The following is a 144,179-nucleotide window of genomic DNA, read 5'->3' on the forward strand; positions in this document are numbered from 1 at the left end:
TGGACTGACTTACCCAGTCACAGGAAGTGAGGGCTTGGGCGGATTATCTACCCACAGGATTAGAGCTCGGACTCTAAACATAGGGCACTGGGGACCCCACAATAGCACGTGTTCTCTGTGGGTGGCAGCCACACTCAGAAAGAGAGAGAGAAGTGACAGGCTAAGCCACCTTGTCTCTTTGTAAATGATGCAATCAGAGGGAGTCACTCTTCTCTTATTGGCTGAAGCTAGAGGGAAGAATTGGGCTGACCAGTGACCACAAGTGTTACAGGTAGATGGCCATCAACATAGGAATGACCGGATTGGGGAACAACTCTCTCTCTGGCCTCCCATTTGCTCTCTACACGATCGTGTTATACAGTGGAAAGAATGACAGTGTTTTGGCGTTTCTTACTATTTTTTTAAAGCAAGACAAACATTTGATTCTCCATTCCACAATTCCTGACTGTGTGACTTTAACAAGTTAATAAACATCTTGAAGTCTTACATTCATCAAGTGTGAAACGGGAATAAAATAACAATAATAAGAATGAGAAGAGATCATATTATGAAAGCACATTTTAAACAATGAAATCTGCACAGACATCAGTTAGAAATTAATACAAAATTTATGCCAGTTCTCATGTCAATTTCTGTAGTCATACGTAAGATATTAAAAGATTGTTATGGACTATTTCTAGTTCTTTTGAGATTATTTGAAATAAAAGCTAGGTACTCCTTATTCCTTATTTAATGAGACAGAAAACATAAAACCAAACATATTAATCAGAACAACTGTGAGTGAATATATTACTCTATGGAAAAATAAAGACTCTCAGATTACAAGAAAACAGAGTTCAACAGTATGATGCTTTCAAGAGATAAACTCTTGGAAATGGACTGGAAAATATGGACCCAGGACATACAGTAAAAAAAAAAAAAAAAAAAAAAAGAATAAGATAAAATTCACCAAAAAGAGAATTATGTATATAATATTTAAAGTTGTAATTCACAAACTAGATATAACAATGGAAAGTTTTTACCTATAAAAACTCGTAACATTCATAGGATACTATGAGTCGAAATAGTGGACAAAACTATTTTGTACTATTGTAAAAAGAACTTGAAAAACAAAAATAACAGTCTAAAATTTATGTGCACATGGCCAAAGATGGTGATATATCAGAAAATACATACTGTTTCTTTTTCCCACATGTCTATTCAACGACACAATGATACTCTTGTAATCTGACAAAAACTTGCATATAGGTGTTTATAGCAGTTTTATTCAGAATTTTTAGATCTTGGAAGCAACCAAAATATCTGTTAAATGAATAAATAAATAAAGTGTGGTACGTCCATACAATAAAAGATTATCCAGTGCTTTAAAAGGTAGGGAGGTGGCTATCAAGCCGTGAAAAGACATGGAGGGACTTTAATTCATAATGTTAAGTGAAAGAAACCAATCTTAAAAATCTACTTACTATATGATTCAACTATGTGACATTCTGGAAAAGGCAAAAATATGGAGACAGCAGAAAGCTCAGTGGCTTCTGGGGGTTGTAGGGTGGGTCAGGAGGAATCAATGAATAGGAAAATCACAAAGAATTTTTAGGGCAATGAAAATAGGTATAGTACCATAATAACAGATAGATCTCATTACATATTTACCCAAATCCCTGGGGTGTACAACATTGAAAGTGAACTGTAATGTAAACTATGGGCTTTGGGTGACGATGTGTCAATGTGGTGTCACCAATTGTAACCAATGTACCAGTGTGGTGGGGGATATTGATAATGGAATGTTGTGGGGACAGGGATATATGGGAAATCTCTATACCTTCCTCTCAATTTTTCTGGGAACGGAAAACTGCACTAAAAAAATTAAAATCTGATTTTAAAAACATCAGTCTATGCAATTCCCTCTATTAGGAAAATCATAGGAGATTCTCAATATGTGCCTAGAAGCTGTTTGATAAGATTCAGCACCCATTCATGATTACAACACAATAAACCTTTTAGCACCTTGGGAATAAAGAAACTTTCTTCAACCTGATAAAGGATACCTTATCTACCAAAAACAACCAGGACAAAAAACCAGACAGACAAAAACGCCCTACACGAAACATCATAGTTAATGGTAAAAACGTCGAATACTTTCCCTTAAGATCAGGAACAAGACAAGGGCACGAAACTGTATTGTTTTTGTTCAAACCATATCAGAGGGGTCTTAGACAGTATAACAAAGCAACAAAAATAAAAGTCCTACAGATTGAAAAGAAAGAGTAAAACTCTTCCTGTTTGTAGACAGCATGATTGTGTGTATCCTAAGGAATTCACCAAAAACCTTCTAGAAAAAATAACTAATTTAACAAGGCTGAAGGATATAAAGTGAGTATATCAAAATCAGTTATATCTCTGCTATTTACAGTAATATCAAAACACATAAAATACTTAGAGACGACTGTGACAAAACATGTTACATGTAAGACTTATCGTTCAGGGAAAACTATCACACATTGCCGCTGAGACTAAGGAAGTTCTAATTAAATAAAAAGATATACCACGATCATGGGTTGGAAGACTAAATATTTTTGTGATGTCAATTCTTCCCAAACCGATCTAAAGATTCTCAATCAAAATGCCAGGTGGCTTGCTCACAGAAATGGATTCTAAAATAAAAAGGGATTCTAAAATGCATATGAAGATGCGAAAGATCTAGAATTGCTAAAGAAATTTCAAAAAAGAACTGAGTTGTAGGACTCACACTACCTCATTGTAAGACTTACTATAAAAGTGCAATAATTCAGGCAGTGCAGTGTTGGTTGGTGTAGGGAGGGACAGATAGATCCATAGAAAGAATAGAATCTCAATTGATTTTCCACAAAGTTGCCAGGGTCATTCAATGGCGAAAAGATAGTCTTCTCAGTAATGGAGCCAGAACAACTTAAGTCCATAAATCTTCATACTTTTCTCTTAGTTTACATAAAAATTACTCAAAGTGGATCACAGACCTAAATGGAAAGGCTAAAACTATGTAGCTAATAGAAGACATCACAGGAGAAAAATCTTTATGATTTAGAATCCAGGTATACCACAGTAAAAGGAAAAGTCAAGACAGTGAACTTCATAAAAATTAAAAACTTGTTCTTCCAGAAACATGGTTAAGAAAACAAAAAAAAAGCAAGGCATAGACAGAAGAAAATATTCTCAATATGCATGGGTAACAAAGGGTCATGGAAGGCATGAAAATAACTATTGTAACCAGATGATGAGACAAAGAGCCCGATGAGGAAATGGATTGAAGATCTAAATAGATGCCTCACAGAAGAACGTAAGCTGTATGACCCCATTTATATGAAATTCTAGAACAAGCCATCTCAGATCAGTGGTTTCTTGGTTGCAACGACGAGGGGTTTGAGGTTTCTTTGTTTTTCTTTGTTGGCCCTGTGTTATGGGCTGGATTGTGCCCCTCAAAAGAATATGTTGACATTCTACCCTCCGTGTCTCGAAATGTGACTGTATTTAGAGATAGAGTCTTGACAGAGGTAATTCCGTTCAAATGGGGTCACTAGGATGGGCTTTTATCCGATGCGACTGCTGTCTTCCCAGGAAGAGGAAATTTGAACACAGATGCTTATAGAGAAAAACGATGTGAAGACACAGGGAGAAGATGGCCATCCACAAGCCAAGGTGAGAGGCCTCAGCAGGAACCGACCCTTCTGACTCCTTCACCTTGGACTTCCAGTGTCCAGAAGTGTGAGAAAATACATCTCTATGTTTAAGCCACACAGCCCGTGAGACTTTGTTAAAGCAGCCTGTCCGTATAGCGAAATTCAATAAAAATATAAACATCCTTCCTTAAATAAGCAGAACTATTTTGTGTTTTCTTGTCAATCTGATTCTTCAGTTTCTTCCCCAAATGCCTCTGAAGTAGAAGGAACGCACACTAAGAAACACACACACTCTCACTTTTACAAATCAGTGAACCTGGCTTTATCTTGAGTTACTATTTTTAGTGTCACTGCTCATGTCACATGATGATAGCAATTTGAAACATGTCTCTGAAATATGCAAGCCTCTTGAATGAAGAAATCTGCAATCTCTATTTAGCATTCTCAGAATGTCTTTGTCTCTGGTCTAGTCTAGCTGACACGCCTGGGTCAATAACAGCACATTATTTAGTGTCCCCTTGGCATTAAAGAGACGACTCTGGGCCAATCCCTAGTACCGCTGATCTGTCACTGACCATGGAAAGCGATGATGTGTCAGTAGACTCAGCTTACCCTGGGAGGTAAAATCAGTTTTACTGCTTTTCCCAGCCAGTGGGCTTTTGTTGGAAAACAAACCATCCCCAAACTTAGTGGTTTAAGCAGATATGCATTATCTTAGCTCGCGGTTCTGGGCTGGACTCAGTTGAGTGATTTTTCCAGGCTGGGCTGACCTCCTTTGTGAATGTAAGGTCAACTGCCAGGTGGGTTGTGAGCTGGCTGGTAGAGGTGATGGGCAGCCGGGACAGCTGGCCTTGCATCCTTGACAGGTAGCAGGGCCCATCCAGGTGGTAGTTTCCGGCTTCCAGGAAAGGAAGTGAAAGAACAAATCTCGGGAGCAAATGTCAGAGCCAGTACAATCCACCAAGATTTAAGGGGTAGGAAAAGACGCCATTTCTTGAGGGGGGGGGAGAGGGGAGGGGTGCTGCAGGAGTCACATTACAAATGGCATGGACACAGGAAGATGACGTACTCTGGCTATTTTTAGCAATCTCCTACAGAGGGTAGAAAATACTCATCATCTGAACTGCAAAGGGGGTTTCTTGCCTTTTTTTTGAATTCACAAAAGTAGGTTTTGTTGTTGTTGTCGTCGTCGTCTGTGTTTTCGTTTTGTTTTAAAAATGAAACGATGGGGGCGCCTGGGTGGCGCAGTCGGTTAAGCGTCCGACTTCAGCCAGGTCACGATCTCGCGGTCCGTGAGTTCGAGCCCCGCGTCAGGCTCTGGGCTGATGGCTCAGAGCCTGGAGTGCCTGTTTCCGATTCTGTGTCTCCCTCTCTCTCTGCCCCTCCCCCGTTCATGCTCTCTCTCTGTCCCAAAAATAAAGAAAAAAAAAAAAGTTGAAAAAAAAAAGAAAAAAAAATGAAACAATGGTTCAAATTCCACAAAGAGTCACAACGCTCCTTCTCGACAGTCACTTAGCTCAAAGCCTGGCTTATGGCTAAATGTTCTCGCTCCTGTTTTTCAGGTGATCAGGTCTGTAGTTCTAACTCTTTAAGTTAGCAATAATAGCAACTGATGTTGATTTGGGGCTACATGCCAGGCACTGAGCTAAGCATTTTGCCACACTAGCTCATTTAAAATGGCCACTGGCCAGAGCGCTGCCGGGAGACTCTGCGAGGCCAGCTCTACCACAACCTTCTCACCATTAGCGGGATTCCCCCCACTGCGCCCAGCCATATAGGTGAGCTGTCTTGGGTGACAACACCGAGGATAGCCATTGAGCATAGCTGCCTCTCCCAAACTGACCCTATTTAAATTGTCAGTTGCCCCTGGATGAGATATCAGAAACTCATTAGAAAATAGTCCCCGTCTTTCCTGGTGCTGGCTTTATATACTTGATACAGCTGATTTTTAGCGCATTGAGTAGAGCTAGAAGTTCAGTTGCTTCATTTTTCTCCTCTTCCTTCGTCCATGGCAGGATGATATGCTCAGAAAGCAGTGAGAGTAACACCTCAGCTACTCTCTATTGATTAGTAACTCAATTTTCTATTTGAGGCGAATCACCATGGTTAGACATGTAGGGTAGCGGGAATAATTACAGGAAGACCCATGGATTGCCCACTTAAAAAAGGAGATGCTGATGTATACACTAGGATGCTACATTTGAGTAGCTGCAAAACTGTAGGCAACATCTTGGCACTTCTTCAGTCACGGGTAACTCAAGTAGCTGCACGTGGGGGGTTGGTGGAAACGCACTAGGCCAAAAAATTTGAACGATCGTCACGCTGGCTGCACATTTTTTATGTGTCACTGTAGCACCATGATTGGCCACATCCAATTGTCTGCATATTCAGCACCCATTTAAAACATTTACTAGTCGGGCGCCTGGGTGGCGCAGTCGGTTGGGCGTCCGACTTCAGCCAGGTCACGATCTCGCGGTCCGGGAGTTCGAGCCCCGCGTCAAGCTCTGGGCTGACGGCTCGGAGCCTGGAGCCTGTTTCCGATTCTGTGTCTCCCTCTCTCTCTGCCCCTCCCCCGTTCATGCTCTGGCTCTCTCTGTCCCAAAAATAAATAAACGTTGAAAAAAAAAATTAAAAAAAAAAATAAAACATTTACTAGTCTAAGGGTGGCAGCCAGGTGAGATCAACTCAAACACTGAATGACCATTCACCAACCGTCGTGCCATGCTTCGGTATAGAATTCCTTAACTATTCTGATAAGGCTTGGTGACACAGGCTTTGGTCTCAGCAGTGTTAAGAGCCTTACACCCAATTGTTCATAACAAGTTGTGTTTGAATAACACTCATTAGTATACAAGACTGTCACATTTAGTACCCACTTTTATCCCCATGACAACCACATGGGATTGACGGCCATCAACTCCCATTTTAGCCATAAGGAAACTAAGCTTAGCTAGGCTAGGTGACTTTCTGCCATGCCACGATGAACAGGTAGCGGGATGTGTGGTGGCCAGAGCATAGAAACTGGATTCATTCTACTGGCATTGAACTTGGGATTTTCCACTTCCACATTGAGTGAGTTATTTAATCTCTCTGTGCCCCGGTTTCTTCATCTGTGAAACAGGAAGAATATTAGCCCCTTTCTCACAAGGCCATCCTCAGGATTCAGTGTGTTACCTTATCGAAAGCCCTGAAAACCTAGAGCATAGTTAACTCAACAAAAATGTTAGCTATCCTAACAATTCTCTGTTCTTTAATCTGCCATGATAATTTTCTGCTCTTTCTTGAACCAGGTCTTATGAAATCTTTGGGGGAGCACAGAAGCACATTTGTTCACAACAGTAGCTAATGGTGGTCTGCCATTAAACAATTCATCAGTGTTCTCTCAACAAGAAAATGGTTAAAAACAAGATATAGTAAGCTGGGGGCACAAGTTATCTTTCGTTTGACCATAATATTATAGAAGTAATTAATTGCCAACATCTAAACATTCAAAGACTTCACATAAAACATACACGTGTCTCGCTTTGCGTAAAAAACTACAAGAACCAGCAACGTAAAGCCACATGTGCCTGAACAGAATTACAGTTTCCCATCTCCCTTTCACAAGGACACGGGTTTCCACTCTGGCCTCCCCGCCATTTCGTCACTTCTGGTTCACTTCACCCACACTGATGTTATCTGCTTGGCCCCTGGGGCAGTCTGAATTTGTAACTTTTTCTTTAGAAAACAGAATGGTTAGCAGCAACATTTTGATGATGAAAATTTGGCAAAAAGAGCAAACCCTTGTGAAGCCTAGACCATGGTCTTCAGCAAGGATCGAGGCCCTCGAACCTTAGACTTTTAGACTCCTAAGCAATCCTTTGTTTGGTTTCTATAGAACCAAATTCATTTTTGAATTTCTGACCTGATCTCGCCGTGGTCCTCATCCATGTTTCTTCTTGCAATTGTAATGACAGAGAACAATGTTTTAGAGATAGAATCATACGTAAAATTGCAACTCCATGTACTTTTGGTCCCCTGAGATCCCCTTCATAGGCACCCCTGCCAAGTTATCAGAGACATCTGTTCTTAGCCTCTGCACCCACGATCCATATGGTAAAGAACTTAACGCTTTATTGCCGTTCAGCTCATGACCTCAAGTGACAAAGCCTGTCCCTGCTTCTGAAATATAAACCCCATAAAAACTCAATTGCTACTTGTATTGCTATTGTTTTTGTTTTGAGACAGACCATGAGAGAGAGAGTGTGTGTGTGTGAGTAGGGGAGGGGCAGAGGGAGAGTGAGAGAGAATCCCAAGCGGGCTCCACACTTAGCGTGGAGCCCTACCAGGGGCTTGATCTCACAACCGTGAGATCGTGACCTAATCTGAAATCAAGAGTCATTTGCTTAACCAGCTGAGCCACCCAGATTCCCTTGTTTTTGTTTCTAAACAAGGACTTTTTTTTTTTTATAAAGAAGTTAGATAGCTGACAGGTAATTGGCATGATGACCAACGATGTATGCAAGATAGAAATGATTTCAGCAGAGGCCCTTGGCTTTCCTTTTACTTAAGCTTCCCCTCTTTACTGATGTTACCTAAATAGAAATCCGGGAAGCACCTTCTAAGTGCTTACAAGTGAGTCTACTATGGGCAGAGGAACTCACTGACTGACGATCATATGAGAAAATCTTTGCATTAAATTCTTACTCAAGAGAAGAAATTTCTAGTATCCCGACTTTCTGATAACCTACTGGATGTGACGTGTACACATGGATATATCACCTTCACCTACACTTGACTCTTTTTGGTGTTAAAAACCGTGTCTACCATCCCTGAAAGAATTCTGGCATCTGTGAATTAGAGAATGGATCAACCACGCTCCTAGTCACCAAGAATCGTCCTAAATTTGTTCCTCTAATCTCCGGTACATGGCTGATCCTATAGGTTTAGTCTCTAAAATCTATATGCTATTTATGCCAGATACTCCCAATCCTAGTTCAGAATCTCTTCTCTCTCGCATGAATTGTGATATGCCAGCCTATCTTTCTGCTTCGACTATCTTTGCCCTTCAATCCATCAAGCTTATCTGCCAGAGATGCCTTTCTGAAATGCAGACAATAATCACTCGATAGAAAAAACCTTCTTGTTACCTCTGACATAAAACCAAATTGTAGAGTGACAGCCAGGGGGATGGGCGCCTGGGTGGCTCAGTCAGTTAAGCAGCGACTCTTGGTTTTGTCTCAGGTCATGATCTCACAGTGGGATGGACCCCTCGCATCCGGCTCTGCGTTGACAGCCTGAAGCCTGCTCAGGACTCTCTATCCCCCTCTCTCTCTGCCCTCCCTCACTCTCGCACACACACTCCCTCTCAAAACGAGTACATAAACATTAAATTAAAAAAAGAATGCCAGTCAAGCGTTCTTAGATCTGATCTTTTTGTCGTTGTTGTTCAGCATCATGTTCTTTCTTTAATCTATTCATCATTTAACAAATGTTAACTAGACTTATTGTGGTGAACGTTTCGCAATACAAAATCGTTGAGTTGCACACCTGGAACTAATATAATGTCAATTATATGTTCTGTGTCAATTATATCTCAATTTTAAAAGTGTTTATTGACCATGCACTCCATGTCAGGCACTGCTCTAGAAAGCTGGGATAAATCCGTGAACAAAACAGGCAACAATCCCCACTGTCATGGCGTCTGTAGGTTTAAAACTATGGCTATGCACCCCCTGCTTTGTAAGTAAAGTCTTATGTGAACACGAACAGCGAGTATTTTCATGTTGGCGAACTTGCTGTCCCACGACAGCTGCAGAGTTGAGTAGTTGAAGTATAGACCACTTGCCCTGGAGAGACTAAAATATGGTTCTTTACAGGAAAAGTTTGCTCAGTCTGCTCTCAATGCGTATGCACAGGCGAAGCGGTATTCATGCTGCCTTCTCCCTGGGTTCAAATTTCCTCACCCCAGAAGCCCTACTTTCCCCTCTCTCTTTCATATTTTCTCTCCATTATAAAGCCATTCGTTGTCTTGTCAACTCAAAACTGCCCTCTTCCTCTTTGTTCCAATACCACATTGTTCTTCTATTGTCTTTTTTTAATTATTATTATTAATCTTGAGATCCCAGAAATTATTCACCTGTCTGCTTCCCTTCTAGACATGGGGTTCGGGGACCACAGGCCATATCCTTACTCACTTTACCTACACTCTCTACCTCCAGGAGACTAGCAAATAATCTGGAAATCAAGTACCCCAAATTTCCCAGGGAGAACCAGAATTTTTTCTGGTGGAAATTAACCTAATTATTAGTGTTATAATTTTACACACTTTAGCGCACTGAGATACAGAAATTGTACCTCAATGTGACTCTGGGATGTCCGAGCCTGAGACACTGACCACTGATTTCTTCTCAGTCAGATGCCGCAGTGGCTTGGTAATTCTGCAAAGCCCTCAGCGTCGTGGCACTGACTGTTGGATTCTCTAACCCCACGGGGCGACCAAGGGACCCCTTTGTGTTCCCACTGGCACAGATGTACTACCGTCACTTTTGACTATTTTTAAGTTTATTTTTAGTATTTTCTAATCAGTTGACTCAGCAATGAGCCCATGTATCCCTTCACGCCTTACGTGATCATTGCACGACCCAAGATTCCTGAAGAGGAAAGTAACACTGGTCCAAAGAGCGCAGCAGACAATGCGTTCTTGATCACAGCACCTTTCTGTCTCGAAGAAAGTTGTGTTTTTGTTTGGCGAAAGGGTAGGTCCTCGCTTGCTTTAATGACTCTGTAAGCTCAGAAAAGCTTCCTTGAAAGTATAAGTTATAGGATATATGGCGGGCCAAGTGAACCCCAAAGAAGCCGTTTAACTGTGCTTCCTTTCCCCCCCAAAATAAAGGAAATTTGAAGGCTATCTACGCAGCTTTGCAAACGGTTTTCAAATAACGTTTGATTCACAGAGGCCCTGGGAGCAATCAAAAACGTGGCCTGGCTTTGTTACCGCTCAGAGCTCTGCCCTGACCCCATCTGGCCATGCCCTTTCTCTCGGCTGCCTCCGCAGCTTTGTGCTGTGACAACACAGACACCTGGCCGCAACGGATAGACACAAGAGTTCCCACAGAGGCAACGGTCCATGGCAGCCTTCAGAAGATCTGCAGCAGGATTTCTCTGTGTTTTCTGAAAAGCTTGTACGTTTCTTACAAGCAATTACGCTGACTCTACAGTGCTCCAAACTGCCTCTTAAACCAGCAGAAACAACCAAACCAAGAGCTATCATCTGATAATTCTGGCTACAGAGATACAGATTTCCGTGGAAACGAATCAAGCAAGTAACACAATTGAGGAGCTAAATGGTGTGTTTAGTGGAGTTGCCAAATTGCTGTCTTCTAGGAGTGGAACACAGTGATGGGGGTTGATTCTCCTATGCAGCAATGACTTGTTTAAAACATTTACTAAGCTAGTTATCTTCTGTACATAGATACGCTGTGTACGTATTAAAGGGAAGGCACTCGTGTTCTCATAGAATTTTAACTACTAACATTTATCACTTAACAGCTTTTATTGCAAATGTTAACAGGGGAAAACAAAAGATTTTATTTAACTTATTACCTAGCAGGTTATATGGGCCTCAGTCCTGTTGCCACAGGATCTAGGTTAAGACCTCACTGGCAGTGTGATTATTACAAGCAATCCCGCTGTAACGTTGTAATGGCCGCCAACCCTTTTGCTAATATGTTTCTTTCTTGTTTATTTCCTAACTTAACTGAATTTCTTATGGTATGGTAACATTTTGGGTTTTTTGTTTTTGTTTTTTCATCTTTATATCCTAATCTGAGTCTTTGTACAGTATACCTTTCTTTTCCATGTTGGCCTTATTAGGGGTAGAATTGTGTCCTCCGCTAAAAAAGGATATGTTGAAATCCTAACCCCTGGAATCTTGGAATGGGCCCTCATTGGGAAATAAGGCCATCGCCAGTGTAATTAGTTGAGCTGAGGTCATACTAGAGCAGTGTGGGCCCTTATTTCAACATGATTGGTGTCCTATCAAAAGAAGGCTGTTTGAAGAGACGGAGACAAAGGGAAAGGCCACGTGATGACGACGGATTAGAGCAAATATCTGTTGGCCAAGGAATACCAACGATCACCAGCCAACCACCAGAAACTGGAAGAGGCAGGGACAGTTTCCCCTACAGATGTCAGAGGGAGCCCAGCTCTACCAACATCGGGATTTCAGGCTTCTGATCCCCAGAACTTTGGGAAAATATATTCATGTTGTTTTTAAGCCATCTTGTTTGTGGTGCTTTGTTATGAAGTCCTAGGAAACCAATACGGGTCCCCAGGCACGGAATTGCTGTTCTGTTCAGTCCTGACTTCCACTGACCTCCACTCCCGCCCTGTACTTTACCCCTGGAGACTGACCCAAACTACTACAGTCAACACACTTGACTGCCATCTGACTTCCAAATGGGTTTGGCTGTTGGGGAAACCCATGCAGGAGATCGGAGAGAGGGAAGGTTGAGGAACTTGTTACCCAAGTTCCCTCCCTGTGAGGATGTTTGGGTTTGCTTTGTCTCTTGACTCAGAACCATGAACCCAGAAAGTGACTTGTGAACCTCTTTTTCAATTCTCCAAAGATGGCACAGAACTGGTGCTATTCAAGGTGCACAAGAGAGGATTAATTCATTACAGGTGATAAAAGGCCTAATTTTCTCAGTTCTCAAACTCTTCTCAAAATGGTCCTCTCTGCACTAATTTCCCATTTTCCAGTGACTGCCCCTCCTTTAGGCTTAGGGGTCTGCTGTTCCACTGCTATTAGCCCCACACTATAGCACTAACCATTGTGATGCCCCAGTACCCCACTCACATCCTTGCTAATAGACTCGTCAATAAATCTTTTATTTACACTAACTTGAGTTAGGATAGCTCCATTTGCTGTTGAGACCTTTACTGTCGCATTATCTACATACTGGACACATGATTAAAACACGTCCACTGTCTTCGGCTTCCTCTTGTGGCATTTCTCTCCTCTCTCTAGCTACCTGCCAAATTTGGCAACTCTTGCTTGAGACGGAATTTCAGGGAACTTTCACTGAAGTCTAGTCTGGGAAGAGATCTGAACAAAGCCAGAGATAATGTAACACTGATAAGTGACACTGGTGAGAAAGGGGCTACCAGTTGCTAACACTAGACAAAGGAAGAGCAGTGGCCATACCAGGACCTGATGGACAAATCCCACCGGAGGAAGTAAAGGTGAGCCTGTGATGGCATTGAGGTGTTGACCGAGTACGTAAGGGTAGGAAGGAGCAGAGTCTACACTGGCTGAGAAAACCAGGAAATGAGTTGCCAGACAAGGAAATGTAGGCTCTCCACTCTGTGTCTATATCGTGTGTATATGACTTGTCTTTCTCTCCTAATTCCTCAGGGAAAAATAGAGGGAACTTCTGACACTTTGTGTTATTTCAAGATTAATCCAATCCCCATTCGCCCTAGGAAATATTCTTTTATAGCCCCCTCTCATGTTGAGAATTAACCTCATTTCCCACGCCATGAGCCATCTTATCTATTGAAAGTTAGTAGCAAGTATGCTATCATTATGGTGGATTTACTTAGAGTGGTTTCTTGGAATTAGTACAAATACATTCTAAGACCGATATCCTGAGCAGAGATGTTGGGGTCAAAGTGACCTGGTGACGTTGTCTGTGACCATGTTTTGTTCATTAGGTCTAAGTGTGCCCCAGTCACTCATTCATCGTACTTCATCAACACATGGTTGGAGGCATCTTTACTCGTCTCTGTCTCATGCCTTACATTGGCGGCTGCTTCTTTCTGGAATGCTCTACCTGCCCTATATCTTTTGGCCTCGCTCCCTCACTCCAATGTCATGTTCTCAATAAGGCCCATCCATACCACACTAATTTAAAATCCCAATCCTCTCCTTTATCTAAGCCTAGGCACTCTGGCATCCCCTTCATCTACCCTACTTTTCATTTTTGTCTCATGGATATGAGTACCTTGTATCATATTATTTCATTTTTGTATGTATTACCTTTATGAACTTTTGCATGTCTTTCTCCAGTAGAATGCAAGCATCATAAGGACAGAGATCCTGATTATTTTGTTCACCGGTGTGTTCTAAATGCCCCCAAATAGTAACTCCATGCTAGAGATGGGGTGATAAAGGAGAGGAAGCATCTTCCATTCTCCCTAGCTCTCTCTTAATAAAGAGGGAGAACCATGGTCCCAGCAGGACGTTAGATGCACAAGTACTGTCCTGGAGGGAGAAAGGACATCTTATTGGGGGCCAGGCAGTCATAGAGGCTGAAGCATTTCCGTTGGGGAAGCATGGGTGAGGAAGGAGATGACAGACGACACAAGGGGCTAAGTTCCTCGAGCCTTGCCAGTCAGGCTCACAGCCACTGAAATCTGGATCTCCAACTAAATGTTATCTCCCCTATTCTTCTGGACTGGTAAAGTCCATTCTGGTTGCAGACTTATTTACATGTATATAATTTATTTTATGCAGACACGGTGACGTTTTAGAATTCAAACACTGTGCTTTGCTTATCACTTTAGCCTAACGCTAAGCACTGAGGACAGTATATTGCCAAGATAGACCTTCATTATTTAAGCTCAATTTACATTCAGAGGCATTCTAAAGATATTTTGAAGGCTAAACATGTTCTGACTTCAATTAAAGAGTCAGCTAAGTGAATATACCAATTGTTATCTCACAAAATTGATTCCAACAGTAGTGGGTAGGTCTTCAACATTGATGGGAAAAAAAAAACATAACCAATTTATAAGGTATGATTCTCAGAAGGTTACGCGTAAGAAACAATAAGAGAGGAGGAATTCTTAGTATTTTAACAACAACTATTATAACGTCACAATATGACCATCTTTTTAAATTAGAACTGAAATATCAATCTAAGCTTGATCAAGAAGCGATGGCTTGCTAATGGGTCAAAGTGACTTGTGATAAATCACGATGATTGAAATAAAGAATTATTGAAATTACAGTGCACCATAGAGGATATCTGTGGAGGTGGTTCCAAGGTTTAGGAAACAAGTTAATGAGATTCTCAGTTAATATTGAAGCAAAAAATCTTGGAACCTCTGAAAGAGAGCCCTGAAGAGTTCAAAGAACTTCTAACATTCAGAACTTCTGAAGAAAAAGGAGTCGTAAGAACAGAGAGTTCCAATGTAAAAACATATGCATGCTTCAGAAATAGAAGCTGAAAACATTAGCCGATGTTAATAATGAAAGGAAAAGTGAGTAAGGAATTATTATCTGTACGATGTGTGTTTCGTGCCAGGTACAGTAAAAATTATTTCAGTTGTACTTTTTCTTCATAAGCTAGTTCATCGAGATCTCTATTCTACTAAGGAAGGAGGCCGAAGAATATTTATATGCTTCTTTATTCAAGAATGCCAGAGAAGGAAAGAAGAGGTAAAAGTCTAAAAAGCATGACCAGCCCTTCTGTCACTGTATTGAAACGGTGACTCATTTTATCTTTGAGCTTCTGTTTTACACATGGAGTTTTATGGGACGATAAACGTGCAGGTAAGCAGAGGAGTCATGCCCGGTGGCGTGTGTGTGGGCTGAGTGGTTGACCTCGTCACCCAGCATGTAAACACAAGTGTGGGACAATCTGAGGCATGACGAGTGTGTGGTCAGTGGGGAAGGGGAAGGACCCGGGCCCAGATTGGCAGATTGGCAGTTATAGCCACTGCAACAAGGACGTTACAGTCTCAAGACAGAGAGGAGGGGTTCCACACAGGGACAACACTGGGACCCATAATGGGACACAGGTTCGCCATTCATCACGAGAGTCCATCCCTGAGGCACATGTATTAATTCTCTGGGCTGAGTGTCAGGAAAGGAACTGCCAGTGCCCAGGCAGTATGCCCTAAAACCTTGGATCGCGGGTAACTTGTTCTGCGAGTGTTCCGCAAGGCACGCAAACATCTCTAATAAATTTTAACTTGATCAATGAGTGATGCTTTGCAATACAAGTAGTACATGATGCCAGTTGTCACATGATCACAACCGAGCCAATGGTTCAGCGAACTGGGAAATTCGCTGCGATATATGGCGCTTTGGATTACAAGCGTGTTTCCTGAACGAATTACATGGGCAAGCCAAGGTTTTACCCTACTTTTGTTAGTAAACTCTCACAAAATAAAAACGTACACATGGTACTATGCCACTGAAAGTTGTGGAATGAGGATATCCTGATATTCTCTCCTTCATTAAAGCAAAGTGGTATTTTTCAAAAGAGTAGCCGGAATCACATTTTCAGAAAGCTGGAAATTAACCAAAGGCTTGCAGAAATGCGGGAAGCATTTATTCAAGAAAAATAGCTAAATTTTGGTAAGAATAATTGGTTTTGTGGCACTTTAAGGTGCCCTAGTCTTATTTTCCACTCTCCATTTCCATGGCAATTTTGAAAAATAATAACCCACTTTAGTGGTGAAAATAGACTGACAATCCCCAGAAGGAGTAGAACGAGGTTCCTTAAAAGCTTTATTACCAGGAAATTGTCATGATCTGATCATCCCTGAAGACTCTACTTATAAGACAGTATGTATTTGACTTGACTCATAGCTCTTCCGGTGACAGAATTTCTGTCACTTATCTCTAAAGACAATGTCAGGAAAAACAACAACAACAACAACAACAACAACAACAAGTGGTTGATTGACTTCATGGGTGCCTGGGGTGGTGAATAGTTATGGCAAACAAATGAATAAAAAAAGCTTTCAAGGAAAAATTAGAAATGGTGATGTCCACAGGGGCTTTGATAAGCTCTGAAATAATTCTGGGAATCTAGAAGGCCATGTGCTTGCCAACAGCTTTGCTCAGGTACAGAGCAGTATACATGCTAAGGAAAGTCTTGAGAAGGTTCCAAGCTCCCACATCTGGTTGATCTTGAGGTTGCACAAGCAGGAAGCAAAGGCTTACACAAAGGTGTCAAATTCCGGACTAAGCATAGAAGACACGCCCAACACCCACCCAGTCCCACTTGGTAAATAATAGGACACTTACTGCTTATAAGTATTTAAGGGAATCGCTGTCCAACCATTAACTGACCTTTAAGCTAACTGAGCAGAGACGTCAGTGGCCACACATGACAAAGAATGCAGACTTAGAAAATTCGTTCATAAAACAAAAAAATAAGAAGATAATAACACCTATAACAAAGGCCAAAGCAAAAATCTTTGGGGAGATGAGGGGATTTGATTTTTCAGAGCTGTCACATTAGGTCATTTATACTATTCAGTTTCCAGTAAAAAATTATGAGGCACGCAAAGAAACAGGAAAGTATGGACCATCACACGTAAGAAAGGAAACAATCGGTAGAAACTGTGAGGAAGCCTGTAAGTTGGACATATTAGACACAGATTTTTGTCAGCTACTTGAAATACGCTCAAGATACTAAAGTTAACCATGTCTAAAGAAATAAAGGAAAGGGTGAGAATGATGTTGCCCCAAATAGAAGATGCAAGTAAAAATACGGAAAATACTTTCAAAGAGAACTGAATGGGGATTCTGCAGTTGAAAGTTATGATAACTGAGATGGAGAAACTTCACAGTAGGTTATGGTAGACAGAAGAAAGAATCGACGAGCTTCATGATAGCTCCATGGAAGTTATCCAGTCTGAGGAACAGAAGGAAAAAGAAGTGAAGAAAAATGACCAAGGTCTAGCGACCTGTGGGGCACAATCCAACATATTGCATAATAGGAGTCCCAGAAGGAAATGAAAGAGAGAACAGGCCAAAACAATATCTGAGATATGATAGCAAAAATTTTCCAAATTTGACCCCCGAAAATATTAATCTACATGTCCAAGTAGTTCTGTAAACTCCAAGTAGAATAGTCTACATTTAGACATTTCATAACTCAACCTTTGAACGACAGAAACAGACAAAGCAGTGAGAAATGACTCATCACCTACTAAGGATGACCCATCAGTAACAATTGATCACCCATCACAAGCCGTGGAGGCCAGAACATTGAAATGACATATGTAAATAAACACAAAGAAAAAATGTGAAACGAGTTCTGTATTCATCATAATTATTGAAAAATGGAGAAGAAATAAAGAGGAGAATGCACGGCTAGGACACATGTCTGAGAAGACACAAAAAGACATGATCCAGGCAGATATGAAAGGATACCAGAAAAGAGCACAAATCTACACGAAAAAACAAAGAGCACCAGCGAATCTTACTACTACGTAAATAAATATAAGTGACAGTAAAAATATATTGTATGCTTGTGATATGTTTATTTCCCCTTTTTGATAAAAAAAAAAACAACTATATAAAGCAATAGTTCCAAATATGTGTTGATGGTGATTTGATCTAAAAAGATGTAATTCATATGAAAATAACCACCCAAAGGAGCACGGAAGGAATAGTGCTATATAAAAACATAAATTTCATATACTGTTGGAATTAAAGCTGGTATTAATCTCAACTCAACTCTCTCTCTCTCTTTTTTTTTTTAACGTTTATTTGTTTATTTGAGAGAGAGAGCGTGCTCATGTGAGCGGGGTAGGGACAAAGAGAGAGGGTGGGTGGCAGTGGGGAGAGAACCCCAAGCAGGCTCCACATTGTCAACGTGCTGCTAGATGTGGGAGTTGAGCCCATGAGCCATGACACCACGACCTGAGCCCAAATCAAAAGTTGGATGCTTATCTGAATGAGCCACCCAGGTGCCCCACAACTCAATTGTCTTAAGGGATGAAGTTAATCATAATCCCCAGAAAAACAACTAGCAGAATACCTCAAAAAAAATAGTGAAATAACAAGGAATTTGGAATGGTATAACATAATATATATAACAGAATGATGCAATAATGAAGGAAAATAGAGAAAAAAGAAACGAGATCTATAGAGAACATACGGCAAGGGGTTCCTGGGTGGCTCAGTTGGTTCAGCGCCCAATTTTAGCTCAGGTCACGATTTCATGGTTCATGGGTTCGAGCCCTGCGTTGGGCTCTGTGCGGACAGCTCAGAGCCCACTTCGGATCCTCTGTTCCCCCCTCTCTCTCTCTGCCCCTCCCCTGTTTGCACTCCCTCTCTCTCTATCTCAAACTCTCAAAAATGAATAAACATTAAAAATTTTTAAAAAGGCAAAATGGCTGATATAAAAATCTACTTTATTAATAATTATAATAAATGTAAATCAATTAAGGAATTAAATACTTCAATGAAAGGTAAATATTGAGAGAATGCACAAACACACACAAAATAAGACATGATCCACCTATGCTGTCTGGTGACTATGCTTTAGAATCAGACAAAACATCGTCAGGATGGTTATATGATCACAGACAATAATAAGTATTAATAAAGATATGAATAAACGGATCCCTCCTAAATAGCTGGTGGGAATGTAAAATAGTGCAGCCTCTTTGGAAAGCAGTTTGGAAGTTCCTCAAAAGTTAAATATAGAGTTACTAAAAACGCAGAATCAGACCCACAAATACAGAAAACGAAGTGAGGGTTGCCAGGGGAAAGGGGCATGGTGGGGGGATATGGGCAAAATGGGTAGAGAGAAGTGAGAACTATAGGCTTCCAGTTATGGAATGGACAAGTCATGGGAATCAAATACGCACCATAGGGAAAATAGCCAATGGTATTGTAATAGCATTGCATGGTGACAGACAATAACCACACTTGTGGCGAATAAGGTATAAGGTAGGGAAATTGTCAAATCAATTACTATGTCGTACACCTGTAACATCGTGTGTCAAATATGCTCAGATTTTATATATATTCTCTCTCTCTATATATATATGTTTATATATATACACATATATAAATATATACTATATATTCTCTCTCTCTCTCTCTCTCTATATATATATATACATGCACACACATATATATCAGGGATAATATATTATGTATATAATTCCCCTCTTAGGTATACATGCAAAAGAAGAGTAAACCTGTTCATACCAAAACTTGTACATGGATATTTATGGCAGTATTATTTTCAGTAGACAAAAAAATAGAAACATTCCAAGTGTCCAGTAATTCACGAGTGGATAAACAAAATGTGGTATCTCAAACCAGTGGAATATTGCCAGTCAGAAAAACAATGAAATATCGATACATGCCACCACATGGATAGACCTTGAAGACATTATGCTAACTGAATGAAGCTGCACACGCAAGTCCCCGTGTTATAATCTCCGTTTCCAATAAGCATCCAGAAGAGTTAAATCCACAGAGATGAGTGCAGATTTGCAGTCCCCAGGGACTAGGGGGTGGGGGTGGGGGGAAAGGGAAAAGAACTTGATAAGAAACCACTGCAACGAGACGGTGCCATGTTCTAGAATGGCACAGCGGCGAGGGTTGCGAAACTTGAAAGTAAACTAAAAACCACTGAATGGTACACCTTAAAAGGATGAATCTTATGGTCTATGAATTTCATCCCCATAAAAAAAGGAAAAATTATGTACATGGACTTTTCAACAAAGTATATCAAGACGCTATTAGAATTCAAGGACTTGGAATCCCGATTTCGACAATTGGTACAACATTGGAAAGCACATATTCACAGGCTTAGAAACATAACTTAAAGATTGTTGCGTGAAAGGCAAAATAGCACTTTCATATGAAATTCTGGATGAACCAGTTATTAACAAGGAAGGCAATGCTAAAATTAACATTTTGTTGTAGATGAAGATATAGCAAAAGAAGACCAAAAAAGGCATTTTGAATAATTCACCACTCATGAAGTCACAATTATAACACATGTTACATGAAACGTCTCCGGAAATACCACAATTCCATTGAATAAATTCTGTTCCACGTTAAATTTAGACTTATCTGAGGCTGATTTGTACGAAGAATTAACATTTTCGAAAATTGTTCTGAGAATCACGAACTCTAGCTGAACTAAAATTTATATGTTGAACTAATGTATCAGAAATACATCCCAATGTGGTCACAGCTGTGAAATATTCTTAACGGGTCCCGGAACAGCTACATCAGCAGGAAGATCTTTCTTAAAATTTAAAATATTTGATGATTATTTATAGCTTGGCATTTGCCAAAAGCTATTTTGTTGCTTTCAATTAAGTGTGAAAAACTTCCTCACACAGATTTTCAGCAAGTGAGAGTCAAGGCTCAGAATAGACTCACCTGTGCAGCATTAAGAAGGTGGTTTCCAAATTTGTACTTGAATAACATAGTTTAAAAAGGTGGGGAATAAAGGGGAGCCAGGAGCCTTTAGGAAAATCAGCTCTATCCTACATCCACTGTATTTCATCAATACCAATTACCCATCAGATACCTAATTTCTGTAAAGGCCTTGTAAAATGATAGTGATAAAAGTAGCAATGGGCTGGCATTTTCATGATGTTGCCGCAAGTATAAATCTTGAGGACCTAATAAATGTATTTGCAGAAAAGGAAGTCAGAAAAATCTTATGGTCAATTAAGGTATCGCCTGCATAAAGTACGCTTGTGTTCTATAAAGTTATGACACTTTTTTTTTGGCCATTTGTACACATGTATCACTATTAGTCTATGTGTTTTGTAAGCAATACTATATTTTTGAAAGAAAAGTCCTTCACACGTTCAATTGCTCTTTGAACAATTGTTCTCTGCTCTTTGAACAAGGGAGCCCAGATTTTTATCTTGCCCTGGGTCCTGGAAATTTTACAGCTGGTCCCGGGCATGAAGCATATAGTTTAGAAGCTGACCTTAAAATGGCATGGTACCCCCTTTTAATTTAAAAGATCAGGGTGCCTGAGTGGCTCAGTCGGTTAAACGTCCAACTTCGGCTCAGGTCATGATCTTCGGTTTGTGGGTTCGAGCCCCGCATTGGGCTCTGTGCTGACAGCTCGGAACCTGGATCCTGCTTCGAATTCTGTGTCTCGCTCTCTCTCTGCCCCCTCCCCTGCTGGTGCTCTGCCTCTATCAAAAATGAATAAAGGTTGAACAAATTAAAAAACCCTATTTAAAAAAAATTTTTTAATATGAAATTTATCACCAAATTGGTTTCCGTACAACCCCCCGTGCTCATCCCAACAGGTCTTATTTTTGAAGAAATAAAAATGCCACAAATGTCTCAGCTGACTTGATACTCAAAGACTTGACCCAGTGTGGTTTTTGGAGGAAAGACTATCATCCACGTTCTTGGCTCTAGCTGCAAGTGCTATAAAGGATGTTTCTTGGTGCTGGGAGGTAGAACCAGCCAAGGGCCAGATGCTTGCACCTAGGTACCATTGCCACCTTGGACGTGCACATATGCTCCCTCTGGTTGTCACACAGCCAGAGAGGCACTGCCAGCATGCGGTGATGAGGGCCAGGAGGGCTAACAGTCCCGGAGTGCTCGGAACGGGGCTCACCCGGTGCCTCACAGCGCATACCTGCCCCTCGGTGGCCCGCGTGGGGCAAACCTTATGCAGAAGACGCATTACGCATACTTGTTTCACTCCCGATAGTATGAGAAGTAGGCTGAACGGATGTTGGCAGAGCAAAGGACAGCACAGGCAGAATCTTACAAAACTATCTAATGCTACCAGGGTGGCATAGACTTCTATGATGATGACATTCCCTGCTCGTAAACACTTCCTTTAGAATTACGCAGATTGTTCCAATCTTCAAATAGACGAACGGAGAAAACAAATTGAAAAGCAACCATGAAAAAAATCAGGAGTCTTTTCTCCCAGGATGGGAAATGACTCTACATTGTGGAGCTTACCATCAATTCGCAATTTATTATAAAGACTTCTTCCTTTGCTCTTCTCTCCAATAAGATATATCTTATGGTGAAGTTTTTTTTTTCTTTCAATAAATTCAATGCATTTGGAAAAATACCCAGATGGTTTAATTTCTTCAGGGAAGTCTATGTATCCAAGATAACATTCACAGCTGCCAGAAAATGTATTTCTCTATTGTGGCTACCACCTGATGTTCGTAACATAAAACTGGAGCAAAAAATAGAAAGGCAAAGAATAAAAACTTGAAAAGAAGTACAGAAAAGCTAAAATTATCGCTATGTTCTCTGAGAAAAAAAGTAGAATAATCTAGCTTTAAGACTGAAGTACATCATTAGGGCCAAATCAATGCAACAGAATAAGTTCTGAATCCAATAGACCGAAGAGAGGGTAATCACGCATTTACATTTCAAGAAGTACTGTCTGAAGCTCTGTGTTTCAGTCTTAAATAGCACTGAGTACTGTCTCACCAGCCAGTGGAGTTGAAAGATCTTTGAAAGCTCAGTGTACGTCAAAGTAATTTATATTAAATTCTAACTTAAAGTTTCAATGGGTACGATAATTATTCAAAGGTCTTCATTTTCTAGTTAGCCAACAACATTATTGAGCACTCACTGTGTGCTTTGCATTGAACTTGAGATGAAGGAGGACAGAAAAAGCACAGTAGCTCTAAGCTACCATTGCTGTATCTGCTTGGTTCAAATATCTCTGTGTCTCTGCTGGAGTATTTTTCTGCACTGCAAATACTTCTTCTTTACACATATCTGAATTCTTTCCATCATTCATTGGGCAACGCAAGCATCCAGCCCCGTAGATAAGTATTTGTGTCCAGAAGTGACCTCTTTATTTTCTGAACCAATATTATCTTTCTATGTATGTATGTCTCATCTATCTATCTATCTATCATTTTCTGTCATCTTTTATCTGTCTGCTTATATGTGTTTAATCTACCTTTTATTGCCAACAAGCTAGATGCAAATTTCTTTGTTCAATGCTTTATAGCAAACACGAATGCAGTTTGTAGTCTGTGCTGGGAAATATTCTCAGGACATTTAGTACAGGCATATCTTGGACAAATTGTGAGTTCATTTCCAGACCACTCAATAAAGCGAGTATCACAATAAAACAAGTCTAATGAATTTTGTGGTTTCCCAATACATATGAAGGTGGTGTTTCTACGTAGTCCACTAAGAGTTTAATAGCCTTATGCCCTAAAAAAAAAAAAAACAATGTACCTACCTTAATTTAAATACATTTGGTTGCAAAAAAATGCTAACTATCATTTGAACTTCCAGCGCATCATAATCCTTGACCACTGATCACTGTAATAAATGTAGTCATAATAGAAAAATTTGAAATACTCGTGAGCATTACAAAAATGTAACACAGAGCCAAAAAGCGAAAAATAGTTTTTGAACAAATGCTTTATGCAGGGTTGCTACAAACCTTTAGTTTGTAAACAACAATATTGGTGACGTCCAATAAAACAAGGCATGTCCCCGGGCACCCGTGTGGCGTGGTTGGTTAAGCGTCCAGCTCTTGATTTCAGCTCAGGTCATGATGTCATGCTTTGTGGGATCGAGCCTCACGTGGGGCTCTGCACTGACAGTGTGGAACCTACTTGGGATTCTCTCTCTCCTTCTCTCTCTCTGCTCCCCCTGCCCCACTTGTGCACTCTCTCTCTATCTCTCCTTCCAAATAAAGAAAGAAAGAAACTTAAAAAATAGTACTTCAAACCTCGTTAAGAGAAAAAGAAACAAGGTATGTCTGCACTCAAAAAACCATCAGGTTAACAATATTGTTACTGATCTACATTCTACTTATTAACCGGAGGCACAGAGACATAAAGGAACTTGTCCAAAGTCATTTAGTTGGTAGACGGTAGAGACAGAGCTTAAATCCAGCCTCCGGGAGTCAGGGTCCAAGCTCTTAAGCAGTATGCTGTGTTGTTTTTATACTATCTTCTTTCATTACTATGACAATCCTGTGAAGAAAGTACAGTATTTATTCAAAGGGGGGAAAATGAGGCTCAGGGTCACGCATACTAACAAATTAACCTGCTTATGTTTCGTAGACACTGACAGAAAACACGAGACTCCTATTCTGACGATACTGTAGCCAGAATATCAGTCTATTTTATTTGTGTGCCAGTATGTCTGCCTCTAACAGATCGTAGCCCCAATTCTAACAGATTGAAACGAAGAGAGACAGGTGACTATTTCACATGCAGTAGGTAGCATTATAGGAGGAGACCTTGAGCTTAGAGAACTGAAATCTTTTATAACGGGGGTGGGGGAGGGGGGAGCATGTTATTTGCCCCAGAGGAAGACATTATCTCTAGCTTTCAAGGATCTTGGCTCTACGAACAAACTTGAAAAGAAGGTCCAGAACACAGAAAAGGGTGTCTCTTCTTATAAGATGTGCAGAAATGTAAGAGATCCATACAGAATTTATTCTCAACAGAAGTCACTCAGCTAGTGAATAGAGGAGTTCGAATTTGAACCTGGATCACCTGCCTCCTGTATTTCTCTCCAATGATTTAAAACCGCTGGCCCATGTTTTCCAGAGATGAATTCTGCCATGAGAAGAGAGAATCTAAAACACAGTGTAAGTGGTATAAAATTTACAGGCATAATGAAGGACTGAATGAATAAATCTACTTTGTTTATTTGTTTACAAATGAATTCATCCCACTTCATGAACTCCTTACTCCCTATAGTAGTTGCAAAACGCAAAAAGTCAAGGTAACTCACTTCCACTCTTAAAACTGGGCTCTTTTGGCTGCATGACCAAATTCAGGATTGTTTTCTTTCTACTGTTTGTCACTCCTCCTTGGTTGGTTTTATGTCAGTTTCCAGCAAATTCTAACTTAAAGTTTTTATTTGGAAGAGCCAGGCTTTGCTGAGATAGAAAAAAAATGTGGGTTTGAAGAAGAAACTCCTACTGACACTAGCCATGGCTAGTTGGAGGGAGGAGGTAGGAGGCTAGACTGACAGTGCTGGCCAACTGAAATAAGTCTTACATCTGCGAAGGTACGCTCTTCTCCGACGGCCATCTTCTTTCGTTACTGATCTCCTTGCACCGAAGCTCATTCCAACTGTCCTTATGGGCATCAGAAGCTGGCAGTCACTGAAATCTTGCTCACCCTTCCTTGGCAAGACCAGGAAGCTGCTGCTGCTGTCCGTGGTCTTGGCCTGTCATCCAAGACTTATTTCAGTTGACCAACACTGTCAATCTAGCCTGCTACCGATCCTGGCTTACGTGACACGTCCTACTTCTACAAGACTTGTAGTCTTTTCGTACGTACACATGCTCACAAGAGCTGGAAATCCGTTAAGCTATCTGTGTTTCTGTTAGTGTAGGTATAACACTCTCCCTCCAACTTGCTTTGTAGTTGGGACCTAGAATGCGAAGAAGTGGACCATCGTTCTGGAATCCACGCAGTGCCCAGATCTTAGGCATGGCCTCTCCCATCCTTCTCTTTCTGTTTCTGGTGAAACCCTTATTTCTCTTTTGGTAAGGTGATTGTTACAGTTGTTTCTTTTTCTTTTTTTTTTTCAACGTTTATTTATTTTTGGGACAGAGAGAGACAGAGCATGAACGGGGGAGGGGCAGAGAGAGAGGGAGACACAGAATCAGAAACAGGCTCCAGGCTCTGAGCCATCAGCCCTGAGCCTGACGCGGGGCTCGAACTCACGGACCGCGAGATCGTGACCTGGCTGAAGTCGGGCGCTTAACCGACTGCGCCACCCAGGCGCCCCTGTTACAGTTGTTTCTTACTTAATGGTTTGTCCTATAAAGGTTCTGTGCAGTTTTGTAAGGATTTTCTTCTTCAAACCCACATTTTTTTCTATCTCAGCAAAGCTTGGCTTTTCCAAATAAAAACTTTAATTTAGCATTATTTATTTGTCATTTATTATTCCTTCCTTCCTTCCTTTCTTCCTTTATGTATCTAATTATTTGCTATAGATTTGCCGAAAGCATATTCAACACTTCAATCATCTTCTTTGCTCAACGTTTTATCTGCTAATGAGGTGCTAAGAAAGGAGTAAATAGTGTAAAAGGAAGGAAAAAATTAATACTGTTAACCTTATGCAATATTTAAAAATGCAAATTAAAGAACAAACTTAAATATAAAAATTTGAAGAAGGCATAAAATAAAGCATTCAATATAATCACGTACGAATGCATAGCAACCAAATCTTCTCCAGTCCAGAAAAGCTCTCTCTTCGTTGCAAACATACTTTTCTTTTTATTTATCCTGTACATGTATGCACCAGAGGAGTTCTCCACCTTCTATGATTTAAAAAGCTAAATGAGAAAACTATTTTAAACCTTCAAATCCTACTTCAACGACTATCCAAGGAGAAAGAGAATGATTCTCTTGAGGTCTCCTGCACCACAGCTTTCCAACCCGTGTTGAGAGGTGGAGAAGTGCACCATGAGTAATTATAGATATGCTTGAGATACTGATCTCTTCAACCTTTAGATAGCCAGAAACAGAGTGGATTACTGGAACTCTCAGACTAATCACCTCTGGCAGTGTCCTCATTTTTTTGTTTATACCAAAATGCCCTATAAATACTATTTTCTGCTTGTACCATAATGTCAGAAGGTTGGGAAGGACTTCTTTATACCAGGTCTTACTAATATCGCATGATATAATTGTGTAGTTATATTTTTAATAAAAATATTTATTTATTTGATGGAAGAAACTATACCACATTCAAGTTTTTATGACCAGAACACTGCACAAATGGAGCTAGTAACTTTAAAAACGGGAACAAGGCAAAATGTATGAAAGATACAATGGAGAAGAATCCATGATGGCAGGGATCCACGATGAAGAAGTAAGAAGTGTCTGAGAGATCCAACAACAGTTCAGGTTGGAGACTGGGAAAGGGATGCTTAAAACAGAAGTGGATAACAAATTACTGGGATTCAGGCTTGAGAGATGGATGTTTTGGGTTAGAAGAAAGCTACAAGAAACTTGTTACAGACTGGTAGCCATTTTGGAAAGCATTCCAGGAAACCAGAGTAAGAAAATACCATTATACTTCATCTTCAAGAGTATATTAATTATCTGACAGAGAGCAGTGAGAGAACAGGCTCATTATTCTCCTTGGCATTTCCAAGAGATCAATGCCACTGGATGGTAAAGTTGAAGAAGCATGAAGGCCAAGTAAAGGTATTGCTGAAGAAATGTTACCTAATCCCGGAAAACAGCTAAAAGGAAATAGGGATTCAATTTTAAAACAAGGAGAAAATGAGAGAGACATCAATGGACCTTCTGAGTAGAAAGTTAATTAAAATGACTCCACTTTGGTCAGGGGCAAATATGGATGATAACTATTACACTTTTCTGGCTGGGTCTCATGATAGTGTTTAGCTCTTATGTCTTCTTCCAGTTTGACATGATAGAGGGATGTAAGAACCAGGAGATTTTTTTTTTTTTTATGAGTGTAGGTTATACCCAATAGTGTTAAAACACACTGTTAAAATATATGGTGACTGACCCACTGATACTAGAAGAAACAAGGCTCTAGCTAAATCAACAAGACCATCTAGTAGTTACAGAGAGAACTATATTAAAACTGTAAAGTTCATTTGAATGAGCTACTGTGGCATATCACAGCAAGACAACGTGTCTACACATATTTTGGGGAATTGGACAAAAAGGCCAAAAATATTTATTTTAGGAGAGGAAACTAAAGTATAAATTTTCTCAGTGACTCACACTGGAGACTTTTTTTTTTTTATAGTTCTTTAAAAAGAGTTCCAGGGGCGCCTGGGTGGCGCAGTCGGTTAAGCGTCCGACTTCAGCCAAGTCACGATCTCGCGGTCCGGGAGTTCGAGCCCCGCGTCAGGCTCTGGGCTGATGGCTCAGAGCCTGGAGCCTGTTTCCGATTCTGTGTCTCCCTCTCTCTCTGCCCCTCCCCCGTTCATGCTCTGTCTCTCTCTGTCCCAAAAATAAATAAATTAAAAAAAAAAGAGTTCCAAGTCATGCTGGTTCCAAACTCACTATTGAACGTGGATTTTTGGTGTCTCAGGGTCAATACTTGCTATGTCAGTTTTCATTCAGCTGTGTCAGTACCGAAGTCATTTGCAAGAGCGAAGAATCTTTTTTTTTTGATATGTTAAATATTCTTGTTTTGAAATCAAATATGAGACTAGAGGCTAAGGAGCTATCCCGAAATCATAATGCAAGAGAGACCACTTGTTCCTGAAAAGATATAGCCTCATTTTTGTAGTTTGTGTTATACAATGACTCATCTTTTATTCCAGTTAATCATGGCACAAAGTTATTCAGAAGAATTGCAGATCAACGTGAATAGTATTATAAATTCGGGCAGAAGTTCAGAGGTTTCTACAAGAGATATCTATAATTATTGCTTAGACTGCCAAAAACACAATAAAGGAAACTTCAGCTCTGAATAGCAGACATAAAATTCATATTAGCCTTATGGAATAGACACAGATTAAGTTCCAAAATTCAATTAATTCAAGGTTAAAGCTACGTCCACATTTGAGGAAACGGTGAAGTAAGGCTCGTCATTATTTTAAACATTATTGAGCCCTATCCTGAACTGTTAAAATGCTACACTCGGTATCGTACACGATAGCTTTCGAAAGGTTCGGAGGGGTGATCATTGTGAAACTTTTATTCGTTTTAAAAAATCAGCATGTTATATACAAAATATTGAGTCATTTGGGAATGCGCAGAGAAGACAGTGAAAAATCCCTTCAAATCCCCCCACCGGGGGGAAAAAGAAAAAACACACCACCATTAATTCTATGGCATGAGCATTTCAATGGCTGTATACTATTCCATTTTGTGTCTGTACTGCACTTCCCTTAACCCGATTCCCTGCTGACGGAATACCTACATGTAAAGTCTTCACTATTGTGGAAGTGGTCATGGAGCTCCTTCCGTTAATGTCAGTTCCCACTTGTGATATCTTCTCCATAAGGGGCCCTAGAATTGTGATTGCTGAACATTTTCTGTCCTGTTACGTGCTTTGGGTTTTCTTACCAGAAAGATGATAGCAATATACACCCTCTTCACTACAACACGAGCACACACATTTCCATTAAAATCTTGACAATACCTGTTTGTCAATTTTTAATCTTTTCAACATACCAGGGGAGGGGGGAAAGCATGTAATTGTATTGTGCTTTAATTTTTTTTTTCATTTTTAAATTTGGATGTGTCTTCAAATATTGCGGTAGCCCGTTTCTTAACAAACTACCTTTAGCTGAAGCTCTTAGCTGGATGCCATGCTCACTTATGATCATTACCATGCAACTCTAGCACCGATTAATTCATTTGACACATATTTCTCAAGCAACTGGTAGGGGGCAAATGCAGTACGTATACGAGGGAATCATTGTAAAGCAGGAGAAAGCCCCAGTCCCTGTCCCCCAGGGTCATGAAAGAGGCATGAGGAATAAAAGCCACACTAATCACTTGGTTCACAAACGATTGACAAAGGGATTGTAGGTACCAATGTGATAGGAAGAAAATAGAGATAGTGTGATTGAGAAGGAATGTCATAAAATCTGCTTTGAGGACATGACATTTCAGGTGAAACATGAATCGTGTAAAAAATGCAGCCATTGAAGATCTGGGGTGAGACCACGCCACGTAGAGGGAGGGCAGAACTTCACGAGCCAGAGTAAATATGAATTTTATTCTTGTAATGGGAAAAGTATAGTTTGTCTTGTTTGTTTGTTTTTAATTTTTTTTTAAGGTTTATTTATTTTTGAGACCGAGAGAGACAGAGCACGAACGGGGGAGGGTCAGAGAGAGGGAGGGAGACACAGAATCGGAAACGGGCTCCAGGCTCTGAGCTGTCAGCACAGAGCCCGACGCGGGTCTCGAACTCAGGGACTGTGAGACCACGACCTGAGCCGAAGTTGGACGCCACCCAGGCGCCCCTGTTTGTTTGTTTTTACGTGGGGGGCAGGGCACTCATCTGTCTCATGTTGTCAATTGACACTCTCATTGTTGCCCACTGCAGAGCCCTGGATGGTTCTATTCTCCAGCTCTACCTAAGCAATAATGCTTTAGCGATGGGCAGGATAGAACAGAGATTACACCTATCTGGGTCTGTGTGATGTAAATGAGTGTTCTGGGCGTTCAAGCCTAAAGCACTAATGATCTTTGTTGTCCACTAAATGAGTGGGGTATGTGATAGGATGTTAAAATGGAAATATGTTTGCCTTGGTTTTGGCAAACAAAGGAAAGAAAGAAACCAAGCTACAAGGTGGGACTCCACTCCAACACGATCCAACATGAGGAATAGGTCAGTTATGGAGACTTGGGCGAAGGGGAAGCCCACCGGTCTTTTCTTATTTTAAACTTTGGGCTCTAAGTTACCATAAGTGGATATTTACCAAGTCGGAGAAAGCAGAAGAGTCTTGTTACACAGACTTTATTTCCTTCTTTCCTTCTGCCATAAATTGTTGCACTATAGAAGCTGTTCATAGACCCTATTGAGAATTAGAAAATGAGGATGAGCAAACATGACAAAATAAAATATATTTCCACTGTACAGAGATTACCACTGTTAATCCATCAATATATATTATATACGTGCATACTTTTTCTTCTTTATTTTTTTTATTTATTTTTTTTTAATTTTTTTTTCAACGTTTATTTATTTTTGGGACAGAGAGAGACAGAGCATGAACGGGGGAGGGGCAGAGAGAGAGGGAGACACAGAATCGGAAACAGGCTCCAGGCTCTGAGCCATCAGCCCAGAGCCCGACGCGGGGCTCGAACTCCCGGACCGCGAGATCGTGACCTGGCTGAAGTCGGACGCTTAACCGACTGCGCCACCCAGGCGCCCCTCTTCTTTATTTTTATGCAATGCTTAGCTGATGTGAGATCACACTGTGTATTGTATTTTGTATCTCCCTTCAGTCACTCTCTAACTTTCCATTTCAGTAAGTTTTATCTCACTTAAAACCCACACCATGTTCAAAAATCCAATGCTCTCAAAAAAGACCCTTTATATCTGCTTTGTTCAAACACTGTCCACCTGGAGCTCCCATTTCATTGAGGTGTTAAATCTGTGTCCACAGCTCCCTACCTTTTTTTCAGTTACTGACTTATTAAAAAGAGTGGGCCTTCTGTATGATCCGGCAAAAATTGTTGGGTGAGTTGTCTCAGTGCTGTGAGATGATCCCTCCCTTCCCGTGATGCAGGGAAAAGCAGTGATTTCCCCTTTCCTCTCTCATCTCAACTCTGGGGAAGGGACCTTGAATGGGGCCAGTATTTCCTAGAGTTTGTGCACACAAGGAAACGATATCTGAATCATGCTTCGGAAAATTCCAAGGCAAGACACTGACCTGTAACTGTAAAGTGAAGATGACACAACAAGGGTGATGGGCACTTCTACCGATGGCGGGTCCAAGGATCCAGCTTGTCTACTGCTAATTGCAGACCCTAAGGAGGAGAATAGCAGGCAGCCAGACACCCAGGGAGAGTCCGCCAGAGGAAATTCAGTGTTCACACCACGCGAAGTGCAGGTGAATATTTCCAGTAGAAAATTTCTAAGAAGGAGCCAGCTTTAAGCATTCGGTTACAATACATCACGATACAATCAGGTAAAGGTGCGTGTGTGCGCGCGCGCGCGCGTGTGTGTGTGTGTGTGTGTGTGTGTGTGTGTGTGTTTTACCTCTCCTTTCCACCTACATCCCAGAAGAACCAACTGCAGCCTAGCAAGCAAAAGGCAAGATAAGCCAATGTGTGGGGGAGGGAACCAGGCTGACAAGGGCAAGAAAGAAGCTTTGGTGAGTAATGACATCTGGAGTTTTTGTTATTATGGTTTTATTACGGAAATGATACACCTTTTGTGACTTCAATTTGGAGAACTATTGGTTGTCGAGGAGTGAACAGGAATGCAAATGGACCTATGACGCCATCAAGAAGGTTGAAAAGGACGAGTGAGAATAATTTAAAAATTACTTTGTGGCTGTTCCTTATCGTGTCCCACTTGTTCAAAGCACTAATTATAGGCAAATAGTTGCTTCATTCTCGTGGAAAACATTGTGAGAAAATAGGACGTGTTTCTTTAGCATGCTTTTCATTTTATACGTATATGTCCCCTTGCGGGAAATGTGTCCTTTGCCAGTGAGCTTCTTAACTGAAACTATTAATTTTTATTGTCAACATGCAAGCTGATATTTGCATAGCCTCGATAGTTTATAAGGCACTTTCGTGTTCATTACATTTATCAGCACATTTCTACTGACTGCATCTTTTCCAATATTCCTGAGTTACATCTCCATTATAACGGAATTGTCCGTGTTTTCAACATATCTCATTATGTTGCCTTTCTAGCACCATGATTGCATAGATACGGTTTCCAAAATTAGCACGAAGTCATGTTCAGGGGGAAAAAAAAAAGAGCCCATCAGATACTGGAATGTTTCACGTATGTAGTTAGAAAGCAGTCTATCCCATAGGATGAGTGTCATTTGGTCATTACTCAGAGGAGAAAAAATATGAGAATAATGAAGGACAAATGAAGAAAAAAGTGAAACAATCGAATGTCAAAAAGCCACATAGACCGTCAGGCATTTCATTAGAGAAATAATCAGCTTCCTTGATTCAGCTTAGCGCATTGCATGACCAATGCCCTTAAAAGGAAGAGAAATGAAATGAAAAGACAAGGAAAACTGACAGGTGGCAGATTTCCACAGAAAATATAGAATATTCATAGAACAGGAGTTCTCATTAGACATGTAAAAATTATGACAAGGTAAGAATTCTGTAAGAAGTAAAGCAACACTCAGTCCTTGTCTCCTTCTCTTTCGCGGAGATAAATGACGGCACAGTCCGTTGTCAGTGTTAGCGGCAGTTTCAGAAAAGGATTCCCTTCTCTCTCTTGACAATGATACTGAGGAGAGTGTGAAGAGTGTGGAGGAACAGTAGAGGGTCAGAATGTTAGATATTTCAGAAGAGGGAGTGTCACGTTTTCATTGCAAAGAAAGAAATTCACTTCAGAGAAGTGGCATTTCTTCAGCAACTCAGTTGGGAGGAGCATAAGGCAAGAGCTATTGAAAAACACCACGTCTCTATTTAAAGACAGTCTGTTTAGAAAGCTAATAGATACGACCAAGGTGTCTATCTGGATGCTTTTGAAAAATGTCGCTATTCGCTCTCTGCCCGGAGAGTGGGGTGCTTCAACTTACAATGGCTTGTTTGAAGGGGTCACGAGTAAGAGGGCATTCCAGAGGTCTGGTGCCTATTTAAGCTGGGACATCACATAAGTACTAGGCTCTTCCTCAGTATAAAAGACATGCCTTATCATTGGCCAGAAATTCTGGCCCTCGTAACCTCAACCCTTCGTCCCAGGACTCCAAGCGATAAAAAAGCTCACCTATAAAGCTCTCACTGATGAAGAATTCCGCGTTAATTTCTGTGTAGGTAATTAACCTAGGGGAATACGCTCACAGCTCTTATCACTGCTGCACGTACATTATGACAGAACACTTGATCAACGACAGAACTGATTCAGAAACTTAAAAGTATTGACATTGCATTTGGTGTCTATCAGTGTGTGCCATTCAGCTAGACAACGAGGCAAAAGATTGAAAAACAATGCTCCATGGTCTCTTAAATTCTATACAAAGCTAATAGCTACAAAAAAAAAATCCGGGTTCCCTTTAACTTTTGTTTCTAAATTTCAAATAATGATTTAATTCTCTCATCATGAAAACACTTTTCTACACAAAATGAAAAATCTCAGAAATACATTGGGAAGGAATTAACGTTTCATTTCCGGCCTCATCCACGCAATAGAGAAACTATGAAAAACTGGGAAGTTATTATCTATTTTTCAGCGTTGAAAAGACAACCCTTCATTAAATCTCTACACAGTGAAAAGATGTCTATGACAGATTGTTTGCAAAAAAAAAAAAAAAATTCCGGGATCTAGTACTTGCCCAGCATGAAGGGAGATCTCTTACCTTCCCTTGAAACTAGGTTAGACTTTGTGACTGCATCGAACAGTAGAAAACTTTAGAACTGACATGGCAAGACTTCTGGGGCTAGGTTGTACAAAATCTATACATTTCAGTCTCCTAGAATGCTTGCTTTTGGAATCCAGACACCATGTTTGAGGAAGCCCCAGGAATCCATGATGGGACTCAGGTGAAATATAGAAACAAATTAAATGCCCCCACGTTGGTATTTAGAGCATATATGCGGATGGGTATATAGATAAAGATAGAAGATAGATTCGATAAATAGACAGATAGATAGCTGATAGATAGAGTGAATTGAAATAACATAAAATGGAAACCAGGCTTGAAAATCCCTCAAGCAAACAAAACCATTTAAGGCAGGTAAGCAAAGCTAAATTTAGCTTATTTCGTGAATAACAGCACAACTTAATTTAGGCTCTTTCTGATAAATGTTTCTGATGATCACAGAAGAAACTTAAGCCATCTTTCTAAAATAGTATGAGATAATTGCTTTTAGCCAACTCACTGCCATCTCTTAACCCACATGGTAGCAACCAGTCATTGTAAAGGCTGGGCGACCTTCTCGTTTTTACTTAAGCCGTCCCGGAACGCCATGCCACTGAGCATCTTATCAGTTTTGGGTCTGAAAGCGTCCAGAGTTATTCTTGGACACGAAAAATTCCTACTAATTACTATTTGATTGGCCTGTTGATTTTAATATTGCTATTTGTGGCTATTGACGATAGATACAGATATGTCATGTAGCTATCTCCGTGTATAAAAGTTCAAATTCTGCAAAGAAAAAATTGGTTTCAAAAACCAAATGCTTTTCTCTCCTGTCTCTTAACTATTTTAACTTTAATGCGAAAGCTTTGCCGCATACATTGAAATATTTGTGGTGAGAAGTCTTTTTAATGATATTCTAGCTTTATTTAACATAAAATAATATATTTTTTCCTTACAATATCTATTTCCTGGTCTACTGCCTGACCTTAAGTACACATACATCTGCACTCTCCAACCAAACCCTAAATCTGCCTCTATGTAAAATGCAAGTTACTATTAAATATAAAAACGCTCTATCTCTATCTATCTACATAATCTCTCTCTCGGTATGTCAATACCATAAAATGCAACAACATATAGTGATTTCATATAATGAGGAAGTTATGTATTTATTTCAAGAAAACAGTGGCTGTGTGTTACATATATTTAAGTTGAAAAAAAAAACAAGCTATAAAACAAGATATCTAATACATTCTTGTTTTTGTGATAGTTAGATATATAGATGTTAGATAGATAGAGATATATCTAGATATACAAGTATTTGGTCAATGAATATAAATGTCTAAAAGAAGACACTTCAAAATATCAACAGTGATGGCATCTAAGTGGTAATATTAATATTTTCATATTTCACTTACCTGTATATTCTCATTTTTCTTCCAATTAGCATGTATTATTTACAAATAAATGATAAAGTGGGGCACCTGGGTGCCTCAGTCATTTGAGCACCTGACTGGCTCAGGTCATGTTCTCACCGGTCGTGAGTTCAAGTCCAACATCAGGTTCCCTGCTGTCAGGGTGGAGCCTGCTTTGGATCCTCTGTCCCCCCCTCTCTCTGTACCTCCCCGCTCACTCTCTCTCTCTCTCAAAAACAAATAAACATGAAAAAATAAGTTATAAAATTATACTACCCAAACTTCATTTCAAATGCTTTAGGCATTTTATTTGTGATTCTTTTGCCTAATTGTGTGTATATGATGCTTAGGAGTCAAGGTGCCACTGTTTTGATGCGCCTGGATTTTGGCAATGCCCTTTAAAAACGTGTTGTACTAAAAGAAAGAAAGAAAGAAGAAAGAAAGAAAGAGAAGAAAGAAAGAAAGAAAAGAAAGAAAGAAAAAGAAAAAGAGTGCTGCTTTCAAATGCCTGCAAATGCTTTTTGCATTTGGCAGGGTGGGGGATATGGAAGCCTCTACTTTACTAAACTGAAAAAGAACTATAGACTACTTCCTGCCTTGGAAAATGTTCCCCTCCTGCCCTTACTCAGAAGATATTTATTCTTGTTTCCCCTGTGATGTTATCAGTGATCTCTCAGTGGCAGCTGCTATAGGTCAGTCTATAAACTTCTGACTTTATGGGGACTTACAAAAAAAACATACCATGCTTGGTTACAGAGTTGTTATATAACCACTAAGTTTATTGATTTTGACGTATAGATATGTGATTTATGTATTTTCTCAAGTAGATACTTTTCAGTATTTTATAAAGAAAATCACAGGAGGAAAACAAAATAAACTGTGCAAAGCCTTCTCCTTTTGCTCTATCATCTAATAACGAAAGAATTTTCATTAATATTTCCCAACCCAAAGTGGAAAATAAAATATCTGTTCTACCTTTCCCCTCAATGTCTTCTTCTCTTTCTGCACCCAAAAGTTGTACAAATAGGAAAAACAGACTTTTTTCCTAAAAAAATCTCCATGGTTGACGCCATTTTAAGAAACAGATTTCTAAAGGGCATGTATGGATTTAATTAAATGGATTCTGGAACAAAATGGAACAACTCTTTCTGTTTTGTTGGACTTACGGGGACTGTAGAAAGTCAAACAGCTGCTGTCTCAGAAAACCAGTGGGTCCTATGTTCTCATTGTATGCACTTTCTAGAACTTTCTCGAAGTCCTTTATGGATAAGAGCACAACAACTACCCATTAGCTACTAGAAAACATTATTTGCACCCACATGGAGAAGACACACTAAACCAATACAGAGTGCAAGGGTTTTTGTTTTGTTCTGTTTTGTTTTTGTTTTGTTTGAGAGAGAGAGAAAGCATGCAGGAGCAGGGGAGGGGCAGAGAGAGGGGGAGAGAGAATCTTAAGCAGGTTCCACGCCCAGAGTGGAGCCTGGCTCAGGGCTCAATCTCACGGACTGTGAGATCATGAACTAAGCCCAAATCAAGAGTCAGATGCTCATCTGACTGAGCCACCTAGGCGCCCCCAGCATGCAAATTTTTAAATGGACAAGCTTTAACTGGAAAATTTTCTTATTCCCCGAAAGATCTCTATGATTAAAACTCACAATGCAAGTCCTACTTGGTTTGCATTTTGCTAACATTCTATTGTTCAGCTTAGCAAAACCATAAAACTGAGTGTATTTTATGTAAAATGTATACACACATTTTCTTCTATATGATCAGTGAAAAATTATTAACAGAATTCACAGTGTTTAAAAATTATTGGTGCAATATTTAAATTTTGTAATGGATCTTCCAAGAATATTCGGGGCTTCTGGCCAAGACATAATAATTTAAAGAGGAAAAGAAATACTTTATTTGCTGGGAAACTTTTACAACTTAGATCTGACTGTTTTTAATGAGGGATTTGTGAATCATTGGTTTAGACCAGGGTGTCCTCTGCTGTGGCTATTGGAAGAAGACACCGTCCTTCTCCTGATGGTGCCTCTACTGTGTTTCTGCTGTTATTTACCTCTGCTTTTATTTTCTGGAATGCAGAAATGCCACATTTTTCTTGACAGTTTGGCCAAAGAAGGATATAAGATTTGGCTAATTAAGGCATGCCTTGAACTAAAATCAAAATTTCTTAATCCTTTAAATGCTACTAAATGTGAGCTAAAAACTGCTTTTCTACCAGGGCATAACTGTATTTCAAATTCTACTGAACTATTTTCATCTCTCTGTGTAATTGTGGGGTCTCTGAGTAAGAAATCTGTTTCGAGGAATCTCCAAACTTTGCTTCACAGTGGAGCCCTGAGAACTTTTTTCTTTAGAGACAGGTTCCCGGGTGTATCCAAGATTTATTCAGTTAGTATCTCTAGACCCAGAATCATGGCAATCATGGCTGAATCTAAGAAAAGAAAGAAGAAAGAAAGAAAGAAAGAAAGAAAGAAAGAAAGAAAGAAAGAAAGAAAAGAAAGAAAGAGAAGGAAGGAAAGAAGGAAGAAAGGAGGAAAGAAAAAGAAACAAAGAAAGAAAGAACGAAAGAAGAAAGGAGGAAAGAAAAAGAAAGAATGAAAGAAAGAAAGAAAGAAAGAAAGAAAGAAAGAAAGAAAGAAAATTGCCAAAACTAAAAGAAATTATTTTCTAAAATTTATATGGGGCCTTTGGTACTTGAAGCGTCAGGAGCAGTAAGAAGCAACTGCTCTATTTTTATTTCTCATTGTTTCATTAACACTTCTTCATGTCACGCACAGTATTTATTTTGAGATCAAATACTAAATATTTAAAGAAAATTAACTGAGGCAAGCAAAATGTATCTCTTATGGGTTAGACTATACTCCTAAGTATTTTAGAAAGTTTCTGTTAGGAAATCAGTATTTTATTAATTTCTTTAAACATAAATATAAAGAATTTTCTTCTGGCAATATGGTAAAGAAAACGTGCTGGTTTGTAACATGTAAACATACTGGATAAAATAAAGAAACCAATTTTCAAATTTAGATCAGAGCTGAGGATAAGCAGAAACAACAAATTCCAGAATGAAATTGAAGAAAAAACAACCTCAAAAGGAAGGTCAGAGGTATAGAATAGAATTTTGAGTGAAGAAAATAGCAAACATGTGAATAAGTATAAACCAATAGATATTTTGTAAAACTATTAGAATGCTGTGTGTGTGTGTGTGAGAGAGAGAGAGAGAGAGAGAGATCCAGGAACCACCATTTAAAATTTCAGGCTAAAGTCACAGAGGAACATGAATACCAAAATCTTCTAAATATTTTAGCAAATAAAAACCAATACTATATTTTAAAAATAATATATTTTGACCAAGTGGAGAGTATTTCAGGAAGAATAGGTAAATTTAACACTAGAAAACAAATTCATAAAATATATCACATTGATGCAGAAAGCATTAGATAGATTTGAATAGCCATTAATAATTAAAAGAAAATAAGCAAAAACTCCTGGAATAGAAGAGAAATTTTATCCCTATGACAAAGAGTACATAAAACTATATTGCAGCTACATCTCACTTAATGGTGAAATATTAAACACGTTCCCATAGAATCAGGAACATAACTGGTTTTCTGCTATTACTACATCTATCCAACGTGGGCATTGGGCTCCCAGTCAGCTCGATAAACAAGGAAAAGAAATCAAGGGTATAAGGTTTGGAAAGAAAGAGGCAGTTACTGTGACTATTTGCATCGACACTGTAAAATAGAAATATAATGGAGGCCACATATGTAATTTTAAATTTTTTAGTAGCCACACTTTTTAAATTTTGTGATAGTTACACACAGAAATGAGGCAGAAATAGATCAGAAACACTTCATCTGTGGAAGCTTGCCTCATATCAGAGGTATTATTGTAGTTCAGTACAGAGAGGGGAGATAATCACTTAATAATCCTAGAAAATTAGGAGTGCCTGAGTGGCTCAGTCGGTTGGGCGTCCAGCTTCGGCTCAGGTCATGATCTCGGGGTCCGTGAGTTTGAGCCCTACTTCGGGCTCTGTGCTGACTTCTCAGTACCTGGAGCCTGCTTTGGATTCTGTGGCTCCCTCTCTCGCTGCCCCTCCCCGCCCCCTCTCTCAAAAATAAATATTAAAAAGTTTTTTTTAATAATGCTGGAAAATTAGTTACCTGTATGGGAAAAAATGAAATTATGTTCTTACCTTATGTCATAAGCAAAAATCAATTCCATATATATCAACAAGGAAAGATAATCCCGCTATATCAGGGGATACATGTGCACTGAAAGGTACCATGAAGAGAGACAGGCAAGCCACAAGCTAGTAGAAAATATTTACCAAATGATCATTGAAAATAATTAATATCCAGAATATTAAAAGGAATTTTTATGAATCGGGGAGGGGGGAGCGCAAATCACCCAGTTGAGAAAAGGGCAAATAATTTGTAGGTCTCATAGGAGAAAAACAAAGAGTAAAAATATGGATACTTGTTCAACCTTTTTAGTAACCAGAGAAATGCAAATTTAAACCACAAGATGATAGCTTTTCACACTTACCATATTGGCAAGCTCCCCCTACTTCCCATTTCCCCTTTTCTCTTCCAGAAGTGTCTTGCTAATTTTGACCATTTGTTCAGCTTATTAAATTACACAAAATCTTCCACTGAAGTTTTTATTGGAACAATGGATCAAGTTGGGGAGAACTGGGTTTTTTATGATAGCTCTGTGCGCAATGAAATGGAACGTCTCTCTATTTAATTAGGCGTTTTTAAGTGAATTTCAACTGAATATTAAAATTTGCTTGAAAACAAAAGACTTGCATTAAAAAACTGTTTCAAGCTACCTTAAAAATTTTATAGCGGTTGTGAATGGTACATGGCTGATTATTAATTTTTCTATCGTACTACCGGAGACTAATCTGAATGTCTCTTTTCCGGGAATTACGAATACGGCAAGAGCCAGCTGCGTGTGTGACAGTTCCCCAGTCTCGAGACATCTGAGTCTCCATTTGCTCATGCTTGAAACCCGGTCCTTTCTAAATACCCTCAGGAGGCTTCCACAGATCTCCTTAGCTTCAGTGTTTTGGGGGTCCTAAGTTGAGGACCTGTCTGTTCAAATGGGTGTCTATGTCAGGAGAGAAGTGAGTGCCTCATATCTGGCAGGAGCAGCTACCTGTGGCTGTTGGCATTTCAACCCCTCTGCCCCCTGCTGACATCACTCATATCTGTGTATTGACCGAGGTCGCCAACCATAGGCTAACTCTCTTCTGGAACAGTTTTCCGTGAGCTTCTGTCCAGCAAACATCCGCCATCCGTGCTGTCCACGAGAGGCCGCTCTCCTGCCATGGTTCCCGCCTGCTGATTGGTGATGTTTCTTCCCTCTCCGGACAATAAAAGAAAAAACCCCCAAACCTGTCTTTACATGTCCCGATCTGCCAAACGTGGTGCAGTTCTTTCCCACAGGGCTTCTGGGCCTCTTGCAGACCAGGAGATGTCTGCAAACCCAACGTGAATGTCCCAAAAAGTTTCTGTCGGTTACAAAAGCCCGGGGACAGTCTCTGTCCGTCTGGAGCTGTCCAGCTCAGGCACCGCCCGCGTCCGCATGCAGGCCTCTCTCGCATCAGCCGCCTCCGAAGCCGGCTTCAGGTTTTCACCGCCAAGCAGTGGAGCGATGAAACGGTGGATCATTCCCCTGGGGCTTCGTTTTTGGCAGCCGCTGAAATGGAAACGACGCTGCCCTGATGTTTCCCAAGTTGAGTGGCACCGACCACGAATGTCCGATGAGATGCTAACGAATGCTCTGAAAGGGGAAAGGAATTTCGGAGTTAAATTCGTTTGGAAACCACCACAGGCCCTTAGAGAATGATCATGCATAGTAGCACATTAAAATCTGTGAAGTCCTTTTGCGAAAAAAAAAATTCATTATTTTGGGGCCCCTGGGTGGCTCTGTGGGTTGAGCGCGGGACTTGAGCTCAGGTCATGACCTCGTGGTTTGTGAGTTCGAGCCTCACGTCGGGCTTTGGGCTGACAGCTCAGAGCCGGAGCCTGCTTCGGATTCTGTGTCTCCCTCTCTCTCTGCCCCTCCCCTCCTCTCTCTCTCTCTCTCTCTCTCTCTCTCTCTCTCTCTGTCTCTCTCAAAAATAAACGCTTACATTTTTTTAATTCATTTTTTTTTTTTAGCCGGAACTTCCCAAACTTACTGGATCACAGATCCTACTTTTGTCATAAATACTAATCAGTCTTCCTTAACATTTTTTAGGACACTAGCATTCTGCTTATCTCAGTTTGAGAGACACAGAAATACTCCTTTCTCATGGTCCCTTTTCTAAGCCCTTACTTGCAAAATCAAAAGCCTTATTTTTGTTGCTGTTGTTTCATGATTATTTACATGGGTACACATATCCTGACATGAACTTTAAAGCTGCCATTTATAAATTCAGGAAACACCACACATTGTGCATTTCCAAATGGTAAGTAACATATATAACTTCTACCATATTATTGCCGGACGAAATCAACAGGCACGTTGAATGCCCAGTCCACATGGAGTGCCCTCCACTTGGCTTCATGTTGTATTTTTAGAGTTTGAGTCAGGATCTAAACCGGGTTGACATGTAATACCTGGTTGGGAAAAATCCCTTAAGGTTTCGGTTTGTTCGTTTGTTTTGTTTTTTAACGTTTTCTTTCGTTGTTTTTTTTATTTTAAGAAATCGTGGTTTGTGTTGTTAGAGAAACCAAATCATGCGTCCTGTTGACTTGACCTACTGCTTCCTTGTGGCATTTTTCAAAATATATTTCAAATACGCAGGCAAGACTACCTCAGAGATAGTTCCTATTCTAGCTCATGGAGTCCGTGATATCTGGTTGATCCACTCTGAGATTATTAGTTTGAGGCGAGGTCAGTTTGACTTACCCATATTAGAGTTCCTCTACTGGCTTTAGCTGATTGTTTTCATATTCGATGAAGTATCCGCTCAGGGACATTTTGCCATTCAAAATTGCAACGTGGCCACTTTCTAAAACCATTACTCCTTCTGTGTTGATTCCCTGTCATTTTTCCATAAAAGAGAAATTTGTCCTTATATACAATTTGGTTATCCAGAAAACAGTTTGCACTGTTTATACCTCACACGGAAAAGAACAGGTTAAATGCTTAGCTCTTCCCTTTGATCAGTGTTCTTTTTGAATAAGAAGCTACTGCCCTCACAATCGGCAACGGGGGGCTCTTTTAATGTTCATATTGTGTCAGCTTTGGACACTGGGAGTCAGAGTCTCTGTGTTTTCTCCCTCGGTTCTTTGACATGAGTCCATTAATCATTCATCGCTTCCTTGTTTCTGAAAGAATACGACGTCCAGTCTTATCTTGCACTTTCCTCTGACAAGGAATCAGACATTCCTTTGAACATGCCTCATTCCTTCTAATGGAAAATGTCATTGAGAGACGCTGATCTCTAAGGGTTAAGAAGTGTTTATTGGATTGTCATTACGTTTATGCCTTTGAGCACGCGTTTTAACTGCCAACAATTCATGATGAGTTCATATTAGCCTATACGTCTCTAACAACCCTGCTTACTTCCTTCATTTTATATTACGTGGGAAACCTTTGTTTTTCCTGATATTAGCAAAGTGCGTATTTGTTTTCTCATAAAATTATAATCTCAAAATAACAATACCGCTATTGCTACAAAATTAACACTACTGATTGACATACATTGAATTTCTTTACCCCTCAACAGGTCAGTGTGTATTTTATTAAGAGCCAAAACATTTTTATATGACTATAATTTCATTATCAAAGATTTTAACTGGGTCTTTATCAAGTTGTGAGCTCACATTAGAATTTTCCCAGTACCCTTTTAGGGTTATTTTTCTTAATGGATGCATAAAAAACTCTTGATAAAATTGAACCCTCATTCTTGGTAAAAATTCTCAACAAATTAGGCAAAGCTAGAATCCCTTCCACCTGATAAACGTCATCTATGAAAAAGTGATTGTTAACACTGCACTTAATGGTGATTCATTAAATACTTTCCCTTAAAGAGGCTCAGACAAAATATCAAATGATATACGCACAAAACTATTTAGTACAGTATTTTTGTTGGTATAACAAAAGGCAGGGAAAAAAATCAAACAATTGTTTCTAGAGAGGAGACCGATGAAGTAAACACTAGTGAGCACAGAGGGGGTACTCAGCAGGTATAAAAGATAATAAGAAAAATCTCTATATGGTGTCCAGTGTCTGGCCACTTCTAGTCACCTTCTTATTCTTCCAAATAAACTATTTTTTTTTTGGTCCAGGTTTTATAATTGATACCTTGCTGGAATATTGGTTCAACCAGAAGATAGAAGGCAGAAGCTCAGGCAACCGCCAGTATATCTTTGGGATAAATTCCCGAGATTGTTGTGTCAAAAGGCAAAGGCATAGGTAATTTTGACAGATATGTTTTTAGTTTCCATACCTATCTTCGATGCTTTGATGAATATTTGTCTCCCATAAACTGGAAGCTCCATACGAAGAAAGACTTTGCTTATTTTTCCTCAACACTCTTCTCCCAGTATCTGGTACAAAATGGGCACGGAGTAAATATTTGCTATGGAGGTGTTATGAAAGAGCGAAGGGTTTTTGGTTGTGGTTGTTGTAGAAAGTATAAAAAAAAAGTTGCCATAGTTTTGTATCCAGCTTATCACAAATAATTTTATACCACCAATAGAGAAGTCATAGATTTATGTTTTACGTCTCAGTCTATGATTAACTTCCATTTTTAATTTTGTACAAGCTGTATGGTAAAGGCTGAGTTCTTTATTTTATTTTATTTTATTTTATTTTATTATTTATTTTATTTTTTCAAACCATGTCCTTTCGTGGTAGCATCAGCTGTTGGAAAGATTCTCTTTTCCTCATTTATGTGTTCAGCACACTAGAATTTCTGGAAGAAGAGGAACCAATTTTAATGACCTTGGGTAATACAGATATTTTTAAAGCAAGACACAGAAAGAAAAAAACTGACCTCATTGAATGTAGTCAAAATTTTGCTCTTCAAAAGACATTGACAGCAGAAATAAAACTGCAAACCCCAGACTGGGAGGAAATATTTGCAAAACACATATCTGAGAGGGAACTTGTATCCAGAACTGATAAAGAAAGAATTTGAAAGGTATTAGTAATGCATCAATGTTGGTTGTTTTTTCTGTTTTCTGTCTGTTTGTTTGTTTGCTTATATTTGAGCAGGTCGTATAAGTAATAAACATTAGGGGAAACTGGGTGAGGGGTATATGGGGACTGTCCATATTATCTTTGCAACTTTTCTGTACATCTAAAATTGTTCCAAAAGAAGAAGTTATTCAAAAAGAGACATGAGCAATACAATGAAGTTTATGAAATGTGGAAGTCCAATAAAGAACTTGTGTCAGCAGCTCCAAGGAAGTAGAGGGCAGGGATTTGAGTTGGACCAGAAAGCCAAATTAGAGAAACGCTAAAAGAATGAAATGATAAAAAGTAAGCTAAGGGGTGCCTGGGTGGCTCAGTTGGTTAAGCATCCGGCTCTTGACCTCAGCTCAGGTCACGATCTCACCGTTTGTGAGATCAAGCCACATGTCAGGTTCTGTGCTGACAGTGTGGAGTCTGCTTGGGATTCTCTCTCTTCCTCCCCCCTGCCCCTCCCCTGCTCATTCTCTGTCTCTGTCTGTCTCTGTCTCTCTCAAATGATAAATAAAAGCAGCAATCTTAAAAAAAAGTAAGCTAATTGCTTCGCGAACTCACTTGACATCCTTTTTTCTCCATTGAAAATTTGCCAATTTCAAAGATTATTCAATGTGACGCTGACAAAATTTTCTGTAGACCATTGACTTTTAAATGAGGTCATACTTGTACTCTGTGATTTCTGACTACAGGAGCCATTACTGTGTCATTTAGAGACATAGTTATATTTATCATAGTATTTTCAGTGGAGTTATATTCAGTTATATTCTTTTTTTGGAGAAAACATCCTCACAGTTAGCCAATCAGAAAAAAAGATTGGTAGAATTTTGAACAGATACTTCATAAAAGAACATACGCGGTGGACATGCCAGCCCACAAGAAGTTTCTCGATATCACTGATCTTTATGTAAATACAAATTAAAATAATTAGATATAATTGCATGCCCACTAAAATGGCTAAAACTAGAAGACCATACCAAGTGTTAAAAAATCCGTAGAGCATTTAATATCCTCATATATTGCTAGCAAGGATAAAAATGGCTAGAGCCATTTTGAGATAGTTTGGCAGTTTCTAGAACGGTTAAGCATCTACCTATCATGCAACCCAACAACTTGACCCTGACTGTTGACCCAAGACCACTGAAAACGTATGTCCACAAAGATTTGCACAAGACTGTTCATCCCACCTTTATTCATAACAGCCCAAAATAGAAACAGCACAAATATCCATACACAGGTAAATGGATAAACAATTTTGGTATATCCACACCATGAAGTAAGTACTCAGCAATACAAAAGAGCAAAGTGCGTATTCCTGCAAGAACCTAGATGAAACTGAAATAATTAGGCTCAGTGAAAGAATCTAGGCTCATAAAAATAATGCATTCTGTATGATTCCATTGATATCACCCTCTAGAAAATGCAAACCCATCTGTAGGACAGATAATGGATCAGTGGTTATGCGGGTATGGAGCAAGGAGGATTAGTCGGGGAGGGTTACACAGCGCCAAGAGAAAGTTGTTGGTGGTGATGACAGTGTTAATTATTTTAATCGTGGTGGCTTCCCAGATGTATACATGTGTCAAAACTCATCAGATTGTTCACTTAAATCTGTGCCAATTATATTTATTATGTAGAGCTATAAAAGAGAGGGAAGTCATAAAAAAGAAAGTCATGGCCAAGCACAGCCTCTCTTACCCACCACAACGGCTTGATACTCGCCCGTGGGGGCTCTCAGGAGGTGGCTGGTGCTACACTGAAGGTGAGAGCAGTGGTAACAGCAATTTTACCACATTTGTGTAAGTTATCATTTTTCTTGTATACATAGTCAAATTCTAACAAAGTCGCAGTAAAATGTATGTGTCTTTTATATTTTTGAAAACAATTCCTCTTATTTTCTTAAGTTTATTTGTTTATTTTGAGGGGGGGGGAGAGAGAGAGCAGAGAGGGGGTGGGCAAACAGAGAGAGAGAGAGAGAGAGAGAGAGAGAGAGAGAGAATCCCAAGCAGGCTCTGGGCTGTCAGTGCAGAGCCTGACATGGGCCTCGAGCCCATGAACCATGAGATCACGATCCAAGCTGAAACCAAGAGTTGGATGCTGAAACAACAGAGCCACCCTGGTGCCCCAAAATGATTCCTCTCATTAAAAAAACCCCAAATTCCTTAACTGTAAGATGTTGTGGCAAGACGTCAGTTCCTTCCTTACCGTCTAATTTCTCCAATCGTAAGTCAGACTCCCTGCTCACCTGTTCAACTACTAATAGGTTTCTCCAGACGCTGCTGTGATTAACAAATTAACACAAGCCACACTTCGGGAGGCGGAGCGGGAGAGCCAATGTGAGGAAATCTTCTCTCCCGTGTGTTTTTCTGATGCATACTTTGAGGAAAAGATTTCGGTCCTTTGGAAATGTGAATTTCACACGTCCCCCCTCCTACTCACCAGCGTCAAAGTTATCGCTAAAATGCTCAAGAACAAGGAAATAGGTGCTGTAGCTGAGATTCACTGTGGTATCTGAACAGGAGAAAGGGGAGCAAATAGCAGAATGGCTTTGCAGGAAAAAACAAATGAGCGGGAGGTTTAAAAAGTGTGGATGATGCAACAAGGCAGTAACAGAAAGGATATAAACAGAACCAATCACGCGCGCGTTAGGAGAAGAGATTCTAAATGTTGGATCTGAAGTGAAAACTAGGATCTTGTACTAGATTGAACAGAGAGTAATGGAAAGAAAAGAGATACATTTGGTCCAGTCAACGAAATGAGAAGTGTTACCGGCAGTGTGGGGGGATGGGAGATGCTGATGTGTTACTTCCCAGACGTGGTATTTTCAGGTGGGCCACTTTCCAGGTATCTTACACATGTGAGGTTCTCTGTAAATCTCGACCATTCAGCCAGATGGATATTCCTTTACAAAAAAGGGGTCAATACTTAGAGATTTCAGTAGATTTCCCAAGTTCAAAGGATTGTTAAATATCCGAATCAAGATCCAAACTCAACTTTTTATTGTGTAATTATATAACATCCTTATTTATAAATCTTATAGTCGGTGGACACGAGTTATTTTCCACTGTTCTGTTATTCCGGCTGTGTTGCTATGAACACATAGATCCACCGGGGGTGGGACACCTACCATACCAACAGAATGGATGATAAGCTAATGCCACTTTTGTAAATATCGCAAAACAGTGATTCATAGCAGTTACTGTATTTCCATCTCCGCCATCGGTGCATGAGGGTTTTCGTTGTTCCACATCCTAGAAATGCCTGATGTTTTCTCTTTCTGTTTGACAATCCTCTTCTTTTTAAATTGGTATCTCCTGCACTTTTATTTTTCTCATCCTCGTGACTCATAAGGCCTCTTCTAGTGGCTATTTGAGACTCAATTTTATGAGGTGTATTTAGATATTCTGCATATTTTTTGCTATTGGGTTGGCTAACATTTTCTTATGGAGGGATAGGAGTCTTTATATATTCTGGGTACAATTCCTTGTTGGATGTATGTACTGTGGATTTCTTCTCACACTTTGTGTCTTATTTTACTCTGTTATGGAAGTCTTTTGATGAACAGTCATTCTTAATTTTAATATAGTCTCTTTTTCAATTTTCCCATTTTGTGCTAGGAATGTTTGGTCCTATTTAAGAAACATTTGACTGGGGCGTTTGGGTGGCTCAGTCGGTTGAGCATGCAACTCTTAATTTCAGATCAGGTCATGATCCCAGGGTCGTGGGATCGAGCCCTGAGTCAGGCGTGGAACCTTCTTGGGACTCTCTGTCTTCCCCTCTCTCTCTGCCTTCTCCCCTCTTGTACTCTCTCTCTGTCTGTCAAAAAAAAAAAAAGCCTCTCCCTCATGCTCATATAACTATAGTCCCATTCTAGGTGAATAGTATAGAGCTTTAACACTTTTCCTTTCCACATTTAATGTTTATTTATTTTTGAGACAGAGATAGACAAAGCACGAGCAGGGGAGGGGCAGAGAGAGAGGGAGACACAGAAACTGAAACAGGCTCCAGGCTCTGAGCTGTCAGCACAGAGCTGGACATGGGCCTTGAACCCGCGACCTGTGAGATCGTGACCTGAGCCAAAGCCGGATGCTTAACCCGGGCTCCCCCCTTCTCACATTTAAATGTACAACCACTCTGGAGTTAATTTGAGTGGGTAATGTGAGGTAGACGTTGAGATTCACTTTCCCCCTATGGCTGCGCAAGTGTTCCAGAAAACTTACTGAAAAGCCGTGCCTTCTATACCTCACTCTAGTTTAACCTCTGTCAAAATTCAAGAATATGAGTTGTTTCTGGATTTCCTCTTACCTCGGTCTATGTATCTACCTATCCATCTACCCCTGCGTCAATAAGAACCTGCCCCATGATACCAGATACCTTGTTCTGCTTCAAGGTACCATGTTTTCTTCCCTGCTTCGAGTTGATCTGGTACATTGTTGAAGCCATGCATTTCGTAGAGGTTTTGGAATCAGGGAAGAGAAGTCTCCTAAGTCTAACCTTATGTAGACTCTGTTTCTCTGACAGCTCTCTAGCATTTTTTTCCTTTCAAACTTGTTCTTATCCGGCTTTCTGGGACTTCGTGTGTTAGTTGCACAGACCGATATTCAACCAAAGACTCAATGGAGCCATTTCATAGATTTCTGGACATCCTCCCATGTGTAATCCTTTCCTTTCTGAAATTTGCCTCATGCATTATAGATTCCTAGGTCTCTTCAAACTCCTGTGTCTGTGTCTTCACATTTATAAGCTTGTCAGGCCCTGTTTGGTGTCCCTTTCCCTCTGCTGCGGTTTGGAAATTGTTTTGCTGCAGGAAGCCTGAGTTACGGTAGGACTTGCCACATTTGTTTCCTTTCTCTCAGGGATCACCATCAGAGTTACCTATTTTGTAATGTCCTTTGATAGCGGTGTCTCATTTTGCCCAGTTTCTGGGTGTTAATGACGAGAGGTAAATTCTAGATCATCTTACCGTCTCGGAGCCAAACGTAGAATTCTAAATGTATTTATTTTGAGCAGGCACGACCCACGTATATTTAGCATCTGTTGTCTGAGCTGATGTATCTGAAGACTATTTCATGTTCTTGGAAGTACACTAACAGCCAACAGAAAGTCACTCACGTCTGTAGCTTTAGTAAATTTGTTCCAAAGCATAGTGGGTTGAGCATGGAAAATGGCAGGAGTTCGATGCTTACATTTTCCAAGCACCGATATGAATAAGGTCTTTCTTGGTGACTGTACAACTGACAACAACTTATGTATCAATTTTTAGTTGCTCTACCAGTCAAAGACAATTTTCCGTATTTTAAAAAAAGTTTCCGAAGCAACTGGCATCTCTCAATGCAGAGCAACAAATCCGGTAGATGAAGGTGTAGCTATGAAGCCCAGAAAGTGTTCTTCTTGGAAATAAAACCAGTAGGGGTGCCTGGAGGGCTCAGTCGGTTGAGCCTCCAACTTCGACTCAGGCCATGATCTCGCACGTCGTGGGTTCGAGCCCCGCGTCGGGCTCTGTGCTGAGAGTTCAGAGACCGGTGTCTGCTTTGGATTCTGGGTCGCCCTCTCTCTCTGCCCTCCCCTGCTCATGCTCTGTCACTATCTCTCTCTCAAAAATAAGTAAACATAAAAAAAATTGAATAAAAGAATAAAACCAACGAATCTAATAGAAATACAACCCAACTCTACGATGCATATATTCCATTTTAGAATCAACTCATCTAAATTGGATTTCACTAGAATATTGGAATTGGCCTGTGTTTTCCTTGTCTGTACTTGGTAAATTCTTGCATTTATGACAAATCAAAAAGTAATCTTTGAGATATTGGCTCATTGTCACTCTATTAGATGAGCATTTTATACATCCTTAAATGCAAAGACTCAACATCAAAGAAAAAATTATTTTTTGAACTCAATTGCTGCCACTTTTTTCAATGAACATAATCATTATTATAAAGAGATATATAACTCTGAACACATTATAACTATATGTATGAAAGGTTTTCCTTTTGAAAGAGATCCCTTTAAATGTGTAGGCCCTAGGGGTGCCTGGGTGGCTTAGTCAGTTGAGCATCTGACTCTTGATTTCAGCTCAGGTAGTGATTCCAGGGTCATGGGATCAAGACCCACAATGGCTCTGCACTGAGCTTGGAGACTACTAAAGAATCTCTCTCTCTCTCCCTCTGCCCCCTCCCCCATTCTTACTCTCTCTCTCTCTCTCTCTCTCTCTCTCAAATAAAAAAAAAAAACATGTGTCAGTTCTCGTTTATTTCACATGTGAATGCTAATGTAAAAGGTATTGTTTGAAGGTACAGGTATGTGGTAAGAACAGTGTATGCTGAAAAAAAACCAAAGAAGCTTCATATTCATGTTTTCTCCCAAGTGATAGGAACGTTTAGCCACGTCGCAACCTGGATTTTAAGAGAAATCCACACTTTTTAATAATGTTGCTAAAGAGCTTAGCTAAAGAATGACTGGCAGGCAACCGGTCCCCTAAATATATATAGTGCATATGTGGTGCTTCTATGTGGCAGGAACATGGCACTCTTTCAAAGAGATCACAACATGGGGCATAGACTTATTTTCTTCTCTCTCCAGAGTAAAGATGAAGAAGACTTCTTCTAGATTATTGAGACTTTGCTATTTTGCTCTGACTTTATTCTCCGATCAGCAGCGTGTCTACATACAGTATTAGAGAAATTATAATAAGCACTTAATTAGACCACTATCAGAGGATTAAAGTATTCAAGCGATGGGAACCGACGTGTTTTTAGTATCTTTTAGATTTCTATAATCATTTGGGAAATTTTACTTGTCAACTGTTAAATAACTAATTGTAGAGAAAATAATCATCCAGAGACTGTTACGTAAAAAAGAGAGATTTGACTAAATTATGCGACTCGTATGCAGACCTTATCCATATTTCTCATATTTTCCTCACTTATAGTCTCACTGTTTATTGACCGTACATGTCGCAATAAAATGCTAAGCCTGATTCTGAAGATACACACGCAGACATACACACATAGGTACTTATAAGCTGGTGGAAGTCAATAGCACACGGGGGTACCTTATGCAACATACGCATTTAACATAGAGGCTTACAGCTCAAAATGTGCACTGTGCAAACATTAATACAGCCTGCCATTTGCCAAGGGAAATACTTTTGTGAAGCTCATTAATTTAATTGGTCCCTGTCATCTAGTTAAAAAGGAGAAAAGAAGACAGCATTTTCTGACAAAACCAAAGATGGTTAAAAGTCCTATTAGGTTGTGCAGCACTTGAGAAATTTGCAAGTTAGGAAGGAAATTGAATTGAGGAAATTGAATTCAGCACTTTAAACCACCTGCCTCCCCCACACCCCCATCGCTCATATGGTGAATCATAAAATTTCTAACTAGAACTGAGCTGAGACTCTTAAATATTAAGAGCTTGTACTAATTAATCTCTCCCTTTAATTGCATGTAAATGCATTTTATCTCTTGAGGCCTTATTGGAGTTTGTATCAATTCGGCTGTAATGTTCCCCTAACGAGGCTCCACACTCCTTGCCCAAGCATCAATGTGGACACTTCTCTGCCTCCCCGACCCGAGCTTTTTGCAAATTCGAAGGTCTCCTCCTCCATTCACTGTCTGTTCTCAATTGGACATTGTGCTCCTCCCCACTTTGGCATGGAAGAAACAGAGAGAGCCTAATTAATCTGCTTTTCCCTCTACTCCTGCCCCACCACTCATGCATTTGGGGAACAGTCATTTGAGTACGTCAAGGAAAGCTGTCCCGGAATTAGCCTCTGGGGGAGAAAACCTACAATAGATGTTCTGGGCAAAATTTGCCACCCTGTTTGCAGGACACGAAAATCCTTTCAAAGGAGTCCAGGACTCCTAGAGGCCTCACAACCTGCCAGGGACTCACATGCACCTTCCCTGCCCTGGAGTGTTTTTTTTTTGGAAGCCCATTCCAACGTGTTTTCTGAATCATGACCTTCCTTGTTTTTTGTTTTTGTTTTTGTTTTTGTTTTATCAGCATGACAATCACTACTTCCTAGAAAAGGAGTCAGCAAACTACAGCCACGGCCCAATCCTGACATCATCTACTTTGTAGAGCCCAAAAGCTAAGAATGGTTTTTACATTTGTAAACGGTTGAAAGAATAAACCCCCAAAATAACAATTCACTACACGCAAAAATGATGTAAAGTTCAAAATTCAATGTCCATAAATAAAGCTCTACCGAAACACAGCCATGCTGATGTGTTGATGTATTTTTTGTGGCTCCTTTTATGTTGTAATGGCAGGGTCGAGTAATTACGACAGGGCCTCTGTGGCCCACTGGTACCTGAAAGCACTCCTTCCAGGTTCTTTTCAGAAAGTTTTCCAAACCTTGTCCTGGAATATTATTAGAAGACAGAAATGGGGATTTAAGAGCAGGTTATTTTGGGCAAGTCCCTTAGGATGTAGGAAGTATGCTATGAAGAACTGAAATTTCTCCCATGGACCCATCGGGATTAAAATGGATGAAATAATGAGTCTGCGCAAAAAGCTACAATTCCAAATCTTCCTAATAGAAAGAAGCGCCTCGACTCTAATGTAGTCAACCTATACCTGCTTCTCTCACTTTAACCTCATTGGGTGGGTAGCTAATGTTTTAAAGACAAAAACATTGATTGGGCACCTCACATGTGTGTCTTACTGTCGTGATACATTATTAAACTTTGAGTGTTTGGATTTCTTTATCCGTAAAATAAAACCTTTGAGACAAATGGTGCTTTTGATTTTCTTCTCGTCCCCAAATTGGAATTTTATGGTGGCACTGGTTGTACCAGAACACCAGACTTCAAAGTTTAAAGTTTTGAACCAGTTGTTGAATTCAAGTCGCAAACATTTGGCAAAGAAGAGTTTTGTCTCAGTTAAGCATTTCATACTGTGAGAATTTTGTTTTATCTCTAAAATGCCTCTTCTGTCTCAAAGCACCTGGCACAGTTCAACATAAAACGTCAGTCTCTGGGAAAATCCATCACCTGGAGATTCAGCTTAGCTTAGACCAGATCTTCACAAGCCTGCTCTTGAAGTATGTTGTATCTCTCTCAATGATAATTTCTTCTGTAGAGTGTAAGAAATGCTGCTGAACTTGTCCACATACACAATCTGCTCCCTAATTCTATTAAGCTGAAGTTTGCATTGTATTTTCCAAATGAATGAAGATCTGTAGCGAAATTAGATTTTGTTGGTGTTGTCGTTAGTCGCCTTCTTAAGGAAATATTGGCAACTCCCCTGGGTCACTAAAGCAGTTTTCGGTGGATTGCAAATGCTTTATCCCCTAAGTGAAAATGCATGCTGTTTCATTGAGACACTCAAGCTATACTCTATTCCAAGCTACCTGTGGATTTTTTAAATGTGGTAAATAACTGCTGTACTTGAAAGGATGGTATTGAGTCCTCTTTTCATAGATTGTCATCTGCATGTTGCTCCTTTGCTTCATTTCGGGGGCCCTGTTGAAAACATAACTTGCAAGGTTATCAGGGGCTTTGGCTCTGCAAATGGTCTGTCTACTGTAAATTACACTTTCCTAGAGACTAGCTGTGCCCTATTTTTGCTCTTGTTTGCAATCAAATGTTCCCCTCTTCCTTTGTTGATTAGCTGTAGATGTAGGAGCTTGTCTGGAATTATTCAAATGGATTTTCCTTCTTGTTATAAACACCCCCCCCAGTGGTAGGGAAGCTCAATCCAACATCAAAGACTAACTGCTGCCCCTTTAAGGATGTGCTTTTTATGCTTCGTGTATTCACACTTCTCTGCAGGTGTCACTGCACCTGCACCTTAACTGTTCTGAATACTTGGGTGACTGGTATGTTTTAAAAGTTCTCTCTAGGAAAAGCAATTGCACACCAGCTTGGATAACCTCTCCAGCGATATTACAATTCTAGCAACCAGGGAAAGTTTAGCTTTTTCGACTCATTTAGTAAAAGGGAAGTTTTTCTTTTCTTACTTTATCCAAATGTCATCTAAAGATTGGGCAACGTCATGGTTTTTATAACACGAGTTGAACAGCTCCGAACAGAAATTCTTCATTCATGTGAATGTCAAATGTGGAATAAATGTTGATTGTTTCCATGCTTTTCTAAGAGGAAAGGCGATGCGTGATAGCCACTGAAAGGAAGTGGAAAAACAACACAACGTTTCTCTCTCCCTCCCAACAACTGAAAGAGAATGGTTTGAATGGCCACACATCTGCGTGGCGCCGTTGTTACGTTTGCGGAAATATTCTTAGAGTATTTCTGTCACATCCTTAAAAAAAATGCTTTCTTGGTCATAAATAAATAAATCAATCAAACATGGGTGGAATTGATGAAGAATTCTTGCTTCCTCATCTGTTGCATAAATTTAAGGTTTTAAAAATTTGACGTGGAGAATCCAGGGTTCCCTATGCCACTTGGAATCGAAATGGCATGATAAAAAGCCTGGCCAAAGAGACAAGTATTCTAGTATTTTACGTAGTAAAAGTACTTCAACTAAAATCTACTTACTGACCCTCACTCCTCTCTTCAAATTCACCATGTGGGTGGTTATAGATTTGGAATGAAAAATTAATGTGAACATAGTGGATGAAACTGACTTGACACTGTCCCTGAAATCCTAACATCCAATCAGACCAGGACCAGGTATTCTATGTATCCAAGAAAATCACTTAAAATTTTCCAGAAAGATCTGTAATTTTCTCCAGATCACTGCCTCGAGAGAGTTTCCAGAACGTAACACCGGGAGGGATCTGAGACAGAACCAAATTGATTCCATACATTGAGGAGACACAGCTGAAAGTCCAGAGAGATCAAGAAGACAAGAGTTTTTAAGTCAGAGTAGCAGAGAGAAAAGGGCTACAACGAGATGAAACCACTAAGATCTTCAGAAGACATCCCCTTAGTATTCAGTAAAGTGCTAATCCACATGTGTATGCAAACTGTGCTCAAGGTCTGAGACACAACCATCTTAGCAGACAGAAGGAATAGTATTCAGCACTCACACACGGCTGGGAATAGTGCGTGTTCTACCAGCCATGGAAAACTCACCATGCATGGGGACTGAGTAGAGAACTAAGGTCTTGTGGGCCTTGCGTTAGTGGAAGGAAATCATGAGCTCTAGACTAAACTTTGTTCTGATCCCCCCCAAACAAGTCTTAAAAGCAAGATCTGAAAGAAGCAAAAAATTCTCAGAATTATATTCCATATGTGTATAAAGTTAGGTAGAGACACGACAGATATTAGAAAACTAGAATTGAAGTTATAGAAATAAAACCTACGACGTGTGAGAAGAAAAACACACTGGGTGAGTTTAACAGCAGATTGGGCATTGTGAAAGAAAGAAATATTACATTTGAGTCATAGGAATAGAAATTATCCAAAGTGACACAGAGAGAAAAACAGGTTTTTAAAAAATGTATACAGCATTAGTGAGCTGTGGGACAACTTTGACCAGAATATATAGGTGTAATTTGACTCTCCAAAAAAAAAAAAAAAAAAAAAAAAAAAGGAACAGAAAAAGCATTTGAAGAATTAACAATGAAATAAAAAATCCAAATTCAATAAAAATATGAAACCACAGATCCAAGAAACTAAACAAAACCCAAGTGGAAAAATGTAAACGCTAAACTAAGACACATAATCAAAATTCAAAAAAAAAAAAAAATTCATATCTTAAAAGCAGCCAGAGGAAAATGACATGTCACATACAGAGGAATAGTAGAACCAAGGTAAGGGTGACAGCAGATTTCCTTCCAGAAACAATGCAAGGCAGAAGACAGTAGAGCGACATCTTTTAAAAAATGAAAGAAAACCCGTGGAGCTAAAATTTGTAGCCCATGAAGATACCTTTCAAAATTCAGAGTGAAAACAATTTTTAGACATACCAAAGGTAAAAAAAAATTCCTCATCGGGACAACCACTTACAAGACATGTTAAGTAGCCCTTCAGGCAGAATTAAAATGATCCCACACAGAAATACAGATCTGCAGAACGTAATCGGAAACACCTAAAATATCAATTATATGAGCAACTATACACATTTCCTTTCTATCATTTAAATTACTTAAAAATACAATTGACAATTTAAATAAAAATAGCAACGGTGTATGGACATATGTAAGTAAAATATATAAGTAAAATATATGCAAAAAATATATGCAAGCTGAGAAGGGACAAATGAAAATATATTGTTGTAAGTCTTCATGGTATATGGAATATAGTACAATATCACTGAAAGTAGAATACAATATTTTAATATACATTAAATTTTGACGTTACAATTAAATTAGGAAACAAAGAGCTAAAAAAAAAATTAAAAAAAAAAGGGGGCGCCTGGGTGGCACAGTTGGTTAAGCATCCGACTTCAGCCAGGTCACGATCTCGTGGTCCGTGAGTTCGAGCCCCGCATCAGGCTCTGGGCTGATGGCTCAGAGCCTGGAGCCTGTTTCCGATTCTGTGTCTCCCTCTCTCTCTGCCCCTCCCCTGTTCATGCTCTGTCTCTCTCTGTCCCAAAAATAAATAAACGTTGAAAAAAAATTTAAAAGAAACAAAGAGCTATAGCTAAAAAGCCAACAACAGGAATGTAGGATCATAAAAACAACCATTTAGTAAGAAATAAGATGGGGGGAAAATCAAAATGAAATAAAAAACAAATGTGACAGAGAAAACAAAGAGAGCACAAGGATACGCATTAGCCCCACCATATCCATAATCACATCAAATGTAAATGGTCTAAATACCCTATGAAAGGCAGAGATTACAGGATTCTATAAAAAAGTAATCGCCAAGGATAGTCTGGTTACAATACTTTGAAATTAAGGGCACAACCGATTCAAATGTAAAATGGGGGGGGAATATACATCCTACTGATACTATCATTTATCCAATAAAAGCTTCAGAGGTGACATTAACATCAGAAAAGTAGATTTAAGAACAGAATACTACCAATGATAAAAAAGTCCTTTCATAATGAGAAAGGAGTCAAGGCAATACTAATTCTAAAGACTTGTGCGTCTGATGACAGGGTTTCAAAATGCACAAAGAACAATATGATAAAACTGCACAAAAACCTTCAAATCAACTATTGTATTCAGAAGCTTCACTACACCTTGATAGAACACAGAGACAGAAAATCAGAAACACAGAAGAACTGAACAATGCTGTCAACCTAATTGATATTTCTAGAACCCCACTCAACGACAGTAGAAGAGCATTTTTTTCAGCACTTATTGACCAAGATAGATGGTAATTCTGAGCCCTAATGAGAAGAAAAGCTAGTAAAAACAAGATGAAAGGGGCCAGCCAGATGTCGGAGGCTGGATACTCCCTTTGCATACTTTTGATTTCTGGAATCTTGCTTGTCTCCTGTGTCCACCAACTGCCCAGACAGACCACTGATAAGTGCCCTGTCCCCTTTTTCTTTTGGCTCCCAACCCCCTACCACCTCAGCCATAAAAGGAGGCCCATGCCAAGGTTCAGGGCTCAGCCTTTGGAGGTGACTCTGCCGGGCCGGCACCAGTGAGCAATTAAAATCTTTTCCTGATTTCCCGAGTGCGTGTGGCTTGTCTCTTCCTGGGTGCCGAGTATTTGCTGTAACAATAAAATAATTACCAATACATTTAAAAGGATGTAAATAATACAGAAAATTTTCTGTGAACATGAAGGAATTAAATGAAAAATTGATAACAGAAAGATCTTTAGAAAATATTTAGAAACTAAAACTCATACTTCGAAATGATCCACGGGGCGCCTGGGTGCCTCAGTTGGTTGGGCATCTGACTTTGGCTCAGGTCATGACGATCTCACCATTCGGTCAGTGAATTGGAGCCCCGCGCCGGGCTCTGTGCTGACAGCTCGAAGCCTGGAGCCTGTTTGGGATTCTGCGTCTCCCTCTCTGCCTGTCCCCCACTCATGTTCTCTCTGTCTCTCAAAAACAAATAAATGTTAAAAAAAAATTTGTAAATAAATGACCCATGATCAAAGGAGAAATAAAAATGTAATTAAAAAATGTTTTGCGTTGAATGAAAATAAAAACATAGTATATAATATGTGTGACATTTCATTAAAGCGGGGCTTATGCTAAAAGTTATAGCACTACATTTCCGTATTAGAAAAGAAAGAAAAGTGTCAAATCGATAATCTCAGCTTTGACTTTCATAAACTACAAAAAAGGGCAGATCATAACATAAAGAGAGGAAAGGACATAATAAAGATAAGAACAACAACACATAAAATATAAAACAGGAAAACAATAGAGAAAATCAATGAACCCAAAGGTGGCTCTTTGAGGAAATCAATAAAATTGATAAACTTCTAGCTAGAGAGATCAGGAAGGAAAAAGACAGACGATACAAGCTGCCAATATTAGGAATGTAAGAGGTCATATCAACAGATTCTGCAACTACCGGAAGAACAATAAGGAAGTGTTATAAACACTTTAGGCCAATAAATTTGAAAATTTGGAAGAACCGGGCACATCCCCTAGAGTCTATGCGTTACCCAGCCTCACTCACAAGGAAGTAGATGATTCAAGTAGCTGTACATCTATTAAAGAAATTTGTAGTTAAAAATCCTTCTCACAAGAGAACTCTTTATGGCCTGTTTTTCTTTGGTCTTTTGCTAAGTCGTCTTTTCACCGTAATGATTTTTTTCATACTCGTTTACATTAAAATCCATGGATCTCGCTTATATTTTTGAAGGATGCTCTACCCGTGTGCAATTTTGCAACACCATGCAATGGTCATTTGGAAACGATTGGTTTGCTGAAGTCGTACCGATCTTGTATGAGTTGCCAAATTTTATTCTCCAGCACAAGAGAGCTCAGATGCGTTCGCATCACCAACGATCGCACCGGAAAAAGTCTTAAATATTGGGAAACCGTGGCGCTCCCAAGGTTGGCATCTTTTTTCCCCGAATTTGGGTTTTCGCATGAAAGCTTGAATTGCATCATGAGCAACAAATGCTGTCAGTTGTTTTCCCATCTGTAACAGATTCACTTTTCTCATGTTTTTGACAAAATGCCTGTCAAGCACTCCTGTCTGAATAACCATAGTTGGTCAGTCAGTCTTCCACATAAAAATGATGTTAAATGAAAAGAGCATGTGGCTCACTTTGCCAATGAAATGATGAGGTCAGGCAGCCTTCCTACCCCAACACACGCCTGAAAGTACTCTCTGCAGTTTCCCTGTTTCATCAAGCACAATACTCAGGAGGACTTGTATTTAGGAGTTGCAATTTAGTAAGATTAATAACTTTTGCTGCTCCAGCACGGATACTCTTATGTGAAATCGGCTTCTGTTCCCACTACAATTGCCACGAAAAAATACAGTGACTATGGGTTCCCTTTGGGGGCACTGTCTTGATTCATGCAAAACCGCTCAAAGTTTGACCCCCCCCACCATCACTCTCGCACCATTATTGCAAATATCAACTTGACAAGAAGGAAACTAGCATCTCAACATGTTCCTAAAACCATGTTTGACTTTGTGTACAATTGGGACGTCTTCTGGGAACCCCAGGACTCCGTGAACCTCTTGGAGAAATGCTGGCTTGGGCAAAGGTTTGGAAGAAGTAAACCAAATTGTTTTCGGTGGTTGCCTCGAGGTGTTGGCATGAGTAGTAAAAAGGAATCAACCTATTGATCTTTCTCTTTCTGGGTTGAGTGATTTCAATTACTATATTGCTTTTATCAATTATTTTTAAAACTCAATAATGGGAGATAATGAGTAAAATAATTATCATCACAATGATCTCCAGCAATTTGGTCCAGGCCAAAAATATAATTATATCCCAACCATTCTGAGTTCTGCCTTAAAGTAACCTCTATATTTTAAATCAATCGATCCTGAGAAAAATGCGAAGATTATGCTTGCAAAATATGTATTTTGAACTTTGGATAAACGCTTCATTGACTCATATCACATAAAATGTAACAAATGACCAAATTCAGCTTGTTGGCAAAATCGAAACATAATTTGAATCTATATAGTCATCAGGATGTAAGTTAATATACAGGTGAAATCTTAATTTAATCCTTTAGAAAGTCACATATTTAAAGTTGCTTGCTCCATAGATAAGTTAATGACTTTCAACAAAGCATGCAATAAGGTGAAAAAATGTAAATCCCCTTGGAGTGCCAAATATATGTCATTATTCAACAGCCAGTTCCATTTAGAATGATTTCCCTGAGTAGTTGAATTGAATGATTTAATCAGCATGCTATTTCCTATTTTCTCATTTATGCACATTAAACTGAGGGTATAATCGCCCACATTATATGGAAACCCTTTCATGTCCTGAGCGGGTCAACGGTATTATTTTGAGCTTATTTAGCTGAAAGAACCCGGTTTCTATCTGTTCGACGTAAACTGATTAAATTCTGATTGCATTTACCATATTCCTTATAGATTTTGTTCAGCGTAATTAAACCAATTAAACTTAAACACACTTATTCACAGAAGGTGCCAAGAAAAAAAAAAAAGAAGGAAGGAAAACTATATGTTTCACTCACTTGATAGCATCTTGAGCCTTTTAGGACGAGATTAGACATCATTGCAATTAATTGAGTGTAATTAAAAAGTAAAGAGATTCTGGTACTGTGGTCACTCATTGACTGGTGTGATACCAAGTGCTGAAGCCCTGTTGACCGAAAAGCAATTAACAGGATATTTTTATGTCATTTATCTCAACAGATACTCATCGGAGTTACAGTTCCAAGAAACACGTTTTGGATGCACTGGGTGTTCAAATGCTAATTGAAGATTCTAGTAACATTACGAAGATGTGCAATGGAAAACAATTTTTTTTAAATCAATCTCTGCTGTGCAGGGGTTGACAAACTTTTTTTTAAAGGGCCATACAGTCCCCGGTGCAAGGGTCCAACTGTCTTAGTGTAGACGCTACCATAGGTGATCCGCCAAAGGTAGTGTTCCCCTCAAACTTCACTTACAAAAACAGCCAGATGTCCCACGGTTTACCCAACAGTCTGTCCTCAAAACGTAACCTCTTAGAGTAGCGACTACTATGGACTGCATTCTTACCAAGAAACATGTCTAGCCACCAAAAAAAAAAAAAAAAAAGGGCAAAACAAAACAAAACAAAAAACAGGTTTACTCTTTATACTGACGATGTGAGGTATGTGGGCATCACTGATAGTCCTTGAGGTATAAAAGCAATCAAAGATTGGATTTATTTGAAAACCCCAATAATATAAAAATCGCTATTATACTTGGGTCTACCTTTGTGTTTCTCTCTACTAAACAGTTTCATTCAAAATACGAGGCAGAAGTGAAAGAATAGTGGATTGTTTTTCCTAATTTTAGAAATCCATATAAATCAAGGGTCAGTCAGGGCGCCTGGGTGGCTGACTCAGTTGGTTGAGCGTCCAGCTTTGGCTCAGGTCATGATCTCTCCGTTTGTGGGTTCGAGCCCTGGGTTGGGCTCTGTGCTGACAGCTCAGAGCCTGGAGCCTGCTTCACCTTCTGTGTCTCCCCCTCTCTCTGCCCTTCCCTCGCTCATGCTCTGTCTCTCTCTTTCTCTCTATCAAAAATAAATAAACTTTAAAAAAAATCAAGTGTCAATCAAGACCATTCGAAAGGTCTCTGATTATAAGTCAGTGCTCTCTTTGCTCATTATTTTTTGAGCATTTAGTGAAATGCACACAAATAAATCGTTTATGTCATCTTTCTTTCATTTTATTTTTATTTTTGTCTTTAGTTTGAAGGCTTGATGTGAGAAGCTCCTGTGGGGTCACTGTAAACTGGCAAAAAAGACACTATTTTATGACTACGGTTTAAGAGCTGGGAACTAGAAGTTACGCTGGGGAAAGCATTCCCCATGTTAATAGTTCAAAACCCTTCCAGACCTGTTTTGGAATCTGGGAGAAAATTGTCCAAGCACCACTCCAGTCTCCATTGACCTTCCAGCCTCCACACTGAAGAAAAGCTGTTCTAATTCAGATCGGAAGACCTTTGCCTTCCTCTACTGCAAGTCATTTGCACATCATTGATATGATAATGTCTCCTGTGCTGGTGGCCTCGTAGCCCCGAGTCTTGAACTCTTCTCATCAAACCTTGGAATCACTTTCTTCTTACCCGTGAATTGCGGTTTCTAGGGCAATGGAGTTTTTTCAAACTTGAGAGGGGTAACGTTAACTCTTGATACCGATATTGTTCCAATTGTTTTCTCAGTAGAGAAAACCTGGCTTTCAGGCTCGGAGCTAGGAGGATACCCTTCTGTGTTTGGAGAAGACCCCCGTTGCATCAGATCGCAGAAAAACCAAAACAAACATGATTTGCACATCAAACGAAGTAAAAGTAAAACACTCTCCAGTTTTCTCCTCTGCCCCTTCCTCCAGGGAACACAATAGTACTCACCAAACACCCATGCCCTCACCCTACAAGTCATTAAAAAATGTAATGACTTAGCTTCTATAGTTATTATTCCCTGAAAAGACGAAAAAAGGCATGCCGACAAGAATAAGGGTGTACTGAGCTCTGAGGACATAAGTGCACTTACTAGCTGTGTAAACATCTGCATTTGTTAGCATAGATGAACAAAGTAATTGTAGATGCCTTGAGTCTTTTGTGCTTGTTCACACAACTTACTAATTCACATCACAGGTCATCCAGAAGGGGTCGTTCAGCTATGGGCATAATTGTCCAGGTTCAGTCGTTAATATAATCAGGAGTAATGTAAATTTGAGCAATTTGCCAAACCATAATTAGCAGGGCACAAACACTATACAGGGGAAAACCACAATTCTCTTCAATCAGTAGTCCAGTCCTCGTTAGAGTAAGCTGCTAGGAAGCATCTCCCACGGGGTGGAGGGCTCTAAACAGATAATATCCTCTAGTCCCAAGTGGCCCCCACTTCTCAGAGCAGACCCTGAAGCTGACAGAGGTTGAATCTTGTCCTTGTTCACATAGCTGGCTAGCAGGAAATTCAGAATTTGTACTTGGGTCCGTCTGAGCCCCAGCATCGTGTGATGTTACATACACCTAGATTTAAGTTTGAAGTGGAATCTACAGTTTAGATATCTAGAGGTATCCTTTCCGGGACTGTTTCCATGGATACTCTTCCTGGGGGGGGGGGGGAAGAGAAGAGGGAAGGTGAAGGGAAGGGCCCCTTCCTCCCTAGCAGTGCTCCTTCTATCTTCTCTCTCTGGGTTTTCCCAGCCTCTCCTTCCACAAGCCATGGCCAAGCCCACTGCCTGTATCATCCATCTATCACCCACTGCACCAAGATCACAGGTGAGGAGCACCATTGTATGTTAAAAAGTGTTCTTAATGGAGACCTCCCCCCCTTACCTCGTCCTTTCCCTTAACATGGTAGACGCAGGGGCAGCTGGGTGGCTCAGTCGGTTGAGCGCCAGACTTTGGCTCAGGTCATGACCTCACGGTTCGTGGTTTCGAGTCTCTCGTTGGGCTCTGTGCTGACAGCTAGAGCCTGGAGCCTGCTTCAGATTCTCTCTCTCTCTCTCTCTCACTCTCTCTCTCTCTCTCTCTCTCTCTCTCTCTCTGTCCCTTCTTGGCTCATACTCTCTCTCTCTCAAAAATAAATAAACATTAAAAAAATTAAAAAGAAAAAACAACATGGTAGACCCAGAGCCACTTTGTAACATGGGACTCAGCCCATCAACCCCTCTTTCCTCATGGCAAGTCTTCTGCTGAGGGGGTGCAACCAGTAAAAGCTAAACTGGACTCCACTTTTGGACCCTGCAATTGCACCTGAGGGAGTTTTTCTTTCTTTCTTTCTTTCTTTCTTTCTTTCTTTCTTTCTTTCTTTCTTTCTTCTCTTTCTTCTTTCTTTCTTTCTTTCTTTCTTTCTTTCTTTCTTTCTTTCAGTTTAACACGTTTTTATATATTTTTTAAGGCCTAATTACGCTGTCTTAACTTTCATTTATTTGTTACTTTTTAATTTTATTTCGATCCAGGTTAGTTTACATATAGCGTAATAACGATTTCAAGAATAGAATTTAGTGCTTCATCGCTTACATATAACACCCAGTGCTCATCCCAACAAGTGGCCTCCTTAATTCCCATCACCCATGTAGCCCATTACCCACCCAACACCCCACCAGCAACCCTCAGTTTGTTCTCTGTATTTAAGAGTCTCTTATGGCTTGCCTCCCTCTGTTTTTAATCTTATCTTTCCTTCCCTTCCTCTATGTTCATCTGCTGTGTTTCTTAAATTCCACATATGAGTGAAATCATAGGCTATTTCTCTTTCTCTTCTCATTTTGCTTAGCATACATAATACACTCTAGTTCCATCCACGTTCTTGCAAATGGCAAGAATCCATTCTTTTTTGATGGTTGAGTAATATTCCATAGCATATATATACCAGATTTTCTTTATCCATTCATCAGTTGATGGGACATTTGGGCTCTTTTCATAATGTGGCTATTGTTGATAATGCTGCTATAAACATTGGGGTGCATATGCCCCTTCGAATCAACATTTTTGTATCCTTTGGGTAAATATCTAGTAGTGCAATTGCTACGTTGTAGGGGAGTTTTTTTCTGTGACTCTGTTGGAATAAGCAAACTTCGGGGCTGCGAATGGCCACAAAGATTGGGGAACGGTGTCAGGAGATGGACCACTTACCCAGAGCATGGAGTAGGGGAGGGGGTAGGACACTGAAGCCTTGAGGTCCTCGTGCCAGGTGTTCCCCAACAGTTTGCTGCCTTCTTCCTTGGTTTCTGAAAGAAACACAGCATAGTGTCACAATAAAATCCCTGTGTGGGCTTAAATAAACTTCAACAGGTTTCTATTTGTTTCAACAAAGGTGTTCTAGTTAATATGCTAACCAGTGTACAAAATGTCCCAACTGAAAAAACCACACAGTGGACTCCAACTTCTGCAAAGTCATTCACATTGACCCCAAACTGTCCACCAACTCTTGGTCAGCCTCCTCACCCATCTTCCTCCAGGATTCTTCCACAGCTTCACTACTCCCCTCAAGAATTCTTGAGACAGCCAAGCAAAGTCTGGGAAATATTTTTCTAATGTTTAGGAACTTATGAGAATTCTGATTCATGTGCATTCCTGGCAAGAATTATGTTTCTGAGATACAGTAACACCAATATAGTTTTTCCTATAATAAGATTCCCAAAACGATGTTTATACAAGTCTAGCTACTCCGTTAGAGTAAATAATGATCTAGAATTTGCATGTAAATGTTTATTCAATAAATCACCTTTGGTGATGGATATTTTCAATGCTGCTATTATTGTTTCTAATGGAAAATTTAAACACTTCGCTTTTGTATTGTTTTCTAGAGTTTATGAATCCTCTGAAAGGATGTTTTGTTGATTATTTCACTATGGTTTATCGTCTTTTATTCTTGAACAAATAAATCAAATTTTATCTGCATTAGTCACCTCTGTCTTAGAAATATTTAAATGAGCAATGGCACATAACTCAATGAACCAAGCTATAACTGATGATTCTCCAATCTGGAGAAAACATGCAAGTGTATAACAAAATGTGAGGGACAGGAAGAAGTGTGTCAGGTGACAGAATAAGGAGAAAGTTCTGAAAACATTCAGTTTTGGAGTGTCACAGCTCATTAATTTATCAGGTATGTTCCGTGATCCAGAAACTATTTTCAGTGCTGAGAAGACACATTATTAACTGATCAAGAGCTTGCAGTCTCTGTGAGAAGGCTCAACATGGAGGACAAGCTGGTCTTATAAGCTCCCGGAATTTGCCATTTGCCACTTCTGCAGCCACCACTGGGAGATAAACTCTACTCTCACCTCCTCGTGTTCTCTTTTTTGTCATCATTTTCTCAAGTAAGGTGTTTTCCAGCTAAAAGAAACAGGGATTTTCTTAAAACAATCCATTTCTCCTCCACTATTGGCTTATTTTTATAGGTGTTTGAAAATCTACTGTCGCCTTTGTTGTGCTTGTGGTAGCGTCACAACATCAAAGTTGCGATAACCACAATCTGTGCTCAAATAGTCATAAATAGCTACACTGGGCATGCAAACACTTTACAACAGCAGAGTTACTATTTTCCCTCTTGTCTTTTTTGTTCCTGTCCTAACTTTACTATGATTCATTTTATTGACCAACAATGCATTGCTAACTGTTTCATGTTGGATAGTCCGTAATTTTTCATAGCTATTCAAGTTAAGGAGAGTCTTTTATATATACCTTCACTTAATTATTTCTGGGAATCATGACTTGTTTTCTTCTAGATCAAATTTATGATGGCATTATATTCCTTCTGCCTCAAGAATTTCTTTAATATGTCTTGTAATGAAAGTTTAATTTATGAACTCTCTCTGGTTTTACTTGTCTGAAAAAGCCTTTACTTGTCCTTTACTTTTGAAAAGCAACTGGCTGGGTATAGAATCCTGGATTGACAAGCTTTTTTTTTTTTTTAAACACATTAAAGATACCATTCCATTTTTTCCCCTGCAATTTATGACGAAAGTTTGACTTAATTCTCATCTTTAGTCCTCTGTCAGGTGTTTTTCACTTTGCAAACAACAATTTGAATATGAAGTCCTTGAATTTCTTTTTCTCGAGATTATCTGACTTGATGTTTTCTAAATTTCTTATAATTGTGGTTTTATATTTTCATTATATTTGGAAAATTCTCAGCTATTGTCTTTTCAAATACCTTTTCTGGCCCAGTCAATATTTCCTCTGTGTCTGGGATTGCAACTAACATAAATTACACCCTTTAATATTGCTCCAGTTTACAGATGCTCTGCTGACCTACCCAACCAGACACACATACATATTCTTTTTTTTTTCCATTTGACTTTCAATTTGGGTAATTTCTCTTGAATATCATGCTTATGTTCCGGATAATTTTTTATAGGGTTTTACCTCAGTGTTCCTCCCCAACCAGAGCTCTAGGTCTTACCTTTGCACTTATACCTCAGAGAGGGCCTAGCTCCTTGTTCCTTCCCCTCCTTCAGCAATAGAAATTCCCAGTTGCTTGGTGCTTGGCAGCCTTGGCAATGGGGCAGGGGGATTCTGTTTTCCTGGTTCACTCTCTATCTTAGGTCCCATGTCCTTGGGTTTCTAGGGTACAGTTTTGTAAGTGATCCTGCTCTTCCCCAGTGATGGGAGATCTCTAATTGCTTGGGCCCAGGATGATTTTCTGTACCTCCTCAGGAGTAGAAGACATTTCCTTCTATCCTTCCACTGGTTATATGAGTCTTCTTGAATGTGTACACTGAGGTTGATGGTAGTTGCTGCCTTTCCCCCAGAAGCAGAAGCTTTTGTTTCCTAGGTGAGAAGTTTCTGAGGGGCATTTCATGCCTCTCCTGCAGTAGCACTTGCATCATTGTCTTAGTCAGCTTGGGCTGCCATAACAAATTACCGTAGACTGGGGCTTAAACAAGAGACATTTATGTCTCATGGCTCTGGAGGCTGGGAAGTTCATGATCAAGCAACTGGCAAATCTGGTATCTGGTGCGGACATTCCCGGTTTACAGATTGCCATCTTCTCATTGTATCCTCACATGGCAGAGAGAGGAAGAAACTTTCTCACCTCTCTCACCTTCTTTTTTAAAATTTAAATTCAAGTTAGTTAACATAGAGTATAGTCTTGGCTTCAGGAGTAGAACCCAGTGATTCGTCTTTTACATATGATACCAGTGCACGGGGCATTGATCCCACTGATGAAGTCTTCACCCTTATGACCTAATTGTTACTTCCCAGAGGTATTTCAACACATGACTTTTGCACAAACTTACAGTGCATAACAACCATCCTCTAGAGCTGCAAAAACACGGGTTCTTCTCTTAGTCACGCAGATCCCACTCTTTCTCAAGGTTGCATGGTGGTCCATAGAGAAAAGCCTACAATTGAATATCAACTTCCCTTGGATCTATAGCTCAAAAGTGTTCTGGGCTCTCACTGGACCCCACTCTTACTCTTTAAGCAATTTGACCACCATTTTAGCTGAGTTATAATTATCTGCCTGTTTAGGGGATTGCATTCCACCTGCTTCCCCAGATTTTTACACGACTCCCATTTCACCTTGGAAGTACCTCTTCCCTTACATGTTGGAGACTGTCTTTTGAGCTCAGCTTTATGATAAGTTGAAGAAAATTTGTGATTCTGTAGCCTCCTCTTTTTTGTTGGTGTGGATGCAACGTTCTTTCTTCCTTTTTGCATTTGAGGCGAAATCTAGGAATCTACTTGATTTATAATATTCAGAAGTGGCTGTTCACAGTCTTTAGTCTAGAAGTACATTTTGGCTAGATATCTTGTAGAAAGTGGTGTGCTTTCACCTGTCACTGAGTGTTGGTTTGGTGTGTTGGCTTTCCAGAATGATTGGCTTTCCATTTTAAGTGCCTTGAACACTTGACTGGATGCCACTTTTTTCTCTATTTTTAAAGTCTAAAAAACTTTACAGGTATATGCTAGTATACAATTATTCTAGTAAATACTAGTGACTACATTGTATCCTCTATTCTACTATACTATATAGGTATATATTGGATACATTGCAGGATCAGTCCTAGACAAGTACAATAAAGTGAATATCACAATTAAGTGAGTCTGATGAATTTTGTTGTTTCCAAGTGCATATATGAGTTATGTTTACACTATGCTGTAGCCTAATCAGTGTGCAATCAGCACTTTGTCTAAAAAATGTACATATCCTTTAACCATCATCTGAGCTTTCAGTGAGTTATAATCACTGGTCACAGATCACTATAATAAATATAATAAAAAAGTTTGAAATATTGTCAGCATTACTAAAATGTGACACAGAGATACAAAATGAGCCAATGCTGTTGGGAAAATGCCACCAATTGACTTGTTCAACATGAGGTTGCCACAAAGCCTCACTTTGTAAAAAAAAAAAAACACAATGTCTATAAAGTGCAATAAAGCAAAGCACAATAAAACAAGATACACCTCTAATATAATATAATATAATATAATATAATATAATATAATATTATAATATATAATATAGTATAGTTTGTATGCATGTCTATATAGTATACAATACATATATACATATAAAGTATATAATACATAAATAGTATATAATTTAGTACTCTATAGAATTTGTGGTCATGTTTTTTCTGGTACATTGATGTGCCTTGTTAATATTGGCATATATTTATTCCGTTTCCTTGTCCTCTGTGACTGCATATCTCTTGTAGCTATGTTCTCACGAATTCCTTTGATCTCTTTTACTATTTCCATTCTAATTTTTACTCCACAGCCCCTTCCAGAAAAGTTTGTTCACTCCACACCTACAGGAAAAATTTATTCCTCTTTTTAAACATGTGTTCTTATACTTTGTATGGATGTTAGGCTTAATCCTTTTTTTTTAAATTTTAAGATAAATAAGAGGTAGATATTAGTAAACAATTCTTCAGGACCAGTTTGCCCTCGTAGATTTTGTAGTTCAAGGGCTCTCCCCTTCACTGTTATAGAGATGAATTGTTGTTTCTAAAAAGGTGGAGACCTCGTGTATCATTGCCTGCCTCTCAGAACCTGTCCTGTGTGGTTCTTGTTTCGCTGGCCACTGTCCCTAAGTGGTCCCTGCCCTCCAAGGTGACCTGCCAGAAGCCATGAATGCAGCCATGTTTTGAGCTATGACCTGTGAGGTTGTGAACATTCTCACTGCCTTTCCTCCTGTGCTCCCCAAATCCGTATCCTTTGCTCAATCTGAGCCCGACTCAAAGCAGCTCAACATGAAGGCAGTTCTCTTAATTTGAGGGTGTACATTTTCTAGAAACGTCTGCTACCTTCTAATGCTACGTCCGCTTTCTTCTTCCCATTCTTCTTCTCTGTCCCAATAGCCTAGGTTTTGCTTATGGTCTGACAATCTTTGCTCCTTAACGGCACTTTCATATCATTGGTAATGTCTATTCTCTCTGTTCCCTAATTTGACTCAACATGCCTTTTCTGGTTTGCTCTTGTCACTTTCCTTGTCTTACGTGGTTTTCCTATGAAAAGGCAGGAAAATTCTGAAATAAGTCCTCTCAAGTTGTTCCTGCTAAAAGCTGCTAATATTTTCCTAATTGTTTTGATAGTTACTGAATTAAGAGTTGTATATGATGATTGATGGTTCAGTGACTCTCAGAACTGATATCATCAAGCAAACTTTTAATTAATATTCTCTCCTGGACCTTATGGTATAAAATATGCTGATTACTAAACAGACTGCATTTATGAAATAATTGTTCATTGTCAAAGAGACATTTATAATTTCCAATTAAAGTTGCTAATTAGCATGAACATCATGAGTTTCTCTTACTGAATTGATATAGTACTAGACAAAACAAAAAAGAAGAAATTTTAATTAGTCTGTGCAATCTTAATGCTGATAAATTTACATTCTCTTTTTGGCTCTTTAAAAGACTGAAAACATATTTAAGACACCAATTACAATCAACATGGAAGGATCCTAAGGGGTCCAGGCACTCACTGTGAACCACGGAGAAATAACCTTTGAACTTCTTTTTTTTTTTAATGGAATTATAATTGCTTTGTAGTTCATTTAAAAACTTTTATCCAACTGTATATAAAACAAATACAACTGCCTGAATTTCTATATGGTGATTTTATGATTATGAAGTTAAAATGGTAAATATGAATGTTTAAATATCTTGTGGATTATTTAAATTTTTTTTCAACGTTTATTTATTTTTGGGACAGAGAGAGACAGAGCATGAATGGGGGAGGGGCAGAGAGAGAGGGAGACACAGAATCGGAAACAGGCTCCAGGCTCTGAGCCATCAGCCCAGAGCCCGACGCGGGGCTCGAACTCACGGACCGCGAGATCGTGACCTGGCTGAAGTCGGACGCTTAACTGACTGCGCCACCCAGGCGCCCCTATCTTGTGGATTAAATAAAACTTTGGACAGCCTGCTAGTTAGGGTTTCCATGCTACCAGAAATGTCCAGCCTTCTGGAAACTAGCAGTTTGCTTTTCCTTTGGCAAAATTTCTCTTGAATGTGTGGAAACTATGATTCTGTAATTGAGTTTTGTGTTTGTAATTTATTATCCAATAATTAAAATGTACATTGATGTACAAAAAAACCAACAAAATGAAACTGATATAGCCACTATCCACATCAAGTAATAAAATATTACCAATACAGTTGAGAACATTATGTACTTTTCCAGAGTTGAATCTTTCTCCTTTATTTGGATGAACCAGTACCCTAAATTTAGATCTTATTATTTCTTTTTATTTTATTTTATTTTATTTTATTTTATTTTATTTTATTTGTCTTTTGTGTGTGTGTGCGTGTGTATGTATACACACGCACACACACATATAATATTGAGGAATATGAAATCTTGAGAAATCTTGCAGAATATGAACCACTGTTTTTAATGTGTCAATTGTATGCAAATGAAGCATGGATATTCCTTTTGAGTCTTGATTTTTTTTAATGTTTATTTATTTATTTTGGGAGACAGAGAGAGAATGCACACAAGCAGGGGATTGTTAGAGAGAGAGAGAGAGAGAGAGAGAGAGAGAGAGAGAATCCCAAGCAGTCTCCATACTGTCAGCTCAGGGTCCCATATGGGTTTTGGTCCCATAAATCATGAGATCATGACCTAAGCCAAAACCAAGAGTTGGACATCAACTGAGCTGCCCAGAGGCTCCTTGAATGTTGATTTTCTATCAATAACTAGAAATATGAGATTCATTCTTTTTAAAAACCAAACAGCATTTGTTTCTTAATTTTCAAGTCATATACTAATCTAGTTTATGAAAAGATCAAAATATCATCTTCCACTCACCTCTTGTGTCATTTGTACTTGTATTTGTGTAGTTTCCTCTCATCTGCCATTACAAACAATGCTACTATGAACATTCTTGCCAATATACCCTTGAGTTCATTTAGTTGTCTGTCTACCTCTTACTGGAATCTTTTTAAAAAAAATCCTTTACCTAGTTTGGATAGTATCTGTTGCCTCTTTTCTGTGTTGTAAATATCATTTTCCAGTTTAGGTCTTAATTTTGTATTTTCCTGAGGTGTTTCTTGGTGAATATATGTTGTTTATCTTGACGTAGTCAAACTCTTCACCCTTATTGTTTACGTTCTGTGCATTTCTTATCTTGTTAAAGTGCCACTTCCCTACTTGGATGTCATAAAGATACAGTTCCATAGTTTTGTTTTCAAGCGAATTTTTACCCTCATGTTGTTAATATACATGGGATTAATTTTTACGTACACTTTAATGCATCAATACATTTTTACTTCCTTCCGTACTAATAACAGTGACACCAATATCACTTGTGAACTAGTCCAATCTTTCATCACGGATTTGTAACATATGTATTTTTTCCATCCATGCATCAACCTTTCTGGGTTCTTAATTTTGTTCTACTGTTCTGTTTGCCTGTATCTGTGCCAATACCACAGTGTTATACTTTCTTCCATTTTACGTTAAACCTCGACATTTGGTATTTAAGTCAATAAGACTGCATCTTTTACCATTAAGTATAATGCTAGCTATAGATTTCTTATAGAAGCCTTTCATTAGTATGGAGATGTTACCTCTATTCCTAGTTTGCTGAGACTTTGTCACGAATGGTTGTAGAATTCTGTCAAAGCTTTTATTGATTCCATTAAGATTGTTTATTTTTAAAATTCTTGTTTACTCTGTTATAGTGTATTACAATTACCAGATTTTTTTGTTTCGACTCTGGTGGGACTTGAAACAACTGTTTTTTAATATTGAAATACTCTTTCAATCTTGGGATAGATTCAAGGTTGATTGAAGGCCCCATAAAATGCATAAGAAGTATTTACTTCTTTTTTTTTTATTTTTTGGAAGAGTTTTTGTGTAGAATTGGTATTATTCCTTAACTATTCAGTAGAATATTTCGGTGAAGTAATTTTTCCAGGGTCCTCGTCAGAAAGATTTTAACTAAGAACTCAATTTCTGTACAAGATAGAAAGTGTTCTATTCCTTTTCTGAGTGTGGTTTGGCACTGTGCCTTTTTCAAGGAATCTATCCATTTAATCAAAGTTATCAAATTCATTGGCAAAAAAATGTCCGTAACAGCTTTTTATTTTCCTTTTAACTTCTGTAGTACATGTAGTGTGCCCGTTCCCTCACCCATTTCTCAATTACTGAGAAAAAACTACATTCTTCAACTGTAATTGTGGATTTCTTGTTTCTCCCTTTAATTCCACCAGGTTTTGCTTGAATCTTAATATTTATTGAATTCATAGCCAGGATTGTTATGTCGACTTGATGGATTCTCTCTATATCATTATGGGATGTCCCTTTTCATCACTGGTTCTGACGTTTATCTTGTCTGATACTAACAGAGCCTCTCACGTTTTCTTTGGCTTAAGATTTGGACGGTACACTTGTTTCTGATTTATTACTTTTAATTTACATATGTCTTTCTATTTTAAGTGGATTTCTTATAGAAAAATATAGTTAAATGTTGCTTCTATATCCTAAGTATTGTGTCGCCTTTTAATTGGAGACTTTAGACTTTTTATATTAATATAGCACTTAATAATGGCTGGAAATTTAAATCAATCATCTTGTTATTGATTTTCTACATATTCTAATTTGAACATTAAATTGAAATATTAATATTTTGAATTAATTGAGTATATTTCTATGGTTCATTTTTATCTAAACTGCTGGTTTATTCATATACTGTTTTGCTTCATTAATGTCTCTTGGATGTTGATCTCTCTGGTTTACAATATACATCTTTAACTTACAACAGTCTATATACACAGAGTAATATAGCTTTTCATAGAAATCATTTCCTTTTCCATTTCCTTAGTTTTATTTTTCAGTCATACATCTCATTTCTAAATTTCATAACTCTGCAATGCCTTGCTGCTATTAATTTTCTAGAATACTCCTTTTTCTTTTAAAGAGATTATGAATAGGAAAAAAAATGTCTTTCATGTTTATCCACATGTATTATTTCTTCAGCTCTCTATTTCTTTCCATTTTTTCAAATGTCTCTCTGGTACCATATTTTCTTTTTCTGAAGAACTACATTCAACTTTTCTCACAGTTTAGATCTGCTGACAATGATTACTCAAGGTCGGGATTTCTGAAAAAGTCTTGCCCTCACTTTTGTGATGTTTTCATAAAATATGGTAAAAAAAATCGTACATTTTCAGGCTTTTCATTCAAAACTGTAAAATGTGTAGCTCTTTGCTCTTCTTATTTGCATGCCTTTTAGTGACAAGTCTGCTATTATTTTCTCATTGTTCCTCTGTGTCTACAATTTTTTTCTTCGTGTATCTCTGGATGTCTTCAAAATTTCTCTGATCATCTTTAATTTCTAGTGGTTTACTTTTTTAAAAAAAATGTTAATGTTTTTATTTATTTTTGAGACAGAGAGAGACAGAGCATGAGCAGGGGAGGGGCAGAGAAAGAGGGAGACACAGAATCTGAAACGGGCTCCAATTGAATATTAACTTTCCTTGGATCTATAGCTGAAGAGTGAAGAGTGTTCTAGACTCTCACTGGATCCCACTCTTACTCTTTTTTTTTTAACTTTTTTTTTAACATTTATTCATTTGTGAGAGACAGAGAGCACAAGCAGGGTAGGGGCAGAGAGAGAGGGAGACACAGAATCCAAAACAGGCCCCAGGCTCCGAGCTGTCCTCACAGAGCCCGACGCAGGGCTTGAACTCACGGACTGTGAGATCATGACGTGAGCTGAAGTCGGATGCTCGACTGACTGAGCCCCCCAGGCACCCCTCTAGTAGTTTACTTTTGATAAGCTTAATATATATTTTTTAAATCCTGCTAGGTTTCTTTGAGAGTTTTGGTTTTGTGCTTTGTTTCCTTTCATTAATTTTGTAACTTTCTTGGCCTTTTAATTCTCAAATATTCCTTCTCTCGTTCTGTCCCTCTTCCTGTTTTGCAATTCCAACTAAATGCACATTAGACCTTTGGACAGAGATCACAGGTTGTTTATCTTCTCTCTTCTATCTCTCTCTGTTTCAATTTGGAAAATGTCTATTGACCTGTCCTTAACTTGATCATTTTTTCCTCTGCTGTGTCTAGCTTTTTGGCGTGCCTGTCAAAGGAATTTTTTTTTTTTTTTTTACCTCTGGCATTATTTTTTACCATATTTGACACCTTGTAGAGCTCCTCTCTCTCAATGCTCTCTCAAAGTCTCCACCCTCTCCCAAAGTCCCCATCTGTTCATGAATATTTTTCTGCAAAAGACCACTGTTGCTTATTACTCAGTGCAAGGCTTCTGATGAGGAAGCTTTGTGTTGTTTGTTTACGTTTTGGTCTTTTTTGTTTTTATGGAGGCCTGTGTCCATCTTTGGTCGTTGTCAGTCCTTGAGCTGTGAGGTTTCGAAGAAGGGCTTTCTCTGGGCGCCTGAGTGGCTCAGTGGGTTAAGTGTCTGACTCTTGATTTTGGCTCAGGTCATGATGTCACAATTCATGAATTCAAGCCCTGCATCAGGCTCTGTGTTGACAGCGTGGAGTCTGCTTGGGATTCTCTCTCTCTCTCTCTCTCTCTCTCTCTCTCTCTCTCCCCCTCCCCCACTCGTGCTCTGTCTCTCTCTCGAAAATAAATAAACATTACTAAATAAATAAATAAATAAATAGGGCTTTCTCACCATCCCACTTTCTGCTTACTGGGTCATGAAACTCTGCTTTGTGTCCCTGGGGCTTCTCAGCACAAGTGAGTTTCTGTCCCTCTGCAATGGCAGCCCAACTCTGCTCTGTGTCAATGCCGAACGGCATCCACGTGTGGGTTTGCTTTACTTGCCTTGGAGGCAGGAAGATTTTACTTTGGGTAACAGCAGGGAGGAGGCACACAGGGTGTCTGTCCTCCCCCAACAGGTGCTGACTTTCTCCCTGAGACTGAGGCTGGAGCCTCCCTCCCCCCCGCAACCCCCCACTCCCACCCGGCTCGCCCAGCACCAGCTTGCATTTGCTTCCTGTGAGAGAAAGGTTCACCTGGGCGCCTTTTCATGCCTGTCCTCGGCGGTGGCTGGTCGCCATCCCTATGTATACACACTAGAGGGCAGATCGCTGGTCTTCAAGTAGCCAGCGGTGGCTGGCAAGTAATTGCCACCATCTTCGGTGTCAGGAATCCCCACGGATTCCAAACTGTCGCACAGGCACACATGCTGCTTTTAAAACTTGTGCAAGTGGAAGAATGTTTTCTTGGTTGGTAAGGAAACACCAATGTTTGCTTCCTCTCGTGGTCCGCCAGAGACAAAACAATTCACATGTCCCTCTGCCCTCCGAGGACTTCGCACGTACTGGAGTTTAGTTCACCTGATTGCGTTGGGACTCGTGCTCTCCGATGGCTAAAAAAAGTTATAAATTTATGGCTGATCTGGCTGCCACTCATCGTTTGCATAAAGCAGCAGCGTTGGTGCTGTTCTCTGCATCCTAAGTGAAAGCGGAACTCGTGCGACATCACCTTCCGAGAGATAAGGACAAGGATGCCTAAATGGCAACTAGTCTAAGGAAATTGTCTCATATTAACAGTGATGGCTTTTGACACACTTCCCCTTTTTAGTCTCTTCCGAGTAAGTCTGGCATAAGAATCGTTCTGTCAGACACGCCTCAAGTTAAACTCTGTTTGAGTTGGAGGTTATCAATTTTTTCAAAGTCCTTTAGATTTTGTTATTTCAGACTTGGGATTCTGAAGTTTTTAAACGTGTTCCCTTGACCTTTCTCCTGTTCTTTTTTTGTTTGTTTGTTTGTTTGTTTGTTTAAATATTAACTCATCACTCACATCATGAGATCAAGAGATCTTCTCATTGTTACACTGAATTAAACCCTGGTGCTCTATAGCATGGGTATCCTGTGTCAATGCTACAACCTCTCATGAAAGCAAAACTCAGAGTAAATACAGAGACATTAATACATTACGTTCCATCTAAGCCTCCTCGCGGATTCTGAAAAGTCATAGGCATCAGATCCAATGACAATATGTAAAAAAGATAGAAATAGAAATAAAAACAAAAATAACAATGCTTGTTTCTGAAAGATTCTATGAAAATCCATGGCATTTGTAAATAGAAAGATTTAGTTGGAAACTTAAAATTAAAAAGCACACACACAAAATTTCCGTATATGTTAAAATACGAGTAAACAGAGGCATCTGGGTGGCTCAGTTGGTTAAACAACTGACTTTCGACTTCAGCTCAGGTCACGATCTCATGGTTTGTGAGATCGAGACCTGCGCTGGGCTCCGTGTGCTGACCTCATGTAGCCTGCTTGGGATTCTCTTTCTCCATCTCTCTCTGCCCCTCCCTCCCTCATGCTGCTCTCTCTCTCTCCTTCTTTCTCTGTCTCTCTCTTTCTCTCTCTCCAAACAAATGAATAAGCTTTTAAAAAAATAGAAATATAGGGGCAGCTGGGTGGTTCGGTTGGTTAAGCATCTGACTTCGGCTCAGGTCATGATCTCACAGTCTATGAGTTCGGGCTCTGTGCTGACAGCTTGGAGCCTGGCTCCTGCTTCAGATTCTGTGTCTCCCTCTCTCTCTGCCCTTCTCCTGCTCATGCTCTTTCTCTGTCTCTCAAAAATAATCATACAAAAAAATTTAAAAAACATCAAAAATAAAACTATAAAAAGAGGAAATGAAGTGAACTGATTTTAGGTTCAAGGGAACATTCTCTCGAATGACGTCAAAGATGCATGGGGTTTTATGATGGAATTTATAACAATTAACATAAGAACAAATTTCCAAAACACATTTACTGTTAGATGTGCCATTTCTTTTTTTCTCTCTTTATTTTGAAGTAATTTTAACTTACGCAAAAATTGCGAGACTGACGCAGAGAAGTTTCTTGTCCTGAGCCATTCTAGAGTATGTTGCCAGACATGCAAATACTTTCATGTGTGTGTTTCTCACAAATAACAACATACTCCTGTATCAGACACACAACCTACACACAACCATGAGACGAAGACATTGGCAATGACGCTTCACTACACGCTAATCCGCAGACCTCATTCAGGTTTTAACCAGTTGTCCCACCAATGTCCTTGCAAAGAACCCAACCTAGGGTCAGCCCTCGCTTTGGGTTTTCATCCTTCCCTGGTTTCCTTCAGCCGGGAACATCTCCTCAGTCTTCCCTTGACCCGCATGACCACGTCTGATGGTAACCACGTCTGATGGTGACGTCTGTAGAATGCCCCTCATTTGGGTTTGTCTGACCTATCTTCACAGAAGCGTGTCCTTCAAGGTAAGCATTTGGTCAGGAATGTGGCAGAAATGATTCTGTGCTGTTCTGGTTGCGTCCTACTAGGTGGTGCACCATTTAATTGGGTGCCTTGCTTGTGGTGTCCATATTGGTTACGTGATCTACTTACGACGGCCTCTGCTGGATGTTCTAGCACAGGGAATCTCAGATCTGGGCACGAGGCGGGCTCCCGGCTTCTGAATGCCACCGCCCACAGCCCCTCGCATTTCCATTGCTTTTCGTTCTTTCCTGAAGATTCACGTTTCCGTGGGGCGAAAGTCATCCTCATCATTGGAGAAGGGGCTGGAAAGCCCTAGAGATGCGGGTTGGCTCTCAGGTGGCCTTGCGGGTGCAGCCTCTGGTGCTCGGTGGCCGCTGAGCGGGCTCAACTCTGTTGGGTGCAGGAAGCAGAGTGCAGGTGTCTGGGCGCAGGTGGCGAGGCTCTGAGCCCGTCACCTGAGTGGGACAGCCGTGCAGGGACCGCAGCCAGCCAGCGACTGCAGCCGACCCTCCAGGTTCGCCATTTCTTCATCAGAAGAAACACTGTGATCCGGAACTTGCTAGGCCAACTCGTGTTTTGTCCTGATTTTGAAAGAAGAGGTGATGATCTTCAAAAAATGGCATGCTGCCCTTAGGATACTAACTTTGAAAGCATTCATGCTGAACTCGGTGTCAGCTAAAGGGTATTTGTAAACACACAATTCTTTAAATACTATCCTCCTCGTTTTGTTCCTTTGGCACGCCATTAGAAACAGAATTTATAAGAGCATTCACTAGTACTTTAAAATAATGCATGGAGATCCAGGCACGTGACTTGAATTTTCAGCAGTTGAGCTAATTTTTTTCAGCTTGTTAATTTAACTTCTGCCGTACTAAGTGCTTTCCTTTACCTTCTACATGTGTTTACAAGCTTATAAAAGGAAAGATAACCCTGGATTGGGGGACATAACTTGGAAGAGTTTATGTTTATAAAGCCAATCATTTAATTGTTTCAGCTTTCGAAAATTGTTACGTACTTTTACTGTTAGGGGTCTGAGGATGTGCGAAACCATGAGGATGGCTTAGTTAAAACTATCCGTAGGGGCGCCTGGGTGGCTCAGTCAGTTAGAGTGTCCGACTCCCGCTCAGGTCAAGATCTCATGGTTCCTGGGTTCCAGCCCCGCGTCGGGCTCTGTGCACAGCAGAGCCTGCTTCGGACCCTCTGTTCCCCTTTCGCTCTGTCACTACCCCGCTCATGCTCTCTCTCTTTCTCTCCCTCAAAAATAAATACACTTTAGGGGCACCTGGGTGGCGCAGTCGGTTAAGCGTCCGACTTCAACCAGGTCACGATCTCGCGGTCCGTGAGTTCGAGCCCCGCGTCGGGCTCTGGGCTGATGGCTCAGAGCATGGAGCCTGTTTCCGATTCTGTGTCTCCCTCTCTCTCTGCCCCTCCCCCGTTCATGCTGTCTCTCTCTGTCCCAAAAATAAATAAACGTTGAAAAAAAAATTAAAAAAAAAATAAATACACTTTAAAAAAATTTTAAAAACTATCTGTAAATACTGCGCACTTAAAGCAAAATAACTGGAATTTAATTTCCTTTGTATATCTGCATGGAAACACTTGATTTCCGGAAGCAGTCTTTGCTCTTTTATAGGGTAAAGTAAATTTTTGTGAAATAGGTGCATTAAAGTAGGTTAATGAATTCAACATTATATGACATTTAACTAAACATAAAGGTATCACAATAATTTCTCATGGGGTCAGGGTGACTTCTAACAACTATTTACACAATGATGGGCAAATCACTTGACCTTGTATTGTTTTGGTGATGCGGGTCTCTTATAAAAAGATTTGGCTCACAGAGTTAAGGAAAACATGTAAACTGATGTTTGGCTTTCATAACACGTACTTTATTTTAATTGCATGTATATAGAAACATGAATACTGATCAGTCCCTGGTCTGAAATCTGATGTATGCCCCTAACCTAAGTGAGCGTTTGCATCTATATGAAGGACCTACAATAGGAGAAATGACCTGCCCTTGAGCATCAGAAGACATTTTCCTGACCCCTCTTCCTTCACAGACGTGCTGTTATTTTAAAGCCCTTGGTTTGATTTTTTTTTTTTTTTTGCTTTTTAAATTCATTAGCTTTGACCTTACTCCTTAGATCTCATATAAGGCAATCCTTTGCCTATCAGCTATTAGCAAAGCGAATTTTTTTCCCTTAAAAAAAAGTTTATATTAAGTTGTATTTAAGTTTACAAACGATTACAAAAAATCATAGTGATTTTTCATATGCCGTGGGCCACAGAGTCATGTTCCAGTTCTGGACCTTCTTCAGTATTTTGGGTTGGGAAGGTTTTTATATGTGTATGTGTATATATAAAATGAAAATAAGATACCACTAAACATGTACTAGAATTATAAGTAACAATATAAATACCATAATACATTATTATGTATAAATGTACTATTACATATGATAAACACATTATATGTAATATATGATATGTAATAGGTACATATTTATTATATGTAATAGTATGTTTAAACATAACATATATAATTATAATATATATTAACATATAAAATATATGAAATATATTTAAATCTATAATTTATATATGTAAAGAAATTATATATAAATATATGTAATTATATATAATTATGCTTAATTATACTATTATAATTATACATATTTCTAATAGATGTTTAGTGGTATCTTATTTTCATTTTAATTTGTATTTCTTTAGTGTTAATGATATAGATTATATTTTTATATGATTATCATCAATATACCTTTTGCGGTGAATTATCTACTTAGGTTTTCAAGTGGGTTTTTTTTTTTCTATTGTTGAGTTTTGTGAGCGTTCTTTATATATTTTAGATGCAAGTCTTCTGTCAGAAATGTGATTCGCAAATATGTTTTCTCAGTCAGAGGCTTGAATGTTCGTTTTCTTAATGGTCCCTTTTACAAGACCAACAAAACCTTTTTATTTTGATAAAGAACAATTAATATTTTTTTAAATGTGATTTGTGCTTATGGAGTCATGTTTGAAATCTCTTTCTGTTACATAAGGTCTCCAAGTATATTCCTGTGGTTCTTCTGGAAGTTTTGTAGTTTCAGGTTTTGGATTATTTTCTCCTTTAAACTGTATCATCCTTTAAATGGCTGTCTGAACTTTGCTTATGTAAATTAAACACTGTTGAAGCACAGAAAACAAATGAAAGGGCACATTTTCTTACACGTGGACAGCAATCTAAATTTGAAAAACACTTAAAAATGATTTTAGTCTGATAATAAAAAAAGATTCTTTTATTATCCTTTTTTATTATTAAAAGAAACTGCGGTTGTGTTGAACCGTGCTGTGGGTCCTATGATGCTAATCATCGTCTGACCTAAATAAGCAGTTTTGCTGTGCAGACCTTGGGCAGCTGTTGTGTTCACTGTATCGGATTGAAATACTTACGAGAAACGGATCAAAATCCTGGTTTCTACAACTGTGTATAAATGATTCTACCTTGGCAAATGAAACGAAGAAGTATTTCCAAACTGTGTGACAATGTTTGTTCAAAGGCAGGGAGACCCAGGCCTCAGAGCCAGTCTGTAGAAGGAAAGATACCACCTGCTTACTGCAAAAAAGGCTTGAGAAACGATGGGCCACCCTCCCATTTTCTCAGAAGGAATCCAGGCTCTAATGAGAAAATTCGGATGGTTCACCCTTTATCATCGCTTCCCTATCTAGCTTTTTCTGTATCTTTTGGGCAAGGAACAATTGCAAGAAGATAATAGCTTTCAGACAGTTTGAAAGGCTTTCGTTAACTAGCTTAGCCTTCCTCATTTAGAACTTAGCGGATGTCACTGCAACTTGTACCCACATGTCATTGCAAAACAGATCGATTGGAAGACACTCTACCTGTTGTAGTATAAAGGTCTAATCATTCTTTTCATTCCTTTTGAACCACCAATATCACGACAACATCGTAATCGAGGAACCTTCTAATACCATCTTGGGGGTCTTGATTTTCTTCTTTGCCATCACATGGTTACGGCGGAGAAGAGTCATCTTCCAGATGCCACACCCAGAGGAGACTTTTCCCAAGATCGTGAACAAATTGCTGGAAGGGAGGGGCGTCTGGGTGGCTCAGTCGGTTGAGTGTCCGACTTCCGCTCAGGTCATGATCTCACAGTCTGTGAGTTCCAGCCCCGCATCGGGCTCTGTGCTGATGGCTCAGAGCCTGGAGCCTGCTTCCGACTCTGTGTCTCCCTTTCTCTCTGCCCCTTCCCTGCTCATGCTCTGTCTCTCTCTGTCTCAAAAATAAATAAAAACATTAAGAAAAAAAATTTAAAAAAAAATTGCTGGAAGGGAATAGCAGTGCTTAAGCTGTGCCGTTCAAGGTCTCCCTCTGCTTCATTCGTGAATGCCGGACGAATGGATGATGAAGAGATGGGACCAAAGAGATATTGAGATCTACTTCTTTCTCTTTCACGAAACAGGGAACGCAGGCTTCAGGAGTGACCTATGTTTTCTGAAGTCAATCAGCTAAGCCTGTACACGCGTATCTCAAATCACTGTCCGGTTTCATATCATCGCGAGATACAGATCTTTTGGTATCACCTTCTACGATTCCCAACAGATTACACATTGTTGGCACGACTCCTCATACGTAGACCCAGGAGATACAAGTATGCAAAAAATGCAACAGGGTATCAATAGAGACTGGACCTTCAGATTTTTCAAGCTCCAAAATTGCCAGTTGGAAACTTTTCAGCGGTTTCCACCTCTTGGCCACGGATTGGCATTTTTCTTTGAGGAAGATACCTCCTTCTTCTGGGAAGATGGAACTGAGTGGTCCTTTTCACCGTGAACATTTAAGGCTATTTGAAACTTGTCAGGGACCTGGGGCTTATGAACTGTCAGTGCCTAAACAGCCCCCCAGCACCATGTTTCAATTTCCTCTCATATATTTACCTGAGAACAATCGACCTGGTGGGAGCAGAGTCAATGGACACTCATCTTGCCCTGGTGGTTAAAATGCCCTGGGACTTGTCTAAGGGCGGGTAGCGGCGATCGTGGCCATGTGACAGAGAAGGAGTACCCGGGAGCCTGGAGAAAAGACACCATAAGGGATAGAGGACACCGGATCCATGATGTCTTCTTAACGCCGGGAGGAGGTCCAGGAGAGAGACCCCTGACTCTGCACACTTGTGGCCCTGCTGATGCCGACCCACGACTCTGTATGTGCATGTGGCATGACCTGCGTGCCAGCCTATTGAAAGTGCCCCTGCAGCACTGCGGCTGGGGAGCTGACTCCGTACATGAACGCGATTCCCGCTGGACGTGAACTTGAAAGGAAAGTGCTCTCCCCCTGAGCTGGGTGAGCCCATAGCATTGCCGAGGTGGCAGCTGAAGAGCGGGAAGTATGGTCATCAAGAGGCAGTGACTGGCCAGACCCCGTGTGAGGAAGATGCCACACCGAAGAACGTGGAGGGGGCCGGCCAGGGGGTCCGCAGAGCTCAGCCGTCGTGGGAGCCGACCCTGTTTCCTACTTCCTTCACCAATGTCCGCGGTACTCAAAAATGATGCTGGGAACAAGTCTAAGTAATCCCTGGGATTTAGGGGAGGAGGAGTCTGGGGGAGACAATGGACTTTCAGGTTATTTATAAGATTGGAACTATTACCCTAATCGTTTCCATCTTGATGGGAAGGCTGTTCTGGTATCTTTCCACCTTGGATGGTTGAAGCCTGGGATGTGTGTGACCCAAGACAATGAAACGTCCCACGAGATAGCTTTTCTTGTGGCATCTTCGCCACAGATGAGTGATAGCCAGGCAAACACGCTGCCCCCAGCGTGCAGGAAAGATCTTTGCCTCGGCACAGATGGCTGTGGAAACTGGCAGTTTGGAAACAGACTGGAAACGAGTGGCTTTTGAGCCCCCATCTCACGTAGCTGTTGTCACACGTGCTCAGGGTAAAGGAGCATGGGAGAGACAGCAACCCCACCTTGGAGAAGACTGTAGGAATGTTCACACCCGCCCCTCTGGGCATTCCACACTTCTCACCCCACTGTCCGGGGTGAGTGTTTCACTGGGATCCGGAATCATGGTGGTGTGGTCAGGGCTGAATCTCCGTGACCCAAGATCTCTGAATGACTTGACTGAGCCAGACCTCCTTGTTTGGTCCTGCGAGAAGAGGAACGTGAGGTGACAGGGGCCAAGGTGTTTGAAGCACTTGTTTTCAAGTTCCTCCAGGTGGTAACACTCTCAGAGTGGAGACGACGTTGTAGCCGAGATAGACAGGACCACAGGGAAATGGCAAGTAGGTGATTGGGTGTGGTTGGGGGTTGGGAACAGGAGGAACGAGGGAGATTGTGATTTCAAGTAAGGGGGTGGTCAGGGTGGGTCCCATGAGAGGCCCGTTTTGTGTAAAACTGTGTCTCTTCTAGGGTTTAAATAGAACTGGCGTTTTTTTTAAGTTTATTTATTTTTTGAGAAAGAGAGAGTGTGGGTGAGGGAGGAGCAGAGAGAGAAGGAGAGAGAGAATCCCAACAGGATGCTGCACAGTCAGCCCAGAGCCCAACGTGGGGCTCAATCTCACCAACGGTGAGGTCGTCACCTGAGCCAAAATCAGGAGTCACGTGCTTAACCGCCTGAGCCACCCAGGTGCCTCTAAATAGAATTTTTGTTACCTCCACCCCACCCCCAATTTTTGATTAATAGCATCTCATTTAATATACTAAATAGTCTATTTCTTTTCTCGTATTTGGCTCTTCTTTCTGTCCAGGTCAAATGTATCTTGGACATCTTCCAAGTGTCCCGCATATATTAGGCACAGGGGATGGTGGACAAGACAGACAAAAATCCTGTGGTCCCAGTTCAGCGTCAGAAGCCGGCACAGTTGTCCTCCGATGGGCCAGCTGGGTCCCGGTCCCAACCTCTGTTGACTTGGGCAGGTGTCTTGCCATGTGTTTGGATCTCCTAGGAAGGGGCCCTGAATTCATGAACCGATCTGGGGTTTCCTCGCCGTCCTCCCAGTGCAGTCCCAGGATGCCAGGCCCATTTCTCGGGGGTCCATGCACCTACACCTTTCCATCCCCTTTCAGATTTCTTTCTCCCAACCCTGGGACGCTGTGCCCTTGACTTGTGCGTGTGTCCAGTGAGGGGCGGGAGAGTGCCCACCCTTGGCAGCTTTGCCCTGAACTGTCCCGCCTGACTCCTAGAACTGAGGCCTGTGGCCCTACGTCTGATGTGGGCACAGGTGTGACCGGTCACCGTGCTGTTCTCTGCACTTCCTCTGTGTCTCTGTCCTTTCCAGAGGAAAGGACACAGCCCTCCCCAGCTCTGATTTACAAATTGCAGGACAAGTATCACTTGTCCTGCTCTCCGGCTTTAGCGGGCTTCAGACTCACTGCATTAAATAGCATCCAATCATGTAGAAAACATCCTTCTCTTTTGCATTCTCTGGGGTCCTGATTCTACCAAAGAGAAAACTGTCCTCTTGGTGCCCTTAATTCACAGAATCACCCGGGGAACGCACACGATTACTCTTCTTTAGCCCTCGCTCAGCGCAGGGGCACCGATTCAGGCTTTTGCTGGGAGTAGAAATTAGAAAGACTTTAATAGTTTCTGTTTTAATTTGGTGTATTGTATGCTGAACTTGTGCTTATAGCAACACGGGCTGTGCCTTCTACTTCAGTTGGTCGTGTAAAATTTCCTTTTGAAATAATTTTCCATCAGACAAATGAATTCATTTAGGAAAAAAAAAAGATATTCATCTGTAAGAGTCCAGGTTGTTCACTGCAATGGGAAAAGATCATGCGTGTGGTGGTGGTGGTGGTGGTGGGGGGGGATGACTACAGCTTTAGGAAATACTGTCCTAACCACCTGTCTGGGAAAGGGCACGTGACACAAGCAAATTCGGAAGGCCACTTTGGTTAATATTTCCAAATGCCATCTGTCCGCCAGAAGGAACCTAGATTTTCGGTCTTCGGAGAAGACGTTTTAAGCTGTTAAGACTTTCAAGAAATCTCTTCTTACCATTCAAAACCACTTTTAGCTGGGATGCCTGGATGGCTCGGTCGGTCAAGCATCCGACATTGGCTCAGGTCATGATCTGGAAGTTCGTGAGTTCGAGCCCCACATTGGGCTCTGGGCTGACAGCTCGGAGTGGGGAGCCTGCTTCGGATTCTGTGTCTCCTTCTGTCTCTGCTACCCCCCCCCCTCACACTCTGTCTCTCTCTCTCAAAAATGAATAAAAAATTTTTAAAAATTAAAAACAAAAAACCACTTTCACTAATCTTTGTCCAGCTCCTACACAGTTAGGCTCACAGGTTGTTCCAAATCTTCTACATTGGCTGTAGACGCGCCCTGTAGCCCACTGGTAGTCCCTTGCCCACCATGGACAGAACAGAGGTGGCCAGAGTAGGCCCCCCCCTACGTTCCACTGCTCCGACCGAGGGCGGCGACATGAGGCTAACATCTTCCACCAACCTGAAGTCCTGGTTCTTTCTCATCTCTCCTCCCAGGGTTCGATTCCGGGCTTGCTGGGACATCGGCTCATTACTTGTTCTCTCCTTAGATCTCCATCCTTCTTCCCGGCTGTTCTCCATCAGTCCGTGCTTAACCCCCAAGGGCAGCCATGTTAGTGGAGGCTTCCTGTGACGCACATACCCTCAGGATAGCCACCTGCTTCCCTCCATTTCGCCTCAGCCTAACTTCTTGGAAGATTGGTCTGGAGCCACTGTGTCCCCTTCCCCGAATCCTTGCCTCTCTCCCCTGAAACCGCTTGTGCTGAGGCTGCCTGCCATCTCCTGACTGCCCGTTGAATGGACGTTTTCATGGTTCCCTTCTTGATCTCACTGACTTCCTCCTTCTCCGACCCTGCTTCCCCTTCCTCTCCTGCTTGGGCCATGCAAGGCTCTGCTCTTCCTTGCTTCTAGCATTTTCTTCCCTGTCTCATTCATGGACTCCTTCAGCTGGAAATGTATTTCTCACTAGAGGGTTTATGGTCTTTCCCTCTGTGTCGCCCTTCACCGGCCCTCCCGTGGCTGAGGTGGTTATTGCCTCTTAGGGTAATCAGTTTTAAATCAGTATCTATGCCAGACGTCTGAGTTTCAGATCACACATCCAAACGCCTGCGGGCCACACCCACTGAAATATACGTGTAAGCATGTCGGACTCAGTATATTTAAAACGGGCAAATCTGCCTTTTTACCAGATTCCTCTAACCTCTTCCTTATTGACTTGATCACATTAATATCCTCGATATCCCATCAATAAACAGGAAGATGACCGTTTGCCTTCACACGTACTCTGCACCATTTCTATTCAATCAGATATAATATTCTGTGATCGTTTGTCTCTCCCATTCATTCTCCTTTCCTGGTGCCTTGTGTCAAACTCCCCAGTTCGGTCTCAAATTATCATTCTCGTAACTATATGAATAATGTCCCGATGTGTGTTCTTCTCTTCTTCCCTTCTCTGTACATACCCTTCATGTACAACCAAATGAAACCATGATCGCGTGTTCCTCTGCTTTTTATTTGCCATGAGCATCAGTGACTTGCATGGTAAACTCTAAGCCCACATATGACAAAGAAGACGCCGTGATTTACCTTGGCCTTCTGTCGCGGCCACACCCTTTGAAACTCCCTTGCTCGCTTGTGTGCCCCACCAACACCAAATTGATTCCTGATCCTGCCTCCCTCATTTTACCGCCCTGCCCGGAGCCCCTGGCCCATCACCATTTCCTTGGTCTGCCTCGATCACCCTTTCTTCTTCTTAAAGAATGAACTTGGCTGTTACCTCATTCAAGACATCTTCCCAGATGCCACCATCACACCCCCAGCTGGTGAGAGTCTTAATCTTTGTGATCCCATTGGACCTTGGACCCGGTTTGGTTTAATCAGAGGATATTCCCACCTGGTGCTGAAATGATCTGTTTATTTTCCTGTTTCCTCTTCAGGCTGAGCACTCCCTAGGGAAGATACTCATTCATCCTGAGTCCTCAGTAAGGGGCTTTACACATAGGAGACACTCAATAACAGTTTCTTCTTTTTTATTTATTTTTTTTTTCAACTTTTTTTTTTTTTTTTATTTTGGGACAGAGAGAGACAGAGCATGAACGGGGGAGGGGCAGAGAGAGAGGGAGACACAGAATCGGAAACAGGCTCCAGGCTCCGAGCCATCAGCCCAGAGCCTGACGCGGGGCTCGAACTCACGGACCGTGAGATCGTGACCTGGCTGAAGTCGGATGCTTAACCGACTGCGCCACCCAGGCGCCCCAACAGTTTCTTCTTTATAGACGTTCTCTCATACAATCATAGCATTTGAAAACAATGAGGCATTGTTACACAATTAGCGACGGTAAGAATGATTAATTCCAATCCACGAGAAGATATACGGGCAGAAGGAGAAGTCAATGGGTAAAACACTGGAAAGATAACTACATAAACTTTATTTACACCCACACTGGAAGCCAGAAAACATGTACAATTTATTTTAAATTGCACACGAATAGTTTCTATTCGTAGGCAGAATACAGGTTGATATAAGAGGCTACTGGGGCACCAGGGTGGCTCAGTTGGTTAAGCGTGTGACTTCAGCTCAGGTCATGATCTTGCTGTTCCTGAGTTCAAGCCCTGCGTCCGGCCCTGTGCTGACAGCTCAGAGCCTGGAGCCTGCTTCAGATTCTGTGTCTTCCTCTCTCTCTGCCCCTCCTCTGCACTCTGTCTCTCTCTCAAAAATAAACATTAAAAAGATTTTTTTTTATTTTTTTTTTTAACATTTACTCATTTTTGAGACAGAGAGAGACAGAGCATGAACGGGGGAGGGGCAGAGAGAGAGGGAGACACAGAATCGGAAGCAGGCTCCAGGCTCTGAGCCATCAGCCCAGAGCCCGACGCGGGGCTCGAACTCACGGACCGTGAGATCGTGACCTGAGCTGAAGTCGGACGCTCAACCGACTGAGCCACCCAGGCGCCCCTAAAAAGATTTTTTTAAATAAAAATCGCTTAAAATAGGAGGGTACTGTCCATCTAAAAATAGATGCAATATTCAAAATGAGTAGTATTCACAATAAAGTTTAGTCTGAAGGAGACAGCTAAACAAAACAAAGAAAAACGACAGACAAAACCGCATGTAAAGAACTTGACTTTTGATAGGCAATCTTCTGTGAGCTGAAGCTTGAGTCACTGAAAATACCAGAATATATTTGGAAAATGTTCCTTCTCTGCTATTAGCTGTGTGACAGGAAAATCTTCCTAAATTATCTGAGTCTATTTTATCTTAAATAATGTGAGGATTAAAAATATCTCCCTCACAGAAAAGTTTCGAGACACACAGGAATATACGTATCACGTACTGGCAGCGAACTTCACCCAAAATTAGTCCTCACTGCAGTTTCATGATGGAATTGCAGAGTGAAAAGAAAAATCAGAAAGTCCACACCTTTTAAATAAATCTGCCATAAAATCTTTGCATCTTTACAGAGGGCAGCAAACACTGTCTCTATAGAGAAAAAAGCAAAAGCAACCAATGTGCATACTAATGGGCCTGGCTGTGTTGCAATAAAACTTTATTTGCAAATGCGGGCCAGGGGCCAGATTTGGACCGCAGGCCATAGTTTTGCAAACCCCCAATTCAGTAGATTAGAAGGTACAAATATGAGTTAGACATTTTGAAAGATAAATTTTTACATTCCTTTTTTTGGGGGGGTTTAATAAAACCTAGGATCCTGTTTGCAGTTTTGTTCAAACTGGTTACTTCATGTATTTTGAAAATAAAGTTACATGCTTTGTTAGTATATTTCTGGACAGAATTGTAAATTTAAGATACACCTATGAAGATCAGTTGTCTTTTGTCCTAAAGGAAGGAGCTACATAAATTCATTCAAAATGAGTGAAAATACAGGTCATATAGGTTAGGAAAATAGAATTCTGGTGCTGGCTGATAATCACTTTTTTTTTCCCCCTCTAGGAAACTAGTGGCGAGAAAGTAAAAGAAAGATAAGCAAATTTCCAGGAATTTCATGGCTTGGAAGGGTAAATTTTTCATCTTGATCAATTGTCTCAACATTTAATAAGAAACCTTCCAGTACACCTCCCAGCTATCAACTTCATTCTACATCACCTAAAGTCCTAAGACTGTTCTGTGTTTTTTCCTGTTTGTTTTGCTACCATAAGGAGAGAAAACAATAATAGTTAAAAAAAATTTGATCACCCCCCACCTTTTTTTAAGAGAGAGAGAGAGAGCATGAGCAGGGGGAGGCAGAGGGAGAGAGAGAGACAATCATCATGGGACTCGATCCGAAGACCCTGGGATCCTAACTGGCGTCGAAATCAAGAGTCGGAGTCTCAACCGACTGAGCCACCCAGGAGCCCCTAAGAAATTTAATTTTTAAATGTACTACCTACTACTTCTATGTATCGTTTTTCATTTAACGTATCTTTTGTTTTCCTTTTATTCCAAGAAAATATTGCTTACCTGCCAAACTCTGGAATTGGGGTCCCATGCCTCTAAAACTATTTTACCCATCATTGTGTGAGAAGACACGTCATTCTTCCAGATCAACAGCAGCCCGTAAGGGGTCTTTTGTACGAGAAGCCTTTTCATAACGCCTCTTGGAACAATTCTCGTACATTTCCTTCACACGGTTTCCTTTTCCTAACTCGGCTTTTCCAAGAAAACGCTATCTACATTCTTTTTCCGTCTAAACATCTGGAGGCACTACACATATTGTGCACCATGAAGGACCTTTCAATTAGAATCTGTCACTATGGGGCGCCTGGGTGGCTCAGTTGGTTGGGCGACCGACTTCGTCTCGGGTCATGGTCTCACAGTTTGTGAGTTCGAGCCTCGCATCGGGCTCAGTGCTGACAGCTCAGAGCCTGGAGCCTGCTTCAGATTCTGTGTGTCCCCCTCTCTCTACCCCTCCCCTGCTCACACTCTGTGTCTCTCTGTCTCTCAGTAATAAATAAATGTTGAAAAAAATTTAAAAACAAAAAAAAAGAATTTGTCATTATGGGTGCCCTGAAATCTGTCCTATTAAAAATGTCTTCTTTCTCAGAGTGAGAGTCCCAGGCTGATGGAGCACATCCAACATGCATTTGGTTCCTCTTTGAGCCTGGACATTTAGGTCATCTCTTTTTTCCAACGTCTAGAGTTTTTGTCCTGACCTCTTAACAATAACTATATTCACACTTCCTCCGGTATATGCCGTGCCATCTTTTTCCTTGAAATTTCAAGACCTTGGACAAAGATTAATATATTAAAGATATCCACATGAGAAAAGGAGGTCAGGAAATACCACATCACTCATATCACCAAATATAAAAATAGTTGATGTTCTGTCTGAGGGGATGGGACACACAGGGAAACACTGGACAATCGTCAGTGTCTTTCTCTGATGAGACACCAAACTCATCCTTCTAATAGTTTTTACTTTTTTTTTTGTTTTTGTTTTTGCTTTTAACGAAGTTGAAGGTGTTTGCTCTCTTTACTGTTCTGGTTTAGCCTAAGGAATGGGGCCAAGAAGACTTGTTCCCATAAATAACACTCTTTAGTGAAAAATTTCCATAGGTTTTAATACTTTCCTGTTGGGTCCCCTTTTAGTGTGTGTGTGTGTGGGGGGGGAGGGGTAATTGTTTTTCAAAGCATAGAGTTGTTCGTTGAATTTTCACAAAGTAAATCAATCTAGAATACAGTTTTACAAGTATAAGTAACATTTTTGCTTTTTTTTTCGTATTTCTTCTCCCCTGTGTGTTTCTCGTCTTTGAGTTCCCTTTCACTGACTTATCTAATCAAACTAACAAGTAACATCTTAAATATTTGTCTGTCCCTAACGTTTCTGAATGTTTTCCCTGTTGTTTTTCCTGGTTCAAGCAAGATACAAACACTGGAAGTGACAGAGAGTAGCTCTCATGATGATCATTATTCCACTTAACTCTTCAACAAGGTCTTGATGAAGGAAAAAAAAAATGAAATCACGCACAACTTTTAGTGTTATATTACCTAGTTAGCTGGCCACACACTGCTCAACGATGAAATATAAAATGACTTTACAAGACCCTGGGACATTTAATTCTTGGAAATTCTAGGGACCGAATAAGAGGATGTAAGACTGAGTGAACAGTTCAATGTCTCTGAGACAATGAGCAAAAAACACATTTGCTGATGAAGATACAAATAGGTTAGTTTGCTTACGTTGGTAAAATGCTTACTCTCAGAGGAAAGATGAATTTCAGAAAGCTTCCCCACTTCTTTTCATACTACTCTGAGCTTGACACATGGAGAATATTACTCTAGATGTGAGAAATTGTGCACATTTTTATAGAGGAGCCACAAGTGTGATTCATCAAAAAAATTTTTTTAATGTTTGTTCATTTTTGAGAGACAGAGAGAGACAGAGCACAAGCAGGGGAGGAGCAGAGAGACAGGGAGACACAGACTCAGAAACAGGCTCCAGGCTCTGAGCCGTCAGCACAGAGCCCGATGCGGGGCTCGAACCCACGAACCGTGAAATCCTGACCTGAGCCCGAGTCCGACGCTCAACTGCCTGAGTCCTCCAGACGCCCCTGATTCATTCTGATTACAGACTTACTAAACCCAGATGTAAGCACTTGGATTGAGTTTTAGGAAATATCTGAATTGATTTTACGTTGATATTTTTAAGGTAAAATCTCAGACATTAGCAGAACATTCGAATCCACGGTTAATGTCATAAAATATACAGGTATTACCACCAAATTGGGAAAACATGTAACGAAGATACGTTATTATACACCTGTTATTTTACATGAAAAGCTGACATCTTCATAATGTGAAAAAAAGCCCCACACTCATCCGGAAAATACATTGCCCAGTTTACAGACAGTGTGCCTAACACAGTGCTTGGCAAAGAGCAAGCCCTTCCTCAATACTCGTGGACTGAAGGCACAGCATGCTTTGTGGGTTTATATGGGCAACCCCATCCCCATCAAAACAAACGTCAGCTAACAATTCCGTCCCCCAAGCTCAGCAGATGTAACTCATCCTTTATGACGGCTGGCATCTACGAGGAAACCCAAGGGCATCTCTGAAATGCAGGAGGAGTGCCGGAACACCATCCAAGGCAAAGAGTAGCAAGCCCTTGGTGTTCACTTTCCAGAAGGTGCCATTCTATAGCCGAAGCCGCATCGCTCTGCCGGTGTTAATTTTCCAGATCTCTAGTCTTTCAGAGTATAGCTGATCAAATATAAATACATTTCTATAACTAGATTGCTTGGAACTTGCTCGAGATTGACCTGTGACCTTCATTTATGAAAAATGGATATGCTTGATTGCTCCGCACTGACACCGAGCATGTTCAATTAATGCTTACATTATAAAGAATGTGCAAACAACACAAACGGAAATTAAATCCTTTTCACTATCTGTCTGCGTCTGAGCATTCATAAATTGAAATAAGTGTGAAAGAGCTGTCCTCAATCAATTTCAGCTCCGGTCCCTGACCTGATTATGCTATGCGTATCAATATACATTTCCTTAATTAAATGTGGTTCAGTGAGCATTAATGGTATTAAAAAGAGAGAGAGAGAGAGAGAGAGAATGGGGCTTCATATCACTACCCATCATGTTGTTGGGGAAAACAACAGAGAGACTGATGAAAAGGAACGTTGACGGAAGAAAGAGCCACTGGGTGCATTATCATAATTATCTCCTACGCCGAGTGACTTCAAAGGGAGATGCTGAGAGCGGCCCTTGTTTTTCCGAGCAATCTCCTGGAAGGTCGAAGGATGACAGGCAGAGGCAGCACATGATTTTGAAAAACTTCGTCCTGTCTTCGGTGTGTTCGCAATTCACTCAGTGCTTATTCAGACACGGCTACAAACATCTTCCAACCTTTCCTGACACCCCATTTAAGCCATACAGGAAAGTTCCTTCATGAGACTCAGCTCTCCTCCTAAAGAAAAGAAAAAAGAAATTCTCTCGCTGGGTTTCGATGCGCGTCCCTCCTCTGGTTGCTATGACATTCCCTCTTTCCTGTCCTCTTTGTCCTCTGCAGGGCCAGTAGAACGTCTTCCACCACAGACCCCGTTGGTCTGTGAGGCCGTCGCCTGCAGGAGATCCGTGCTTTCCCGGGTGGCTTTGCCTCTCCAGACTGCTGAGAGCAGGGACCCTGCACTGAGTGTTGCTTTCGTCCTGAGATGGGCTGGGAAGGATGCTCATCGGGGATCGCTTCTCCCTCACTTGACTTTGGAGCTTAGATCAAGTTGGGACAGGAAGAGTCGCAGATGGACTCGGAAGGGGATAGGAGGAGACGCGCAGAATATAACTTCCCGGGCTGGGTCATAGGCGTTGCACAAAATATATTACTGCAGAACCCACCGATAGAGCTGCTTGTGGATTGCGTTGCCTTTGATAATTGCGTGCCACAAAGAGCCGCTCTGTGTCACCAGGTAAGTCTTGGAGAGCGGGCAGGACTCACAGAAAAGTGTGAACTGATTACATGTTAAAGCACCGGCGTCAGAAAACGAGCCAGACTGTCTGGGAATACAAGTCGGGTACCACACACATGCTTCTCCTAAGCCCTGGGGGCGAAGTCCTGAGGTAGAGGATTAGATCCTAATGAAACTTTAAATGTACATCAGGAATCTGCTGGCCTTGGTTGGTTCTGAATGTGTCCGGACCGAAAACATACTTGGGCGGGGTTGGGGGAGGGTAGCAAAGAACCAGCTTACTGGCATCTTTTAAGAAGAAACGCCTCATGCTACCAGAAGGTCCGGAATTGGGCACTTTCTTTCCCTTAGAGAATCGGAATTACAGAAAACCCAGATTTTTGGTGAATCGAACAACCGACTTCGATTAGTTTCAGTTGGCCCTGGCACACATGGGCACGAAGCCAGGCGGCCTTCCCTTGGCTTGAGGGTTTCACCACCTACCTTAGGGAGGGACTTTACCCCACTGATGGCTCCTGCCTGTAGACTCTCACATGTGTGCAAGTCCCGCCAAACTTAAAAATAAATAAATGCAGAAACCAAAGCCAACACATGTCGAAAAGGACAAGAAAAGGAGGAAGAGGGAAAGAAAACGATGTAAATTGGTCTGACGCTGTGTTAGCTGTCTCTAGCCCTCTCTCCTATCCACAGCCAAGCTTCCCAAGACATTTGCCTATGGTGGTTCGCTCCCGCTAATTTTCTCCTCCGTGCCCCCGATTCCACCCAAAATGTCCTCACCAAATCACCAATGACAAAGGACGGCTTTGTCCTTGCTGTTAAACACAAAGGACAGTTTTCAGTCCTGGATTGGTCCTCAGCAGCCTCTGGTACTCCCAGTCTCCCTCTAGTCTCCGCAGCTCCCACGACGCCTTGTTGGCCTGGTCGGTGTCACCCATCTTAGGCCATGCCTTCCATTTTCCCCGCAGACTTCTGGCCCTGGGTGGGCATCTAAACCTTGGTGTTAAGATAGCCGTGCTCTCGCTTCTTTATTGTCCCTGCCTCGTCACATCCTGGTCCGGGATTTCAGTGACCAATTTTAGGCTGATGATTCTTGAATCTTTGTTAACAACCCCGATCTCTTTTCTGAGATCCCGACTCACTTGTCAGAATCCTTACTGAGTGTCGGATATTGGCTACCTCGGGGGTACCCCAAGACATACATGTCAGAGAATGAACGTAGAATCCTTCCCTGAAAAAAACGACTCTGTCTCCCCGTGATGGCAATAATCTTCAACTCAGTTTTTGCAAACCAGACAGCTGGGACTCAGTTTTGACTTCTTTGGTTCTCAACTGCCCGTCCACTCATCCCCAAGCTCTATGATTATACTCCCCGAATCTGTCTGCTCTTCTGTATCCCCAAGGCCAATGTTATTTCCCATTCCCATTACTGCAGACGCCTCCTTTTTCATTTTTCTGTATGCAGCCTTGTCCAATTTCTACTGGCTGCAATCAGTTACGCCTCTAAACGCTCATGCGTTTCTGTCACTTCAGGCTTCCTCGTGGGTCCTACCCTCCAGTCCCATCGCTAGCCACTCTCCCCCGTCTTCTACTTTCCGACCGTCAATAATAATTCTCTCACATTTAGGCCTTCGGATGCTGCCTGACAGATAGTCTTCCCATAAATTGCCAAGTTTATTCCTGCTCATTCTTCAGAATTTTGTTCCAATAACATTTTTTCCCTAAGAAAATCTTAACATCCCTCAATCCCCGCCCCAAACTACCCTAGTAGCCCTTCCTATATATACTGCTATGATTCATTGAATATTTCCTATGTTTCATTATAAACGTTTTCTTAATTGCCTATCAACTCTTATTATAAAAGGAAGCAAGACCTGTGATTATTAACAGGCAGAAAATGGTTAGAGTGGAGGAGAGCATCCACTCAAAGGAAGAAATGTGTAAATATATTATCTGGATGTATGTTTACAGCATGGGAAATAGTTTTAATAATTTACTATGATATCCAGTTAAGTAAAAAAAAAAGACTTTAATATACCATGCATACTGTGTTCCAGTTAGTAGTAAACAAATTTCCTTCAAAAACAGAAAGGAAAGTAGAACTGATATGGGAAACAGAGGCAGAAAGAAATGTAGATAAAATTAAATTTCCTTATAACCTGCAGCCCATTAGCAAATACTTGAGGCTGAGGAAGTATAACATTTCTCTAAGAACTCCCTCCAATCTTAAAGTTTCTGCTTTGCTAGAGGGAAAAACAACCTTAGCTTGACAATAGCTAGGTGTCCAGGATGCTGTGAGCCTTCCTTAGCATATGAAGGTCCTTTTGGAAACTTCCCCTGGACTTTACCTCCCCCAACTCGGAAGTATATAATCAGTCACCCCTCAGGACCCCAGTCACTTCTCTCTGCCCAGGGTTCCTGTTCCCGTGCTTTAATAAAACCATCTTTTTGCACGGAAGATGTCTCAAGAATTATTTCTTGGCTGTCGGCTCCGAACCCCAACATTTCCACATGAGACTTTCCAGAATGGTGGAGAGAGGACCTATACTTTATTTTCCTCCATAAAAGCAATAAGAACACTGGCAACCGACTAAACTAACATTTTTCGAACTCTGGGAATTGGTTAAAACTTTGCAACAAGATGAGGAATGTGTATTCAAGAAAACAGTGCTGAACTTTTGTAAGAACAGCAGTCTGTAGCATGTTATCTTGATCTCTTCCCGACCCTCTCTCTACCATCATGCTGGGGAGCCTTGAGAACCAGCAGCCCAGAAACCACTGAGGGCACAGATGGGGTGTGAAGCTCCAGAAAAAGTCCTATCTACACCACATTTTTTACAATTTGATGTATCTCAGAGTTTCTTGGAAAAACCTCTATTGTTACTTGAATTGAGTCGGAGTTCTCCTTCTCTTTCTCCTTCTCCTTCTTCTCCTTCTCCTTCTCCTTCTCCTTCTTCTCCTTTTCCTTCTTCTCCTTCTCCTTCTTCTCCTTCTTCTTCTCCTTATCCTCCTCCTCCTTCTTCTCCTTCTCCTTCTTCTCCTTCTTCTTCTCCTTATCCTCCTCCTCCTTCTTCTCCTTCTCCTTCTTCTCCTTCTTCTTCTCCTTATCCTCCTCCTCCTTCTTCTTCTTCTTCTTCTTCTTCTTCTTCTTCTTCTTCTCCTTCTCCTTCTCCTTCTTCTTTCCAGGAAAAGCCTCATCCAGAGAGCTTTGGAGAAAACAATCAGTAGCAATTATTTACCATTGCAGTGGTCTGAGGCTGCAAAAGCAGCTAGGGCAAACAAGAGCTTGGCAAAAAAATTAAAAGAAAGATCTATGGATTGAGAGGTCCACAGAGAGCTTTGAAAAGGCGTGACTATTGGTATTGATAAACAGTGGTGTTACAGGATACGATATATATTCACAAAAAAAAAATCAATTGTATTTCTGTGCATTAGCAATGAACAACATGAAAGTAAAATTAGCAAAACAATTCAATCCATAATAACATTGAAAAGAATTAAATGCCTGGATAAATTAAACCAAAAAAGTTCATCCTTGTGCACTGAAGACTACAAAACATGGTTGAAAGGAATTAAAGACAACCTAAATACACAAAATGGATGTCCATGGATCAGAAGACATACTACTGTTAAATGACAATTTTCACCTAACTTTATCTACTAGTCAGTACAGTTCCTACTGAAATCCCAGGCTGTTTTCATTTTCAGAAATTGACAAACTAATCCTATATAGAAATGCAGTGCTCTAGAATAGACAAAAAAAACTCACAAAACACAAAGTTAGGGGCGCCCGGGTGGCTCAGTTGGTTAAACGTCTGACTTTTTATCTTGGCTCAGGTCACGATCTTATGGTTTGTGAGTTGGAGCCCCACATAAGGCTCTGTGGTGTTGGCGTGGACAGAGCCTGCTTGGAATTCTGTCTCTCCTCTCTGCCCCTCCCTGTCTTGTGCATTCTCTCGCTCTCTCTCTTTCTCTCTCTCTCTCTCAAAATAAAACATCAAAAATTTTGTTGGAAGACTCCCAATTCTTAACTACAAAACTTACTCTATAAGGAATCTCTGGTTATAGTACAAATATACTATAAATATACACTACAAATAAGTACACTAAGCTACTAGTAGAACCCACATCTTGTTTCCTTGACCAATGTAGTAGGCAACATTTAGAAAGAAGTGTCAAGTGGGCACCTCTAGAGTTTCTCTACCTATAAAAACAATAAATCAGGGGTGTCTGGGTGGCTTAATTGGTTAAGTGTCCGGCTCTCGATTTTGGCTCAGGTCATGATCTCATGGTTCATAAAATCGAGCCCCACTTCGGGCTCCACGCTGACAACACAGAGCCTGCTTGGGATTCTCTCTATCCCCCCCCCCCCACCTTTGCCCTCCTCCTGTTTGTGCTTGCGTGCTCTCTCTCTCTCTCTCAAAATAAATAAATAAAATTTAAAATCAATCAATAAAAAACAATTTTCTTGACCTATCAAAATATGTCTAATTTACAAAGCGTTTTGCTTAAACTATAGTGGATTATGCCGCCATCAATGGAGATTCCTGAATATTTATAAGTGACTATTTTTGAGTAGTAGAATTAAAGTAAGATTCTTTTATATTTTTAGTCTTAATTTTCTAATTTATTTTATCATTAACGTAGGCTCCTCATGTAAAACAGATAGTAACATTTTAAATGGGCTTTGATTACCTAGATTGTCAAATAAGTCATATTTTCCTGGGTTCTGCTCCCATTGTTGAGTGGACATGAACTCTAGAGGTGATCCTGTTCATCCCCTCTCTTACAGAGAAAGATAACAAGGAAGATTTCAAGCTCTGTTATGGCAGTCGTGGTCAGTGGATTGAGTTGGGGCCCAAGGTTATCTTGTATTTATTATATAGTTGATTAGGGCCTGGTACTATCTCTGGGATTGATGTTCTGGTCTTTGATTTCTTCTTCTGAATCTTCTTTCCCTTTCCATGGTAGTGACTGGGTAGTCTCCTCAACCCGCTTTCTATCCATGGTGATGTGGGGTCTTTTATGTGGTTAGAGCCAGACAGTAGAAGGCAGCTGGTTAGCCTCCTCTCTCTCTCTCTCTCTTCAGAAAGTCTCAGGACTTTTCCAAATGGTACGTTACCATGTCTGGGTTGCCCGTTGCTGGGTGGTTTCAGAAAAGTCAGACGACCTACCATTGGATTCAAGGCACCAAAATGAGAATTCTGAACATCGTGGTAGGTGTTACATCACCTTTTCTGACATAGCCTCAGGAATCGTACATCATCATTTCTGTCGCCTTCTACCGGTTTAAGTCAGTCATAAGCCCAGATGCAAAGAAAGCACATTGGCCCCACCTATTGGAGGAGGGTTATGGTAACATTATTGAACAGCCTATCTTTGGAGAAGACAATGTGCCACACAGAGTGACATCACAATAGTGATTAGGTTTTTTGTATATGGTCCAACAAGCACCATTTCTGGTGGCTAAGAAGCTACCTTTGGGGAGCCTGGAAATGATGCTCACAGTTAAATTGAATTCGGCGGATGTGCAACTGTTACTTTTAGTGAAATGTTGATGTGGCTGGCTCTCAGTGTACAATACAATTTCCACTTCCATATTTGAGAGTGCAAACCCTCTGACCTGGGACCACTTGTAAAAAGTCAAAGACATTTACGCGAATGAGCCAAGTCAAATTGCTTGAAAAAAAAATGTTAGAATCCTTAAAAGCAAGGTTAAGGATGACGAATTCCAGAAGCTTTAAAGGTGGAGGAACATGGAAGCATATCTTGTCAGGTAATTTGCCTAAATTATAATTTAATAACTGATCCTGTCCCAGGGAATGATAGTCAATACTATAGCATATCAGTTGTCGTCATCTATGATTTAGAATGTCATAACCTCATTTGGAGAATCCTTGGAGGTAAAGAAAACGGTGAACTTAAAAATATTGACAGGTAAAAAGCTGTAGGAAATGTTTAAACACAGAAAATTCTTTTTTTTAATAAAAAAATTTTTTTAGTGTTTATTTTTGAGAGAGAGAGAGAGAGAGAGAGAGAGATAGAGAGAGCATGAGTGGGGGAAGGACAGAGAGAGAGAGGGAGACACAATCCAAAGCAGGCTCCAGGCTCTGAGCTGTTGGCACAGAGCCTGACACAGGGCTCAAACTCAAGAACCACGAGATCATGACCTGAGCCAAAGTTGGATGCTTAACCAACTGAACCACCCACGTGCCTATAAGTACAGAAAATTCTTAAGAAACTCACCAAATGAGATTAAGGACATAGGAACTGTAACGGGTCAGACTATAGGTTGTAGGGAACATAAGTGATGTGTGAATATAGCGATATTATTGCTTTACTGCAAACTCAAATTCTTTTAATTTACTAATGAAACATTTGTTAGATGATGAATTAGTACATATTCTAACTTATGGTTATTTTTGTTATTTTGGGGTCACAAGTAAACTGTCATTGTAACGGGAAGTACCAGTAATCGATTTTGAAATATTTGCATCATGATCATTCTCCAAAGGTACGGAACGAGGTTCATACTGATGAAACAATTCAGGTTTGACATTTCAGACTGGGATTTGGGGGTTGGTGCTCCTGGGATCTTGCAGCAGCCCAAGGATATACACAGTTTGCTCAATTTGGAACCATCTTACATTGTGCTGAAGGAATTATCAGCCTATAATGAAATGTAAATTAATTCCACATTCTTTGAAGTTCAAATAAAGTTCAGTGAGACAAGTCTTCTCAGTACTTGTTATACTGGAATAAAGTCCATTCCCTAGGAGAGCTTCATAAATTTTCTGTTTCTTTTCCATTATATACGAGAAATGACACTCTTAGTCTCTCCCATGTGATCATGGGTTTAAGACACATTTCCTAAAATAAACTAAGATGACAAACAAAATCAATAATCCAATAAGGCTGGAGAAGTGCCATGGTATTCTGGTCCCTTTTCCCGCCCGTTTCCTCTTTGGTTTCTATCATCATTCAAGGTGGTTCCTTTAAGTTGTGAAATCCCATCGGCTGATAGACTGGTTAATTCCTCTCTAGTCTTCTTCCTTGCATGCCTTTTGCACTCTGCTTGAGAGCAGATCACAGCATCCCAGCTGAATTTCAAGGCTGTATCTAACCCTTGCCTTCCCACTCATATGCATAGCACTGATGCTGGTGGGAAATGAGGCAGAGAAAACACTTTACATACAAACCTGTCCGGTAGAAACCAGTTGGAAGGCAAAGAAAATCATGCAGTCTGTAGCTACTAAAATGACCTTTCCTCAAAGATCAAAGGCTTTAAAAATTTTTATTATTCTTTTCCCTTCCTTCTATCACAGTATCTACCTCTGCACCGAAAAACTACAAACGTCTTCAGAAAATCCACTCAGAGTTGTCTTAGAGATATATTCTGGTCCTACTTAATTTTGATGACATCATTATCTCCGGTGATTTTAGACCTATGGCTTCTTTCCTCTGAAGAACATGGCATATGAGGTCCTGGATACTTTGCATAGGCTATAAAAACTACATGTGCCTATGAACCTAATGCTTTAATTTAAGTATTATATGTCAACAGTGTGATTTTAAGACTATAAAGCTACTGAGCACATACCTGCGCTCACAAACATCGTGCTCAGACCTTCGCTTCTAAAGCGAAAAGGGAATTTGGAAAAATTTAATGGAGCTCCAATGAAAGAAGTGTTACCCATTTTAAAAGAAGAGTACAAAATCAGCATCTTTCTAGACAGATTCTGACTTTTGTGAATGGGTTCTTTTGAGGGATCCAGATGTACCCAAATGGCAGTCTCTTATGGTGTGAGCACATTTCCCCGATGCCTTTCCTAACGGAAACAGACATACAGACAGTCACTCTTTAGACTTTCATTTGACTTCTCCGAAAATGCATATTTGAGTCTGCTTACCTTTGGTTTGCATTTAACGTTTTGCTTTTGAAATGTGAGCAGGTCATTGAATAAAACGCGTGATCTGCTGTCTTGCTGTCTCACCTGCACTTATAATCCGGTTTAGATGCTTTTTGTGTGTGTGCTTTAATATCACTTCTAATACTGTTTCTGTATGACTCAAGGTTCTCTAGAGAAACAGAACCAAGATGATAGAGAACCTATTGGTTGAGAGAGAGAGAGAGAGAGAGAGAGAGACAGAGAGAGAGATAAAGCAATTTGTTATGAGGGGTTGGGTGAGAAGTCCCACTATCTGTAGTTTGCAAGTTGGAGGTCCGGGGAAATGGGTGGTGTAGTTCTAGCCAAGCCCAAAGGACCGACACCAAGGGAGCCAAGGTATAAAGTTCTAGGCTGAGTCCAAAGGCACCAATGTCCCAGGGCAGAAGATTGATGTTTCAGTTGAAGCAGAGACAAAAAGTTTCCATTTCTCTCCCCCACTCTCCCTCCCTTTAAACCCAGGCCCTTGGTGGATTGAATGATGCCCACCCACTTGGGGAGGGTGATCTTGACTTCATCTATCAATTTAACGCTAACCTCTTCCTGAAACACCCTCATAGACACCCCCAGAAATTATATTTGCCAGCCATCTGGGCATCCCTCAACTCAGCTTAGTAAATCATAGTACCCGTTGTCTCTCTACTGTGCATAACACAGGAATAGGCAAACTCTAGACACTGAAAAGCACCCAGATGGGACCCATGTAATCCACCTTTCATTTCTCCTATTGTTCAGAAGAACAATGATAGCACATTCTGGACATAAAACCATAAAAGACATTTGGGTGAGTCAACAGTCAGTCAGTCACTGAAATGAGTGTGTTTACAAAAAGTATCTTTCTCGAGGCAATCTGTTTTTTTCTCTTACATTCTTTCCCGAATTAAAATATTTTGCTTATGTATCTATCAAGGTGGCTGTCTGTTCTCCAAATCTCTCTCTTCCCCTCCATCAATCATATGCTCTAATAATTGGCCCAATAATGACTTTTTTTTTTGCTCAAGGGCATACAATAACTCACTTCTGTCCCTAATAATAGTATAAAAACATGCAGCCTGACTTTGAGATGTTCTGCTCTGTGTATCTCTGAACCTTAACTTTGTATTATCCATTTATTTTAACGTAGCATTTACTTATCCTGCATTTTGAGCGTGATTATATCCTGTGAGCAAGTTACCAATCCAGTTAGTGTACATAAGAGCTTACATTCAATAGATGATAGAGATGTGCAAATAAATACTTGTAACGGAGTGAAACGGGCACTGTCATGGAGGAAAACTTACATGGGAGCCGTGAGAAAGAGAAAGCCTACGTGAGTTATGGAAAGCTTCCCAGAGGATACACATTGGTTGAGCTGTTAACAATGAGTAGGAGTTTACCAAAAATATAAGGAGCAAAATGTATTGAAGAAGGAAAACAAAGAGTGAACAAAATATGGAGGCATTAATTTTTATGCCAAGTTCAGGGAATGATCCACAGCATGGTATAGATTAGAGTGTATCCAGGGAAGGAATGGTTAGAAAGACGTCTGTAGAAGAAAATAACAACTAAGTAGTGAAGAATCTCGTGCTGGGAACAATCAAGTGTATTTAAGTTGGGGGATTTCATGGAAAGATTTGTATTTGACCAAATAAAACAGTGAGTAACATAGAAGATTGGCCAGAAAAAAGCAATAACTAAAAGCAGACATTCTTTTTTTTAACATTTATTTATTTTTGAGAGAGAGAGAGGGGGAGAGAGAGAGAGAGAGAGAGAGAGAGAAGGGGAAGGGCCGAGAGAGAGGAAGAAAGAATCCCAAGCAGGTTCCATGCTGTCAGCGCAGAGCCCAATGTGGGGCTCGAACCCATGTCCTGTGAGATCATGACCTGAGCCGAAACCAAGAGTTGGATGCTTAACCAACTGAGCCACCCAGGTGCCCCCTAAAAGCAGACATTCTAGTTAAAAGTGATGGAAATCATCCAGGTAAGGTGTGAGACTGTGAACAAACTGAAGTTGCTAATTGATTAGAGAAGAAGGAAATATTCTGAGATAATTCCACAATAGTTTTATAGGACCTGATGGTTACCCAAACGTGACAGCTGAGAAGAAGATAGAATGATTGGTGCCGGCACTCACCTTTCAGGATTGGGCAACAGGGCTAAAGATAATGCCAGTATACAGGATAAATGCAACAGGTAAAAAAATTGGCTTAGGGTTGAAAGACAATAAAATAATTTATTTTTTTGCAGTATTTTGAGTATGGCATGTCTTTGTTTCTATTAGATAGTTCATTCAGCAAGAAGTTGAAATGATGGGTTAACGCTCTCACACCCAGAGGTAGAGATTTGAGAGAATGACAATGTTGCCAGTGGACGCAGAAGGAGGGAATAATATTTCAGAAGAAGTGATGGAGAATTAGAAAAAGAAAAGAGCCATAATTGTCCAATCTTGGAAGCAACCAAGATTTCCTTCAGTAGGCGAATGGATAAATGCACTGTAGTCTTCCTGATCTGACTATGGACATCGTTCTCGGTGTCGTCGTTGTGGAGATTTTGTTTAAAATTGTTGAGACAGATAAGATCACTCAGTGAAAAGATGCATAGAGGACAGCTAAGTTGTCCTATGACTGACTTCAGAAGAACTCTAACATTAGAAGTCAGATGAAGAAGAAGAACCCAGAAAAGAAAGATAAGAGGGAATAGCCAATGGGATAAAAGGACAATAGGGAGACTAGACCATCATGAAAGCCCAAAGCTAAAAGGACTTCGGTGAGGCAACGGTTAACTAAATTTAAGATGCTGATTTGTTGAAATAATGAACAGAGAAAGTACCCGTTTTATTTGATAATATAAAGGACAAATGATGACCTTCAAAAAGGCAATCATGATGAAAATTTAAACCTTCTGCATAGCTAACTACATCCATTAACATGGCTTGAATATTCCACTCCCTACAACAACATAGTTTTACTATTCCAGAAGTTTTTCCCAGGAAGATCAAAGATGCAAATAACCCCAGTTGTTATTCTGTAAATTTCTTGAATGATCCATGAATTTTTCAACAAAACAATGGGATGAATTGTATCTTAGCATTCTTTGGACTCCCTACCCTCGAACCTTGCTTGGTTGAGCTCACCATTCTCTTGTATCATGATGCTCACTTGGCCCAATATACCCTCCACGTTAAAAGATCCGACCACCCCACACTGTAAAGTGTCGGTGAACATCCCAGCATTGACGGTCACCCTCTGAGACGCTAGTAAGGCTGTGCAGACCATTTTCTTCTCAACCATGGTTAGAAAGAGACAGAGCTTGATTTCATCAGCAGGCTGCTTTGGTAACATTTCGGGTACCCAGCATTTGGCAATGATAAACATAACAGGAAGAAAAAACCTATATGGACGGACTGCAGAATAATGCATACAAAAAAGTCTATTCAAAAATTTTGAATGGTTGAGTAGCTGTAAAAAGGAGGGAGGCATGTTGACAGATGTAAGGTCAAAAAAGACATTTTTTTAAGTTTATTTATTTATTTTGATAGAGACAGAGAGAGAGCAAGTGGGGGAGGGGCAGAGAGTGGAAGAGAGAGAAACCCAAGCAGGCTCAACCTTGTCAGAACAAAGCCTGACGCGGGGCTTGAACTCATGAACCAGGAGATCATGACCTGGGCTGAGATCAAGAGTCAGAAGCTTAGCCAACTGAGTCACCCAGGCGCCCCCAAAAGACATTGTTTTATTTAATTTTATAAGATGGAAACACCGGAGCATATATGTATACTGAAAGGAATAATGTTGAGAAGAGATAGAAATTGATGAAGCGCAGGACAGGCAGGTGAAAGGGACAGAATCTGGGGCCCACGCACAGAGACAAGCTTCAATGAGGGAAGAAAGACTTCCTTCCTTCTTCCAAAAACAGGGTGACAGATACAGATAAATCATAGAACACCTCCCACTGGTGGGTTGCGATTGGTTTCAAAGGCGTCATTATCACCCAAGGTCCACAGTTTATTTTAGGGTTCACTCTAGGTGCTGTACCTTCACTCTAGGTGGGTTTGGACAAATGCAGATAACACATATCCACCATTATCATATCGTCTTCTGTGCTTGCCCCTTTACCCCTCCAGCCCCCACCACCCCTGCCAACCACTGATCTCTCCACAGTCTCTGCCGTGTCATTTTTTTTTTCCAGAAAGTCATAGAGATGGAATGATATAGTATGTAGCCTTTTCAGGGCTGCTTTCACTTACCCCTGATTAACTGAGAAGCGGATAAAAAAGAATAATTTTTTTTTCCATCTTGAGAGCTTTAAAATCAATTATTAGCAATACACCCATAAGTTGGGTTTTAATGAGGACTCCCTGAAAAAAATCTTCCCGTGTGTGTTTATGTTGGTTATGATGCCAACATTCCCCCTCCCACCCAGGTAATGATCTATGCCTTCCACTGATGGTCAGGAATGGTTCATCTCTGAGACCTACCAGGGGAATACCGGACAGCAAATACTTTAGGAACATGCGTTTAGATGTTCCATGGACTGCTTCAGTCGGAAGCTCCAGCTATAAAGTGGAATTTAACCTACATTTGTCCAAAACTGAGTATTGATGGAGGTACTCTTTTCATGGTACACTTTGATTCCTTCTTCCGTACGCAGTACTTATTTTCAGGAAAAATAACGCTCAGTAAAACAATAACCTTCTTTTTGCTTTAGCCCTTGTTCCAGATATTCTGCAAGTCAAGGACTTCAAGACTACAGGGCAATGTTGATGTTTCCTTCATTCATCAGATGTGGAGCAGACACCCTGACTTAAAGACCATGACAAATTTAGATTTTTCGGCCATCCTTTCTGACATCGTTTTTCTATAATTTACTATCAATTAGATGAGTCATTTCCATCTGCATCACACCCCTTCCCTTTAGAACTTTCTATAAAGAGTTTGACGCTTCCGAGATGTGTTACACAAACCATCTTATATTAGCGAGGCCTCTTCTGGCGTGCGTCTAAGCTGTGAGGCTACGGTCGTTTGAATTCTACGCTTGAAATATTTGGTTTGGTTGGAACCGATTGTGAGTGGCTGATAAATATGCCAAATCTCCCCTTCCCTTCTGCGTATTTTAAAAACTCTACTCCAAAACTACAGCCTTGGACACCTTTGGCTCGTAGTCCTTCAGGAAGTCCCATGTGAATTCTCTGCTGTGTCTTCTATAAAAAACAAGTTTGGCATTATACACACATATATGCCATCCGTCAGCCAAAGCGACACAGTCAAGAAACTTGTGTAAGATGCAGATCTAAAGACAATTAACACGTCCCCATAGCATGTCGACTAGCAGAGAAGAAATTATTAGAATGATATCATCTTAACATCACAGTGCCTAGGAAAAATAAGAGGAAATAGAATTTTTAGTTATTTAGTATCATAAATATTAATTACAGCCAACTCTGTACTTAGCTGTGGAAAGAATATTGCCAACGTTTATGAATACACCGCCTGAGGTTTTCGTGTGTGTTTTACCCTCTTGTGCATAAGATCTAGTTCAGTGAGATTTTAACATTCCATAAATTAAGACTACGTGCATAACATTTCAAGTATAATATTAGGCAGGGTATTTATTTGGTTCTAGTGTGGTACAATTAAGACTCGTGGATACAGTAATTTTCATCACTTTCACAGCGAGACTTCCACTAACTTAGGAAAACTGAGATCTGCCGAACGTTCTGATTGTTAACATGGAACAGAAGGTTCAAAATGATTGTATCCCTCCTATCGAGTTTCCAACTTTTATTCTTCCTTTTATTCTTGGTATGGTCGCTGCTGAACTTCTTGCAAACTTTGCGGGGCTTCTCTTGATAGCATGTGCTGTTTTGAGTTCACAGTGTTGGTTTGAGGAGTCCTTAAAATTCCTTTTTTTTTTTACGTTTATTTATTTTGAGAGAGACAGAGACAGAGAGAGCAGGGGAGGGGCAGAGAGAGAGGAGGAGAGAAAATCCCAACCAGGCTCTGAACTGTCAATGCTGAGCCTGACGTGGGGCTCGATCTCACCAACCGTGAGATCATGACCTGAGCCAAAATCAATAGTCATACGCCTAACTGACTGAGCCTCCCAGGTGCCTTTTTTCTTTTTTAAGTTGGTTTGGGGAGTTCTGGTGAACTTATTTTTTTTAATGTTTACGACAATTCATAAAGCCCCAGTCAGATTTGTATGAGGTATTTGTTTCACATATACCAGAAAAAAACAAAATGACCTCACTCTCTGACATTATGCACGGAAAGGATAAATCCAAAAAGCAGGAACTTGTAGGAATGTCAACATCAAGAAGTGACTTAACATGTGGGTACCTCATTCAAGGTTTTACGATGGTCTTCTCTAAAGACTTTTGCCACAAGTGATGGTAATTTTGTTGTTATCTTTTGCTGAGATTTAAACTTAGGTCTCAATTATATATTACAAAGGACAGGTAGCTTTGCCTATCAAAATATGAACACACGTTTTAAGCTCCTATTTTGTACTAAGTTCTGTAGAACTTAAAAGAGTCAGTCATTAATATTAGGAAGGGGGTAAAAAGATATGGTGGAAACCAGTATGGAGATTCTTCAAAAAGTTAAAAATAGAACTAACCTATGACCCAGAAATTGCACTACTGGGTATATATCCAAGGGATACAGGGCACATGCACATCAATGTTTATAGCAGCACTATCAACAATAGCCAAAGTATGGGAAGAGCCCAAATGTCCATCTACAGATGAATGGATAAAGAAGATGTGATACACACACACACACACACACACACAAAATGGAGTAATACTCAGCAATCAAAAAGAATGAAAAAAAAATCTAGCCATTTGCAACAACATGGATGAAACTAGAGGGTATTATGCTAAGCAAAATAAGCCAGTCAGAGAAAGACAAATATCATATGACTTCACTCATATGAGGAATGTAAGATACTAAACAGATGAACATAAGGGAAAGGAAGAAAACATAATATAAAAACAGGGAGGGGGACAAAACATAAGGGTCCCTTCAATACAGAGAACAAGGGTTGCTGGAGGGGTTTGGGTGGGATGGGCTAAATGGGGAAGGGGCATTAAGGAAGGCACTTGTAGGGATGAGCCCTGGGTGTTATACATAGAGGATGAATCACCGAATCTACTCCTGAAATCATTATTGCACTATGTGCTAACTAACTTGGATGTAAATTAAACACAAAAAGAAAGACAACTTCCTCAAAAAGAAGAGGCAGTCATTAATATTACAAAGTGGGTAATAAGATATGGTGCAAGTTAATCAAAGTATCGGATGAGGACATGTCTTATAAAAGAAATACGTCCTGTTTGCTGCCTGAAGTCAGAGGCAGAACAGACCACATTGACCGGAGAATTCGAAAAAATGGTGTCCCACGGCAGTCGGCATGTGAGCCAGCCTAGTGTATCGGGTGAGATCTGATTCAAGGGGAAGGTCAGGAGAAGTCCTTCCGCTGGTGGAAAGGCATGAACGTGGGGGTTCGAGAGGAAAGCAGGTCTGAATAGGCCCGAGGCTTCCTTCTTTCTGGACCTAGTGGGATGTCAGTTTGGAAATGGAAGAGGAAGAAACCCGGAATTCTTGTTTACGAAGATTTGCCCTTCCCCTCTGGGTGGCTGGGGCAACCCTGAAGGTTTTGGACGGACAGGAGGAACATGATGAAATCTGAGTTCGAGAAAAATAACACCAGCATTGGTACAGAGGACAGCATGGGACAGCCTGGGTCATTGGGAGACATGAGTTAAAGATTTGACAACAAGCAGGAAAAAGAGCGAAGGCACAGAAGGCTTAAACGCAGTGTGGGGACTGATCTACCGGCCAGCGGTGCAGGAGAGAACGGTTGGCATCCGAAAGTCGTGCCCTCGGGGGGCTTGGAGAGAGGGGATGACAGCGAGTTTGCCAACAGTAAAGAGCACCTCCAAGCGGGAGGCACAGAGGAAACGTGTCATTTGCTTGTCAATTCATTCCTGAGATGAGAGCCAGGCACTTCCGTGGAAGGGGCCATGCGGCGTAAGTGAGGTCCGCGTGTAGCGGATGCAACTTCTGCACCTCCTGAAAGATTTCTGCTCAGTTCACAGCACGGTGCACATAATGACTCAACCCCCTGTTTCCTGCCGATTAGCCAGTGGGTCAAATCTGACACTGTCACCATTCCTAATCAGTTACCTTTAAGTCTCATATCTGAAAGCCGCAGGCTTGCTCTCCCTTCTCTTCAAGGATAATTTAGAGGCATAAAAAGCTGGGCCGACCTCAGCGCCAGACATCTCTTGGAATAAACATGGCGCGTCAAATCTTAGGCATCTCTTCTGTTCACCCAGTGGAAAGAAACCATCAAACTGTGCACCCCACTGCCATTCCAGCTCTTGCCACTTCAGCTCAATTTACAAGGAGGAAGACGAATTTGCATGAGAGCTGTCAGGAAAAAAAAAAATCAAAATCAAACTTTCAGCTAAGTGCGTGTCCGGTCTCTAAGGAGCACCTTTGCTTGCCCTTACAGCCCTTCAGTCACATTAGGAAGTCATCTTTTTGACCCGTTCATTGTTTTATGAGAAAATGAGAAAAGGTGTTCCACTTTTCCCCCTCTCTGTGTCTCCATCCATTTTTTTTAATGTTTATTTATTTTGAGAGAGAGAGAGAGAGAGCACAAGCAGGGGAGGTGCAGGGCAGGGGAGAGGGGAGAGAATCCCAAGCAGCCTCTGCCCTGTCATCACAGAGCCCAATAACGTGGGGCTCGATCTCACGAACCATGAGATCATGACCCGAGTCGAAATCAAGAGTCGGATGCTTAACTGACTGAGTCACCCAGGCGCCCCTCCACCCAACTTTCACTGTTTCTTTTCCATCAACAACTTAGGTGGAAGGATATTCTATTCCTGTCTCCCTCACACTTGGCAGTTAAGACCATAAGACCTGCCCGCCCCCTCCCTTAATGAGCAGGGTTCCAGCAGATTCCAGCTTCACATCAGCCACTCGCGAGATGTACTATCCTCAACAAGATCTTGTGAAATCTCTGTTTTATTCCTCACCTGCCAAGTGTGAACTTTAATTTTTCGTTAGTCACGAGATTTCCATCACGACTCCTTTGTTTTTAAAGATTCTCTACTCTTGGTAAGACCCATCTCTGGCCTTCTGTAGCCTTGCAGAGCAAGTTACACACTTATGCAAATTAATGGAGCTATAACTCATGATTCTCAGTCTTCAATGGGAACTCAACTCTGCTTAGCAAACTTTCTATGTTTCGATCATTTTGTGTTCCCACACGTTTCAAGGACTCCCTTGCACCATACCCTCAAGCTGCAAAGCTTAAACTCAGTGCTACCAAACATGCCCAGACCAGAGACAAGGTCCTCGTATTTCTACCCCCAAATCGACACCCCCCAAGTGCATCTATAGCAAGCTGTCCCTTTCTGCCACTTACAACATGGAACATCCCTCCTCCCAGGAAAGATCAAAGCATTCACCTGTACCCTCTCTTTACCTCCCCAACTTCTTGTCACCTTTAATTAGCCCCTGTATTTCTGACATCATCAGTTTCTAATCTCTGCGGGACCATCACTGTCATCATGCTAAACTGTTACCATATACCCCATCTTGAATAAAATTGTTCCTGGGGTGCCTAGGTGGCTCAGTTGGCTAGGCAGCTAACTCTTGATTTCAGCTCAGGTCATGATCTCGAGGCTGTGAGACTGACCCCGCTCGGCGAGGAACCTGCTTGGGATTCTCTCTCTTCCTCTTTCTCTGCCCCTACCCGCCCCCTCAAAAAAACATAAATAAACATTTAAAATATTTTTCCTTCTGCCCCAATCCATGTGGGACCCGCACCCATTTTTCTGTTTACTTTAACAGCCAAATATCCACCCATAGTTTCCTGTACAGACTTCATCCGCTCAACCGTCACTCCCCCATCCCAAACCACACACACAGCACACGCACATGCACACATATGCACCACACATGCGCACACATAGACACGCACACACACACGCACACGTGCACACTCTAAACGCATGCGTACGTTTGCCAGGCTCACTACATCATCCGTGGGACCAAATCCAGTGGGTGCTTTCGGACTGGCTTTCCTCTGTCCTCCCCACAGGACTCAGCGAAGCTGTCCTTCTCCCCGGCCACCCTAACTCTTACCTTGGTGCTCATGAAATCACAACCTCTGTTTTTCCTCTTACCTCTCTGGGTGCTCTCTTCCTTGGCTGTCGATTGCTACTCCTGTCCAGGAATCTTTTACAGGATGGTCTTTCTTAGAGTTTAATCATGGATCCCTTCCTCCGTTCTCCTTAGGCTTCACCTCTTGGTGGTTCCATTGGCCCAGAGGACTTTCCGTTATCGTTTACATGTTGATTACTCCAGATCTGTGTATTCAATGGTCTACTCAACATCTCCCCCGAGGAGGTGGCCCCTGCCAGAAATCTACCCAAGCCACTCAGTAGTGTGTGTCTTCCCCCGTCTCCAGACCCCGTGGTGTTCCTTTTTTACACGGATCGGAAGTCTTACAAATATGCCCTTTGGGCGATTTTGTTTGTTTTTCTTGTTTTTGTGGTTGTTGTTTGTGTATGTTGGTCTGCATCACTACACAAAAGTGACTCAAGTGGCCAAGGACCGTTGCTTTGACTAAAAATGATGCATCGCCCGTGCCCAGAAGATTGGACAACACCCACCAGACATTCAGTAAATATTCATGTGTCCCGTGGGTGTCACCAAAGAGAGACTTCCCTTCAGGTAACCTCCATGTGCCCTAGCCTTCTAGTACTTGGGTGAGATGTGTGTGTGTGTGTCCTGTTACCGAGTTCCCATACGGTCCCTGCAGAGAAGTGCAGTGAAAATAATTGGAAAAGAATCAGTATCGGGGTCAATCAATCCAGGGCAGAAACAGCTCCTCATCTTCTATCAGCTGTACCCTGAGGAGGTCCCCCCAAAGACAGGCCACAGTCCTCCAGGCAGTTCCCAGCCCCCCTGGACACCCAGCCCCACCCGTTTTCCCCTGTTCCAGCTACTTTCCAGAATGGGTGTGAGATCATTTGGAAATCTGAATCTGCTCCAATGTGTAAGAGTGCCTATCAGTCTTTCCCAAGTCTCTGTGTTTATCACGACAAATTACTCCTGACCCAGTTCACAGCAGATCCACACACACCGATATTCTGTGTCAGAGGCCAAAAAGGTCTTTTGAAATGCCCGGCAGAGTTATCAAGATCTTAACTTGCGAATATTCACTTAAAAGTCCGCATCCTTGGCTCAGCAATTACGAGCAAGCCGGGAGGAGTTGTGACAATTGTGATCTACCTCTTAAGCTGCTTCTGTCACAGTCACTGCGGGGGGGAAAACGACCCTCTGCTTCCTATTCTTCCTTCAGTCTTTATTTTTCCCTGGGTACAGCCAAGTGTCATTGAAACAGCCCCACTTTTAATGGAAGAAATCCTATTTTTAGGTAATTTAGTAATGAGTGCGGCATTAGACTGAACTTTCTCAGAAATTCTTTGGCCGGCTTAACTGGCCTACGGTAGTAAGAGCGGTCAGGAGCCCCGCTCTCCCCGAGTTTATGAATTAACCCTCTCTTGCCCGGCACGTTCCGTGTAGAACCAGCGTTTTACCCGAACTGGACACAATGTAGGAGAGGTGAGAAAGTTACGTCATTATTAATAAAACAAGAGTAACCAAATTAGCCTGCCTTATCCCTTATCAAGGTTCATTTGCCAACCTTCTCCCAGGCTCATTTCCGCGGTCACAGCCAACGCTGGCTTCCTCCAGGTCGCTTTCTTTCCCCGCGAGGGCCACCGCGGAGGGGAGAGGCAGAGGACGAGAGGGTGTGCGCGCGGGCCACTGCGAAGTCTCCGGGCTGCACTATTTTGTAATGAAAAGCGACTTTGCGTTCGAAGCAGACCTCCTTATCCTCACGATCAGTTCCCTCCCTTTGGAACCTGCCACAGGCTTGGCAGGGGCAATCAAACCGGCTAAACGTTCCTGCAGCCGGGGGGGGGGGGGGTGGGGGGGTGCTCCGAGGCCCCTTCTCTGCGAGGCCCCATGAGGCCGCTGCGCTGGGCGCCCGGGCCTAGCCGCGCACCTGCACCCACGGGAGCCGCGCAGGGTCTCGGTCATCGTGGATGGGCCCCTGTCTGCAGCTTGTGCGCACGCGCGAAGGAGCCCCCAGCAGCTCAGCTCCTCCAACCGAGAATTAGCCTAACACGCTCCGTGCTTCTAGCAATTGCTCCCTTGCCCGACGCGAGCGGATTACCAGGCAAGGCAGAAGCGTCTACCCTGACAGGGCAAAGGAGATAACAAAGGGAGGACTGCAGGGGGAGAAGAAGCAGAAATTACGTTTGGAGACTTTCCGGAGATAACGCCTTTAAAAGTGAGCGCGCAGGGGCACCTGGGTGGCTCCGTCGGGTAAGAGTTCCTGAACTGGCAACTCGTAAGTTCGAGCCCCACCTAGGGCGCTGTGCCTGGAACCCGCTTGGAATTCTGTGTCTCCCTCTCTCTCTCTCTCTCTGCACCCCCCCCCCCCCACTTATTCTCTCTATCTCTCTCTCTCTCTCTCTCTTAAAAATAAAGAAACATTAAGAAATAAGTAAACGTGTTCTTATTGCTTTATGGATTGCATTTTTATTGTGCTCGATCAGAGGAAGTGTTGGGTTTCCCTCTTGTCACTACAGTCCCAGCAGGGCACCTAATTCAGCCCCGGAACCGGGGTCTACATGAGCCGTTCATCACTCGTCCATCTCTGACGGCCTCCGAGCCTTCCGCCTGCGAGGGTCAGCTCACACGGGGAAAGGCAGGCAAAGCCCAGGCTGCTGGCCCACTGGGGACTCCGATGGCGGAGGGGAGTCTTCCTGGCATCCCCCTGCCTCCAGGTGGGGGCAGAGGTCTGCGCCCGGAGGGGGCAAACCCCTTCTCCCCCTCGGTACTTGCCTCCTACAGGTGCTATTTCCCATGAGTGTGGGCAGGGGTGGGTTCACACGCATTGCAGCAGACAAGGGCCAGCCCTGAGTCAGGGGTCACGGGCACTGCAGCCGCCCGGTGTTGCCCCCTGCCTGCAAGGTGGGGCTCCCGCCGACCCTAAGACTGTCTCAATCTTGCCCAAACTGAACCCCCAGATCCCCACAGGGCTAATCTCTCCTCCCCGCTGCCCCCTTCGCCCATCCACAGCCTGGCCCGTCGCGCTACTTTACTGAAAAGGCAAATTCTTCTCTCTTGGCAGGTGCACAGGGGCGCCTGGGTGGCTCAGTTGGTTAAGAATCCATGATCTGATGCATATTATTTTTCTTCTTCTGCATTTTATTAACTGCAAGTTATAGGAAAAGACCTTAACATTACATCACTGACTGTAAACAAATGTAAATTCACTAAAGAAAATTATAGAAAATAAAGACGACAAGGAATGAGAAGATCAAGGGTCCCACGATCCCATCACCCACCCTTAACCTTTCTCAATATTTTGATGTGTTAGCTCCCAGCCAGATAAATTGTTTGCAACCTGTATGCATCATTATTTTAGAAAGCACACACCATAATATATGCACGGTTTTATTTGGATTTTTCACTTCATATTATGCTGAACACTTGTCGATGTTATTACTTTTCAAAAATAAAAATATCAACTTTTTAATACTTTGTTCGATGGAAACAATGTAATTTTAAAATAGTCTCATTATTTGACTCTGTTTTCCTCAAAGCTTTTGCTAACATCCTAATGCTGTTGTGAATATTTTAAAACTCTAATTTACAAAAAGTAGAACCGTTGTCTCCTTACAGAATAATCTTCCGTAATGTCGTATCAGGGTACTGACTAAGCTCGTGTGTTTAAGACCCCAAAATGCCCAGGCTCAACAGACACGCACGTTTATTTCTCAGGTGGGAGTGTAGAACCCGGGGCTCTGAGGTGATGGGGCACATCTGTCCCCCCAGGCTTCCTTCCCTGTGTCCACACTGACTGCTGCATTTGTCAATCACGCCACATGGAAAGGGGGAAGGGAGGACACAGATCTTCCTTTCTTAAGAATGTGTCTGGTGACCCTCAAATGGCGTTTCCACGTCCATGTTCCCCCGTCCAGCCAGCAAGCACAGCGTCCTTGGAGGCTGCGGATGCAGTCTCCGGGTGTGCCCTGTTCCAACTGGGGCCTCCTGGGGTGGTCAAGTAGGAAAAAGGAGAAGAGAGAACCGATCCGCGGACAAGTAGCAGACCTTCATGTGGCAGGGAGACCACAGCCGAGCAGAGCACAATTTTCTGACCCTTGACGCATATTTCCAACCTATACTCCCCCAATACTGCACGTTTCCCTGGACCCTTACTATTTCATTTTACATATTCATTAAGAAGTAGGACTGACCTAGTTCATATTTACCTGTATCTCTTCTTTTTTAAAAAACGTTTATTTATTTATTTTTGAGGGAGAGAAAGGGGGGACGGTGCAGAGAGTCCCAAGCAGGCTTCCTGCTGTCAGCGTTGAGCCCCAGGCAGGGCTTGAACTCAGAAACAGTGAGATCAAGGCTTGAGCTGAAATCAAGGATTGGAGGCTTAACCAGCTGAGCCACCCAGGTGACCCAAACTGTATTTCTTCTTGTGTTGTGTCATTTGTTTGTTTTCCCATGTGAGTTTTCCTTAGTCCCATGTAATTTCCATATACGTATTAAGGAATTGACCATTTCCTGAAAATACTTTTCAGTTATTTGTGTTTTAAGTTGGCAAATGCATTTGAACATTCAGAATAATAAAACTATATATCATATATATATCATATATATCATTTATATATATTTAAGTATATATGATATATATGATATATATTAAAATTTGTATATTATGTATTCATTTTTAAATATATTATTCTATTATGCTTATTATTAGCTATATATCTAATTATTAGATTATTAATATGTCTCATTATTGGATGTATATAGATAATTATTAGATGCATATTATATATTACATATATTAACCTTATATATTATATATTCATTTTTTAAATATATTATTCCATAATTTTTATTATTCGAAAGCCTTCCATTCTCCAATCCAAATTACCTATAACTTCCGGTTTAGATGTTTTGAAAAAATACTTCCCCTTGTTTTACTGATTGAGAATCACCTTAATGACAATAATCCAAATACCCTAAATTTGAGCTCGAGGAATAGAGACAGTGGTTGACTACCAGCCGACTACATTTCCCAGAGGTTTGTTGTATTGTTAGTTTCTTTCCTTTACTGCGGTATCCATAGCTAAGAAAATAATAAAACTATAGGGGGAAATAGGTATAGAATACATACACACAAAAAAATGTCTATTATCCTAAATAAGTATGTCTCAAGGCGTGTGCTAAGATCTTTGTAATAAAAGGCGATTTGGGGTTCAGAAAATATTTGGAAAAAATTGTAGGTCTTCTCTTCTTAGGGAGATATGAACAAAGCATATTAGCATATTCTAGACCCTAAAAATGTTGTTAAATCTTTATTTAGAAATCTAAAACATTTTTGACTGAGATTATACATGTATAATAATCTACATATATACATATACATATAATATACCTGTTTGGGTGTGAATGCAAAAATCTACAAATACATTAATTTTTCTCGGAAATTATTCAAAAAAAATTAATGTTTATTTGTTTTTGACAGAGAGAGACAGAACACGAGTGGAGAAGGGGCAGAGAGACACGTTAGACACACAATCTGAAGCAGGACTCCAGGCTCCCAGCCGTCAGCACAGAGCCCGACATGGGGCTCAAGCTCACAGACTGCAAGATCATGACCTGAGCCAAAGTCGGGCACTTAACCGACTGAGCCACCCAGGCACCCCGACTTGGAAATTACTTTAGGAAAAAATTTCCCTAGGGACTTTTCTTTGAACAAAAGGGGATTTCTAGATAACCATTGCAAATATATTTGAATGCCTTTCTTATGTGGACCACTGCACAGTTTCACACTAATGAACAAGATATAGTGTCATTTCAACTATTTGCTGTTCACAATTTTAAAATGTACTCCCCTCCGGTTTAAGTCAGCTAAAGCCAGCCTGTCTTACTGCCCTGTCGTAAGCTCCTTCTGTCTACTTCCGTCGGCCCTATGCTAACGCAAGCTCTCAATGACTCATCTGAGCGGCTTCAATATCACCCCGATGGAATTTACAAATTCCAGTCCATTCCCAACATCCATATGGGTACTTTTCCTTGAAGTATAGGTTTCTTTGTGTAATTTGTTTTCTTAAAAATCTTTTACAGCACCCCACTGCTTTTGGAAAGAAGTATAAGCTTCTGGACACAGTGTGAAGCATTCATCTAATACCAATAGTGACTTAACTTCCTCTTTCCTTTATCCACTGGGTTGCTACATGACCTGTGCTTTTTCGGCCAAGATTTCTGTTACCCGTAAGAAGCAGGTGAGTTGTTTTCTGATAAAACGCAAATTTTTTAATTGTCTCACCTACCTGGACGCAGGTCGTAGGTCCACTTTTGAAAAACTACTCAGCCTCAGTGATGCCAAAGTTTATCGCGTCTAAACAAATCCCAGAATTTGCCACGCGCTCTCCCATGCCAGGCCTCCCTCGTGGCTTTTGCCTCTGCTTGGATCCCCTCCGCGTTCTCCCAGTGAACTTAATACTTAGACTCCGGTATTTCTTCCAATGTTATGAATTAATCATTAGTTAGCAATAACTATAAATATATTCTGGTTTTGACTACAAAAAAGAAATGTGAACATTATGGGATATTTATGCCTCTGCCTTTGAATGTGCTGAAGAAAAATGACAGTTATAGGTCAACATTTATGTTATTTGTCCACGAGAACGCTGAGGTTTGTTGCCTCTCCATTTTTTTTTTCCCTGAACTTGTGCAAAATCTCATCTCTAACGCATAAAAACTTGTAAAAGATGAAGAGTGGAGGAAAAGCTTGTAAAGGAACAACCAGCGGGGGGGAAAAAATAATTCAACACGGGTCTGCATTATTATCTGTTTGGAAAATGTTCTTGCCAGTCTTGTTTGTGTGTTTGTTCCTGTGGTAGAATTTATCAAGATAGAATATAATTGCTTTTGACTTAAAGAGCCCACACGGTCCACGGGTCCGCAAGAGTCCTTTTTTCCTTGCGAACGTGTAAGCGGAATAAGTGTGTGTCTTCTGTTTAGTTAACAAGATATAGTCAGTGTCTCACACAATGCCATGCACACGGCGAATGCTCAACAAATGAACGAATGAAGAGATAATCCTGTATTTTAGGGCGGAAATGAAGTCCACAGGGCTAACCCATACACTCCGTATCATCTTCTATGTTACATCTTCTACGTAGCTCGTAATGCTTCACCATTCTGCAATACAGGAACTATAGTTATCTTCCCCATTGTCCAGCCGAGTGAATTGAGTCACTGGAAGAAAAGAAAACTTGTCTGAAGTACAGCCAGGAAGTATCTGGAGCTGGTAGTCACATCTGGACAGCGACACCGGTCCGTGCTCTGGATGTCTGCTGCTTCCCAGGGCTCACAAAGGCCACAGAGCTCCTCAGATTACATTTGGGTTAAAGTTTAAGATCCAAGGTCAGGCAACGGTCTACCTCTCCAGAGTGTTTCTCTGGGCGCACATATCATCACTGTTAGCTCACGCTTTCCCCACGCTATCGGCAGAAATTCGCTCCCCTGATTTCTTATATCTTTAGCCCAGCCTCACTTTTGAGCAAGCTGACCAAACCTGGCAAGACTGTACTGGCTCCAAAAACACACTTGGTAGGATGTGAACCCATTTTGCAGTTTGAAAACAACTATCTGATGCGCCTGAGTAGCGTTGGGAGCTACGTGTCTCCAGAACTGTAGTCTCCTGTCCCATCCACCTTTATTTCTGTTCTGTGTATTACTGTGCCTGGTCTCCCGACTGGTATCTGCTGGTTAACCACAAACTAGGAGGCCTGCCCTGAATCGTCCACTTGACCATGGCTCCAACACTCTGCTTCTGATGGTTCTCCTTGTGTTTAGGTTTTGCTTCCAACAGATGTATCGCTTATGATCACCATGCCACATTTCTTCTGCTTGGAGATAACTGTTCCGTGAAAAGGATCGGATATCTTGAGGATCAAATTCTGTAACAGATCAAGAAGAGTTTGTCAATTCCATGTGGGAGGTGATATTGTACTTGTGAATAACTGCCCCGGGGGTTAATACTCCAGCTAGCCCTGTAGATGTGAGTCGTGTCTACCTGTTTCTAACTTTATCTTCCTCGTCACTGATCTTTATTACTTAGGACTCGGCATCCTTGAGGCTTCCTGAGAGTTCTGTGAGGTGGGGAGTGCAGATAACATTAATTCCTTACAGAGAAGTGGAACTCAGACAGCTTAAGATGATTTTCCAGGGGAAGACATTGACCTGAATTGACTTTTCTGCATCCATACCTTTCCACTGCCTTATACAGATGATAGGGCTAAACTAAGGAAAACTAGATCCTCAGTGGCAAGAGTTCTATACAATTAATGTGTGATTAAAATAAATAGTAAGATGGGAACTGGATCCATTAATTCTTACGTATCAAGAGCCTCGACCTGTGCTGTACAATTGAATTTTTTGTGGGGCATAAATATTATATTCAACAAAGTAGTCACTATTTCCATGTGGCTAGTACAACTGAGAAACTGGATTTTTTAAAAGTTTTTATTAAAATTCTAGTGTAGTTAGCAAACGGTGTAATATTAGTTTCAAGTGTATAATATAGTGATTCAACCTTTTCATACAACACCCTGGGCTCATCATGACAAGTTCACTCCTTAATCCCCACCACCTATTTACCCATTCCCCATCCACCTCCCCTCTGGTAACCATCTGTGTGTTCTCTGTGGTTAAGAGTCTGTATTTTGGTTTGCCTTCTTTTTCTTTTTTCCTTTGCTCCTTTGTTTTGTTTCCTAAATTTCACATACGATTAAAATCATATGGTAGTTGTCTTTCTCTGACTGACGTATTTCACTCACGATAATACTCTCTAGTTCTATCCATGTTGTTGCAAATGGCAAGATTTCATTCTTTTTTATGGCTGAGTACTATTCCGTTGTTTATATGGGCCACATCATCTTCATCCAGTCAAGAGCCACATGGGCTGTTTCTTAATTTGGCTATTGTAGATAATGTACTATAAACATCAAGGTGCATATATCCCTTTGAATTAGTATGTTTGTATTCTTTGGGCAGATACTTGATAGTATGATTGTTAGATTCTCGGGTATTTCTGTTTTGAATTTTTTGAGGAACCTCTGTGCTGTTCTCCAGAGTGGCTGCATGGGTTTACATTCCCACCAACAGTGCAAGAGGGTTCCCCTTTCTCCACATCCTCGCCAACGTTTGTTGCTTCTTCTCTTGTTGGTTTTAGCCATTCTGACAGGTGCAAGGTGATATCTCCTTGTTGCTTTGATTTGTATTTCCTTGATTGGTGATGTTGAGCATCTTTTCATGCGTCTATTGACCATTTGCATGTCTTCTTTGGAAAAATGTCTATCATGTCTTGTGCCAATTTTTTAATTGGATTATTTTGGGGGGGATGTTGAGTTTTATAAGCCCTTTGTATATTTTGAATACTAATTCTTTACTGACTATGTCATTTGCAAATATCTTCTCCCATCCAGGAGGTTGCCTTTTAGTTTTGTTGATTGGAGAAACCATGTGGAGAAACTGAATCTTAAAATTTATTTCAATTTAACTAATTTAAATTTAGATAATGCAGGTAGATATGGGCTACCATATTGGACAGTACAGTTCTAGTTTCTTAAGATTAAGAAAATGTAGTTGATAATAACCCCCCCCAATCAGTCATAATACTCAAGAAAATACAGAACAATGTACTTGAAGCAAGGGACATTGGATTATTATTAAAAATAAACTTGAGAGGCGCCTGGGTGGCTCAGTCCATTAAGCGTCCGACTGCGGCTCATGATCTCACGGCTTGTGGGTTCGAGCCCCGTGTCGGGCTCTGTGCTGACAGCTCAGAGCCCGGAGCCTCTTCAGATTCTGTGTCTTTCTCTCTCTGCCCCTCCCCCACTCACACTCTGTCTCTCAAAAATAAATAAACATTACAAAAATTTTTAAAAATAAGTAAACTTGACCTCAAAGTATAAAATTGTATATATGCAACACTTTCTGGGAACACGTGCAGTTGTTCCTGCAGTGTTATGAACAGTACCAATACGACATGATGTCAACCCTCCAGGCTGGTAAGATCTATCGCTCTTGGTTACTCTACTTGCAAAGTATCAGAAAATGATTCAACCTGACACGGCACAAGAGGAGAAAAAAGTCAAATACCGACTACAAATATCACATTCTATTGCACGTGCTTTACCTTGCGGCAGGGCTAGTTTTCAACAACAGTAGAATCTAGGGCAGCTTCCAGGCATGTCATACATTATCTGATGGCACAATGGAGAGTCTTTGGAGAGAGGAGGACACTGTCTCCTCAGGGACCGTGTTTCAGCTTTAATTCCTTGAGTGGCTTCCATACCCAGCCCATGGGTGTTCTCTGCTTGCCAACTCTATTCCTGGCTTCAGCCGTGACTGTGACACTAATTTTCCTAGAAAGCCAACTGACTGATAATCTCCAGGGAACCCTAGGAATGACTACTTGAGACCCAGACTCAATTTGAAGGAATAGAGCAAGAGTTTGGAGCAAGAGGCAAAGCAAGGATGAAACCAGTTAAGAGGTTTATCACCTAGCAAATAACACCTCCCGGGCAGTGTTAGAGACAGCTCTTTAAATTTCATAGCAGAATTAAAACCAAAGGAAGATCTCCTGTCTGTATTTATCTAAAATGCATACAACTGAATACAGATGAATCTCAGCTCCTTCCAAGCTATGTCATTAGAAAATTTTAGTATCTTTGGAATGTTTCATAACAAGTGAAGGAAACTACCCACATTTTTCAGGAGGCAGGCAAGAAGAAACACTGTTATTATTTGTAATATAAAATTCACTATGGAAATCCCACAATAACTATTATAAGATTCAGTGTTTGGGGCATGAATCATTTATATGACTTACACAGTTCCCTACTGTGGCTGATGTGGTTTATCTTAATTTTACTAAAACATTCAGCATCATGCCTTATAATGTTCTATATAGCAAATTGAAATATGCCAAATGTTATATATGTATAATGTTCTATACACCAAGTTGAAATATGTGTGTCTACACACACACACACACACACACACACACACACGTACACACACACAGTTATGTACCTATGTTCTACGTATCTATCATCTATCTATCTATCTATCTATCTATCTATCATCTATCTATCATCTATCTACGTGTAGCAAAAATAGCTGGTTGAAAAACTATATCCTAACAGTGTAGATTTTTAACTTGGAACAATTTTGATTGCCTTCAAAACAACAACTGGAAAGTTGTTTTAAAAGTAATATTGAGGGGCGCCTGGGTGGCGCAGTCGGTTAAGTGTCCGACTTCAGCCAGGTCACGATCTCGCGGTCCGTGAGTTCGAGCCCCGCGTCGGGCTCTGGGCTGATGGCTCAGAGCCTGGAGCCTGTTTCCGATTCTGTGTCTCCCTCTCTCTCTGCCCCTCCCCCGTTCATGCTCTGTCTCTCTCTGTCCCAAAAATAAATAAACGTTGAAAAAAAATATTTTAAAAGTAATATTGAATGATGGGAACAAAAGGCTTCTTCAAAGGCCAATGCAAGCTTACCAAGGACACAAATACCATGTGTGAAGAGTGCCCCCCACCCTGTTCTTGGTACTCTGCAGCCCATACCAGGATTATGGTGTTCAGCCCACGTCCAGAGGGAGGGGCTAAGATCCGGGAGGCTCTAGAAATGAAGGCTTTGGAGTAGTAGTTTCCCTCTCCTGAACAGACCGCAAGCGTGGAAGAGTTGTAGAGAAATACCAATGGCTGAAATAGTCATGGATGAGGGGAAATCCAGTTCAGAAAGTTTGCCAAAATTCCATCTTCTAATCCAAATCGCTTTGCTAAACAGCAATTCGATTTGAGAGCAAGACTTTGAAGTGGAATGTTTAATTTTAATGCAAGAAGTAAATTTTAGTGCTCTATTCAACATCCTTTGAGGTACCCAGGATAGAGTTGAGATTTTAGGTGGCTTTTGTTTCATTTCAACTTCTTCCGTATTTATCCTACTCCTCAAACAGCTTTGCAATATAGATTCTACTCTTTTTGTTTAGAGCTCTGTGGGTTACCTAAGATTACCAAAGAAATAGAGTTGTGGTTTTTTTTGCCCATAAAGATTTCCAGCTGATACTCCACTGTTCCTTGAAAAAGACTACACTGATCCATTGAATTAGCTTGACGCTTTGTTCAAAAATCTGTTAAGATGAGTGGATAAATAAGGTGTGGTACATTCTGACAACGGAATATTACTCAGCCCTACAGTAAAAAGATCAGTGGCTACCAGTTGGTGGGGGGTGGGTGTGGGTGAGTGGAAGGATGAACAGGCAGAGCACAGATAATTTTTAGAGCAGTGAAAATACTCTATGCTACCCTAATGATGAATGTATATTATGCATTTATCCAAACCCACAAACTGCACATCACTAAGAGCAAAACCTAATTTAAACCGTGGACTTTGGATGATAATGATGTCTTGATGTAGGTTCATCAATTGTAACAAATGTATCATTCTGGGGGGGGGGGAGATGTTGATAATGGGGGAGGCAGTCTGGGGATAGGAGTATATATGGGAAATCTCTACGCATTTCTCTCAATTTGTCCGTGAACTTAAAAGTACTCCTGGGGTGCCTGGGTGGCTTGGTTGGTTAAGCATATGACTCTTGATTTCCCCTCAGGTCATGGTCTCATAGTTTGTGGGTTCCAGCCCCACATCAGTCTCCATGTTGGCAGTGTGGAGCTTGCTTGGGATTCTCTCTCTCCCCCTCTCTTTCTGCCCCTCCCATGCTCGCTCTCTCTTTCTCTCTCAATAAATATATAAATAACTTAAAAAAAAAAGTACTCTAGAAAAGTTTTCAACTGACCAATTGGTCAACTCAAGTTTTCTATTGACCATGTATACATGGATATATTACTAGATTATTCTTTTGCATAACCCTGAAAAAGGTCCTGATTACAGAAGTTTTATAGTACATCTAAAATTCCAGCAGTATAAATTGTTCAATTTTGTTAGTTTTTTTTAATGCTTTATATATTCTAGATTATTTTCCTTTCCAAATAACTTTCAGAAAGGTTTTGAAAATTTCCACAAGTGAGTTATGGCATTGTGATTGGGATTGCACTAAATAAAAAAAATTTAATACTTTTAAAATATTAAGATTTCTGGATCCTGAACGTGGTATATATTTACATTTATTCTGGACTTTTACATTTCTCCCAGCAGGTAGGTTCAATTGTCAGTGTATAGACAGGCCATTTATAACATTATTAAAAATTTCCCTGAATATTTTATGTTTTGGTGGCTGTTTTAAACGGTATTTTTACATTTTTATTTTTTATGTGTTTACTGCTAATTTATACAAATACCTTCGATTGTTGAATTATTCCTTAAATCTAGAAATTCAATGTAGGTTCATCTATTTACTTATTCTAATAATAAAGATCTAATAAGCTATTTACTTATTCTAATCATCTTTTTTGTAGATCGTGAACATTTCTTACATGCAAGATTACATCATCTGTAAATAAAGGCATTTTTCTTCTTTACGATTACGGAATCCTATTCCTAGGATTTCTGGAGCGCTGTTGAATAAAAGTGATGAAAGTCATCCTATCTTATTCCTGATGGGTGGCATTCAGACTATATAATGTCAAGTGTAGGGAGTTTTGTTTGTTTGCTTCATGGTTTATTGGCAGCAACCTTTTTCCAGGTTATAAATGTCCTTCCTGCTCTAGTTTACTATAACTTTAAAATATGAATAGATGTTGAATTAATCATTTTTTTCTCCAAAATTTGAGATGATTCCATGATTTTTCTTTTATTGAGTTAGTATAGTAAATTATATTGATTTCTTTTTTTGTATGTTTATTTATTTATTTTGAGGAGGGGAGGGGCAGAGAGAGAGGGGGAGACAATCCCAAGCAGGCTCAGCACTGTCAGAATGGAACCCAATGCCAGACTTGATCACAACCTGACCAGAATCAAGAGTCAGATACTCAACCGACTGATCCACCCAGGAGCCCCTATATTGATTTCTGATTGTTAATCTACCATTGCATTTCTTGGTCCAACTGAACTTGGTCATGGTATATCACCATTTGAATATATAGCTGAAAGCAACTTGCTTATATCTGATTAAGGATTTTAATGTCTATATTTATGAAAATACAGGTCTATAGTTTTCTTTTTATGGTGTCTCTATATATTAGTTTTAGAGAAAAAATTCTGTTTTAGAGTAACAGTAAATTTTAGAGTAATACTGATGTTAAAAATTGGTGTGGTGAGTCCTGTATTTTCTCAAATGTTTTTTGTAGGATTGGTTTTATTTTCTCTTTAAATATTCGATAGAAATCCCGGTGAAACCATACAGCCTGTAGTTTTCTCTATAGAAAGGTTTTTGATTTTCACTTTAATGTTTTTAATAAATGTAAAGATATTTAATTTTTTTTAATGTTTATTCATTTGTTGAGAGAGAGAGACAGAACATGAGCAGGGGAGGGGCAGAGAGAGAGGGAGACACAGAATCCCAAGCAGGCTCCAGGCTCTGAGCTGTTAGCACAGAGCCCCACATGGGCCTCGAACTCATGAACTGTGAGATCGTGATCAGAGCTGAAGTCGGATGCTTAACCGACAGAGCCATCCAGGCGCCCCTAAACTGTCAGCCTGATGCAGGGCTCGAACTCAGGGACCACAAGATCATGACCTGAGAGGAAGTTGGACGCTAAACAGACTGAACCACCCAGCTGCCCCTCTTGTCATTTCTTTTTGACTCATGGATTATTTGGAAGGGTTGCTATTTTTAAATACAATTTTGAAATATTTGAGGATTTTTAAGATGTGTTTATGTTATTGGTAACCTAGTTCAATTCGGTTGTGATCAATTCTGTTCTGAGAATATTTTTTCGTAAAATGTCAATACTTTCAGATGTCTTGATGTGTGTTTTATTGCATAGTATATGGTCTACTTTGGTGAATGGTTCACATGCCCTTAAAAATGGCTACACTGATATATATATATATATATATATATATATATATATATATATATATAAATAATTTGGGAAATTTTACGTATATAAATTAAGTCAGGTTTGTTGATAATTTTCTCTACACATTATATATATTTCCAGATTTCTTCACCTACTTGTTTTATTAACTATGAACACATGTTGAAATCCTCAAATTCATTGTGAATTTCCTTCTCTCTCTTATCAATTCCATTAGATTTTGGTTCATGTATTGTGAAACATTTTGTTAGGTTTATATACTTTAGGGTTATATATATCTTTTTATATTTATATATCTTTGATATAAGTAAAAGATATATCTTTTATATAAAATGACCACCTTATAACTGGAAACAATCTCTGTTCCTAACAATATTCTTTGTTCAGAAGTCTACTTAGTTTGATACTAATACAGACATTTTAGCCACCATATAATTATAATTTCCATGATCTGTCTTTTTGAAGTTACATATATTATTCTTTTTTTAAATGCTCGGTTTAATGAGTATTCGCAAATGTTTTCCATCGTATTATCCCAAACACACAGATTGGGCTCTACTCAAAAAGTGCCCTGATGGTTGCTTGTATTAGTCTCCTACTGCTGTTGTGACAAATTACCATAAACCTAGTGACTTCAGATGACTCACATTTATTCTCTTACAGTCCTGGAGGTAGGAAGTCAGAAATGAGTCTTTAGGGGCTAAAATCAAAGGGTCAGCAGACACTGCTTCTCTAGGAGAGAATACCTTCCTTACTTCTTCAAGCTTCTAGAGACTTCTGGCATCTCTTCGCTCCTTGGCTCATGGCTACATCACTCTAGTCTGCTTCCCTCATTACACTGCCCTTTCCCTCTGACCTTGGCTCCTTTTGCATCCCTCTTAAAAGCACCCTTGTGATTAGTCGGAGCCCATCCTGATGATTCTGGGTAATCTCCCCAACTCAAGATCTTTAACTGAATCTCATTTGCAAAGTCATTTTTGCTCCAAAAGGTATCATTCACAGTTGTGGGGATTAGGAAGTGGTTGTGTCTGGTGACCATTATTCACCCTACCACACCACGTGAAGGCCACCTCCTCCCTGTCCAACACCCACCTCCTGACAACCACAGATCTGACTTGTGTTCTCTAGCTTGGTTCTTCTGAATGTCACGTAAGTGAAATCGCACACTTTGTAGTTTTTCGGGGCCTGTAAAAGGCTGTAGAGACTCATTCTTTTTTTGCATCTATGTTTCATGAATTTGTTGCTTTTTAATGCTGTTTTATTCCATTGTGTGGATATACCATGGTTTGTTTCTTCGTAGATTGATGGACATTTGTGTTGCGTTCAGCAATTATAAATGTAGCGTCTATAAACACTTGTGTGCAGGTTTTTTTCTGTGGACAAGTATTTCTATTTCTCTTGGCTAAAGAGCTAAGAATAAGAGTACTGGTTACATGTTTTCCAAATGCAATGCCATTTTGCATTTCCATGAGAAATACACAAGAATTCTAGTCATTTTGCAACCTTACCATCACTAGGTATTATACCAGAGGAAAACTTGGTTTTTTTTTTTTTTTTTTTAATGTAATTTAGCCCTTTGAGTGAGTAGTAATAACTCATGGTGATTTCTGACTCCTATTTCCTTAAGGACTAATTGGTTTTTTTTTAACTTTTTTTTCATGTTTGATTCCTTTTGACATGAAGAGAGAGAGACAGACAGAGCACAAGTGGGGGAGAGGCAGAGAGAGAGGGAGACACAGGATCCAAAGTGGGCTTCAAGCTCTGAATCCTCGGCACAGAGCCCATGGGGCTGGAACCCACGAACTGCAAGATCATGACCTGAGCCAAAGTCAGATGCTTAACCGACTGAGCCTCCCAGGCACCCGTCTTTAAGGACTACTTATGCTGAACACATTTTTATGTGTCCATTTCTGTTCTTTATAGAAGTGTTTCTGCAAATAATAAAAAGGATATTCTCACTGGGTGAAGAATTACTGGTTGCTAGTTTTATCCTTTAAGTGTTTTAAAGATTTAGCCACACTGGTCTGACTGCAGTCTTAGATGTACAATGTGCCGGATTCTTTCATTATTTTTGCTTTTTGTTCCTCTGTCAGGTTTACTTTTCTCTGGATGCATTTATGATTATTTTTTCCTTTAGCTTCGGTTTCCAAAGTTCAGTTACGATGCCTAGATTTTTCTTTGTTTAACATTTCCTCCATAAGGATTGGCTTGGGGATTTCTGATACTCTTGGATTTATGGTTTGCTGTGTTTCATCAATTTTAGAAAATTCTCTTCTATTATCTGTTCATTTATCACACATACTTTATTCCACCCTTCTTTTATGTGAAGGTGTCTAATTATACATATTTTAGACTCTTTGTTATTTTCTCAAAATTCTTTGATGTTGCTACATTCCTTTCGCCCTCCTCCTTCTCTTCCTCCTCCTCCCCCTTCTTCTCCTTCTTCTTTTAAATTTCACCTTATCTTTCTTTGTTTTCACTTTGGGGAATACTTATTGACCTGTCTTTGAATTGACTGAATCCATATTTAGCGGTATCTAGTCTGCTACTAAGTTGACAGGTGGGGCTGGGCGCCTGGGTGGCTCAGTCGATTAAGCGTCTGACTTTGGTTCAGGTCATGATCTCACAGTTTGTGAGTTCAAGCCCTGTGTCAGGCTCTGTGCTGACAGCTCAGAGCCTGGAGCCTGGAGCCTGCTTCTCTCTCTGCCCCTCCCCCGCTCATGATCTGTCTCTCTCTCTCTCTCTCTCTCTCTCTCAGAAATGAATAAAAGTTAAAAAAAAATAAGTTGACAGAACAATCTGTCATCTCTGATATTGTTTCATTAAGTATTTTATGTATGACTTTTCCGTTTTATTTATATCTTTTTAAAAATCTCTTTTTCAGGAATGTTCACTTTCTCTACTAGGTTTTTGTTATTATTATAACTAATGTTTGTTTATTTTTGAGAGACAGAGAGACAGAGCATGACTAGGTCAGGAGCGGGAGAGAGAGGGAGACACAGAATCCGAAGCAGGCTCCAGGCTCTGAGCTGTCAGCACAGAGCCCAATGTGGGGCTGGAACTTACAGACTATGCGATCGTGACCTGAGCAGAAGTTGGATGCTTAACCTACTGAGCCAGCCAGGTGCCCCTCTACTAGGTTATTTAAAAAAAAAATAATCATAAAAATGTTCTCTGCCTGATGGTTCCAACATCTTTTTTTTTTTTAATAATTTCTGGGTCTTGTACTATGGATGTTTTTACCCTTTGACAATGGTTTATCCTTTGAAAGTGTTTATTTTTATTTCCTTTCTCCCTCTTTGTGCTATAAAACACATTGCATGTAATAACTGAAGCAACTAAATATAAACAATACCAAGTTATCATTTACTTTCTCAGTTTGAAGAATGCGGTGTGACTAGAATTGATAATTTTCTTTTTTTTTTTTTTTTTAAATTTTTTTTTTTCAACGTTTATTTATTTTTGGGACAGAGAGAGACAGAGCATGAACGGGGGAGGGGCAGAGAGAGAGGGAGACACAGAATCGGAAACAGGCTCCAGGCTCTGAGCCATCAGCCCAGAGCCTGATGCGGGGCTCGAACTCGCGGACCGCGAGATCGTGACCTGGCTGAAGTCGGACGCTTAACCGACTGCGCCACCCAGGCGCCCCAAGAATTGATAATTTTCTAGGAAAAAGTGGTTCCCCAATACTTTTTGTCAGCTTTCTGATGTTCAAAGACAGCATCTATACGGATTCCATGCAGCCAAAGATGTAGCAACAAATAGCTTATAACCTAAACTCTAGGGGTGTTGAAGTTTCTCCTTCACCAGGGATTATTTGAAACATATATAACACTTTCCTACGTAATATGCCAAATTATAGGCACCTGATATGATGCGATATCCAAAGGCTTCACCTTTGTTCCCAGGTATTTCTATTAGTGCCTTTTACAGAGAATTACGAAATACTCTCTCATATTTCTGTGTGCACAAAATTTATTCAGCCTACTTGCCTGTAATCTCTTTTGTGTCAGGATAATGCTCTATTCAATTTTCTTTTCCCCCAACCACACTGCTTACTAAGGGGTCTAACACACAGGACGAATTTGATTTGAATTAGCTAGATTGCATTAGTTTTATTTAAAAATTAATACTGTTCTGAGCAAACCAGCTCCAACACTTTTCCTAAGTTGTTGTGTTTATCATGTTTTGCACATTTCTCAGCTAATATATCATGCATTCTCTTCTGGGGGCAGCTGGCATGCTATCTGGAATAGGTGTAGTGCATTGATTCTTGACGACCGGGAATCACCAGCTTGAAAAGCAGATAACTGGGTAAGAAATGACACCAGCAGATAAAGTTCTGCTCTGTTCCAAAGGAGACCCTCAAAGACACCCCAAATTCATACTTTTCCTTTGTTAATTTAGCCAGATTCTGGAGTATTTTAAAGAGGGGGCTAGAAATTCTTTCTACAACTAATGAAATAATTGAGAATTTATCTTTTTGTATCTCAGTGCTTCAATTGCTAAAAAATACCTGCGGTAGAGAGATGAATAATGCTTAAATAATACTTGCTGATTTAAGATCGACTTACAGAATACAACATCTTTCCAAATCAGTAAGGTAAGTAAGACTTACGAACCGGATTCTGATGTTACAGAGAATTACCAGAACACGGATGGTGAGAAAAAGTCCCAGCCATCATCCTGAAGGACCACAGAGGGTGAGGTTGGCCTGGCAAGCTTTGAGTTTGAGGAGATTATATATTATTTTTGGTAAGCTTTGCTAACCCTACTTCCGGGAAGAGTTGGGTTTATACAGAGTGTACTTTAGTAAATCCAACCTCTTAGGTTGCTATAAAAACAGAACATTCTGAATTTAAAGATAATGAATCTGAATCTCTCCTATAGATGTGTTTTTGAATAAGTTTATCTACTTGAATACATAATCCTATATCCTTGCTCAACAATCACAGTGCCTAGGTAAAGAAAATCACATTCAATCTGGCACTACAGAAACCCATCTGCCAAAAAAAAAAAAAAAATGAGAGAGAGAGAAAGAGAAAATTAATGATTAGTTGTGTGAAACACAATCCTAGAATAACATAATTGCAGGGATCATCCAGTCCAATACCCTGAATTTACACACGCAATAATCAAAGCCTAAGCTCACGAAGAGAATTTAATGATGGGGCTCAGAACTTGAGACCTCTACATTTCAGATCAGATGTCTTTTCTTTCGAATCATCTTGGAAAACCAGCCGAAGCTGATATTCACGTAACCCTCCTGTGATGATTGCACTAAAAACCAGGAGTAGGAATATATGTGGCTTTGCAGTTTGATGTATTGACATTGTTGTAGGCTTAAAGCTACTAAAGTTGAATTTAAAGATTTTCACTACATGGGATACTACATGGGACTAAAGGGGACTGAAGCCCAGACGTCAGGAGTAAAGGAAGGACGTCTGAAGGAAATGCACGGCCAGATGCGTGGTAATGATCTCTAGAGAGAATGTAATCATTCTATGTGAACAGACACTAATATATGTTCAAAAGGGGTTTTGAAGTGAAACAAAAAAGCAAAAACTGTGTTCTACCAACCCTCCCTCCAAAAGCAGCAACGATGCAGAACAGGTTGCAGTACAATAGTTAATCATGTTTGTGCACAAAATGTTGAATGGATTAGATCACATGAAGTTCAGAAAGATAGACACGAAATATTTGCTTGTCGTTACCACTGTGAACCAGAATTAATGGGACTGAGGACAGGGTGTGTATGTGTGTGTGTGTGTGTGTGTGTGTGTGTGTGTGTGTGTTTCTACTTCGCATGTCTGGTTTCTTTTAATAGTATAAATGCCCATACACTACTTTTCTAATAATGTTTTATTCTAAAATCGTGCTGCAATGGAAATATGTCATCTAAAGTAGTCAATTCAGTGAATCACTAAGGATATTTATCTGTATACATCCATTTCAAACATTATGCAAAGTTTTTTTTTTAATGTTTTTATTTATTTTTGAGAGACAGAGCATGAGCAGGGGAGGGGCAGGAAGACAGGGAGACACTGAATCCAAAGCAGGCTCCAGGCTCTGAGCTGTCAGCACAGAGCCCGATGCGGGGCTCGAACCCACAAACTGTGAGATCATGACCTGAGGCGAAGTTGGATGCTTAACCGACGGAGCCGCCCAGGCGCCCCTCAAACATCATCTGAGTGGCACAAAGCATGTCAGAGAGATCAGAGAAAGTGATAGGCTTCTAATAAGAAGCTAGATACCAATGGTTACCCCAAAAGGAGCACAGGTTCAAAGAACCTGCTTCGGAATGAAACAAAATTGTCATCCCGAGTAACTGGCAACTATCTTCAAAATCTTCCAGGTTAAACGAATGGTTCTGTGTGATTGTTTGTCTTTGAAAACGTCGTTAAACAGTGTGTCCTGAAAAACTGCAAATTCCCCCAAATATATGTGACTAAATGGCTCAGGAGGCATCGTCTTCTTTGTAGGTATATTGTAGAAACCCTAACTTAAGCACACTTCTCTGATGTCCCTGCTGACAAACGCGTGGTCTGAATGTCTCCCTGGGTCTCAAGTATGCACTGAATTGTGACATGAGGGTAAACTTATTATCTTAGCTGAAAATGTTAATGTCTTCTTCTTATCCGGTTCTTCTCAAAATATAACTTACAACCACACTGTAGATTTTAAGGACTTCCAGAGGCATTGACTTCAACAGGTCTAGTCTAATTATTAACAGCAGCAGTAACTGTTATTAGTTCTAATAGACTTTCTCTTCAATTAGATACGGCATCCCCAGGAACTGAGTGTGACAACACTAGACCGGGAATCAACGGATCTAAATTCCGTTTCCATCCTGGTCCTTATGAAATGTGTGGGCTTGGACGTTCCTCTGTCCTAGTGATTGTTTTTTCAGAAACCATAAGAAACCTGAAATTAAATAAATTTCACTTTCTACTTCTATTTCCCACACAACCATTACTGAATTCCATGCATTCAAAGATCATTTTCGAAAAATTAAGCTACATGATTGTGGAAGTAATTTTATGTTATTAAGATGGAATCTAATGAAGTCACTTATCTGAATCCAGTCTTTGCCCAAATATCTGTTGCCGAGTGACTTTTTAAATAGTAAAAGTCTGTAATAGGTTAATTTAAATGAGAAAACCAATCTCTTCCTTCCCCATACAAAAAGCCCTACCATTTTTTCTAATATGAATAAAATTCTCTAACATCTATATAAACTGCTAATCAAAAAGTTTCTCTTAAAAAATAAAATAGAAAAAGTAATAGTTACCCAATGGATATTTGTGACCCTCCTTTTTCTTATTTTTGGAACAATGAAAAGACACCCAGCTTAAAGAACTATTTGAGAGTAAATTCTTTGCTGTATAATGCTAAAAATCGCTCAACATTTTCGCTGCCCCCTTCAAGAAAACCAGCCTTACAAGACTGTTTGCTTTTGCTGGAGGGGTTGTGTGTGTGTGTGTGTGTGTGTGTGTGTGTGTTGGGGGGGGGTGGGCTAAATGGGGGAGGGGCATTAAGGAAGACACTTGTTGGGATGAACCCTGGGTCTTCCATAGGGGATGAATCACTGGGATCTAACCTGAAATCATTATTGCACTACGTGCTAACTAACTTGGATGTAAATTAAAGAAAAGTAAATTAAATGAATGAATGAATGAATTGATAAAAAAAACAAGACTGTTTGCTTTTTGTCCTTCGCTTTTGCGAAATTTGGAAGTCAGGAAAAAAATGGAGATCCAGCTAATTCTGCAGTCTATAAACTGTTGCAATACCCCTTTTTTTCAAAATCGATTGGTAACTTCATTTTCTTCAGGTCAAATATTTTCTATAAATCTGTCATAAAAAGAGTGTCATCTGCCCCGGGGTCCCGCAGCAGCCAGCCACACCACCAACGACGACCACGAGGGCCAGAAGTCATCGGTGAATCGCTGCTGCCACAGGTGGCAATGATGAGGTGGCCGTGGGAATCCCTGAGACGGACAGATCGAGAAAGTTTCCACTGAAACGTCTTGCGCATCATCTCCATCTAGACACACTAGTCTGTTATTTTTTTAATTTTTTTTAATGTTTATTTATTTTTGAGAGAGACAGAGACACAGAGCACGAGCGGGGAAGGGGCAGAGAGAGAGGGAGACGCAGGATCCGAAGCGGGCTTGGGCTCCGAGCCGTCAGCCCAGAGCCCGACACGGGGCTCGAACTCACCAAACGCGAGATCATGACCTGAGCCGAAGTCGGACCCTTAACCGACAGAGCCCCCCAGGCGCCCCCACACTAGTCTGTTTTAGAATGCTTTCAGTCCCAGATCTTTGTCTCTGTGTCTTGACAAGACTGTACTGGATTGTACCTGTTTACGAAAAGGCCCAATTCCATTCAGATTAAAATTTTGCTGTGCAGCAAAACCATTTGTCACGAGATCACTGAAATTTGCTGAGGGAGATGACTGCAAATTCATTATAAACCGTCTTCAAGTTATCCGTTTTTGCACGGTTCTAAAATTTCTTCACACACCCTAGATTTGCTTGAAATACACTTCTTTGACCAGATCACCTCCTTTTCCATTCACTTGTTCAGCTGACCTCTGACAATGATCAGTGTTTCCCATTGAGTTGATATGGTCTCAATGGTATACATGCCAATTATGGCCACCATTCCACAACAAAAGTGGGGTTTTTTGTTGTTTTTTTTTTGGTTATTCCATGCTTTACCTCTTGAAGCTTTCTAGGATCCACAACACTTACTTAATTCATTCCATTTTTTTTTCATCCTTAAAAATCTTCTGCATGAACTCCAGTGATATGCCCATGGAATCCTCATGAATTCTCAGCATTTACCCCTTCCTTTTAATGCACAGAATGTGTGAGGCTTTTTCACTTGCATGCTTTCATAAGACACTACTTAACTATGTTATTTTATTTTATTTATTTTTAATTTTTTTAATGCTTATTTTTGAGAGAGAAAGAGAGACAGAGTGAGATCAGGGGGAGGGACAGAGAGAGAGGGAGACACAGAATCCGAAGCAGGCTCCAGGCTCCATCCTGTCAGTATAGGGCCGGGCCCGGGGCTTGAACCCACAAGCCATGAGATCATGACCTGAGCTGAAATCGGACGCTTAATTGATTAAGCCACCCAGGTGCCCCAAGACTATTTCACTATTTTAAAAAGATATTTTATCTTACTAGTGTGAAGAGGACGTTATTGATCTCGCACGTCATGGCTAAACATTGGGAGAAAAGCTGTATTTTTATCAAAACAAAAGCAGAGACGTGACTGTGATTCACTGTTTATCTTCCCAGCAAGGCTTTCCCACGCCTGAAAGTTCCCCTGATCTGCGCATGCACATGTATCGTCGTGGCTTTTCAATCCCCGGTAGTGAATTCTGAGGGAAAATGTACATTAGTGCAGTGAAATGCAGATTATGAGTTCAAACAGTGCAGGAATCTTAGACTAGATGCTCTGTTAACATGCCCTCTAGCGCCGGGACGCTGACAATGAATCGGGTTCACCTAGTTCACCTGTGTCTTTGTAATGATACTTAAAATGGAAACTGTCAACATAATTAGAACAGAATTTACTCAACGTCCCACGGATTACCTACATTTTAATAAACCGTTAAGCTAGAGATAGAAACATATGTACGTGCGTATGAAATTGGAATCATGTGCAATCAGAACGTGTGACCAAGGAGGCAGTTGAAAAGAGGGCCACGTTTTCAAAATGGGACAGGCAGTATGACGGATGGAGAGCTACGCCCGTCACGATTCTACGAGACAGACTGGCAGTCTCTTAACCGGGAGGGACCACGAGAAGACAATGGAAGTTGACCTCAGCCATGTCACCCGTGTGCTGTTTGTTCCCCTAATCGTCATGGGGACGTCACTCTTGCACTATTCCTGTCCCAGGAACCCACACCCCCACTTTAGAGGTAACCAATTCTGGTATTTCAGTCTGCAAATTATGGCGTCTTCGCTACCATTTACATCGCTGAAGTTATTTGTTCTTATTTAAGGAGGAATATAACGTAGAGATTAACAGAAAAGGTCTGAATCTCAGTCCACGGCTGACACTGGCGCGCTTTCGGGTAAATGCATCAACCTCATTCTGTTTCAAGGGTCCCGACTGTAAAATGGGCTTTCTACCTACCTTCAGATCAAATGAGATACAGATCGTGTATAAAGGGTTTTGCACAAATCCTGGCTCACAGAAAGCACTGGATAAGCAGCAGCTCTAGTAAGGGCTGTTATATTCTATGATAAGGAGGTCTGCCCATGATGTCACCGGAGCCCCATACATTTCAAGATGGAGTGATGCATCTGGCTGTTCATGTGGCCACTTTTCCCTCTCCCTGTGAGAGGCGAGGCTTTATAGAAAGCCCAGACTCCTGAGGCAGAGACAACTTCAAGGTATCTTCCCAGCATGCCATAGCTGCTTGCGATATCACACCGTCAAAAATGATTTTGCTTTTTTTTTCTTAAATGTACGCACCGAAGATAAGGTGCATAGGTTAGTAGATTAATAGGCCTATTTGAAGTGGACACAGGATATTAAGATCACACAGGTGAAAAGATGAGTTTTTTATTGTGTAGAAAATATGAGAAAACTCAGAAAAAGGAAGGCCAGCTTTGCACAAAATTTTAAAGGGGCTCTGAAACAGGGCTTTTGCAGTCTAGGGACACGCACAAGAAGGTACGCATTGCAAACCATTTGTACTTTGCTGATTACTCAGATAATGTGGTCTGTCGTAACTTGTTATGACAACACTCGATCGTATTTTCAACGTAGCATCGCCAGGCATATTTGCGTGGGCTCAGAAACCATACGGGTCATATTGAGAACAAGGACTTAAAATCCAAGTAGGACACCAACTTGCCCAGCGCTTACTCTCAGGACAAATTCAGCGCTGAGCTGGTACAGTGGAGTGGAGGCCAACACCGCCGCTCCCAGCATCTCGGTGCCTCCGAGCAAGGACCGGACTTGCGAACAACGCGTGGTTGTAGCGTGTCTACATCAGTTGCTGCCAAAGCCGGAAATCTCAAACCATTTCCGGAGCAGGTGGTGACGGTGCATTGCCGACTGAGCGGGGTGTGAGAGCTGAGCGGGCGTACTGAGGAAAGAGGCAGGGCCGTGGGAAGGGGGGAGGAGGCTCTCCGAGGTGACAGATGGGGATGTGTGCTTGCTTTCCCACTAGCCCCGCTAGACCCTTCTATTCCCGCGGATTTAAGCCAGCAATTTGAAATACTAAGCACATTCCAGGAATCCGTGTGCAAACGCTCAGCCTTCCATTGCCGAAGGAAGCCCAGCTGCCATGCTGTTTCTCAGGAGGGTCTGTCCTATCACACGTGCGGAAACATTTCCACCCGGAAAAAGTCATAACTGACTGCACATCGACGATTTCAGCTACTTATTGTTTCATTAACGTATCATGTTAAGGCCATCTGTAACTTAGTTGTAAACTGATTAGGAAAAATATTCATGCTACGCACTTGTTTTTGTGTGTGTTAAAAAACGTGAACAATTTAGGGGAGAATTCTTCCTAAGGCAATTCCCTTGCTTAAATTAGGCCATAAAATCGGATTACTTGATAGCAATGCAATAACCCTGCGTCAGAGGAGGCAGTTAGCCCCTAACAGGACGCCTGGAGGCCAGCAGAGAGGATGTTGGGGGAGGCGGGTCCTGACGCACTCCAAAGCAAAACTACACCAAAGGGATCAAACCAGATAGGCCCAAGATGATTGACAAAGTAGGCCAAAGTTCACATTACTCCCTCATTATACTAGGTTAGCATCCTAAAGTCTCCCCCTAGGGGTGCCATGATAGGAACCCCCTGACCTAAGGAAGAAAAAGGGTCAAGCAAAACCACACCAAAGGGATCAAACCAGATAGGCCCAAGATGGCTGACAAAGTAGGCCAAAGTTCACATTACTCCCTCATTATCTAGGTTCGCCTCCTAATGCCTCCCCCTAGCGGTGCCAGGATAGAAACCCTCTGACCTACAGAAGAAAAAGGTCATAGCCCTGCCTCCATGGAATCCCTGGCTCAAGTAAGGAACCTTCCGCCCCTTTGTTAACAACCATCAGTCAAAGTTAGAAACCCCAACCCCAGTGGGCGCAGCTCTCCGTGGAGTTCGCCTGCTCTCACATCTTCTGAGTGCACTCTCCCTTCGCAATAAAGCTCCTTCTGGTCTACTTTACTCTGACTTGTCCTTGATTCTTTCTTGCAGTGAAGTCAAGAACTTGGCACTTGCAGGTGGTTAAGATCTCAGATTTTAAAATATGTGCCTGTCATAACAAGAGAAGATTTTAAAAAGATTAAAACATTTTTATGCAATATATTACAAAATAATAGCCATATAGATATTTCTACTCCTTTATCTGTATCCTTACAACTATTTGTATAACTAAGTTTCTCAATTATAACATTCATGTCTTCTGTATTTGTCTTCTTCCCTTGCGTGGTCTGCTAATTTCTGAAAGATCTGTGCTCTAAATTTCTGAAAGATCTGTGCTCTAAATTTATATCGTGACTAAAAAATTTGTTTTATACTTGATGTCTATCAGTTTTTGTTTTACGTTGATCAAATCTGTGCTTCACATACATAAAATTCGTGACTGTTAAATAAATAATCTTGAAGAATTGTTCCTTTCAGCAAAGTAAGTTTCCCTCATCTTGAAACAATTTTCCCTTTGAATTATATTTTATTGTTTTTTACTGTCGTTAATCTGATAGCATTTTCCTACAGTCTTTTTATATTCCTTTACTTACAGATTTTTGTGTCACTGAGATTCTGGTGTGCTTCATTTGAGAAGATTTTCAGGGAATCTGTCTTTAACAAATGACTTTAATCTATGCACGTTTGTTGTTATTACTTACATTTTTGTAGTTATTCCTGCCGTATGTTTTCACGTGTTCTATTTATCGTGCTTTGTGGTTGTTTACTTTTCTTCCCATGTCTGATATTTGTTGGATCATTTGTTGGATATTTGTTGTCAAGCTTCCTATGGTCTAAATTTTTGCTAAATATTTATGATTTTACAATTTACTTGAATTTTTTTGGTGGTTACTCCAAAAACTTTAGCATTTGCTAAAAATTTTGAATTTCTAGCATTACCTAGAGTTAATCAATAGATATTACTTACCATATTTTCACTTTTTTAGGGCCTTTCTTACCTCTTCTAAGATGATCCACATGGTCAAGATTATAATTTATTAATTTTAACTTTCAACTTTTAGATATTTTTAAATTAATTTATTTAGATTCAAATTAATGGTTTCAGGAGCAGAACCCACTGATTCATTTTTCACATATAACACCCAGAGCTCATCCCAACAAGTGCCCTCCTTAATGCCCATCAAGTTTTAGATTTAATAATTTGTTTTATTCTTTTCTTCCCCATCACTGGTGCTTCCTTTATTCTTCCTGGTTCATTTATTTTCTCCAGAGATATTTTCTTAAAGAATCAATGGAAAGCAAAATTTCTTTATTCTTACATGTCCGAAAATGTTGTATCACTATCCCAATTGAATGAGAGTTCGACATAGATAAGATCCCAGATGCAGTGTTATTTTCTTGTACATTTAAAGATATTTCTCTACTCTATACTTATATCCATTCTCAAGAACAAGAAGTCTGATGGCAGTCTGACTTATTGATAGGTAATCTCTAATTTTATCTTTGGGGATTTTAAAGTATTTAAAAAGTCCCAGCTGCTTAAAAGTTTTTAATATGGTGTGTCCAGGCATGTTACCCTGTAAATGTATGTGTGTGTGCATGTGTGGGCACGTGTGTGTTTGTGTGTTCATGTGTTCATGCACACATGTGTGCACGTGCATGTGTGGGCGTGCACATGCGTGTATGTGTGTGCATGTGTGGGTTGCACGTGCCTGTGTGTGCACAGGTGTGTGCATGTGTGGGTGTGCCCATGTGTGCGTGTATGTGTGTGCATGTGAATTTGAGGAGCTTCTTTGCTTGTTTTTGCTCTGCTTATTCATTGGGCCCCTTCGATCTTACCTTTCTGTTATCTTTACTGTCTAACTTTTTCTATGAATCGTTCTTCTCCTTAGTTGGGACAATGATCAATCTAATAGCTCTCAACTCCTAATGCATTCCTCATTGCCTGCTTTGCAAAACCAGAACTGAATTCTCTCATGATCTTTTATTTGCCGGCTTACAGATATTAGGCTTTTTCAGGAGACGTGCTGCAGGCTCAAGGCAGGAAAGAGGGCTTTTCTCTTTCTGGTTCTGGCCACTCCTCTTGTCAGGCTTCTGCGAGATGTGGGGAGCTTTCCCTAGCACTGGGAAGCCAGCAACGCCTGGCCTCTTCTCGTGGCATCTTCTCCTAGCACCCCCCTGGGCAGCTTGCTAGAAGCAGGGGGCACATCCTCTGTGTCTAAAAGTCCTGGGAAAATGTCTCCAGCACAGATGACTTAAGAAGATATTGGCCATTAGCATGACCCAAGAAAGACATTCAAATTCCACAACGATTATGCCGGGAGGGGAGGACTATAACACCAGATAGGGCTGAATCCATCAATATGGGCCCACAGACAAGAGGTTCTGGCATCATCACATTACTGATTTCAGCTGAATGGAGCTCCTCGTCGGTTGACTGAAATTTGAACTCCGCCATGATCTTCACTTGAGAAGGTTGAGATAGCCAGAGCTCTCCTGGTGTGACGGAGAAGAGAGACTCTAAAGAGAGACAGGAACGTCGTTCTAGATTTACAAAATTAGAACTCATACATACTGCCTTAAGAGATAAATCCATTTTCCTGCCGAGGCTCAGCAGTGAAACAAACAAACAAAAAGAGAGATAAGGCTTAAATATAAGGACCCAGACAAGTTGGAGTTAGAAACGTAGAACATAACGGACACACGATGCAAAAACTATTACTTTGAATATTTTGCCTTTCAAAGCACACTTTAAAGCAAGAAGCATCGTGACAAATAGAAAGGCATCTTGCAAAATGATATAATGGTCAATTTACTAGGAACATATAATTGCTCTTAATTTATGTGATTCTAATATAACTTGAAAATACATAAAGCCGTAAAATGGCTGAATTAAAAGAAGTACACGATTAATAGTGAAGATTTGTAATGTATTTGTGTTAGCAATTGTGGAATTAGCATACAGAGTTAGTAAAAGGCATTTAACAAACATGTCCTAATAGGCATGCAGACTGCACCCTAAAAATGCAGAATACCAAAGTCTTATCAAGTAGACATAGAACACTTTCTAACACTGGCAGACTATAAAGCTAATTTCAACAAATTCCAACAATTTTCAAAGGATTGAAATAACTCAAGTGATTATAAGAAAGCCGACTATGATAAGAAAAACTAAAGGAAACCAGTCACTCTAGGGGAAAATAAAGAAACCAAATGTTTATTGAAGCAACACATGTATAAAAATATGAATTCAAATAATTGGCTTTTCCGCTAGGAATATTTTTCAGTGATCAGTATAGGAGATGAAATGTAATTCGAGCATATGTCTCCTGGAATTCAGAAAACTTTACATAAGCATTGTTACGTGAATCCTGGTTTCTGGGTTTTCAATT

Source organism: Felis catus, chromosome B2 (genome assembly GCF_018350175.1).
Source record: "Felis catus isolate Fca126 chromosome B2, F.catus_Fca126_mat1.0, whole genome shotgun sequence".
Classification (NCBI taxonomy): Eukaryota; Metazoa; Chordata; class Mammalia; order Carnivora; family Felidae; genus Felis; species Felis catus.